The 117,095-nt window shown below is 48.6% G+C and overlaps 3 protein-coding genes and 1 long non-coding RNA gene across 8 annotated transcripts; all 4 read right to left on the bottom strand.

Annotated features, from left to right (window-relative positions):
- Positions 1 to 674: 674 nt before the first annotated feature.
- On the bottom strand, positions 675 to 37,751 carry SUPT5H (SPT5 homolog, DSIF elongation factor subunit). Of its 3 annotated transcripts, XM_083454844.1 has the most exons (30): positions 37,561 to 37,716; positions 33,135 to 33,235; positions 30,881 to 31,040; positions 30,696 to 30,761; positions 29,837 to 29,848; positions 27,647 to 27,716; positions 26,111 to 26,179; positions 25,934 to 25,999; positions 25,685 to 25,715; positions 25,524 to 25,592; positions 23,770 to 24,021; positions 22,647 to 22,736; positions 22,020 to 22,090; positions 21,684 to 21,789; positions 20,663 to 20,756; positions 19,094 to 19,230; positions 16,892 to 17,047; positions 16,014 to 16,160; positions 14,549 to 14,695; positions 14,271 to 14,396; positions 11,621 to 11,705; positions 10,049 to 10,153; positions 8,857 to 8,959; positions 7,406 to 7,533; positions 6,804 to 6,909; positions 6,518 to 6,676; positions 5,179 to 5,347; positions 3,672 to 3,875; positions 2,613 to 2,708; positions 675 to 1,158 (listed from the first exon to the last, which is right to left on the bottom strand). In XM_083454844.1, the coding sequence occupies exons 2-30, from the start codon at positions 33,213 to 33,215 to the stop codon at positions 1,015 to 1,017; spliced, it is 3,249 nt and encodes a 1,082-aa protein (XP_083310970.1). In that variant the 5' UTR covers positions 33,216 to 33,235; positions 37,561 to 37,716; the 3' UTR covers positions 675 to 1,014. The 3 variants fall into 3 exon arrangements, with proteins under 3 accessions (XP_083310970.1, XP_083310969.1, XP_083310971.1); XM_083454843.1 differs by lacking the exon at positions 29,837 to 29,848 and having other exon boundaries at positions 30,678 to 30,761; positions 37,561 to 37,751; XM_083454845.1 differs by lacking the exon at positions 29,837 to 29,848.
- A 2,923-nt stretch (positions 37,752 to 40,674) lies between these two features.
- LOC310684903 lies at positions 40,675 to 46,437 on the bottom strand. Its single transcript, XR_014514949.1, has 3 exons — positions 45,869 to 46,437; positions 44,325 to 44,438; positions 40,675 to 41,494 (listed from the first exon to the last, which is right to left on the bottom strand). It is a non-coding gene; the product is annotated as an uncharacterized lncRNA (long non-coding RNA).
- Positions 46,438 to 47,209: 772 nt separating this feature from the next.
- On the bottom strand, positions 47,210 to 67,069 carry LOC310684765 (uncharacterized protein). The gene is made up of 4 exons (XM_083456336.1): positions 66,893 to 67,069; positions 61,816 to 61,977; positions 49,583 to 49,627; positions 47,210 to 47,689 (listed from the first exon to the last, which is right to left on the bottom strand). Exons 2-4 carry the CDS (start codon positions 61,966 to 61,968, stop codon positions 47,393 to 47,395), a joined length of 495 nt encoding a protein of 164 aa, XP_083312462.1. The 5' UTR covers positions 61,969 to 61,977; positions 66,893 to 67,069; the 3' UTR covers positions 47,210 to 47,392.
- A 6,736-nt stretch (positions 67,070 to 73,805) lies between these two features.
- Positions 73,806 to 115,118, bottom strand: LOC310684626 (neuroglobin-like). Of its 3 annotated transcripts, none has more exons than XM_083456036.1 (6): positions 114,720 to 115,118; positions 105,787 to 106,066; positions 80,667 to 80,774; positions 78,071 to 78,191; positions 76,844 to 76,924; positions 73,806 to 75,813 (listed from the first exon to the last, which is right to left on the bottom strand). In XM_083456036.1, the coding sequence occupies exons 2-6, from the start codon at positions 106,002 to 106,004 to the stop codon at positions 75,688 to 75,690; spliced, it is 654 nt and encodes a 217-aa protein (XP_083312162.1). In that variant the 5' UTR covers positions 106,005 to 106,066; positions 114,720 to 115,118; the 3' UTR covers positions 73,806 to 75,687. The 3 variants fall into 3 exon arrangements, with proteins under 3 accessions (XP_083312162.1, XP_083312163.1, XP_083312161.1); XM_083456037.1 differs by lacking the exon at positions 114,720 to 115,118 and adding an exon at positions 111,529 to 111,618; XM_083456035.1 differs by lacking the exon at positions 114,720 to 115,118 and adding an exon at positions 110,855 to 111,119.
- Positions 115,119 to 117,095: the final 1,977 nt, after the last annotated feature.

Genomic DNA, 117,095 nt, shown 5'->3' with positions numbered 1-117,095 from the left:
ACTGCACCATCGAAGGTGGGAGCCAGAGAGCTGCTGTGCTGGGTAGCTCAGCCCATGATCAATAAATGCAGAAGACAAGAAAGGCATATAGCCAGCAGACACCATTTTGATAGCACTCAACTAAGAAAACCCCCAGCAGGTTATTACACTGAGAAAACTTAGGCGGAAAACAGTCTTCTCAGCCAAACTACAGAATGAAACGTCACCTGTTCTAAACTAAGAAGGGTCTCTCCCCTTGTATGAAACATAGAGGAGTTTGGATTTGATATCCCGCTTTATCACTACCCAAAGGAGTCTCAAAGCGGCTAACATTCTCCTTTCCCTTCCTCCCCCACAACAAACCCTCTGTGAGGTGAGTGGGGCTGAGAGACTTCAGAGAAGTGTGACTGGCCCAAGGTCACCCAGCAGCTGCATGTGGAGGAGCAGGGAATCCAACCCGGTTCACCAAATTACGAGTCTACTGCTCTTAACCACTACACCACGCTGGTTCTATATTAAACGTAAACAGCATTTAACACTCCAAGAAGAAGACAACTGCAATCTGTTCGCTAGGAAACCTGGCTCCAGAAATAAGGCAGAAATAGCTTTAAAAGATGATACAAAACTCATGGCTCTTATGTCAAGTCTTGAATGCGACGGTTTCTCTACTAAGGTGAACACAGCACAGGCGTACGTGGTGGATGAGACTATTTTATTATAACAAGCTACACACTGGATGGCAGCAGAGGGCCTAAGGTGCTACGAGAAAGGGAGAAGGGAATACGGCTGTGCTCCACACACAGGCTTCTGCTGAAGTCATTTTAGGCATATATGCAAGACTGTCCCCCAAACCCCCCCAGAAAAAAGGAAATCACCTGCTGAGCTGGGGAAAGAAGCAGCAACAGAAAACAAAACACGGAAAATAAAACTTTCTTTGGAGCAAAACTGTACAAGGACATGCTGTACCAGTCTGCAGGTGATATGCTTAAAAAAAGAACGAAATAAAGCAGCCACCCACACAAAAATGGTTTGTCTCTAGGCCTCCAGCAGCTTGCCAAGGAAGCGCAGGTTGAGGATTTTGAGCTGTTCTTCCAAGTCCATGCGGACGATGCCATCCTCGCCGTCAATGCTCAACAGGACGCCGGTGGCCTCTCGGTCCTCTCCCAGGATGACCTTGACCTGCAGGATCGGGAGAAGCTCAGGGTCACTGATCCAAAAGCAGGAGCCACCCCACCCCACACCTCACCCCCCCCCAAAAAAACCCCCACACTGGCCCAAGTGTGCACAGATAGGACCAACAGTAGGGACAATTAACAGATGCAACAACTGTGTGGTACGTTGGCTTGACAGCCACAGACAGAAAGTCTTTGCAGAGGGTGGTGAACAGAGCACATGATATCATGGGCTGTCCCCCGAGCCCATTAGATGACATTGCAAGGGATCGATGCCTTAGGAGAGCGAGAAAAATTCTCAGGGACGACTCACACCCCAGCCAGCACCAATTTAATCTTCTAGCCTCGGGCAGGAGATGTAGAAGTAGAATCAGCCGTACCAACAGACTAAAAAACAGTTTCTATCCGTGGGCTGTTAGGCTGCTGAACAGAATATAGTGCAACTGACTTTCAGGGTTGGTGTGTTAGGCGACAAGAACACAGAGTGCAATGAGATTGAGTGTTTGTGTGTGGGGAGGGAGGCTCGGTTAATTTCATGGGACACGGGTTGTACATTGACAATAAAGGCATTGTTATTAACCGAAAACAACCGTGATTAAAACGGAACGAGCAGCAGTTGTTTACGGTCTCCACCAAATTGGGTTCAAAAGCCTCATACAAAAGGGCTCCCCTGGTCACCGTCACTGCTGCCAGTTTCTTAACCCTCTCCTAGTATTGTCTTTCCTTCTGTGATCCGGAACCGACCCCTGCCAATCAGGAGGGGAGACCATCAACCACCACCGAGAATGAAAGTTGGGGTTGAGCAAGAGCGCTCCTGTGTCAACCCTCTTCAGGACAGGAGAGCACAGTAACTTAGTGCAATGTGGCAACCTGCTTCCCCCTGCCCTCCACTGTTTCGGACTACAGTGGTGCCTAGCAAGACGAAAAGAATCCGTTCCGCGAGTCTCTTCGTCTTGCGGTTTTTTTCGTCTTGCGAAGCAAGCCCATTAGCGGATTAGCGCTATTAGCGCTTTAGCGGCTATTAACGGCTTAAGGGATTAGCGGATTAGCTGCTAAAAGGCTATTAGCGCCTTAGATCAGCTGATAAGCGGCTTAGATCAGCTGTTCAGCGGCTTAGCGAACAGCTGTTAAGCGGCTTAGGGGCTTGGGAAAAAGGCTGGGAGGGGGAAAAAACCCCAGGAATCGCAAGACATTTTCGTCTTGCGAAGCAAGCCCATAGAGAAATTCGTCCTGCGAAGCACCTCCAAAACGGAAAACCCTTTCGTCTAGTGGGTTTTCCGTCTTGCGAGGCATTCGTCTTGCGGGGCACCACTGTATAAACTCTAATGGGAGTGGTACCCCAAAACATCTTGGTTGGGGGACGGCTGCCATACAATATTTTTGCACTTTTTTTTTTTTTTTTAAAAAAAAGAGATCATCACAGCAGAAGGACTTGAGACAGGAGAAACATCTCACACGTACCTTATTGTTCTTGGTTGGTATCACAGGCTCCAGGTGCTCGCTCGAAATGCTGACCACCTTCTCGCTGTCCTTAAGGTAGACTGAGCACATCCCGCCCTGTCAGGGCAGAGGAGGAAGGAGGGACAGAGACAAGAGGGGAGGGATTCAAGGTGACCGGTTGCAGATGTCAGGGCAAGCAAGTAATTAATCCAGAATGCGGCAGCTAAACTGGGGACTGGGAGCGGCCACTGAGAGTCCTGAAAGATCTTCATTGGCTCCCAGTATGTTTCCAAGCACATTTCAAAGTGTTGGTGCTGACCTTTAAAACCCTAAATGGCCTCAAAGACTGCAGACATTAATGGGGTTTTTTTGTTTGTTTTTAATGGGTAGAGCTCCAGTGGAAGAAGAAGAAGAAGAGTTTGGATTTGATATCCCGCCTTTCAGTCCCTTTAAGGAGTCTCAAAGCGGCTAACATTCTCCTTTCCCTTCCTCCCTCACAACAAACACTCTGTGAGGTGAGTGGGGCTGAGAGACTTCAAGGAAGTGTGACTGGCCCAAGGTCACCCAGCAGCTGCATGTGGAGGAGCGGAGACGCGAACCCGGTTCACCAGATTACGAGACTACCGCTCTTAACCACTACACCACACTGGCTCCCAGTGGGATCCTTCATTCCTTATAATGCACTTTATTTGAGAGTAAGGGGCGCTCAGAACTGGGGCCGGGGAAGGAGTAGGGGCGAGAGAACTACACAGAAATTCCTCTGGAGTATGACGAGCACCTAAACAAATCCCTGGCTGTTTCTCACGCCTCACCCAAAACAGCTGTCAAGGCGTTTCATTAGACACATGGGCCACTGGTGAACAAGCCCAGACCAGGGCAGAATGGCTCCTTCTTCTTGAGTCCAGGCCTTAGCCAGACACTTTGCAGGACAAAAATCCCCTGCTCTGCTCCTATTGGGTTTGACCAATGGGAAGCTATGCTACGGAACCCTGCCCAACTCTTTTAATCTCTCCCCACCCCCCGTTCCCCTCCGTCTCCTGACCAACCCATGCAAACAGCTGTATCCATCCATCCACTTACAGTCACGCTGCGGATGACTCCGGTCTGCCCCACGACCTGGCTGTCCAAGTAGGTGTCACGTACTTTGACCTGGATGTCGGTGGTGACCCAGTCGCTGGAGCTCTGCTCGATCCCGGAACCTGGTGTGTGGGGGTTGTAAGCTCCTGGAGAGGGAACCCCTGGGGTCATAGGGCTGTAGCCCACTGGGCTAGGGCTGGGACTAGCCTGGAGAGACAGACAGAAAGTCAACGAGTTATCAGGGTTCGGTTGACGTCAAAGCAAAACGCATCTCTGTGGATTTAACAGAATGCACTGTTAATTATGTGGGACGCGGGTGGCACTGTGGTCTAAACCACAGAGCCTAGGTCTTGCAGAACAGAAGGTTGGCGGCTTGAATCCCCGCGACGGGGTGAGCTCCCGTTGCTCGGTCCCTGCTCCTGCCAATCTAGCAGTTCGAAAGCATGTCAAAGTGCAAGTAGATAAATAGGTACCGCTCCGGTGGGAAGGTAAACAGCGTTTCCGTGCGCTGCTCTGGTTCACCAGAAGCGGCTTAGTTATACTGGCCACACGACCCGGAAGCTGTCTGTGGACAAACGCCGGCTCCCTTGGCCTATAGAGTAAGATGAGCGCCGCAACCCCAGAGTCGTCAGCGACTGGACTTAATGGTCAGGGGTACCCTTACCCTTTCTGCTAATTAGACATCTATAGGATTACGCTGCTGTAACATGTTCCTCGGCTCCCAATATATGGGAATTGGGGTAGTTACATCCCCTTCTTTAAGGTAAAGGTAAAGGGATCCCTGACCATTAGGTCCAGTTGTGACCGACTCTGGGGTTGCGGCGCTCATCTCGCTTTACTGGCTGTGAAAGCCGGCTTTTGTCCACAGACAGTTTTTTCTGGGTCATGTGGCCAGCATGACTAAGCCGCTTATGGCGAACCAGAGCAGCACACGGAAACGCCATTTATCTTCCCGCCGGACTGGTACCTATTTATCTACTTGCACTTTGACGTGCTTTCGAACGGCTAGGTTGGCAGGAGCAGGGACAGAGCAACGGGAGCTCACCCCGTCGCGGGAATTCGAACCGCTGACCTTCTGATCGGCAAGCCCTAGGCTCTGTGGTTTAACCCACAGTGCCACCCGTGTTCCTCACCTTCTTTAGGGCTACTTAAAAAAGGCCTGCATACTCTAAGTGATATAGGGAGGTATACAAATGTAAAATGTAATAAACAGCAATACTGACTGTCTGCTTCTGTGTTTAGACACAGAGGCACAGGTTGATTTATATGTTGCACGAGCTACAGTGCATGTAACTGTGCACATGGCAAGATCTTAAGCTCTTTGCATTTCTGCAATTGATTTAAAAGTTTGCAGGCCCAAATCTTCTATGATACAAGCGTACACGTTCTTTGTGGGAGAGGGAGAATCAGTCCGCAAGCCTTTAGCTGCTTTCAAGGGCAGCAGCCTCAAAGCCATGCTTTTGGTTGCGTGTACTAAGGAGACCCAAACCCTACCCAATCTCAACAGTACCTGGTAAGCCATGGGAGATGGTGTTGGGTGGTAGCTGGCCGGAGAGTGGGTGTTTTGGTAGCCGACTGGGCTAGGCGCCACTTGATGGAAACTCTGCGGGCTTGGACTCGGCTGGTAGGAGCCCTGCGGGGATGGAACGGCGTAGGGAGAAAACTGGTCTGTGTTATACCTGCCAAGAGAGAGAGGGCTTTGGTCAAGAACAGGGAGGAAGGGAGGGAGGGAAACACAGTCAAGTCTTCACTGCCCTGGGGTATCACACTCAGAGAAATGGCATCCTGGTCTTGACCTTTAAAGCCCTTTGTGGCTTAGGGCCCTCGTATCTATGGGACCGCCTCTCCTGGTCTGCCCCACAGAGGACCTTAAGGTCCATGAACAACCAACGTTTAGAGGTCCCAGGAAGTCAGACTATCCTCCACCAGGGCCAGGGCCTTTTCAGTGATGGCTCTGACCTGGTGGAATGCTCTGTCCCAGGAGACCAGGGCCCTACAGGATTTAACTTCCTTCTGCAGGGCCTGTAAGACAGAGCTATTCCACCTGGCTTTTAATTTGAATTCAGCCTGATCTTTTATTTCCCTTTTCTTCCCTCCCCTTTTATGAAGATCACCCGCTCTGAGACCCCACAGCTAATTCTCCCCTGGCCTCCTCGCTGGCCCAAGTAGGACCAATTCAGCCAGCTAGCCCAGGGGATTATCTAATGCTTATTTCCCCTAAATTGATTTTTGAATATTGTTATTCATGTTTTTATACAGTGGTACCTCGCAAGACGAATGCCTCGGAAGACGAAAAACTCGCAAGACGAAAGAGTTTTTCGTTTTCTGAGGTGCTTTGCAAGACGGATTTCCCTATGGGCTTGCTTTGCAAGACGAAACGTCTTGCGCCTTTTTTAAAACCGCCAATGCATTCCTATGGGAAACAGTCAATACACATTGGTGCTTCGCAAGACGAAAAAACTCGTAGAATGAAAAAACTCGCAGAACGAATTAATTTCGTCTTGCGAGGCACCACTGTACTGTATTTTATGCAGCGTTTATAATTGTTTTAAATTTGTTGTTAGCCGCCCTTATACCCGGTGGGGTATAAATAAAATATCATCATCATCATCATCATCATCATCATCCTCCTCCTGAATTGTTTGGGAGAACATCAGTTTACTCCACAGAAGAGGACTGCAAAACACTAAGAAATTCACCCACATCTTAGGCAAATAAAATCCTTTTTGTTTGCTTCCTCCATTCGCAGAGATCAAGAGAGCTCTATGAAGTCCAGGGGGAGATGGGAGAAGGCAACACAAATCCTGAAATAAGCAACAAACCCTCCCTTCCAACTCCAGCGCACTTACATAGCTGGGGTCCCAGGCGTCTGAGGGTTATACGGTGGGTTAACCTGCGGGGAAGAAGGGTCGGGATAGCCAGGAGTCTGTGGGTTGGGGGTTCCGCCGTAGCCTTGTGGAGAAGGGGTGGGCTCGTCGTCAAAACCATAGTCGAACTCTTCATCCGCCCTACAGAAAAGGAAATGGGGGGGGGGAACACAAAAGTGGTCAGCTGGGCCCAAACGGATTCTCGCCTCTCCATCCACCCCCTTGCCCTGAAACCCGCCCTCCTCCTCCTCCGATGAGGAACACCAACCTGGAGGGAGTGTTGGGGTTGTTGGGGTCCCAAGCCCCACTCTGCGCGGGGGTCCGGCTGCCATCGTGCAAGGGGGTTTGAGAGCCGTAGTGAGGAGTCCGGTTTCCTGAAAGATGGAGGCATGTCATGATATTAACACCCAAGACCAGAGGGTGAAAAAGGCAGCATCTTTCACATGTATACCAGTGCTATCCTGGAAATCTCCTTTCTCTTGCTTAATTTATTCCGCTCCTTAAAATTAGTAAGAATAAGAGTTTGAGTTTGATATCCCGCTTTATCACTACCCGAAGTTGTCTCAAAGCGGCTCACATTCTCCTTTCCCTTCCTCCCCCACAACAAACACTCTGTGAGGTGAGTGGGGCTGAGAGACTTCAGAGAAGTGTGACTGGCCCAAGGTCACCCAGCAGCTGCATGTGGAGGAGCGGGGAAGCGAACCCGGTTCACCAGATTACGAGTCCACCGCTCTTAACCACTACACCACACTGGCTCTCAGTAACTTTGAGCTGTGATTCGCTAACTAACAGGAAACCACACCCAACAGGTAAGACCTGACTGTTCTCCCCACCTCTGCCCCCAAGTGCACCCCCCCATCCTCTACTCACCATCATGCGACGGAGTCTGTGACCCATACATTGGCGTGCGGGACCCTGACCCGTACATGGGGGTCTGAGAACCGTACATGGGTGTCCGTGCATAAGTGGAGGTCATGCCACCTGGTTTCTTTGAACCGCTGCCAGAGGGGAAAGGGAAATGCTCGTTAGATAATAACAGAATCTGGACACACACACCCCCTTCACTTTCCAGAAAAGAACAGACCCCGCATTCCCCAGGCATAAGGAGGAGCTATCCATTCATTCTCCATGTGGGCTGGGGCCAATGGGAGCCCGTCATCTAGACACCACCCCACCCCTGCAGCCAATGAACGGCCAGGGATGCTGCTGGGAGTTGTAGTCAAGCAATGCATGGAAGGTCGCCGGCTCCCAAACCTAGTCCCAATTCCTGGTGCTTTAAAATGATTTGCACTAAAAGCTGGGCCAGTCTTAGTCTGAAGGCAGCCCTGTTTAGGGAAGCTTTTAATGTTTGATGCATTACTGTACTTTAATATTTTGTTGGAAGCCACCCAGAGTGGCTGGGGTATAAATAATATATTATTATTATTACTATTACAGTGGTGCCCCGCAAGATGAATGCCTCGCAAGACGGAAAACCCGCTAGACGAAAGGGTTTTCCGTTTTGGAGGTGCTTCGCAAAACAAATTTGCTATGGGCTTGCTTCGCAAGATGAAAATGTCTTGCGATTCCTGGGGTTTTTTCCCCGCTCCTCACCCCCTTTTTCTAAGGCACTAAGCTGCTAATAGCCTTTTAGCAGCTAATCCGCTAATCCCTTAAGCCTTTAATAGCCGCTAATAGCCGCTAAACCGCTAATAGCGCTAATCCGCTAATCTGCTAATGGGCTTGCTTCGCAAGACGAAAAAACCGCTAGACGAAGAGACTCACGGAACGGATTCTTTTCGTCTTGCGCGGCACCATTGTATTTTGTTGGAAGCCACCCAGAGTGGCTGGGGTATAAATAATATATTATTATTATTATTATTATTATTATTATTATTATTAGCAGCAGCTCTGATGGGAAGGTCCGTGAGAGGTTCAAGGAAGTCAACCAGTTTGGTGGAATCATCTTTCCATTGGGGTAACATAAAACCCCTGCTCTCTTTTTCAGCGTATCCACAGTCCCTGAATGCAGGGAGCACAATGCGTTGGCTCTTCTGTGCCTCTGGGAATCCCAGGTAGGAGGGGACCCCAATCTAGTGTATATTACCAGTGCGTGTACAACAGGGGGAGGGAACTTGTGGGCACCCAGCTGCCACTACAACCTCCCCCATCCCTGACCCCTGGCCTTTGAGTCCAGCAACTTCTGGCAGACCCCATAGGTCCCTCCCCCTCTGCCCCACCAGGGCTTGCAGGAGTTAGGTGTCTAAAGTGCCTTCCCACGCTGCCCCTCTGTATCCCTTATTCAATCCTGAACCCAAACACATTGCCCTGCTGGCTCTTACAAGGTCGTGAGGCGCTGTCGGTCCACAGAGATGGTCTGGCAGGTGGAATGTAGCTCCACGCGGGCGGTGGATTCCGTGGCATCCTTGACCATGCCGATGTAGCCTGTGAGAGATCGGAACCAAGCTTGTTAACCTGGGACACGTAGGGTATGGGGATATTCCGTTCCACCTTAAGGAACAGGCATGGCCGTTGTGTGTCACATGCCTGTTTACACTCCAGCACAGCTTGCTGGGAACTTCCGTTTGCGTATAGCTCTTGCTTTTGACACGAAGGAGACCAGACATGTTTCCTTTTGTCCTGATGTACGCTGAATAAACGGCTGGTAAATATGCTCACACAGCCTCTCCTGCCACTTCTGTTTGCACAGTGTTTACGCTGCTGAGTAGCCTGCCCGGGCTTCTGAAGCTCGGGTCGCAGATTCATGCTGCACCAAAGACTGGAGTTCGCCTGGCACACCGGCCGGTGGGCTGGAGCCAGCTGGGGGCCTGCCAATTGCCCCCATTTCCTTGGCTGCATGCCAACATAGGGGGCACTGCCAAACTAAGCCAGCTTCCTCCACCACATGCCTGGGAAACTGAATCCCTCATCTGTGGATGTCCAGCACTGCAAACCCATTTTCATTTAACTGCGGATCACTTACAATCCCAGGGCTTCAGGGGGTGATAATCCTGGAAGGGGCGAGTTAAGAACATAAGAAGAGCGCTGCTGGATCAGACCAAAGGCCCATCTACCCCAACATCCTGCTCTCAGCAGCCAACCAGACGCCCCTTATAGTAAACCTGCAAGCGCAACTTGAACTTATGCTTTATGAATCTGTCTAATAGCTGCATACCAAGGGGGGGCCTTTAACCTCATGCAGCTACCACCTCCAGGGAAGGTAATGACGATCAACTCAGCTGAAAATGGCTTTTCAGGAGTACTGGGAGTTCTTTCCAAACCAGTTTCCCCAGTCCTGTCCTAATTAATGTGCTGCAAAACTAACAGGAGACAACCTGGAAACACTGCTGTTTTAATCACTTTAATATTGTGTTTTTAACCTGCTCCCGATAGTGAAAGGTGGGCAAGAAATCTTACAGTAATGCCACCAACAGCCCACAGCCTGCTATCCTTTAAGCCTCTATCAGTTGCTCTCCTGAAACAAGAGCAAGAACTTGGACCGTGTTCCTGCCCCCGAGCGAGGGGACAGCTTACCTTTGTAGGGGCCTTGGGAAATCCGCACGGTCTGCCCAATGAGGTCGTTATCTCTGCGCCCGCGGCCTCGGCTCATCCCGCCTCCTCCAAAGCCGCCGCGCTGCCCTGCAGAGTGGGAGGGAGAACACGGAGGTGTAGCACAGAAACGCAAACGCTCCCAAAGAGACCCCGGCTTGTCGGAAACGTCAGTGGTTGCAAGCCTGGGAAGATGCAGAATGTGCATCTTCCTCCCCTGCTGTAGTCCTGCACAACCTCCCCCCCCAATCTCATCAACACCGTCAGTTAAGGCAGGTAGCCGTGTTGGTCTGACGCGGTCAAAATATATATAAAAAATAAAATAAAAATTGTCCAATAGCACCTTAGAGACCAACTAAGTTTGTTCTTGGTACAGCGGTGCCTCGCAAGACGAAATTAATTCGTTCCGCGAGTTTTTTCGTAGAGCGAGTTTTTTCATCTTGCGAAGCACCACGGCGGGGAGGGGTGGGGAGAAGCAGGGCAGCTGCCGCAGCCGGTCCTTGGACTCACCCGCGCCTTGTGGACACCGCGCGACGCGGCTGCTGGAGGGCGGCGGGGCTCAGGAGTGCGACTCCGGCTGCAATGCTGGCTGCTGGCGGCAACAGCTCCTGAGGGGAGCGCGCGAGGGCGGTGGGCAGCGGCGCGAGGCAGCCAGAAGGTCGGCCGGAAGGTGGGAGGGAGCTGGAGGAGCGAGGAAGCGTGCGTGCGTGCGTGCATGCAGTGACCGTCGCCATGACAGGAGAGGCAGGGCCGTTTCGTCTAGCGAAGCAAGCCCTTAGAAAAATCCATCTTGCGAAGCACCTCAGAAAACGAAAAACCCATTCGTCTAGTGAGTTTTTCGTCTTCCAAGGCATTCGTCTTGCGGGGCACCACTGTATAAGCTTTCGTGTATAAGCTTCAGATATCTGAAGAAGTGTGCATGCACACAAAAGTTTATACCAAGAACAAACTTAGTTGGTCTCTAAGGTGCTACTGGACAATTTCTTTATTATTATATATATATATATCATCAATTAAATTTGCATACCACCCTACACCCACAGACCTTAGGGCACAACGTAAAAATTACAATACTGTACAGTGGTACCTTGGTTTAAGAACAGCTCAGTTTATGAATAACTTGGGTTAAGAACACTGCAAACCCGGAAGTAGGTGTTTTGGTTTGTGAACTTTGCCTTGGAAGCAGAACATGTTCCGCTTCCTCTTGAGTGTAAATTGAGGCCCCCGCTGCTATGGGAAAGCACGCCTTGGTTTAAGAAAGGACTTCCGGAATGGATCAAGTTCGTAAACCAAGGTACCAGTGTATAAAAAAACAGAAAATACATAACAAAAGGGAAGACAACCCGATAATTCCCCCCACATTTTTTAAAGGGCCTCAGGTGTCAATCAACCTTTCCCACTGGCAGCGAAGAAGCAGGTGCGTGTCAGCGTTCAGTTTTGGAGGGATTTGGTAATTGTTTTAGTGCCTAGAATAACAGACTCACAGTGCACCTCCTTGCTGGGGGGAGGGGGGCAAAAGGGTGCAACTCAGTTCCCAGGACGCACCAGCATACATACCTCCGGCGCTGGGATGCATGGGACTGTTGATGCGAGGACTCATGGGCTGGAAGCCGCCAATGGTGAAGTTTGTGACATCCCGGGGCTGGGGGGAAATAAGAGGAATGAAAACAGCAGTAAGCCCCAACCACACACCCCGCAATCTGGCACAATGCTTCGGAAAAGGACTCCGTGAGGAGCAGGAGGGGAGAGGGTTAGAATATTCTGTTCCACCTTAAGGGACAGGCATGAGACTGTTGTGTGTCACACGTCTGTTTACACCCCAGCACAGCTTGCTGGGAACTTCCGTTTGTGTATAGCTTTCGCTTTTAGCTGTCTTGCTTTGGACGCAAAGGGGATCGGACATGTTTTCCTTTTGTCCTGATGCTGAATAAACGGCTTGTAGATATGCTTACACAACCTCTCCTGCCGCTTCTGTTTGCGCGTTATCTCTGCTGAGTTGCGTGCCCCAGCTTTTGAAGCTGTGGGTCGCAGATGCTGCAACAAGGACTGGAGATCGCCCGGCACCCTGGCCAGTGGGCTGGAGGCAGCTGGGGGCCTGCCAATTGCCCCCGTTTCCTTGGTTGTATGCCAACAGAGAGGGTGCTCTTGCTTTTGGTTGGGGGGGGGGAGAGGGTGGTCCCAGAGCCATCCTTTGCTCCTGCTAACACCAGAACTGGTGGACATCTAACAATGCTGATGTTTGAAGATTCAGGATGGGGGAAAACAAAGCACTTGTTAAAACAGAGCATAGTGGAAATGGCTGCCACAGGAGGCAGTGATGGCTACTAGACACCATTGCTCTACTTTGATTCCCAGTTTCAGGAGGCTGCAGGAGGGGGGAGGGCTGCTTTTGTGTTCAGGTCCTGCTTGCAAGCTCCCCATTGAGGCAGCTGGTTAGCCACTGTGAGAAGAGGACTGTCTGGCCAGAGTGGTGCATGCTCTGGATATCTCCGGCTTGGACCACTGCAATGCGCTCTACGTGGGGCTACCTTTGAAGGAGACCCGGAAATTACAACTAATCCAGAATGCGGCTCCCAGTACGTTTCCAGGCAGAATTCAAAGTGTTGGTGCTGACCTCTAAAGCCCTAAACGGCCTCAAAGGCCCAGTATCCCAGAAGGAGCATCTCCACCCCCATCATTCTGCTGGACACCAAGGTCGAGAACCAAGGGCCTTCTGGCGGTTCCCTCACTGTGAGAAGTGAGGTTACAGGGAACCAGGCAGAGGGCCTCCTTGGTAGTGGCGCCTGCCCTGTGGAACACCCTCCCATCAGATGTCAAGGAAATAAGCAGCTATCCTATTTTTAAAAGACATCTGAAGGCAGCCCTGTTTAGGGAAGTTTTTAATGTTTGATGCTGTATTGTTTTTATTATTCGGTTGGAAGCCGCCCAGAGGGGCTGGAGAAACTCAGCCACATGGGCGGGGTATAAATAAAAACAACAACAATAATAATAATAATAATAGGAGGCTGGACAAGATGGGCGAATGGCCTGACGCAGCAGGATCTTATTATTTATTATTTGTTAAATTTTTAGACCACACTATAACCTTAGATCTCAGGACGGTTCAAACCTAAAATCGCAATTTCTGTTTGGCCACTATGGGAGGCAGGTTGCTGGACTAAAAAGCCTCTGCTTAGGACCTTGTGAAACCTGAAGGACTACTCAATCCGACAGCCGTGACAGACCATTGTGGATGACGAGGAGAGAAAACAATTTGCTTCGTGCAAACTTTACTCGGCCTTAGGGTTACCCCTCCAACCAACTTCTTTACATCGCAAGGTTATCAAATGTACCGTATTTTTCGCCCTATAGGACGCACTTTTTCCCCTCCAAAAATGAAGGGGAAATGTGTGTGCGTCCTATGGGGCGAATACAGGCTTTCGCTGAAGCCTGGAGAGCGAGAGGGGTCGGTGCGCACCAACCCCTCTTGCTCTCCAGGCTTCAGGAAGTTCTGCGCAACCCTCCGGAGCCCGGCGCGAAGCCGCGCCGGGCTCTGAAGGGTTGCGCAGAGCTGCCTGCGTTCCCGGGCTTCCGGCAGCTCTGCGCAACCCTTGGGAGCCCGGCGCCAAGCCGCGCCGGGCTCTGGGGGGTTGCACAGAACTGCCTGCGCTCCCGGGCTCCACGCAGCTCTCCGCAAGCCTGGGGAGACCGGCACGGCTCCCTAGGCTTGTGGATAGCAGGCTGTTCTGGGGCTGGGGAAGCTCGGGCTTCCCCCGCGCCAGCCCCATGCCTGGGGGGGGGGGGATAATTTTTTTCCCTTATTCCCCCCCCCAAAAAAAACCCCTAGGTGCGTCCTATAGGGTGGTGCGTCCTATGGGGCGAAAAATACGGTATTAGTCAGAGGGCAGCTAGTAGCAATGTTGAACCACTGATGTCCTTTCTAAAAATGAGGACGCTGAGATGTGTTCACATGGAGGTGTGCATATTATCAACAACAGTAAGGTTCCAAAGAAATCAAAAACAAAGCGCTAAGTAGGTTTATGCATGGAGAACAAGGTCTGCTCACACAATAGAACCCCCCACCCAACAGTTCCATGCAAGCAACAACGTACCTGAATCCCACCCCCTGCCCCAAATCTATTGCCAGCAACTGCTGGTTGGTCAGAGGGGTTGCAACCAAAATTAACATGCCCCTCCTGAAAGAAGGTGAACTACTTTCCCTTCTTACCTTTGAGCCCCCGGCCAGAACCAAATGGCGCGTCTTGCACACAAACATGCCCCCGTTTTCCACCAGCTTCTTGCAATGCAGGAAAGCGAAGCTTCTGAAGAGGTGGCGGATCTCGCCCTCGCGACCCTGGAAGGAGAGGGATGCAGCAAGGGGCACATTAGTTCAATGGCCTCCGCACAACAGGCAGGCAGAGCTGTTCGATGCAATGGGCAGGATGCCCTGCGCACGCCAGCTGTGCAGCTCAGCACCCGCGGGGCCCAGCCTGCCCTGCTCCTCACCGAGTGGGGCCCGTCGATGACTTTCACGATGTCTTTGACGTGGATGTTGTTCTGCTCAGAGTCCAGCGCCACGGCAAAGCGGTTGTCCTTCTTCCGGTTCACAGCCTGGTGCCTGACTGTCACCACTTTGCCATACATGTTGAGGACCTGGGGGGGGGGATCAGAGTTGCAGGGTTGGGAGATGTGGAAGGTGGGAAAACACACCCTCTGCTCCCTGGGATTCTTTGATGAATGCTGTATGATGAGCATATGCTATGTCCTTGCACACGTGTGCATACACAAGATCAGCTGATGGTAAAAGGTAAAGGACCCCTGGGATGGTTAAGTCCAGTCAAAGGCGACTATGGGGTGTGGCGCTCATCTCACTTTCAGGCCGAGGGAGCTGGCGTTTGTCCACAGACAGCTTTGCAGGTCATGTGACCAGCAGGACTAAACCGCTTCTGGCACATTGGGACACTGTGACAGAAACCAGAGCAGCGCAGAGAAACGCCGTTTACCTTCCCGCCGCAGCGGTACCTATTTATCTACTTGCACCGGTATGCTTTCCAACTGGTAGATTGGCAGAAGCTGGGACCGAGCAACGGGAGCTCACCCCGTCGTGTGGATTCAAACTGCCGACCTTCTGATCGGCAAGCCGAAGGGGCTCAGTGGTTTAGACCACAGCGCCACCAGCTGAAAATGACTTATTGTGCCTTAACCGTTAAGAGATCCCAAGTGAACATTCTTGCTTTATAATTTAATTTTTTTAAAAAAACATTCGTCAGTTCTGGATTTGATCCATTAAGGAAAACAAAGTAAAATAAAACCACGCGAGGTGCAATCTCTGATGTAAGGAATGGAAGTCAGCTGGCAGATGAAGCTGATGGACTATATGGAAATGGCGGAAATGACTGGCAGAATCCGAGACCAGGGAGAAGAGTCGATGGAAGAAGATTGGAAAAATTTTAAAGTATATTTACAGAAATATTGCAAAATTAATGAATGTTAGAAGATTGGAATGAAGTTATATGGTTTTAGCAGAAATGTTATAAAGAATTAAGTAAATACTGATTGTTAATGGGCTAAAGTGGAAAATTTAAAGTTAAACTGTGTTAGGATAAATTATAGAACAAAAATTGAGAAAGAGGGAAAGGATTTGCTGAACCAGCTAATTTGAACTAGAATACAAAAAAGGGAGGCGTGAGGAAGTCGAGGAAACAAGCATATGAAAGATAAAGAAATGAAATTTGGGTGTGTTTTTAAATGTTTTAGTCTTTTTCTTGTTGTTTTGCTGTATTGTTTTTTCTTTCTAGTTTTGATGTATTATTTGTTAAATTTTTTAATTGTTTTTTCCTTTCTTTTTTACCCTTTCTTTTCTTTGTAATTATTAAACATTTAATAAATATTATTTTTTTTAAAAAAAGGAATGGAAGGCAGCCACTCCCATAACCCAACCAACCCGCAAAGGCAGCCCCCCCCCACCTACCTGGAAGGTCTCCCGCTCCAGGCGGACAATGACCCCCACTGTCTGGGGGTCCAGCTGCACCAGCTCCCCCCACTCATGCTGGCCGCCCACATCCACGCCAGAGGCTGTCTCCGAGCAGAGCTGGAGGTCTCGGGGGAGGACTTTGAGCTGCAGGAGGGAAGGGAGTCATCTCAAAAAGGCACTTTTGGCATTCTGACTTACGTAACAAAGCACAGATGCAGAAAGGAGAGATAATCACGAGCTTGGTCCAAAGGCAGGAGGCTGGGGATGTGTGAGTGGTAAGGTAGAATCATAGAATCGTAGAGTTGGAAGAGACCACAAGGGCCATCGAGTCCAACCCCCTGCCAAGCAGGAAACACCATCAGAGCACTCCTGACATATGGTTGTCAAGCCTCTGCTTAAAGACCTCCAAAGAAGGAGACTCCACCACACTCCTTGGCAGCAAATTCCACTGTCGAACAGCTCTTACTGTCAGGAAGTTCTTCCTAATGTTTAGGTGGAATCTTCTTTCTTGTAGTTTGAATCCATTGCTCCGTGTCCGCTTCTCTGGAGCAGCAGAAAACAACCTTTCTCCCTCCTCTATGTGACATCCTTTTATATATTTGAAGATGGCTATCATATCACCCCTGAACCTCCTCTTCTCCAGGCTAAACATGCCCAGCTCCCTTAGCCGTTCCTCATAAGGCATCGTTTCCAGGCCTTTGACCATTTTGGTTGCCCTCCTCTGGACACGTTCCAGTTTGTCAGTGTCCTTCTTGAACTGTGGTGCCCAGAACACATGGTACACATCGCCCAAAACCAACGAGCCTCTCAAGACACCCCACCACCACCAAGGCCGAGGCAGAGGCTGTTCTTCTCTGCCTGCCACCCCCACTCACCTCGTGCATTGTGAGGTCGGAGAAAAGGATTACGAAGTTCTCCTCCACACGGACTATCAGTCCCGTGTCGCCCTCAAAGCGGCCGGCAATCACCTTCACGTGGTCCCCCATTTTGAAGTATTTGCGCAACTCTTGGGCCGGGAATTCTAGCATGTCCTAGTGGGGGAGAGAACAAATAATTGCTGGGAATTGCAGGAAGGGAGAGGGCTCTTGCGCTTGAATCCTGCTTGTGGTTTTTCCATGATGGGCATCTCGCTGACCACAGCGAGACCAGGATGCTGGACTAGGTGGGCCACTGGGCAGATCTAGCAGGCTCTTCTTATATTCCGTCACGATAAACGAAGCCAGCCAGTAAAAAAAACAGTGTGTGTCTCCTGGTCTGCCCCACAGAGGACCTTAAGGTCCATGAATAACCATAGTTTAGAGGTCCCGGGCCCTAAGGAAGTCAGACTATCCTCCACCAGGGCCAGGGTCTTCTCAGTGATGGCTCCGACCTGGTGAAATCCTCAGTCCCATGAGACTAGGGCCCTTCAGGATTTAACCTCCTTCCGTCAGGCCTGTAAGACAGAGCTATTCCGCCGGCTTTTAATTTGAATTCAGCCTATCTTTTATTCCCCTTCCTTCCCTCCCCCTCCCCTTTTATGAAGATGACCCGCTCTGAGACCCAACAGCTCATTCTCCCCTGGCTTCCTCGCTGGCCCAAGGAAGACCAATTCAGCCAGCTAGCACTGGGGATTATCTAATTGATTTTTGAATTTTATTGTTATTCATGTTTTCACACTGTATTTTATGCTGCTTTTATAATTAAGTGTTTTAAAGTGTTTTAAATTTGTTGCTAGCCACCCTGGGCCCGGTTTTTGAACCGGGAAGGGGCGGTATAAATAAAAATTCATTATTATTATTATTATTATTATTATTATTATTCATGCAGGCATCTCATCTAGGATGCTGGACTAAATGGGTCTTAGGCCTAATCCAGCAGGACTCAAGGTGTCTGTGCTCATCCTTGCCGCAAGCAGGCACTCCCCCACCCCCCCAGCAAAGGGGGCTCACTCCCATGTCACATTTCAGCTTGCAGTTATAGATATCGCTTGGCAAACAGCCTACATTGGCTGTTCCCTGACTTTGGGGGCCATTGGACCCACGTACCTATGGGACCACCTCTCCTGGTATGCCCCGCGGAGGACCTTAAGGTCCACAAATGACAACATTTTGGAGGTCCCAGGTCGCAAGGTGGTTAGATTGGTCGCAACTAGGGTCAAGGCCTTTTCAGTGCTGGCCCCGACTTGGTGGAACGCTCTGTCACAAGAGACTAGGGCCCTGCGGGACTTGACATCTTTCCGCAGGGCCTGCAAGACGGAGCTGTTCTACCTGGTCTTTGGTTTGGACTCAGTCTGACCCTTATGTTTTCCCTCCCCTTATGGTTTTCATCTATGGGCTACTTTTAAAATGAGTCTGCATTTTAAACTGCATTTTAAATTGTCCCGTCCCCCCATTATGATTTTACTGTAATTTTACTGGTGTTGGCCACCCTGAGCCCAGCTCTGGCTGGGGAGGGTGAGGTATAAATAAAATTTATGATGATGATTATCCCCATGGCTCCATAAATTATTCCCCAGTCCCTCCTGCCCTACAGAAAGCATTATTCAGAACAGAGGTTGGCACAACCCACATAAGGAAAATAATAACACAACACAATTCAGAACAGTGACCATTGATTGCACATCCATTTGAAATCCAATTAAAACTACAGTGGTGCCTCGCAAGACGAAATTAATTTGTTCGTTTTTTTGTCTTGTGAATTTTTTCGTCTTGTGAAGCACCACTGTGTATTGACGGTTTCCCATAGGAATGCATTGGCGGCTTGAAAAAAAAGGCGCAAGACGTTTTCGTCTTGCGAAGCAAGCCCATAGAGAAATCCGTCTTGCGAAGCAACTCAGAAAACGAAAAACTCTTTCGTCTTGCAAGTTTTTCATCTTGCGAGGCATTCATCTTGCGAGGTACCACTGTATTTAGGTTGAATTAATTCAATGAAGCAGATGAACTCTATCCAGTGATCTAAGCTTTCCAAAGCCATTTACACTCCCCGGGGCCCCCTAGGTAATCCCACTGCCCGCTTGGGAACTACTGGCTGGCATCATAATGCACTCGGGATGCCATGATGCCAGAGGGAGGAAGGGAGAAGACAGGGAGCCACCGTACCTTGAGGTCTTCGTGCTTCGGCATGATGGTGATCTTGTTCCCGTCCACGCTCAGGATCTTGCCTTGCAGGTTGATCAACTCCCCCTCACACACCTCCACGTTGTCGCCGGGCTGGAAGTTGTGTTCCCGCTCCTTCCCTGAAAGACGGAAGGAGGAGATGAAGCTGATGGACTACAGGGAAATGGCGGAAATGGCCGGCAGAATCCGAGACCAGGGAGAAGAGTCGGTGGAAGAAGATTGGGAAAAATTTAAAGTATATTTACAGAAATATTGCAAAATTAATGAATGTTAGAAGAATGCTGGATTGAAGTTATATGGTTTTAGCAGAAGGAATATTAAGAATGATATGAACAGTAAGTGTTAATGTGTTAAATTGGAAAATTGAAAGTTAAATTGTGTTAGGATAAATTATAGAACAAAAATTGGGAAAGGATTTGCTGAATTAGCTTTTGAACTAGAATACAAAAAAGGGAGGTGTGAGGAAGTCGAGGAAACAAGTAAGTGAAAGATAATGATATGGAATTTGGATGTGTTTTTTTCTTTTTATTATGCTGTTTTGATGTATTGTTCTTTTTTCTTTTTCTTTTTCCCCCCTTCTTATTTTTGATGTATTGTTTGTTGGATTTTTCATTGTTTCTTTTTTCTCTTACACTTTTTTGTAACTATAAAACTTTTAACAAATATCTTTTTTTTAACAAAACAAAAAAACGGAAGGAAGCAAGTGGGCAACCTGCCACAGCCCCCTTCCCGAGAGAGGACAGCATGCGGCGAGTTCCAATGGCCTTGGCCTACCTGGAAGGCACAATGGACCCGGGACAATTGGAGGCTGTGGGTCCTCTTGGCGAGGATCCGCCTGAGCTAGGAGCAAATGCCTGGGGAGTCACGGAGGAGGCGGGAACCAGAGGCGGCCAAGGCCAGCAGCCTCACTCTACGTGGGGCTGCCCTTGAGACTGACCCAGAAACTCCAGCGGGTGCAGAATGCTGCGGCGAGACTCCTTACGGCGTCCTTGCTGCGTGATTACATTCACCCGGTGCTATACCAGCTGCACTGGCTACACCGGTGGAGTACAGGGTCAGGTTCAAGGTGCTGGTTTTAACCTTTAAAGCCCTATACAGCCTAGGACCCTCATACCTACGGGGGACCGCCTCTCCTGGTATGTCCCACGGAGGACCTTACAGTCTTCAAATAAAAACATCTTGGAGCTCCTGGGCCGCAGAGAGGTTAGGCTGGCCTCAACCAGAGCCAGGGCCTTTTCGGCTGTGGCCCCAATCTGGTGGAACGCTCGGTCACAAGAGACTAGGGCCCTGAGGGACTTGACATCTTTCCACAGGGCCTGCAAGACAGAGCTGTTCCTCCAGGCCTTTGGCCAAGGCAGTCTGACCCCCTCCTTTGGTAATCCTCACAGAACTCTAGCCCAATGGTTGCCATGAATTTGATTTAGAATTAATTTTAAAAGGAATTGATTTTAGAATGTTGTGTTACTTTTACTGCTGTTAGCCGCTCTGAGCCCGGCTTCGGCTGGGGAGGGCAGGATATAAATAAAATTTTATTGTTATTATCATTATTACCTGTGCTTTCCGTCACTACCTCCAAGTCAATGCCTTCGGGTTGGTCTTCAAATTTCTCCAGCTCGGAGAGAGTGGGCTTCACTCCTTCTGTGATCTGACGATGCCCAGGAAACAGCACGGGTGGTTTGGAGGGGGAGAGAAAGCAAAAGGACACAGAGCAGGCTGAGAGGGTGGGAAGCACAGAGGCAGCACCATCTACACCAATACTGAACTTTTTCAAAGGCCTCTCCACTCCCTGCTTCTGCCAGGGCTGATTTGCAGATCTCACGCCCCAGGGACATTGATTGCATCAGGAGGAACTACCCAGGACACATCAGCACCGGCAGATGCAAAGCAGGCACCGGCGGGTGCCTGTTAGAGAACACAGTCCTGGTCTGGCTGGACCAATGCCTTCTCACTAAGTTCGAGTCAGCCTCCAGTGCAGGATGTCAGCCACCTGCCATTTACTCTTATACAGTGGTGCCTCGCAAGACGAAAAGAATCCGTTCCGCGAGTCTCTTCGTCTTGCGGTTTTTTTCGTCTTGCGAAGCAAGCCCATTAGCGGATTAGCGCTATTAGCGGTTTAGCAGCTATTAGCGGCTATTAAAGGCTTAAGGGATTAGCGGATTAGCTGCTAAAAGGCTATTAGTGGCTATTAAAGGCTTAAGGGATTAGCGGATTAGCTGCTAAAAGGCTATTAGCGGCTTAGATCAGCTGATAGGTGGCTTAGATCAGCTGTTAAGCGGCTTAGATCAGCTGTTAAGCCGCTTAGCGAACAGCTGTTAAGCTGCTTAGGGGCTTGGGAAAAAGGGGGGGGGGGAGGAAAAAAACCCCCAGGAATCGCAAGACATTTTCGTCTTGCGAAGCAAGCCCATAGCAAATTCGTTTTGCGAAGCACCTCCAAAACAGAAAACCCTTTTGTCTAGCGGGTTTTCCGTCTTGCGAGGCATTCGTCTTGCGGGGCACCACTGTACAACAAGGGCCTATACCGCAGCAGTCCTCTTCCACCCACTCTATTGCTCAGGGCCCCCCCAATCCTTACCACGGCAGACATAGCAAAGCTCTTGAAGAGGAAGCCCTTCCTGCTGTAGCGGTTCCCCTCAAAGATGAGGAAATCCCCATCGGAGGCCACGTCGCCGCCCAAAGACCTGGAAATGAAGGGATGGAGAGGCTTAGCAGTTAGCGTGACCAGCAGCAAGAGAGCAGCTGGAGATGGACACACTGGGCCTGCGTTGGGTTCCCCAGGAAGACAGAATCTGCAGCTGTCCTCACTCAGCCAACAGTCTTTCTGCCCTGGGTTCCCCCTCTCAGGCCCTTCAGCACCTGCCTCCTCTCCAAATCTGGAAACCCCCCCTTCCCCGCCCTTCTGGACTCTCACCGGATCTTTTCGGCATCAAAGAGGCGCTGCGGCGGGCGCTTGAACTTCTTCCGTTTGGCAAACCAGTCTTTCTGAAATGGGAGAGGAGGAGGCAGGGTTTGCGACGGGAGAAGCAACCCAGGAAGTGTGGTGGTTTTAGAGAGAATTTAAAGCTACAAGTGGCTAATCCCCAGCTAGGGGCCTCACCTGCCTCCCAAAATTATGGAGGCAGAGGCATAAATAAAAGTAAATAAATAAAGGAGACGATCCTAAAGGAGAGACCTGGGTGTGTCCAGTGTGCACATGCAGGTGTGGGTGGCCACGCCCACCTCTGGCCACGCCCACTGATGACCAGAACATCCCAACTCATCCAACTGGCCAAGGGAGAAGGCAGCTTACAGGGGAGAAAAGGTCAGTTTGCTCTCGTTTTAGGGAAACGCATCTCTGAATTACACTGGAGCCAACAGAACTTCAGTCTCTGCAGACCCGGCTCCCAAGGGCGGCTGCTTCTGTTCTGACACACCAAAGGGTGAAAATGAAGCACCTCTCCCCTTTCTCAGCCCACCAAACCTGGAATAACCAGAGGGGAAAAAACAGAGCCCCAGCGGAAGCACCCAAAAGGTCCTGCAATGAGCCGAGCCAACATACCAGGCTCATGCGGGCTTTGATGCGGTCGAAATCGATACGGGGAATCATCTTCAGGGAAATCTGATTCTGGCTGGGCTCCACGTAATCCACCTAAGGGGAAGGGAGGGAAAAGACATTGGTCGGCGTTCAGATTACAAGCAACACAGCTCAAGCGCAAACTCCTTGCTCAAAGGCAGGGGTCTCTAGCCTCCAACTTGTGCAATCCAGACCACAGGATTCTCCATGTAGCATGCACTGGTGTCCAAACTTTTTTTCAAAGAGGGTCAGATTTGATGAAGTGAAGGGCCGTGGGGGCCAACCAAAAGACCAACCAGTTGTTGAGCTTTTTATAGGATTGAAGTTGTTGAGCTTTTTGGGGGCTTGGAATTGTTGAGTTTTTAAAGGATTTTACCTTAGGGAAATAAACTGCCGCAGGGGCTGGACTAAACAGACTGGTGGGCTGAATTAGGAATGGACTTTGGACATGCCTGTGGAGGATTGATAAATTGTTATGTGGAAATTGGTTAATAATTTTTTTTTTTAAAGAAAGTTAATAAAGCAAAAGACAACTTTATGGGCTTAAATAAAAAAAAGCTTTCAGGGCAGGCTGTGATTCTACGTTGCAGGGGGTGGACTAGATGACTCTTGAGGGTCCTATTCCAACCCAACCATTCTGTGATGTTATGACTGGTCTATTCTTTTGCCTGTGTAACTTGGCAAATCACCACACACGCAACTAGAAAAATAAGCTGAGCCCTGCTGAGTTCATACACACTCTCCCAAAACATCATAACCCATAAGCCTTCACTCCATTCGGTACATTAAAATACAGTCGCACCCTGGATCCTGACGCCTTGCGAATTAAACGTTTCTTGAACGCCGCAAACCCGGAAGTGAGTGTTCCAGTTTGCAAACGTTCTTGGGAACCCGGACGTCTGACACGACTTCCACAGCTTCCGATTGGCTGCAGTAGCTTCCTGCAGCCTATCGGAAGCCGCGCCTTGGTTTCTGAATGTTTTGAAAGTCGAACGGACTTCCGGAATGGATTCTGTCCGACTTCCGAGGTACCACTGTACAAAGAAAATACCCATCATGCCTGTTGTTAATTCCTCAATCCGGACCCTCAGCCAACACCTCGTCTCACCTGAGCAATGTCGTCCTTGTAGATGCCCCTCTTGAGGCGCACCCACGACTTGGGCTTCAGGTTGGTCACCTCCTTCACCACCTTCAGCACGTCCGTCATCTCCTTGATGGGCACCATCTGCTGGTTCCAGTAGCCCATCCGGAGGTTGCCCACCCCTTCGATGGCCTGCTTGACGTGCGTCTGCTTGTAGGCCTCCACGTAGATGTACCCTTTCACGTGCTCAGGGGCGACCACCGATTTGATCTGCAAGGGCTGCGGAGGAAGAATGGGGGTGGGATACGCATGAGAGGCTGGGACATCGCTTGGGCAGAGTCTCCAAGCTCTCAATGTAGCTCTCTCGCACCTCTTGTTTATATTGCTCCAGGCCAGCCACACTTTGCAGGAAAAGGACACGCCAGGCTGGAACTTTGCTGTACCAGGCAACTATAAAGACGGGCACCGGCACACTGGGGCAAAGTGGACTTGGCCCTGCGCAATCAGGCTGCCCAGCAATACACAGGTCCTCCCTCCCTTCCCTGCTTGGAGGAAGTTAAGGGAGTATTTCAAGAGACAAGGAAGGACTTCTGCAGCTTTTTTCTCTATCCAGATCCTTGGCGCAAATGAGGAAACGTAAGAAGAGCGTTACAGGATGAGGCCAAGGGCCCACCTAGTCCAGCATCCTGTTTACACAGCGGCCAACCAGATGCTCCAATGAGAAGTCCACGGGCAGGATCCGAGCCCCAGACCACTCCTGTGCTTCCCAGCAACTGGTAATCAGATGCATTGCTGCCTCCAAACGCTTATCCTCCACAAGGTGAGATGTAGCCAATTAAGTAATACTCAAGAGCAGACCCAGTGAAATTCATGGGCCTGTCCACTAATTTCAATGGGTCTGTTCCGAGTCTCACCAACCTTGGATCTTGCCCACTGCCTCCTCCAATCCGTTGTGTTAAAGGTTCATGAGAAGAGGCAGGGAAAAAATACTTATTTTCTCATACTTCACTGTAAAGTTGGCTCCCGGTGGAACATAGGGTCAGATTTAAGGTGCTGGTTTTGACCTTTAAAGCCCTTCACGGCCTAGGACCCTCGTAGCAATGGGACCGCCTCTCCCGGTCTGCCCCAAGGAGAGCCTCAAGGTCCATAAATAGCAACACCCTAGAGGTCCCTGGCCCTAAATAAGTCAGATAAGCCTCAACCAGAGCCAGGGCCTTTTCAACTCTGGCTCCAGCCTGGTGGAATGCTCTACTTCATGAGACCTGGGCCCTGTGGGATCTGATTTCTTTCTGCAGGGCCTGTAAGACAGAGTTGTTCTGCCTGGCCTTTGGCTTAGAATCAATTTGATTCCCTCCCCCTCTTTCTTTTTTCCTTTCTCCTCCTGTGAAGAGGCTGCATTTTAATGTTGTATTTGAATCTTGCTTTTTCAGTTGTATTTTAATCAACTTGTTTTTATTATTGATTGTTAGCTGCCCTGAGCCCGGTCTTGGCTGGGGAGGGCGGGGTATAAATAAAATTTATTATTATTATTATTATTATTATTATTATTATTATTATTATTAAAGGCAAGACCCCAACTCACTCCCCGGCCCTTTGCATCTGGCAGAGGATTCTGGGAAGCGGAAGGCCTGGTGGCAGCCATCTATGGCGGCTAGTTGGCACATCAAGCCGACGTTTGCGGCAAGGAGCAGCAAGAGGGACAACCCCATGGCAAGAGCAGCGCTGTAGAAAAAGTGAAGCGCCAAGGTCTTCTTCTGTTCCCCCCTTCCCAGCCCACTTACTGTGTCTGTGAACTGGTAGGCGATGAACTTCCTCATGAGTGCAATGGCTGTGGCCCGCTCCTCTCCAATCTGGGAGTGGGAGAGAGAAGGGTTGGAATGAAAAAGGATGTCAGGTAGCAGACGCAACACGAAAGCAACCTCTCTGCGCCTGCGGGGCTTACCTTGCATTTCACAGTCCAGAGGTTAGGATCCCTGGATGGGGAGAACAAACACAGCAAGGTCAGCTTGCCATGGCCAAAGTAAGCATCGCCCGCTACTTAACGCCAGGGCTGCAGCCTCTCAACTGGGCCGTCTCAGTCCTGCTCTCACGTCCGGAGTCTTTCCCACCCAGCCTTCACCCCGCTAAGTCTCACAAGGCCCAAGTCTTCTGCTTCTGCGAGAACAGAACGCTCACAACAGAAAGTCCTTACTTGACTCCAGGAAGTAGCTGTTGCTGCGTGATGTCGTCAGAAAGCTCATCAGAGCCGCCGTACACCCTGGAGAAACAGAGAGAGAGGAGGTCTGAGAGGTCCGAGGGTGGAGGGACAAGGCCAGCAGGAGTGTTTTGAAACAGGGAACCGCCGGCAGGATAAAAGCAGCATACTCACGTCTCGCGCACCGAAGACTGGGCATACTTCTTCATGTAATACTCGCCCAGCTCCTCCTCTCTTTGGTCCCTGTTTTGGGGGGGGGGGGAGAGAAACAAAAAGTGTGAAGTGAGAGGGGACGTATTAGCCAGGCCAAAGCACTTTGCACATGTTCTGGTGCAGCAGAAGGGCAGAGGCAGGAAGCCCAAAGCTCAACCGCCACCCCAGTCACCTGCAACAGCCAAATCACTTGACCCCTGAGGTGTATATTTTAGGAGCCGCCGTATTGCTGTGGTTGTAAGTGGTTTTAATACTGTGTTTTAATTCTTGTAATGTGCCCTGGGACCATAGGGTGAAGGGTGGTTCTTGCAGGGCTTTACCAGAAAAGGAAATCAATGAGTGACCAGCTTTGAACACCTGGAAACAGGGTTTAGGGGGAATCTGAGTCCCTCCAGGCTGCCAACTCCCTTCACCCCTGGTCACTAGCTGTGTTGCCTGGGGTCAAGGGGAACTCAAATCCAACACACAAACTCCCTTGTTCCTTCTCCAAAAGATCCCCAAACTTGCAGGAAGCTCCTGCAGCCAATCGGAAGCTGCCGAAGCCCTGTCGGACGTTCAGCTTCCAAAAATAGTTTGCAAACCAGAGCAGGCACACTTCCGGGTTTGAGACGTTTGGGAGCCAAAATGTACGAGAGCTAAGCTGTTCGACAACCAAAGTACGAATGTACAATACAATCGCATCTTACGTGAATTTCACTTGCACGTTTTTAACCATACATGACTGAAGGCAGGCTGGTTGAAATTGCACATGTTAAAGGCAAGCAAGGAAGAGCTTTTAAGCCATCATCCATTAGCTGCAGGGCAGTTCCGAGAGTTTGAGTATACAGTGTTACCTCGGGTTAAGTACTTAATTTGTTCTGCAGAAGCAGCACCTCTGGTTGTGAATTCCTCAGGATTTGACCGGAGCTCCGGAGGTACCACTGTATTTGTAACTAAGTCTGCTTTCAGGGATCCAACTGTGAACTGATGTGAGTAAACTTATTTTATTGACTTTGAATACGATGGTGGTGTTTTTATTCTTTTAAGAGGGATTAAAGGGAATTTACCAGGAACACACAATTCAATCTGAGACAGATTGAATTGTATAATACAGTGGTACCTCGGGTTAAGAACTTAATTCGTTCCGGAGATCTGTTCTTAACCAGAAACTGTTCTTAACCTGAAGCACCACTTTAGCTAATGGGGCCTCCTGCTGCTGCCGCGCCGCCAGAGCACGACTTCTGTTCTCTTCCTGAAGCAAAGTGCTTAACCAGAGGTACTATTTCTAGGTTAGCGGAGTCTGTAAACTGAAGCGTATGTAACCCGAGATACCACTGTATACGATTTTTGTGTGTATGTGGAACCCTTAGAACTGAACCCCCATATAAGATGCAATTGTACACTTATTTCAGTAGAGCCAAACCAGGCAATCCTGCTTTCAAAATAAACACACAAAGTCCTGCCAGGCGCCTGTGCTGCTCCTGCTCTGTGCTTTGCTCTGCATGCAATGCCATTTACCTCCACAAGTTTTGCAGCCTCCGTGCTCCAGAGCGATCCTCGTCCAGAACCACATTGTCAATGTTGGACGCTAGAAGAAGAAACAAGACATTTGCAATGCTCAACAGCAGAGGCAGAGAAGAGTTTTTTTTGTTGGGCAAAGTGTACGGGCGAGAGCTACAGAGGCGGGGGAAGACTTTTCAGAACTGCAAACAGCTTCAGGGCCTGGTCTGTTTGCAAGTTGAGATACCCTGCAACGCTCTCTGACAATTCCACTGTGCTTGCCAAGAAAGACCAGAGAAAAGGAGGAAAGGAGAAAGGAGGAAAAAGAGAGAGAGAGAGACTTGCAAACACTGCTAAGGGAGTCAAGGACCTGCTGTTAAGGCTAAGATATCGCAGGACAGCCCCTGCTATGCATGGGTTAGGGCCATGGCCTGCTCCACCCTGTTTCTGGGTGAGGAGTCCCTATGCCAAAAATGGGGAACCTGTGGTCCTCTAGTATGGCCAGTGGGCCAGGGATGAAGGCAACCGTAGTCCACTGCAGGGTCACAGTTTCCCCATTCCTGTTCTATGCAGCAGTCTTCTGAAAAGGAAGATACATTCTTTTGGATACAGACGGGAAACGTGTGCTATATGCTTCTGATAGGCACTTGGAAGAACGGCTCATAGAACCGTACAATTGTAAGGGACCCCAAGGGTCAAACAGTCCAACCCCCTGAATCACAGCTAAATAAGCCCTGGCAGATGCCCACTCTTATCCCAGGCCGCTGGGTAATTAAACAACCTATGGACCTTTAAACTTGGGGGGGCGGTGGCGGTGGCATGTTATTGTTTCTATTTGCTACTATGGTATGTATTTTTGTGTTCTATATTGCAAACCACCCTGTGATCCTCAGATACAGATCCTCACCACTCTCGTACCTACGGGACCGCCTCTCCCAGTGTGCCCCACGGAGGACTTTAATGTCCATAAATAGCAACACCCTAGTGGTCCCGGGCCCTAAGGAAGTTAGATTAGCCTCAACCAGAGCCAGGGTCTTTTCAACTCTGGCCCTGGCCTGGTGGAACGCTCTGTCTCAAGAGACCAGGGCCCTGCAGGATCTGATTTCTTTCCGCAGGGCCTGTAAGACAGAGTTGTTCCGCCTGGCCTTTGGCTTCGAATCAATTTGATTCCCTCCCCCTGTTTCTTTTTTCCTTTCTCCTACTGTGATGAGGCTGCATTTTAATGTTTTAATGTTGTATTTAACCTTGTTTTTAAGTTGTATTTCAATCAACTTTCGTATTATTTGTTGTTAGCCACCTTGAGCCCAGCCTTGGCTGGGGAGGGCGGGGTATAAATTATTATTATTGTTGTTGTTGTTGTTATTGCTATAGAAATTTAAAAGATAATAGTAAGTAATTGTTATTTTCCTGATTTTTAGATTTTGCATGCCTTATGGACAGATGTATGGCCATCTGTCAGGCTTGAGTTGAGATTCCTGCATCACAGGGGGTTGGATTGGATGACCCTTGGGGTCCCGTCCAACTCTCCACAATTCTATGATTCTTTGTCTCAAGTGACTAATAAATTGCAACAGATATCTACAGACACCTGCAGGCTGTTTTCCCGGGCAGGTCCCAGAAGGAAAGGGATAATGTTTGAATTACCGTATTTTTTGCTCTATAGGACGCACCAGCCGATAAGACGCACCTTGTTTTTGGAGGAGGAAAACAAGAAAACAACAGCCTCTTGCTGTTCTGGCTTCTGGGGTAGCCCGCGAAGCTCCCTGCTGCCCTGCGGAGGCTTCGCACGGCTAAGCTAGAACAGCGAGAGGGAGCACTGCGCAGCTCTCCCTCTCCCTGTTCTGGGATAGCCGTGCAGCCTGCATCCGCTCCATAAGATGCACACACATTTTCCCTTACTTTTTAGGAGGGAAAAGGTGCGTCTTACAGAGCGAAAAATATGGTGCTTGAGACCACTGGAACAGCATTCCTGCTCAGAAGACCACTGCGATACCAGAGAACTCGGCTACAAGGGATCAAGTGGCAGGGGCTGCGCAAGCCCGTTCCCTGTGTGCCCACATCAACTGGGCATTTGCTGAGCATGCTCTCCCACCCCCTCTCACGCACAGAACCCCACCTGGCTGAAAGGAAGCAGAGAAGCAAAGGCAGCTGGTGAAGAGGAAGGAAAGGAGCTGGAATGAAGAGGATAAAAACAAAAACCGTTCTTACCTTCAAATTCCTCTGCTCATGAAGAGGTGGTGGTGGTGGTGGGAGGGCGGACAGTATGAGCCAAATAATACCATCAAAACCAACCACAGGGTGAGGGTGAATGGGGAACAGAAAAGCGGAAGGAACAAAATTAAGATGCGGCGCACAAACCAAGCAGAAGCGAATGAAATGCACGAGAACTCAAAAAGAGAGAAGCCACCAGGCCGGGGGGGCGGGGAGGCAGAGGGAGCACTACCCACAGGCAGGGGCAGCCTTGGGGGGGTGGGGGAGGACGGCCGGGAGCCAGGGGCTGCCGCCAATCCTAAGAAGCAGCTCCCCCTCCGCTGGCCGCTCTCGTTTCGCACCTCCACAACCGACAGCACTTTCGCAAATGTGACAACCCGCGGTCATCCACAACTCTTGGAGAAAAGTCTGATCGGTTTAAGTGCTTTCCAGAAAGGGCGAGAAACTCGTATTAGAATAAATGAACATGGGAATTTTAAACGAAAAAGAGTTTCCAGCTCTGGCAGGAAATAAAACAGAAAAGGAAATCCTTTTTTTAAAAAAAGAAAAGAAATTCAGTTGCATTTCCAGTTTTAGGGATTTGACTTATAACCAGGAAAGGGGGAAACATTCCAGAAAAGTAATTACGCTCAATAAAGCAGATTATGTTTTCTCAGACTTCTTTAGGTTGCTTTGGGGTTACACACAAGCATTCGAGAACTCAGCACCAGTGAGGAATTTCCTGCTTCCTCCTCAGGAGGAATGCTGACGAAAGGTTCTGTGGGACGTCAAAGCTTGCATGCTCCGACTTGGTTACCACTCGGGCATCCAGTTACTCCAGATCCAAGATTATCTTCACGAAAAGGGGTCTCCTTACCTTTCTCCAGAATGTCTTCTGCACCATCTTCCCACTGGTCTTCATCTTCATACTCATCATCCACATCTGGAAGGAAGAGAAAGGGAAGGGACGAGGTCCACACGATAAGCCAGGAGTCAAAGATTACATGTCTCTTATGGTTGGGGCAGGGGGCAGAGGAGAAGAGTCCGCTTTTGTTTTTTTACCAGCTTCATCTAAAATAAATCCGCCATGTCTGGGTTTCTTCGCAGGCCGGTCATCATCGTCCTCTTCCTCCTCTTCGTCATACTCTTCCTCCTCCTCTTCTTCCTCTTCCTCCACTTCTTCCTTCTCGCTGCCTACGGCACTGACACGCTCCTCTTCAGCCTGCATGTTATTGAACAAGAACCTTTAACCTGCGATTCACAGGTGGTTCATGCTGAAGCCCACAGAAAGCAGCTTTACTTAGGGGTGGGGGAAACAGCACCAAACAGCTTGGCTACATGGAAATGGAAACCACAGGCCCCGATTCCTAGCCCCAACCTAATTTTGGAGATATCCGGGTCTCTAGAGGACTTCTCTTTTTTCCCCAAAAAATTTTTTTTATTGGTTTTCACAATATTATAAACAAACAAACACACAAGACAAACAAACATAAATCATAGCCTTATTGAAAATTACACTTATTAACTTTGTTAAGTGACTTCCTCGCTTCCCCTTGGTTGAATTTCATTGCATGTCCTTTTTAACGGTTTTCCAAATCCCAATTCTTATGAAATTTAACCTAAACATTAACATCCTTAAATATTCACCTTATGGAATTAAACATATTAATTCATCACTTAACATGAATAAAATCCTAAGCCAATTAAGTCTCTGCAAGCTATTTTCAATTAATTTAGCTTAACAAATTTAACTAGATAATCATTAAATTTATTCCACTCTTCCTGATACTCCTCCTCCTTCTGGTCGCGGACTCTTCCGGTCAGGTCGGCTAGCTCCGAAAAATCCATCATCTTCATTTGCCATTCTTCTATTGTTGGCAATTCTTGGGTGGGTCTCTAGAGAACTTCTGCCCAAGCTCAGTCCTTGGATACGGCTTGAGAGCCAGAGGCTAGGCAAACACAAGCGCCCCTGTGCTCCTTGTGGGATTGTGCACCCTCCAACGTGCTGGTGAACTAGGCTCAGTTTAAAGCATGATTGGTACATAGGGATGGTTTCTCTAGTTAAAGAAGCCCAAAGCTCCCTTGGGTGCACACAGCTGGTTGGGGGAGTCTCTGATGGAGGAGGATGATTAATTACATTTTTAAGAACCTCAAAGGGACTGATCCAAGGTCACCCAGAAAGCTTTGTGGCCGAGTGGGGATGTGGACCCTAGTTTCCCTAGTCTGCCACTACACCACACTGGCCCTCTTGTTGTTCCTTACATCTGCCTCCTCACGGTAAAGACAGAAGCTTTTCTCTAAGATGTATGTGGAATGAAAAGAAAGGCTAGAATAGATATTGCTGCGTTCCACGGGGTTGGACAAGATGACCCTTAGGGTCCCTTCCAACTTTACAATCCTACGATTTACTCGATTGAAATTAACGGACTTAACTTACATAATTTCAGCGGGTCAACTCTGAGCAAGGCTAGTGCTGGATCCAACCCAGGGTTTGCCCTGCTGACTCTGCGGCCTAGGACCCATGTACCTACGGGACCGCCTCTCCTGGTATGCCCCGCGGAGGACCTTAAGGTCCACAAATGACAACATTTTGGAGGTTGCAAGGTGGTTAGATTGGTCTCAACTAGAGCCAGGGCCTTTTCAGTACTGGCCCCGATCTGGTGGAACGCTCTGTCACAAGAGACTAGGGTCCTGCGGGACTTGACATCTTTCCGCATGGCCTGCAAGATAGAGCTATTCCGCCTGGCCTTTGGTTTGGACTCAGTCTGACCCTTATGTTTCCCTCCCCTTATGGTCTTGATTTATCGGCTACTTTAAAACGAGGCTGCATTTTAAATTGCATTTTAACCTGTATTTTAAATTGGTTTTGTTTTTCTCATCCCCCCCCCCCTTTTCTCCCTATTATGTTTTTATTGTGATTGTATTAGTGTTAGCCGCCCTGAGCCCGGCTCTGGCCGGGGTATAAATAAAATTGATGATGATGATGATGAAATTGCTTACAGAAAATGTGCTCTGCCCCAGCCCCAAGTTCAAGAGAAGCCAAAACCCGAAAAGACATGTCAGGTGAAGGGTATAAGAGCTTCTTCCTCTGTTCCAGGGTGGAAGATCCACACATGGATCCCCTTACCTGCTGAGACTGTGAACAGCTTTACATGTCTGCAAGATGCCTTGGTGACGTAAATGGTGGATAGGAAGGCTGCAAATCTGCCAAATAAATAAACAGCCTGCCTCCCCTCTCCACAACTCAGGCCAAAGACACACTTCCTTGAAGCAGGTGCGAAACACCCGCTTGCCTGCATGTTCTCCTCCACCTCACCTCGTTCTCCTCCACCTCTTCCGCCTCACTGCTGCGCTCGCTCTCATCTTCAGAGAAGTTGCTGTCCTCGCTGTCGGACATTGCGGCAAGACTTTTCTACCCTGAAGAAAAAGCATAAGCCTCTTAGCCACCATAAGGGGCTTGCAAAATCCATTTTTGTTGCCCCCCAGTTAATCTCCACGCTACAGGAATAAAGTTTAGCAGAACACGAACATCTGCAAATAATAAGGATTCATCAGTGATGGGAGGAACAACTTCGGACCAAAAATAATGTATCTCTGGACAAGACCACATCATAGGCCTCAAAGAACATTTGCATGATGAGAATGGAAAGACAAAGATCAGCATTATGCAGATGTCACATAACTTGAATTCTCCTTTACATCTGCAGCTGCGTCAGAAACTCAGATAAAAGCTAGGTGAGGTGCCATATGGCTCCTTAAACTAAGGTCACAGTCACCAAAACGGAATGTTGAGTTGTCATATTTGGGCTCTAAAGTCTTATTTTTTAAAGGACAGACTGTGATTGATTATCGATTAAATATCTGGCTAGTTGAGATGACATCACCTTGCCAACAAAGGTCCTTATAGTTATGGTTTTAGCTCTGGTTTTCCCAGTAGTGATGTATGGAAGTGAGAGCTGGACCATAAAGAAGGCTGATTGCCGAAGAATGGATGCTTTTGAATTCTGGTGCTGGAGGAGACTCTTGAGAGTCCCATGGACTGCAAGAAGATCAAACGCATCCATTCTGAAGGAAATCAGCCCTGAGTGCTCACTGGAATCGTGACACGGACCATTCATAACATAGGGATATTCTTCACAACTGTGAGCAGGGCAGTGGGGTGGGGTAAGTGAAGACAAGCTACAACAATTAACTCTAATGTTGCTCGCTTCTCCTGCTCAGGCTGCATAATTCATTCTGACTGCACAGATAGCTGATAGAATTCTACAGGATGTGGTATTAAGTGGGTGAAAAGAGTAAAGATCCAATGATCCCCAAGCATGTACCTCCAGATGGTGGAGATGTCAGGCACCATCCAGAAGCCCAGACATCTTCACCTGGACACAAGTGGCCGATAACCAGGTGCAAAATGCACCTGGCCAAATTTGAACACTGCTTAAGAATAAGTATGTACAGGGTCAGACAGCTAGCCAGTATTCTTCAGCTTCTTCAAAACTGGGGTGTCTTTATGGTGAATGTGTGCTTTAGGGAATGGGGGGGGGGGGTTGCCAGAGTACTGTATATTGTATTTATTTATTGCATTGATATCCCACGTTTGGGACCTGGGTGGCGCTGTGGTTGAAACCACAGAGCCTAAGACTTGCCGATCAGCTCCCGTTGCTCTGTCCCAGCTCCTGCCCACCAAGCAGTTTGAAAGCACATCAAGTGCAAGTAGATAAGTAGGTACCGCCCCGGCGGGAAGGTAAATGGTGTTTCAGTGCACTGCTCTTAGTCATGCTGGCCACATGACCCGGAAGCTGTACGCCGGCTCCCTCGGCCAATAAAGCGAGATGGGTCCCTTTACCTTTACTATCCCACCTTTTATTCTCCAAGGAGCTCAAGGCAGTGCACAGTTTTCTCACTCCCTCCCATTTAATCTTCAATCTTCACAACAACCACTCTGAGCTGGAGAGGTAGCAACTGCCCTCCCCAGGTCACACCCACTGAACTTCCCTGTGGCTGAGTGGGGTGGATTTAAACCCTGGTCTCAACTACGTCCTGGTCCTCATTTAATCCCCACAACTTTGTAGGGCAGGCTGGGCTGGGAGACACACACCTAGTGAAATGTGGGTCCAGTGTTGTGGCGGCAGCGGGACTTGAACCAGGGTCTCTCCCAGGTCCTAATTCTAGACCAGGTGTCAGCAAACCTTTTCAGCAGGGGGCCGATCCTCTGTCCCTCAGACCTTGTGGGGGGCCGGACTATATTTTTTGGGGGGGGGAATGAACAAATTCCTATACCCCACAAATAACCCAGAGATGCATTTTAAATAAAAGCACACATTCTACTCATGTAAAAACACGCTGATTCCCGGACCGTCCGTGGGCCGGATTGAGAAGACAACTGGGCCGGATCCAGCCCCTGGGCCTTAATTTGCCTACCCATGTTCTAGACACCACACTATGCACCACTTTGAGCCCCTTAAGCAGGAAAATACGGGATATAAATCGAAATCAATACTTAATTCTTTTAATGATTCCCCCCTTATGCTTTGGCTATTCTGTTTTTCTCCTTTTTTTAACCTGCACACCTTCTTGAGTCCTTGTCAGGGGAAAAGGCATAAATAAATATATGACACTGACACAGCTCAATCGGTACAGCATGAGACTGTTCATCTCATGGCTGTGGGTTTGAGCCCTGTGTTGGGCTAAGGATTCCTGCATTGCATTGGGGTTGGACTTGATGATCCCTATGGTCCCTTCCGACTCTATAATTCTATGACATAAAATTCAGTGTTGGAAACTCCAACTGTTCCAGGAACATTTTGAAATAGGGAATTTCATTAATGCAGTTTCTGAGCTCTGGGCACAGTACTGATCCTAAAGATTTCCGATTAAAACAAAGAAGGAAGTGGAAGGAAAGGAGAACTTTTTTTCTGCCTGCCCACTTCTAGCTACAACACTGGAGAAGAGACCCTCTTCTTAAGGATATTGGGGGCGGGTGAAGGACTATACCGTGTGAAAAATGAAAGTATTTTAGCTGCAGTTCATCCATTTTCAGCTTTGAATTCTTGTTATAAAAAAAAGTGCACCTAGACATTCTGTTGTTACACCCATTTACGTGCCATTCAGCTCGTAGCTTTCCTATCTCAGTTTCTAACACTGATATAACAACAACGGTGGAATAGAGGCAACAAAACAAAACAAGAAAGCCACCAAGAGCCATAAGAAAGGGACCCTTCCCCTTTCATGTACGAAGCCATTATTATTATTATTATTATTATTATTATTATTATTATTACTGCTACTGCTACATACTACTACTGATGGTTTATCCCATTAGTGATGTACAGAAGTGAGAGCTGGACCATTAAGAAGGCTGATTCCTGAAGAATTGATGCTTTTGAATTCTGGTGCTGGAAGAGACTCTTGAGAGTCCCATGGACGGCAAGAAGATCAAACCTATCAATTCTGAAGGAAATCAGCCCTGAGTGCTCACTGGAAGGACAGATCCTGAAGCTGAGGCTCCAAGACTTTGGCACCTCATGAGAAGAGAAGACTCCCTGGAAAAGACCCTGATGTTGGGAAAGATGGAGGGCACAAGGAGAAGGGGACGACAGAGGACGAGATGGTGGGACAGTGTTCTTGAAGCTACTAGCATGAGGGAGGCAGTGGAAGACAGGAGGGCCTGGCGTGCTCTGGTCCAGGGGGTCACGAAGAGTCGGACATGACTAAACGACTAAACAACAACAACAGGGTTCATTCATTTTCAGCTTTGAATTCTTGTTATTAATAGAAGAGCACCTAGACATGCCGCTGTTGCACCCATAACCTCGGTTTAAGGTGGCATTTAGCTCCTAGCTCTCCTATCTCAGTTCTTAACCCTGATATACCAACAAACGGTGGAATAAACAAAACAAGAAAGCCACTGAGAGCCGCAAGAAAGGGACCCTTCCTCTTCCAGGTACGACCCCATTATTATTATTACTGCTACTACAGTTGTACCTCGGGTTAAGAACTTCATTTGTTCCGGAGGTCTGTTCTTAACCTGAAACTGTTCTTAACCTGAAGCACCGCTGTAGCTAATGGGGCCTCCCACTGCTGCCAGAGCACGATTTCTGTTCTCATCCTGAAGCAAAGTTCTTAACCTGAAGCACTATTTCTGGGTTAGCGGAGTGTGTAACCTGAAGCGTATGTAATCCGAGGTACCACTGTATAACAAAAACGGCGGAATAAACAAAACAAGAAAGCCACCGAGAGCCACAAGAAAGGGACCCTTCCTCTTCCAGGTACGACCCCATTATTATTATTATTACTGCTACCACTAGTAGTAAAATTTGAACGCCCCCCCTCCGCCCGACAATCTCAGGGGGGTTCACAACCTTTTTTAAAAAAACAAACAAACCCAACCCAAAAGCAAAAACACGACATGCGCGGCACGGGGTTGGGCTAGATGACCTCTGGGGGTGCCCCCTCCCACACACCCCCTCCGACCATTCTGCGATTCGGCATGAGGGAAACCACCGCGGAGCAGGCCGAGAACACACACACACCCCTCTCCCTCCGCCCGCAAACGCGCTTCGGGGCCGCGACCCGCCAGGCCGGTGTGGGGACGGGCCCGGGAAGCCAGGCCTCCTCCTCCCTCAGGGCGAGCGAGCGAGCGAGGCCTCCTCCGCCTCCCCCTTCGACCCGGGCCTTGCCAAGCCCTGAGGGGAGCGGCAGGCGGGCCTCGTCCCCTCCCTGCTCCTCCTCCTCTCCTCCCTCACCGCGCTTCTCCGGAGGCCTCCCGCTTCCCGACGCTCCTGCCGCCGCCGCCGCCGCCTCAGGGCCTCTCCGGGGGGCAGTAAAACCGGCGGGGGCGGCGGACGGGAACCGGAAAAACAAAAACAAAACCGCGTCGAGCGTGCTCGCGCGCAGGCGTACAAGGCGTGTGGGGGTGTGGAGAGAGGAAATCTCGCGAGAAGACGCGCCATGGAGGAAATTGGGATTGGGCCGCCCGGGTCACGTGCCGGCGGAGGAAGGGAACAGCGACGTGTTACGCGGCTGGCGGCGACGCGGAGGAGGAGGGGGGAAAATGGCCTCCCGTCACGTGATGGCGCTCGGCCAATTACGGCTCGTCGCTTCTTCCCTGGTCTGGGGCGCAACCGGAGGGGATTGGCCGGCGGGGTGTGTGACGTAGGAGTTGGGGAAGGCCAATGGCAGCGCTGGGATGTGGGTCAAAGGTGGTTGGGAGGAGCAGGAGGGGAGAGCGCAGGGGATCCCCAAAGGGGAAGCCCGGGCCGTTCTACTCGGAAGTAAGTCCTATGGCGTTGAATGGGGCTTACTCCCCAGTAGCTGCGCGCGGGATTGCGGGCCTGCCAAGGCTCCTCAGCCCATTCATTGCCCCACTGAATTCAGTTGGGCTTACTCGTGAGTAAATGACGTGCCTGGTGGGATCAGGCCGCAGGAACCATCCGTTTCATTCATCTGACTATTTTCCATTTATTTATTTTTCTTTTGTAATACCGAGTTTATTCTGTTTGTTATTTTTTAAAAAATTATTATTTATTTTTTTACCAACAACCAAAACACAGTGAAAACAAACAGTGAAAACCCCCCAGGCGGCTGATACATTGGGTATACATAATCAATAATAACATATTCAAATCAACCACATGTACAATACTATATACCTTAACACTCCTCCCTCCATATGGTTTATTGAACTTTTAACATTTTACTTACCCTAAATTGTTCAAACCTGCCCAAATAATTCAATATTTTCTCAAACCAATCCTCCTCCTTCTCTTGAAGTTGGTGCAAAAAACGGTATTATACACCTGTAAGGTTATATGGGAAAGCACACCTTGGTTTAAGAACAAACATCCGGAACGGATTCAGTTCGTAAACCATGGTACCGCTGTATTTATTGTCAAGCATAACAATTACAGTCTCTTCTACAGCTCTGGTTACCTAGGCAGCTATTCCCAGGTCTGCACTGTATGAAGCAGTTGGAGCAACAGCCCCCCCCCCCCCCACTTTATGTACCTTCCCTTGAAGAGCTGCATGCACACAGCTGGAGACTGTGCCTGTGTGCAAACTTCCTCCGCTCCTCCCTTTTCAGTCCTCTCCTGGTGGTGCAGGAGAGGGTGGGAAGTGCCCAGCCCTTCCCTTCCTTGACCTGCCTCTTCTTCTGACCCACACTGTGCTCCACCCTCCAGCTCTGAAGCTTCCCCAGCCTCTGAATCTTGCCTCCTGGCTGGTACAAGTGCCCACAAACCACTACCCCCCTCTCCCAAGTCAGACTCCAGCCCCTGCTTCTCCGCATGCACGCTTCTCAACCAGTCCCTGAGAGCCACACATTCCCCCACCCCTGAAATAAATGACTATCTTTACTTCTCAGGTGATTGTGTTGTAAACAAAAATCTGCCCTTTTCCCCCTTATGGGGTATCCAAGAGCCCATATAGAGTCCTTACGTAGGTTACCTATTGGTAGGAGAAAATAACAGAGGCCAACCAGAGAATATCGAGAAGCAAAGCAGCTAGTAAGCTTGATCTGTTTTATTGATCTGTTGCAACAGGGTTCCTTGCTCACCATACACAGGAGGGAGGAGGAACCCAGAACAATGGCACACAAGGCCTTATATAGACATTTTGAATTCCCTCCCTGGAGTCCAAGACCACCCCCCCCTGACACATCATGCCTACATCACAGAAAGGGTGGTCTACAGCAGAAATCTGAGTGCGTTGTTTATCTCCTGTCGTCGTTTTATCTCTTGTCTGGTAGGTTACCTGTTAATGCTTACTTGACTGGATACCCTGGGGAGCCTGGCCAGTCTTTTGTAATGATAAACACTTAGTTCCTGAGCCAGGTCACAGGCTCACCCTATTCAAACACAGACAGACATACCCTCAAGACAGGATTTGTGAAGGAAAAGACAATGGGGAGGCTTTTCCATTTTCCTTTGACCTTGCAGAGAAAACATTTGGTCAGTTTGGGAATCAAATGGTTTCAGGTCGGTTTTCCTGTGCTGATCTATGTACATGCTTGGTTGGTACATTTATTATACATCTAAGACCTTAAAATTCTTACCACAATTGTTATAAGAATTTTAAAGTCATATATATATTAGATGTTCATAAACATACCAAGCAAACACATACAATATGTAAACCACATGTCTGAAACCCACAAAAAAGTCCTGAAACCATTTTCTCTCTCCCAAAATGACCTCAAATGTTTCGGTGGAAGGAAATGGGAAATCTCCCCATTGTCTCTTTCACAAATCCTGTCTTAAGAGCACATTTAAGATATGAACAAGGTGTGAGCCTGGGACCTGGCACCTGGATTCAGGAATGGAGTAGTTAGCATAACAAAAGAGTGGCCAGGATGCCCAGGTAATCCAATCAGGTAACCTGGCAGACAGGAAGAATCAAGACATCCAGATTTCCGCCCTTTCTCTGATGCATTAAGAGGGTGGTCTTGGGCCACACCCCTTCTGTGATGTATGTATGATGTTTCTGGGGGTGGTCTTGGACTCCAGGGCGGTCAATTTAAAACTCCTGTGGGAAGCTGTTGTGCAACAATAAAGATCGTGGTCTACTGACCGCTGTTTTGCTCCAAATTACTTGGCTGGAGCTTCCTTCTTTTACTGTCCTCATGGACCCACGAGGGACTTGCACCCCGACGAGCTGGGCTGTTGAGTAGCCTCTCACTCCAGAATTTATCCTTATCAATTTTGTATTGAAAGCCACCTAATTAGATTTTAATTTGATCCTGACTTGTTTTTAGGAGGTAATTTAATTATTGTTTGATTTTATATTAATGTTATATTTGATGTTAGCCGCCCTGAGTCTGTTTTTGGCCGGTGAGGGCAGGATATAAATAAAAGATTAATTATTATTATTATTATTAAAGGAACATGACAAAGGAAGAAAAGACATTTATCAATTTGAAAACGGTCATGATCCATGCAGGTAAGATGAGATGAGGAAACAACAGTTTTGATGCTGCCTTTTTTGCCAAAGGAGCTCAAGTCCTATTCTCATAATGACCCTGTAAGGTAGTTCAGGTTGAGAAGAAGAGGGTTGCTTAAGGTGCAGGGATATCGTTCCAGGTATCCCTTTTCTTCTTCCCACACACTAACCGCTACTCCACTCTGCCTTTCTCGGTGGTGTTTTGCACCAGCTCTTTCCTCCCTGCACACTCTCTGGTCTTTCGTTATTGTCTCCCCTGCTGTCAAAATTTAGACTGCGAGCTCTTGGGGCAAGGACCGAGTGTCCTTGTTTTATGTGTGTTGTTCTGTTGATACATCACTTACACTACATAAATCTCCCAGTATCTGCTGAGGGGATGGATAGCTGGAACCCAAGAAATGGCTGTCTCAGTGATGACAACCTTTTCCCAGCCCAGGGGGTCATATTTCATCTGGAGAAACAAACAAAACCGCACAGAGGCAGGAATAGAAATTGCCCTTAGGAATAGAGATTTCTCCAGGGGATACAGTTCTGAACAGCACGACGGCTCTGTTGCTTCGCTGATGAGGGAGAGATGGGGAAGAGGAGATGCAGATGGCAAAGTCTTGTTTTGTGAACCTTAAAAACTCTCGGGGGGACGTCCCCGTTCCGGCTGTAGATTTTCTCAGGGGAAGGACCTGCCAGATAGGATTTGTCCACTCTGGAGAATTCAGCTCTGGAGGGAATCTACATGATGGGGAACTCCTGAAAAGAGAAGCAGAGCAAGATGCAGCTGTTTTTAACGAGGAACATCTGGCAGTTCTGTTTATTCGGCAAGGGAGAAAAAGTGCAATGCCCCATCTCAGTCAATTCTGTGGAATTTTGAAGTCATAAACAGGGTAAGGTCATCCAAGATCATGAAGCACAGTGGTAGCTTGGGTTACAAACGCTTCAGGTTACAGACTCCGCTAACCCAGAAATAGTACCTCGGGTTAAGAACTTTGCTTCAGGGTGAGAACAGAAACCGTGATCCAGCAGCACGGCAGCAGCGGGAGGCCCCATTAGCTAAAGTGGTGCTTCAGGTTAAGAACAGTTTCAGGTTAAGAACAGACCTCTGGAACGAATTAAGTTCTTAACTCGAGGTACCACTGTACATGCTTGATATTCCACCAACTGTTTAGTTGCATAGCGTTTTAGGTCCCTGCTTAGTTTCCTGTTTTGCCGGCTCTGTGCCATCATCTCAAGGCAGCTCAGAACTAGTGCAGAATGGCAAATGTGGTGCAGAATTCAGATTCTGTAAAACCTAGTGCTTCCCCAGATGACCTATTTCTTCATCCTTATTTGCTTGCACAAAACTTATGCGGGCACCAGACTATGTCTGGTATTAAGCTGTGGTCTAAACCACAGAGCCTAGGGATTGCCGATCAGAAGGTTGGCGGTTCGAATCCCCGCAACGGGGTGAGGTCCCGTTGCTTGGTCCCTGCTCCTGCCAACCTAGCAGTTCGAAAGCACGTCAAAGTGCAAGTAGATAAATAGGTACCGCTCTGGCGGGAAGGTAAGCGGCGTTTCCATGCACTGCTCTGGTTCACCAGAAGCGGCTTAGTCCTGCTGGCCACATGACGCGGAAGCTGTACGCCGGCTCCCTCGGCCAATAAAGCGAGATGAGCGCCGCAACCCCAGAGTCGGCCACGACTGGAGCTAATGGTCAGGGGTACCTTTACCTTTTTATGCGGGTGGCGGGTCCTCGACTCACAACAGGAGGCTGGACTAGGTGGCCCTTGGCCTGATCTAGCAGCCTCTTACATTATTGGAAACCTGCCCTTTGCATTTGTGTTTCCCCCCAAGCAGCAAGTCCTCAAGTGGTGTCAGGAGCTGGGTGGCCGGCTCCTTAATTTGCATCGCTGACAGAAGGCTGCTTAACTGATGTAAATAAAGCCACCCCGCCCTCAGGTCATGGAGCTTAGTGTGAATCTGTTCTTCATTACTGTAAGTAATAAAAATCTTTCTGCCTCCACTCATTTTCATGCAAACAACTTCGGGGAAAACATCCCCTACCATTTTTAAAATTTATTGGATGGTACCGGATGCCTAGAGCGTGAGTTATTCTTCCGTCCTCTCTCTCCAGAGTGTTTGTTGATGGGAATTAATATTCCTGTCTTTTTAAGTTTGGGAAGCTGGACCAGCCACTGCAAAAGGGCTAGTTTTTAAAAGCCAATTGGTTGGTAGCAAAGGATGCGCTAGAAGGACATGAGAGGCCAAACTGTGGCTTGAGCCAAGAAAGACTGAAAAGCCACAAGATTGGTAAGAATCAGAGGACATCCAGATCGGCCGCGGACAAATGGCAGATGACAGAGATTCATCCTGAGTGGCCCAAAGCTTTGAGGCCTCGTAGAGAGCATCCTTCGACACTGCTGGACCCTTCGGAATCCGAACTTTTCCTTTTGGGTTTCTCGAGAAGGCGCTTTGCCCATGGTCCCTTCCTGCCAACTCACATCTATTGGGCCGCTCAGCACAAGCGGCCTGGAAGTCCTCTGCCTTGTTTCTTGTTTGTCATACAGTGGCGCTGTGGGATAAACCACAGAGCCTAGGGCTTGCCAATCAGAAGGTCAGCGGTTCGAATCCCCGCGACGGGGATTTATCCCAAGGTATGACTGTACAAGGAATGCAGGTGGCGCTGTGGGTTAAACCACAGAGCCTAGGGCTTGCCGATCAGAAGGTCGACGGTTCGAATCCCCGCAACGGGGTGAGCTCCCGTTGCTCGGTCCCTGCTCCTGCCAACCTAGCAGTTCGAAAGCACGTCAAAGTGCAAGTAGATAAATAGGTACCACTCCAGCGGGAAGGTAAACGGCGTTTCCGTGCGATGCTCTGGTTCGCCAGAAGTGGCTTAGTCCTGCTGGCCACATGACCTGGAAGCTGTACGCCAGCTCCCTTGGCCAATAAAGCGAGATGAGCGCCGCAACCCCAGAGTCATCCACGACTGGACCTAACGGTCAGGGGTCCCTTTACCCTTTACTTTAAGGTTGGTAGTGCAATAGCTTTGTAAAGAAGCATTTTGGTTTCCCTGCCAATGTCCTCAGACACTCTGCACTTCCATCGGGAGAAAGCCGTACTCGCAGAGCTCAGGCGATGCTGGATTTCGGCATCAGTGTTGGCCCTTGTGAAAAGGTAGAAGTGATTGACACTTTCCAACGTTCCACGACTGAGTTGGATTTGTGCTGCTGCAGAGGGGTTATTTTGTGCTCATTGGTGCAGCACTTTGGTTTTTTGGATGTGGAGCTTTTGCAAGATGTACACGTGTACACACACACACACCATGTTTGTGAAAAACAACATGCAAGAACGCATTATATTAGGGGGAACTGCTTGCAAAAATGTGCACTTTAGTCAAAATGTGTTTATGGGGGAAAGTCACACTAAAATGCTGAATAACTTTGAAGACGACTTTAAATTTTTTTTTTTTATCACCAATTGCTGTGAAAATGCAAAGAACTGAATTTTAGACAGAAACAATGAGAATTTGAGCGGGTTGAAACAGACAAACCTTTCCGCCCCCCTCAAGGGCTATGCCCAAGTCAGTGGGCATTTGAAAACTCACCAATTTTCGTGGTTTGATGGCCAAGCCCTCCTGCCTTTTCAGCTGCAACAAGTGAAGCCCCTTTCAAGCTGACATCATCAGAGCTCCTCCGAGATTCTCCAGGGAAAGGAACACCTAGTTTTCATGAAGACACAATAGCAATGAGATGGGTAATTCACAGGGAACCCTGGCTTGGGTTATGGGACTGGTCTGTATCAGGGTATGCTTGCTCGGGTAGTCCCAAGTGGGCAGCAAGGACATTGATCTAACCATACCTGGTTGTAGAGGTGATGCTCCGCTTTGCGAAGGCAAACCTCGCACCAGACGTGCAACCATAGCTGTCAACCGTCCCTTATTTGGCGGGAAAGTCCCTTATCCCAGCGCCGTGTCCCGCTGCTGTCCCTTATTGATGATGTCTCTTAAATTTCCCGGGTTTCAAAGGAAGCAGCTCCTCTCCCTCCCTCCCTGCTGGCCAGGGAGGAGGGAGGCTCCAACTGTATTGCTCACCCAATAAGGAGTCTAAGAACGACTGGGGGGTGGAGCTTGCATGACTTGTGCCGATCAAACTGGCCGCGTTGCCTGGGGACTCGCCTTTGCTCAGCGCTTCCCTGAGGAGAGGTGACAGTAGTTTTCCTTGCTGCATCCCCTTTGCCGGGTTGCTGCGCTGTGGGAACCACCGCTTGAGGCTTCGCTTGGCTGCTGGCTGGGCTTTCTGCCTTTGGCTCAGAGGGGCTCGGAGGTTGAACATCCCTGTGCCCAGAAAATCCCTTATTTTGGCTGCTGATCCCTTATTTTTGAGGCTGCTGGTCCCTTATTTTCAAATCTGTAAGTTGACAGCTATGCATGCAACAGTATGTCAAGGAGCATTACACCTGCTTTCCCTGACCTTCTTGGCTAGAAAACAGGGTTTCCCCCCTGACCTTTTGTCCTCTCACAATTTGTTTGTTAGACATATCGCTTGGCTGGAGCATGACGGGGGACACAGACGTAATCAAGTATCGGGGGAACATTTGAGGGAAACACCTGCTTGGATGGAAATTCGTTTAGTTCAGGGTGGTTTCACTACTGTTTCCAATTGTTGATTTCTGCTAATAAAAGGAGTCTCTGCAGAGCTAGACAGCAGCTTGCTTGGAGCATGTTTGCTAGCTTGCTTCTGCCAGCTCACCTGCATTAGCAACACCTGTCTCATGTCCATCACTTCACCTGGATACAAACATTGGTCCCCGCCCTGTTTATGCTTCTCTAAGTGTTTTTTTTTTTTTTTTTAATCTTTCCTGAATCTTCCAACATTCAGCTTTGTTGGACTTCCACAAGTTCATGAATGAATGAACTTTATTACGGCCACAGACCAGGATTGAGATTGAGAAGCAGCAACTGGTCCCCACCAGCTGAGCTTCAGGGCTGGGTGGGGATTTGAACCCAGGTCTCCCAGGTCCTAGTCCAGCACTCTAACCACTACACCACACTGTTTTTCCCAAGTAGCCTGGTATCAACTGGACCTGGTATAAGGGAGCTTCCCATGTTCCTATATTAACAGAAGATAAAGCGAGGGAAGGGATACTTACGAGCTGTTGCCAGGAAGATCGGGGTCTGGTGGGGCAAGGAAGAGAAGCATGTCCTTCTGCTTACATTTGTGTAGTAGAAAGGCTAACCATTCTCTCTTCCAGCCCTGCTTTGGGTCTTGCAACTTGGAGAGACAATGGAGATCAGCTGCCAAAACACTTTCACCCAAAATTTGCAACTTGCACCATTACTGGTGTGTCTGGTCCAGAATGTCCGGTCAACATCCACTCACCAGGACAGCGACAGCTGCCACCTCACTGGTACTGCCTGTATCCGTCATCCACAGGACCTTCTCCATAACCCAACGGAAGTTGTGTCTCATGCCCCAATGCAACAGGGTAGCCCAGGGTCTCAGAGGGCACCGATCTTGCAAGAGATGCCCTCTAACAGAGGAACCCATGAATCGCCAACACAAACTGGATGTGCCATGGACATAGTCAAGGGGGAGTAGAATAAAATTGTTGCGTTGGAAGGGACTCAAGGACCATCGAGTGCAACCCCCCGCAATGCTGGAATTGCAGCTAAAGCATCCCTGACAGATGGTCACCCAACCGCTGCTTATGTGCTGGGCCCGGGGTCCAGGTCCGGTCCTGAATCCAAGGGTTCCGTGAGGAGTCAGTCCAATAGGGCCAAGGCAGGAAACCAGGCTAAGCCAGGCACAGGGTCTCAGGCAGGTTCTAGCAAACAGCAATGTTGCTCCTGCAACCTGGGACAGGGTCCGACAGCCTTTTATCTTTGTCGGGGTAATGGCCGGTCCTGATCGCCCGGTGACTCACCTCCCTGTTTCGCCCAAAGGCGAGCACTCCTCCTGCGAGTACTCAGGTCTCTCCTTCTCTCAGACCTTAGTCTCTGCAGCTCGGGAGATGTTGGTGGGTTACTAGACCCAGGGGCCGCCTCAGCTTCCCCTGACCCAACCGGTAGTGGAGCAGCTGTGAGTGATGGCCCAGCTGGAGGCAACGAAGAAATCCCCACATCTGGAGCCAGGGCAGGCTCAGGCCCCTGACTTGGCCCAGCTGTGCAGACTGGGACTCGGACCAGCTGTGCAGACTGGGACTTCAGGATCAAGCACCACACTTGGTTCAGACGATGCCTGAGGCAAAGGATCCGGTGCAGACTGAGACTCCTCTGGCTCCGAGTCCGAGCCTGAGTCCCAGGCCATCACAGCTTAGAAACCTCTAAGGGAGGCGATTCCATCACCTCCCGAAGGAGCCCGTTCCACTGTTGAACAGTTCACACAGCCTGAAAGTTCTTCCCTGTATTTCGTTACAATCTCATTGACCCAGGTCCTACCCTGTGAAGCAGCAAGAAGCAAGCTTGCTGTCCTCCATCCATGGGACCAGCCCTTCAGGTATTCGAAGATGGCTATCACCTCACCTCTCAGTCCTCTCTTCCCCAGGCTGAACGTACTCCGCTCCTTCAACCGTTCCTCATCAGGCTTGGTCTCCAGTCCCTCGATCATCTTGGTCTCCCTCCTTTGTACACCTTCCAGCTTGACCATCTCCTCCTTCGACTGGCAAGGCTCCTCTTCACGGAGCAGGGGGTGGGCAGTACTTTCCCCCGAGGCTGACCCCGTTCCTGCAGTTCCACTGGTACAGCTCCAGCAGCCTGTTCAGGAAAACCAGCACAGGCCGCTCGGGGTGGTAGCGGCAGAGCCGGCACATGGGGCAGCGGCTCTGACTCTGGCTCCTCCTGCGTAGCTTCACCTGCACCTGGTTCAGGCGGGTGGCGAGCCGGGAGAGGAGGCGCTGGGTCTGCCCTACCTGCGCCCGCTGAACCACCTGAAGCTCCTGGAAAAAGCAGCTCAGGTTGTCAGCGTAGCAAACCTACTGGGACAAAGGAAAGAAGCAGAAAATGACAGGCAGCAGGGTTTTTTAAAAAATTAGCTTTGCTTGCATTATATTACAGGCACCAGATACGTATTTTTCGCTCTGTAAGACTCACTTTCCCCCTCCTAAAAAGTAAGGGGAAATGTGCGTCTTATGGAGCGAATGCAGGCTGCGCAGCTATCCCAGAAGCCAGAACAGCAAGAGGGATTGCTGCTTTCACTGTGCAGCGATCCCTCTTGCTGTTCTGGCTTCTGAGATTCAGAATATTTTTGTTCTTGTTTTCCTCCTCCAAAAACTAGGTGTGTCTTGTGGTCTGGTGCGTCTTATAGAGCGAAAAATACAGTAATTCCTGTTCTGCATTTGCAAGAACTCACTCTTTTAGCGTTGTGGCACCTACACTTCAGAACTCCCTGCCTTTTGACACCAGGCAGACACCTTTGCTGTATTCTTTTCGGCGTTTGCTAAAATGTTTCATGGAATTGTAGAGTTGGAAGAGACCACGAGGGGCATCCAGTCCAACCCCCTGCAATGCAGGAATCTTTTGCACCGTGTGGGGCTCGAACCCATGGCGCTGAGATTAAGACTCACATGCTCTTCCAATGGAGTTGTGTTTCTCTTTAGACAAGCCTACGCAGATACCTAGAATGCTGCTGTGTGGTTTGGGGGCTGATGGCTGGTTTTCAGGTTCTGAATGTTTTCAATACAGTGGTACATTGGTTCTCGAACTCAATCCGTTCTGGAAGCCTGTTCGACTTCCAAAACATTTGGAGACGAAGGCGCAGCTTCTGATTGGCTGATTGGCCCCGGGGAAAATGCCGACAGCCAAAACGGACGTTTGGCTTCCAAAAAAACATCCACAAACCGGAACACTTACTTCTGGGTTTGCAGTGTTTGGGAGTCAATTTGTTTGGTGGCGCTGTGGGTTAAACCACGGAGCCTTGGGCTTGCCAATCAGAAGGTTGGCGGTTCGAATCCCCGCAATGGGGTGAGCTCCCGTAGCTCGGTCCCTGCTCCTGCCAACCTAGCAGTTCGAAAGCACGTCAAAGTGCAAGTAGATAAATAGGTACCACTCCGGCGGGAAGGTAAACAGCATTTCTGTGCGCTGCTCTGGTTTGCCAGAAGCAGCTTAGTCCTGCTGGCCACATGACCCGGAAGCTGTACGCCGGCTCCCTCGGCCAGTAAAGCGAGATGAGCGCCACAACCCCAGAGTCGGCCACGACTGGACCTAATGGTCAGGGGTCTCTTTACCTTTTTACCTTCCATTCAACTGCTTTGAGTGTTCCTGGTTCCTCTCTCTCTCTCTCTCTCTCTCTCTCTCTCTCTCTCAACAATCAAGAGGTGTATCAAGGAATCGTAGAGTTTGAAAGTACCCCAACCCTTACAATGTAGAAATCATGTCAATTTAATGAAATAAGCTAAGATGAAATTATCCCATTTTTATTTCTTTCAACCCAACACAGAGATGGCTAGGCCAACCAGCTTTGCCTAGTTTGCCCTCAGCATCCCGGTGGCCACTCTCAGGAGGACACAGGGTCCAGAGACAGGTGGACCATCAGTCTTACCCAACATGGGCACCGTCCTTACAAGAGGAGTTTGGGGCACAATCGATTTCTCGCTAACTTTTGACAGCTGGGTCTTTTCGTAATGCCTGCTGGGTAGTTTTGTTTTACCAGCTTTGTTTAAATTTCACCCTTCTCACAACACAGCTGCCTTTTTAAATGCTTTTCATCTGTTTATAAGCCATTGGTTTGGGGGAAATGCTTAAACGAAGAAGCGCATGAGGCACACGTTTCAGCTGAGCACAGATAAGCCCCAGGCGAGCAAGAAGATTTAGCCGGCTCCCACCCCACCCTGCTCTCGCCATACATACTGTCTGCAGGAGATACGCACGGTGATATTTTCTGGGGTGAACAGGGTCCCGTTGCTGGAGTTGCCCTGGAGGAAGACATCAACAGGAAATAAGGCTCCAACCTTCCTGGGAGGCTTTTGGACATATTTAATATTATTATAATTTATTATTTATACCCAGCCACTCTGGGCGGCTTCCAGCAAAACACTGAAATACAATCATTCACCAAATATTATAAGCTTCCTAAACAGGGCTGCCTTCAGATGTCTTCTAAAAGTCTGATACAGTGGTACCCCGCAAGACGAATGCCTCGCAAGACGGAAAACCCGCTAGACGAAAGGGTTTTCCGTTTTTCAATGCGCTTCGCAGGACGAATTTCCCTATGGGCTTGCTTCGCAAGACGAAAATGTCTTGCGATTCTTGCGATTTTTTTCGCTCCCCACCCCCTTTTTCTAAGCCTCTAAACCGCTAATAGCCTTTTAGCAGCTAATCCGTTAATCCCTTAAGCCTTTAATAGCCGCTAATAGCCGCTAAACCGCTAATAGCGCTAATCCGCTAAGCCGCTAATAGGGTTGCTTCGCAAGACAAAAAAACCGCCAGACGAAGAGACTCGCAGAATGAATTAATTTCGTCTTGCGAGGCACCACTGTACTTCTTTATTTCCTTGACATTAGATGGGAGGGCGCCAACACCAAGAAGGCCCTCTGCCTGGTTCCCTGTAACCTCACTTCTTGCAGTGAGGGAACCGCCAGAAGGCCCTTGGAGCCGGACCTCAGGGTCCGGGCAGAATGATGGGGGTGGAGATGCTCCTTCAGGTATACTGGACCAAGGCTGTTTAGGGCTTGAAAGGTCAGCACCAACACTTTGAATTGTGCTTGGAAACGTACTGGGAGCCAATGTAGGTCTTTCAGGACTCGTGTTATATGGTCTTGGCGGCCGCTCCCAGTCACCAGTCTGGCTGCCGCATTCTGGATTAGTTGTAGTTGCCGGGTCACCTTCAAAGGTAGCCCCACGTAGAGCGCATTGCAGTAGTCCAAGCGGGAGATAACCAGAGCATGCACCACTCTGGCGAGGCAGTCTGCAGGCAGATAGGGTCTCATCCTGTGTACCAGATGGAGCTGGTAGACAGCTGCCCTGGACACAGAATGGACCTGCGCCTCCATGGACAGCTGTGAGTCCAAAATGACTCCCAGGCTGCGCACCTGGTCCTTCAGGGGCACAGTTACCCCATTCAGGACCAGGGAGTCCCCCACACCAGCTCGTTCCCTGTCTCCCTCTGGACAGCAATTGGACAGCCATCTGTCACAGACCTTAGGGTAAAGGGCAGGCTGTTGTTGTTGTTGTTAATTTCTATGTACACCTTTCCTTAATATACACATTTTTGTAAATACTGTTTGGCTGGAGGACTGCGTTGCAAAATTCGGGCGGATTTTGAAGGCAGGCTGAGTTTCCGTGGCCGTATTAGTTCAAAAAGTGCAGGTTATGTAGTTTCTCGTTAAAATGAAAAATGAATCTGATTTCCTTCCCCATCCCTCGTCAGATGCAATTTGTTGATATAAGGCAGGCTCCGACTCCTCAGCTCCTCTAGGAAATGAGCAAATAAAGTTGGGAGGCGATCAGCGTCAAACAAAACAAGGAATCCAGGGTTGGCTGCGCCACTACTCCAATGTTTGCTTATCACATCACATCGTATCTACCCTCAGAGGTTTGGGATGCTGGCGGTGGCAGCTCAGGAGAGGGCCTTCTCTGTGGTGGCACCTGAGCTGTGGCATTCTAGCCCCGCAAAGGTGCATCCGGCCCCTTCCTTACAGCCGTAGCTTGGAAGCCGAATGCTTTCGCTCTTGAACAAATCGGCTCCTGAACGATCGAAACCTGGAAGTGAGTGGTCTGGTTTTTGAACGATTTTCGGAAGCTGATCGTCCGGTGCAGCTTCCGATTGGCTGCAGGACACTCCTGCAGCCAATCGGAAGCCGAGCTTTGGTTTTTGAAAGGCATACAGCTTGCAGAGGGTGCTGAAGACACACCTTTCAGCCAGGTTTTTGCACTTGAGAGGTAGATATTTCTATTTCTATTATTTCTATTATTTCTATTATTTCTATTATTTCTATTATTACTATTATTACTATTATTTCTATTATTTCTATTATTTCTATTTCTATTATTTCCATACAGTGGTGCCTCGCAAGACGAAAAGAATCCGTTCCGTGAGTCTCTTCGTCTTGCGTTTTTTTTCGTCTTGCGAAGCAAGCCCATTAGCGGATTAGCGCTATTAGCAGTTTAGCGGCTATTAAAGGCTTAAGGGATTAGCGGATTAGCTGCTAAAAGGCTATTAGCGGCTTAGATCAGCTGATAAGCGGCTTAGCGAACAGCTGTTAAGCGGCTTAGGGGCTTGGGAAAAAGGGGGGGGGAAACCCCAGGAATTGCAAGACATTTTCGTCTTGCGAAGCAAGCCCATAGCAAATTCGTTTTGCGAAGCACCTCCAAAAGGCATTCGTCCTGCGGGGCACCACTGTATTTCTATTTATCCCCAGCCACTCTGGGTGGCTTCCAGCACATATAAAAACATAACAAAACGTCCAACATTAAAAACTTCCCGATATTTTTATGACCCACCTTATTTTTGTGACCGTAAGTTGTTTTAAACAGTTTTTAATATTGTGCTTTAATGTTGTAACCCACCGTGGGACCTTAGGGTAAAGGGCAGGTGGTTGTTGTTGTTGATTTCTATGTACACATTCCCCTAATATACACATTTTTGTAAATACTGTTGGGCTGGAGAACTGCATTGCAAAATTCGGGCAGATTTTGAAGGCAGGCTGCGTTTCCAGAGCCATATTAGCTGCACTGGCTCCCGGTGGAGTACAGGATCGGGTTCAAGGTGCTGGTTTTGACCTTTAAAGCCCTATGCGGCCTAGGACCCTCGTACCTATGGGACCGCCTCTCCTGGTATATCCCACGGAGGACCTTACGGTCTTCAAACAAAAACATCTTGGAGGTCCCGGGCCACAGGGAGGTTAGGCTGGCCTTGACCAGAGCCAGGGCCTTTTCAGTACTGGCCCCGACTTGGTGGAACGCTCTGTCCCAAGAGACTAGGGCCCTGCGGGACTTGACATCTTTCCGCAGGGCCTGCAAGATGGAGCTGTTCCGCCAGGCCTTTGGCCAAGGCACAGCCTGACCCCCTCCTTCTGTAATCCTCATAGAACTCTAGCCCAACGGTTGCCATTAATTTGACTCTGAACTGATTTTAGAATGAAATGATTTCAGAATGTTACTTTTAATGTTGTTAGCCGCTCTGAGCCCAGCTTCGGCTGGTGAGGGCGGGATATAAATAAAATTTAATTATTATTAAAAAGTGCAGGTTAGGTAAGGTAAAGGGACCCCTGACCATTAGGTCCAGTCGTGGCCGACTCTGGGGTTGCGGCGCTCATCTCGCTTTATTGACCGAGGGAGCCGGCATACAGCTTCTGGGTCATGGGCCCAGCATGACTAAGCCACTTCTGGTGAACCAGAGCAGCGCACGGAAACGCTGTTTACCTTCCCGCCGGAGTGGTACCTATTTATCTGCTTGCACTTTGAGGTGCTTTCGAACTGCTAGGTTGGCAGGAGCAGGGACCGAGCAATGGGAGCTCACCCCGTCGCGGGGATTTGAACCGCCGACCTTCTGATCGGCAAGTCCTAGGCTCTGTGGTTTAACCCACAGCGCCACCCACGCCCCTGCAGGTTAGGTAGTTTCTTGTTAAAGTGAAAAATGAATCTGATTTCCTTCCCCATCCCATGTCAGATGCAATTTGTTGATATAAGGCAGGCTCCGACTCCTCAGCTCCTCTAGGAAATGAGCAAATAAAGTTGGGAGGCGATCAGCGTCAGACAAAACAAGGAATCCAGGGTTGGCTGCGCCACTACTCCCATGTTTGCTCATCATATCATATCTATCAGCGCATGCTAATCATGATCTCAGTTCTCTGACTGCCGGTCCTTATATAGCCAAAACAGCTCCACCCGCGCAGAAGAGGGTGGTGTGTTAGCAAAGTTGGAGGAACTCTGGAGTTTTGCAGAAATTCTTAGAAAAACAGACCAGTGAAGATTGAGGAGAGAGATAAGGGCAGCTGTGGTGAGTCATGACTTCCCCACACCAAAGACTCCCGGGAACTGTAGTTTGATAAGGAGGCAGCCCCCCACAGCGCTATAATTCCCAGCACCCTTAAAAAAAACCCCCACAGTTCCCAGGATGATCTAGGAGAAAGTCATGGCAAAGTAGAAAATGAGTGCTTTAAATGGACAGTGATGGCAAACCTTTTGGAGACCGAGTGCCCAAACTGCAACCCAAAATCCACTTATTGATCGCAAAGTGCCAACACGGCAATTTAATATGGGATAATAATGATTGTCTGCATGCACACATACAAATAAATGTAAATAAGTAAATAAACCCAGCCAACTGGGTGGGGTATAAATTTATTTTATTTTATTTTATTTTTATTTTTATTTTATTTAATTTTAATTTTGCTGTTTGATGAGAGTTTGCCTAAGAACCCCATGAATGCTAACCTTGAGTTCCGTGAGGAAGGAAAGGCAGGCCATTGGTGTGCGCAGGGGCAGCCATAATAATAATAATAATAAAATTTATTTATACCCTGCCCTCCCCAGCCAAGACCGGGCTCAGGACAGCTAACACCAGGTATAAAAACAATTTATTGAAATACAACTTAAAAAACAAGATTAAAATACATTAAAATGTAGCCTCATTTCAGTAGAAACTCAAATCAAAAACTTTTTGGGGGATGAAAATGTCAAGTCCCCACCATTATGTTGCTGGACTCCCAACCCCACCAGCATGGCCAATAGGCAGAGATTAGAAGTGTGATACTTCAGTAGCATCTGCAGAGTACCCTCTTGGCTACCCCTATATTAAAGGATAATCTCAGCTGAAAGAAGGTACGTGTCAGACCACATGGGTCACTGTTGCAGGAAACCCCCCCCCCCAATCATTCAGTTTGTACAAACTTCACTCACACTCACACACTACATACGCTACACTTCTGTTATAAGTTCATAGAAATTTGCACTGTTCCACTTTTATTTTACTCCATGAAGGAAGGACTACAAAATGGGGAAGGTTTGATACAGGCCACCATAATCCCTTGAGCAAAGCAGCACATCCACAGGAGCCCTGCCCAGTTGCTATGCCAACCCTGATGGTCCTAGACAGAAGACCATCAACAACACAACAGACTGCATACACAAGTGGATTCAACACGGACTATAACAAAAGAACAGTGATTGGATTCCCCCTCAGGGGGCAGGAAACTGCGACTACCTTCGGTCTTCAGAAAATGACTCATGGGGAGGGGGAGAAGGGGGAACCAGCCAGGTGACAGGACACTCAGGTTACCACCACCACCACCCCTCCCTCAACCCCTCCTTTCTGTGATGTATGCATGATGTTTCTGGGGGTGGTCTTGATCTACAGGGTGGGAATTTCAAAAGTCTTTATAAGGTCTTGCACACCATTTTTCTGGGTCCCTCCTCTCTCCTGCAAGTGAGGGGAACACCCTGTTGCAACAGATCAATAAAGGCCAAGCCTACAGGCTGCTGTTTTGCTCCAATTTACTCTGGTTGGTGTCTTTGTTTTTGTCCAAGGGAGCCCTCAGATTTTTCCGTTAACATCACCAAGGGAATGAAAAGCTCAGGTCCAGAAGGTTTTGCCTTTCCAACCCGTTATTCAGCTCTAAATCAGGATAAACATCATTCCACAGAAAACCCACTTGACTTTGCTCTGATCCACAGGCAGACAGTGGGTCCCCCCCCCCCCCGGAGAAAGTGGTGGTTCCAGCGGATGAGCCCTAAGTCAACCCTAAGTCATAAAGAACCATTGCCCGCTCAACCATTTTACCCAAACTGTTGGATTTGAAAATGGTCTGTAATTCCCAAAATCACCAAGTTGAGAGGAGGCTTCTTCAGAAAAGGTGTAACTACTGCCCCTCTCGGAATGGTTTTCTTGTAATGTCCTCCTTGCAGAGAAGCACTGACCGCGACCAAGATAAAATCAGAATAACTGGTCCTGCAAGAGAATGCTATAATTCTAAATTTTTGGAGCCAGTTGGATACTGATTTTGGAGACTGAACTTGCTTGAGGACTATTAACTCCTGGCTGCCTTTATTTTGTGTGTGCGTCCACCTTCTTCAGAGAGCCAGTGTGGTGTAGTGGTTAAGAGCGGTAGCCTCGTAATCTGGTGAACCGGGTTCGCTTCCCTGCTCCTCCACATGTAGCTGCTGGGTGACCTTGGGCCAGTCACACTTCTCTGAAGTCTCTCAGCCCCACTCACCTCACAGAGTGTTTGTTGTGGGGGAGGAAGGGAAAGGAGATTGTGAGCCGCTTTGAGACTTCTTCGGGTAGTGATAAAGCGGGATATCAAATCCAAAACTCTTCTTCAGACTCTTCTTCTGCTTATTATCTTCACAACAGCTAACAACATAAATAGCTACCTGCCTCTTACCTGCTCTGCCTGCCTGTTTTAAATTGTGGCATTGGGGGTGGCGAGCTGGTTGGCTGGTGCGCAACTCTCCCTGACGCCACTGAGGGCAGTGCGCGCACTAGGGAGCGTGGCCAGCTCACAGTGGCATGGGGGGGAACGGCTGCTGGGGTGATGGTGCACATGCCCACAGAGAGGGCTCTGAGTGCCCACTCTGCCATGGGTTCACCACCACTGGTATATGATATGTATATGATATTCATGTACATAACTCCTCTGGCTTCTCTGCAATTATTTGGAGGGCCATTTTTTTTGGGGGGGGGGTATTCCATTTCTTTCTTTCTTGCATTTACAGTCATACCTCGGGTTACAGACGCTTCAGGTTGCGTTTTTTCGGGTTACGGACACGCCGAAACACGGAAGTTCTGGAATGGGTTACTTCCGGGTTTCGGCAGTGTTGCAGGAATTTATGTATAAGGGGGGGGGGTTGCCCCTCCAGCAGATATCATGCACATGCAGCCCACTACCAAAACCAGCACAACCGCTTTTGTGACTTTTGTGATTTGCCCCCACAAAACACTTCTTCATCACAGTTTCTTCCTATCTATTCAAAAGGCTGCACAATACCAAATGTAAGAATTCACTGATAAATGCATCTATGTACTGGCTCACTGGGGAAACTTCAGAAATTCATCTAGACATGAGAGCTCAGCTACTCAGCAGCCCCTCTGCCTGAGGGATAATCCCTGGCCTCCTGATACCTGAGTGCCAGACAGGTAGCCATTCCAGAAATAACAAAGCCAGATGAAGACAAAAGGGTGGGATTAACTTGGCTGGGAAACAGGGAAATGTAAAGATCTCTTTTGTTCCACTTGATGGGTGTTTGGTGGAGGGCAAGGGGAACCATGGGGCAGGGTCCAGGATGCTCAGATTACTGCCACCAGACCTCCCCTTTCATGATGTAACCGTGATGTAGTTTGGGGGAGTGTAACATGGGGATTAGCAGCTAATAAAAGTTTGGGTTCTCTTTTGTTCTGGGCTTCCATCTTGTTCCACCTGGTGGCAGGTGGGAGTCCTGTCACGACAGTCTTCAATCAAGACCAAGCCTACTGGCTGCTGTTTTGCTCTGGTATTCCTGGCTGGTGTCCTTGTGGTTTTGGTGGTTTTTTTGTCCAAAGGAGCCCTCAGATTTCTCCGTTAACAGCAGTTGCGCATGCGCCGAAGCGCCGAAGCGCAACCCGCACGTGCACAGACGCGGCGCTGCGGGTTGCGAACGTGCCTCCCGTACGGATCACGTTCGCAACCCGAGCGTCCGCTGTATATCCAACATTTTGCTCCAAGGCAGCCTATGTGGTTCTCCCCTTTAATCCCTCCACAACGACCCTGCAAGGTAGATTAGACTGAGAGGCGGTAACAAGCTCAAGGTCACCCAGTGAGTTTCACGGCCAAGTTGTGGGGATCTGAACCTGGTCACCCAGCTCCCAGTTTGACGCTGTAACCGCTACACCACAAATGTCTTCGACCTCTTCCCCACTGTCAGGATAGAGAAATAGAAATATTAAAACCTATTTGGCGGGTATGTAGCTTTTACAGAGTGCCGTGGATAATTTACTGTATTTCCATTCAAAAGTCCTTCTTGGCTATTTTATCTGTCGTACTTAACTGGCTGACTCAAACCAGAAGGGAAACAGCTGTTTGCTTCCTCCTTTCTATTGCAAAGACCTGAGAAGGGATTTTGTCAAGGCTGTATATTGTCTCCCTGTTTATTTAACTTATATGCAGAATTCATCATGCGAAAGGCTGGGCTGGATGAATCCCAAGCTGGAATTCAGATTGCCGGAAGAAATATCAACAATGCAGATGACACAACCTCGATGGCAGAAAGTGAGGAGGAATTAAAGAACCTTTTATTGAGGGTGAAAGAGGAGAGCGCAAAATATGGTCTGAAGCTCAACATCAAAAAAACGAAGATCATGGCCACTGGGCCCATCACCTCCTGGCAAATAGAAGGGGAAGAAATGGAGGCAGTGAGAGATTTTACTTTCTCGGGCTCCATGATCACTGCAGATGGTGACAGCAGTCACGAAATTAAAAGACGCCTGTTTCTTGGGAGAAAAGCAATCTTAAAAAGCAGAGACATCACCTTGCCAACAAAGGTCCGTATAGTTAAAGCCATGGTTTTCCCAGTAGTGATGTATGTAAGTGAGAGCTGGACCATAAAGAAGGCTGATCGCTGAAGAATGGATGCTTTTGAATTCTGGTGCTGGAGGAGACTCTTGAGAGTCCTATGGACTGCAAGAAGATCCAACCTCTCCATTCTGAAGGAAATCAGCCCTGAGTGCTCACTGGAAGGACAGATCCTGAAGCTGAGGCTCCAAGACTTTGGCCCCCTCATGAGAAGAGAAGACTCCCTGAAAAAGACCCTGATGGTGGGATAAATGGAGGGCACAAGGAGAAGGGGACGACAGAGGACGAGGTGGCGGGACAGTGTTCTCGAAGCTACCAGCATGAGTTTGACCAAACTGAGGGAGGCAGTGGAAGACAGGAGGGCCTGGCGTGCTCTGGTCCAGGGGGTCACAAAGAGGCGGACACGACTAAACAGCTAAATAAAAAATTGCATCTTGGTTTGCTACTGTTCCGAGTTTATATAATCACCATAGATTTTAACTCTGTGTCTGCTCTGTACGGTATGATTTGGGTGTTTCAATTAGATTTTAACAGAGCCCTGACTCTTGTGTACACTTTGCTCTAGCGCTTGGTTGCAGGTTAAAACTTGCCTCTCCTCCGATGATCAGTTACACCTGAGGAAATGAGAGGTGGTGGGAAAGGGCAAGATAACAGGAAGGAGAAAGAAGATGAGTGGAGGGGGAAAGCAGATAATAGGAACTATTGTTCAAATGGTGATACAAGCATTGACCTCCGCAAACTCGGGCTGCGGTTATTCTTTCTCCAGCTAAACAGTGAAACTCGAACCCAGCAGTTACCAAACTTAGACCTAAAGAGAGCTTCTCCACCCCCATCGTTCAGCCCGGACACTGAGGTCCAGCTCTGAGGGCCTTCTGGTGGTTCCCTCACTGCAAGAAGTGAGGTTACAGGGAACCAGGCGGAGGGCCTTTTCGGTGGTGGCACCCACCCTGTGGAACACCCTCCCACCAGATGTCAAAGAGAAAAACAACTACCAGATTTTTAGAAGACACCTGAAGGCAGCCCTGTTTAGGGAAGCTTTTAATGTTTAATAGGTTATTGTATTTTAGTGTTTTGTTGGAAGCTGCCCAGAGTGGCTGGAGAAACCCAGCCGGATGGGCGGAGTATAAATAAATTTATTATTATTATTATTATTATTATTATTATTATTATTATTATTATTATTATTATTCACATTAAGGAGGGGGAAGCTAGCCAGTGGATAAGCCAAGATGGCAGTTTTTCCACCAAGACAGCAGCAGATTCAACCCAAAAGGAACATCTTCATGTTAATTTCATGAATTTGGAAAACTGAATTATTTGTTGAACACACAGCAAAACCCATTTATGTGACGTGAGTGTTAGCAACAACAGTTTCCAACACAGAAAGCGATCCTCGCCTGCGATTCCGCTCTCTGCTCCCACAGTCCCCATCTGTAAAATGGGCGCAATGGCAACTCAGCTCCCAGAGTTGCTGCGAGGATGAAAACACAACACAGGGCCTTGCTACTTAAAATGTTATAACTGTAACTGGTATGGGTTGCATCCTGTGGTTCCCTTCCTCTGACAGAGGGGCGTTCCAGGTACGAATGAGCAGATCAGTCAATTTCTGGGCTGTCTGAATTTGGCATGCCTTTATACGTTGTCCCTTTCCACATTCATTTGTGGATTGGATTTTTTTAAAATCCGCACAAAATTGTCTATATAAATTTGCATTTAAATAGGTCTTAACCATATATTTTAATCACAACATGCATATTTAACGGTGCATTTTTTCTCAGTCTACGTTTTATTTTAAAATGCACACCTTTTCAAAAGCACATGTTGCTAACTTTCTTGAGTTGAGAACTGTGTCGCAAAATCTGGAAAAGTGCAACCTGTGTTCCGATTCATGGGTTCTTCCAGGAGGTGAGAGTTAGGACAGCTTGCTTAAAAGCATCATTGCTATTAGGAATTTAAGAAGTTTTATAAGGGGCCTTAACCAATCAGACCACAGATCCAGGTTGGCTATTGCGGCGATGCATGGCTAGGGCAGAGGGAACAAAATCTTGGCTGTCCAATTACAATTCAGCAGTTTTGTCAAGAATGCATCCAAACGTTTTGGACCCCCAACGCCCACCATCCTCCAGCTAGCATGATTGTACTGGCTAGAACCAATGGGGTGGGTGGGATGTGATACATAAGTAGCAGTCAAGTACAACATTCCTTGTTTTCCTAGAGTGGATATGCAAGGGGGTGTTTGGTCCAGCCAGTTGGAATTTCCTGTTTCCTCCTAACTGGGACATAATTCCTTTGCATGTGGCTAGAGGTAGGCAGCATCTTAAAAAGCAGAGACTTCACCGTGCCGACAAAGGTCCGTATAGTTAAAGCTATGGTCTTCCCAGTAGTGATGTATGGAAGTGAGAGCTGGACCATAAAGAAGGCCGAAGAATGGATGCTTTTGAATTCTAGTGCTGGAGGAGACTCTTGAGAGTCCCATGGACTGCTAGAAGACCAAACCTCTCCATTCTGAAGGAAATCAGCCCTGAGTGCTCACTGGAAGGACAGATCCTGAAGCTGAGGCTCCAATACTTTGGCCACCTCAGGAGAAGAGAAGACTCCCTGGAAAAGACCCTGATGTTGGGAAAGATGGAGGGCACAAGGAGAAGGGGATGACAGAGGACGAGATGGTGGGACAGTGTTCTCAAAGCTACCAGCATGAGTCTGACCAAACTGCGGGAGGCAGTGGAAGACAGAAGTGCCTGGCGTGCTCTGGTCCATGGGGTCACGAAGTGTCAGACATGACTAAACGATAAACAACAACAACAACAACAAGAGGTGGGCATGACCTTACCTGCCCAGGTAACACAAGGGCAAGTCACACCACACACACACTCTCTTTGACTTCCTCCATTGCTGGAGCAGCTTTTTAGCTATACAGTCATACTCCATGTTATGTCCACTTCATGTTACGTTCTTTCACGTTACGTCCCGTGGCGACCCAGAAGTACTGGAAAGGGTTACCTCCAGGTTTCGCCCCTCGCACATGCACAGATGCGCAAAATGGTGTCACGCGCATGTGCAGAAGTGGCGAATCACAACCTGCGTGTGTGCAGATGCGCTGCTGCAGGTTGCGTTCTTTTCATGTTGTCAACGGGCCTCCGGAATGGATCCCGTTTGCAACCAGAGGTACCACCGTACTTTGAAACTAAGTTTGCCTTCAGCGATCCAACTGTGAACTGATGATGTAAGTAAACTTCTTTTATTGACTTTGAATAAGATTGTGGTGTGTTCATTCTTTTAGGAGGGATATGAGGGGACTTACCAGGAATCTGATATTGAGAGGCTTAAACAAGCCTGCAACCAGCTATCTGCTGTGCATTTAAAAGGGGAATGTGAAACTCTGCTAAGTAACACAAGTTAGGAAGGATATTAATAAACTATACACCCTCTCCTGCCTCCCTGAACATTCCCACATGCGAATCGCATCCCTAAACATCTGGAGGGCACTGGGGCTGGGAAACCCTGATTTAGAACACCCTACGCCTGCCCCCTCCACCCAAAACATCTGGCAATTTCAGCAAGCCTCATTTGCACACCAAGTCTTCCCATCCGTCTCTTGGTCCCTCTTTACTCACCATGCGCTGGATGATGCTTTGTAGAAGCCCAATGGACTCAGTCTGACACGAGAGCTGCCTGGCAGCAGGGAGACCCAGGAGCAGCATAGCCAGGAGGAAGATGCAGAGGTTGAGCAAGGCTGAAGGGTGTGGGGTTGCTCCGATCTCGGCCATCACGCCACGCTGGGAGAACATGGACAGCCGCATTGTTAGATGCTTCTGGAGTATCCTGAAATAAGCCGAAATTGCAACCAAACACCACCCCTGTCCAACCACAGTCCTTATCACTGTGCTGGTCCCGGGGGCTAACCGGGAGGCGAGGTCCGAGTCCAGTCCAAGGTTGAGGGTGCGGTATGGAGGCTGTCCGTCAAAGCTGAAGTGGGGTCCAAGGCGGGGAGACGGGTGAGGTCAAGAACTCTGGCAGAAGAGCAGGACAGGGTCCAGGCAGGAACAAGCTACCAGCAACATTGCTCCCGCAACCTGGGACTGGGGCTGGCCGGCTTTTATCTGCCCCGAGGCATAGGGCGGCCCTGGTCCACAGGTGACTCGCCTCTCCTGGCTTGGAGGTGAGCCCTCTCCTGCAGGAACTTAGTTCCCTCCACCTTTCTGCCCTGAGCCTCTGCAGCTCAGGAGAGGTTGGAGGGTTACCAGACCCAGAGGCAACCTTGGCTTCCTCTGACGGGGCTGAGAGTGGAGGACCTGAGGGCAATGAGTCCTCCATCACCTCAGGAGCCAGAGCAGACTCAGCTGATGCCTGTACCTGAGGACCCAGCACAGGTGAGGACCCTTCAGGCTCAGGCCCCAGCCCCAGCTCAGCTGGTTCTGGAGGCGGGGAATCCTGTGCAAGCTGGGATTCCTCAGGTTCAGCGTCTGAGTCTGAATCCCAGGCCATCACAATCACCAAACAACTGGTCTGGAGCTCCAGGGCAGGGAATTTAAAGTCTCTATATAAGGGCAAGAGTTTGGATTTGGATTTGATATCCCGCCTTTCACTCCCTTTAAGGAGTCTCAAAGCGGCTAACCATCTCCTTTCCCTTCCTCTCCCACAACAAACACTCTGTGAAGTGAGTGGGGCTGAGAGACTTCAGAGAAGTGTGACTGGCCCAAGGTCACCCAGCAGCTGCATGTGGAGGAGCGGGGAAGCGAACCCGGTTCACCAGATTACGAGTCCACTGCTCTTAACCACTACACCACACTGGTGTAGGGGAAAAAAGGGGTAGACACCTTTTGGTATTGATAAGCTGCCCAGCTGGTTGGGCTGCCACTCCCCGCAGGTCCCTCTGGTCAGCAAAAGAAGGAGTCTCCAGCCAAGTTAAAGAAGCAAACAGTGGCTATGCAAACCAGCCTGACTGGCCTAGCAAAGAGCAAATCTGTTAATATGACAAAGGGGGCTTATGGGCCACCCAAAAGGAATCCTTTGGCCTGGGGAGACAGATGTTTTCAAGGTGGTGGGGTATGTGTTTGAGGTGACAGGAAAAGAGTTTTTGAGCTGGGAAGGGTGCTGGGAAGAAGAAGGAAGAAGAAAAATTGGGATCCATCTTGGGCAGGCTGGCTGAAGGCTGGCTGCACTGCTGTGGGGGACAAGCGCCTCTTGCAATGACCACACTGTGAGATCTGGATTCCTTTCATGCATACTTAAAGGGTAAAGGTAAAGGGACCCCTGACCATTAGGGTCTAGTCGTGGCCGACTCTGGGGTTGCAGCGCTCATCTTGCTTTACTGACCGAGGGAGCCGGCGTTTGTCCGCAGACAGCTTCCGAGTCATGTGGCCAGCATGACTAAGCCGCTTCTGGTGAACCAGAGCAGCACACGGAAACGCCGTTTACCTTCCCGCCGGAGCGGTACCTGTTGATCTACTTGCACTTTGACATGCTTTTGAACTGCTAGGTTGGCAGGAGCAGGAACTGAGCAAGGGGAGCTCACCCGTTGCAGGGATTCAAACCGCTGACCTTCTGATCGGCAAGTCCTAGGCTCTGTGGTTTAACCCACAGCGCCACCCACGTCTCAACTTAAAGTGTAAATAGGTGAATAAACCATATTTCTTAAAGCTATGACAGTCTATGATGTGTCTCAATTCTCTGAAGGAACACTGAGCTTCGGTGAGTGCCTGGAATCCCCTGGAATCTGCAGAGAGTTACGACTTTTGTAACAGTAAGATCCCCAAAAGGAACAACGAATTGCACATTTATTCAAAACCCAGTTTAAACTATTTGGTTTCCTTAAATCAACAAAGCTGACGAACTTGGCCAGTGAGGAAGATGGCTGAGATTTGACAGTTGAAAGGGAAATTATTTCTGAAGGAGGTTTGTCCTCAGTACGTGTTGTTGAAAATCTCTCTGTTCTCATCTAGGCTGTCAGTAAGGTTCCCCTCGAGTTATATACTGCTCTTGTTCAGCTTGTTATCAGTAAAGTGCTATCAATTTCTTTTCTCTCTCTGGACTCGATTTGTTCCAGTCTCTCTGCTAGCAGCTGGAGCGCAGAACATCTGGAGCGAGCCAGCTTGGCAGAGGCTGATGTAGGACGCAATCCTCATGAGGCTTGCTCTTCAAGCCGCTTCTTCACAACTTTTCTTCAGAATCATTTCCCAGCTTCATGATTCACTTAGACAGCATCTACTCAAACATCTGGCAACAGACTTCAAGCACATCTAAAGTGGTTGCTTGACAGACCTCCTGATTCATGGCTTCCAATCTCTGCTTTGAACAGAAGCAGAGGCTGGGCTGCATGTCTAGAGTGTTTTTCGCACATTGAAAGCACCTTTCGACCCATTGTAGGGTTGGAAAGCTGAAGAATGTCTAACTGAGCCACATGTTGGCATTTTAGCCTAGGGCAGGAGACTGCATGGACTTCAGAGACCCATCAGGGCTTCCCATCTAGCTGCCAATACTTCCCCAAATCCCAATGAACTGCTGCTGCCGCTGTTACACTTTCTGACTTATTTGCTCAACAGATTGCTTGTGAATTGCCCATCTGACGGGACATCGCAGGAAGGAGATCCACTCCTCTTGGCTTGGGATCTCTCTGTTTTTGATTTCTAAGGAACAGGTGTGCCTGCGTAGGAGTGGCTCTGGAGAGTGCCAGCCGTGCCGTGCTCTTAGACCTACATTGGCTCCCAGTACGATTCCGAGCACAATTCAAAGTGTTGGTGCTGACCTTGAAAACCCTCAATGGCCTCGGCCCGGGATACCTGAAGGAGCGTCTCCACCCCCATCGTTCTGCCCGGACGCTGAGGTCCAGCGCCGAGGGCCTTCTGGCAGTTCCCTCACTGCAAGAAGTGAAGTTACCAGGCCTTCTCGGTGGTGGCGCCCTCCCTGTGGAACGCGCTCCCTTCAGATGTCAAAGAGAACAACTACTACCAGACTTTTAGGAGACATCTAAAGGCAGCCCTGTTTAGGGACGTTTTTAATGTGTGACATTTTAATGTATTTTTAATCTTTGTTGGAAGCCGCCCAGAGTGGCTGGGGAAACCCAGCCAGATGGGCGGAGTACAAATAAATTATTATTATTATTATTATTATTATTATTAGACCCAGTGCCCCTGCCGCTCGCACCTTGATGTAAGCCGACAGATCACGGGTGATCTGCGGGTCTGTGAGACTGTCCTCCCCCACCCTGGGAAGTCTGCCAGGGCTTGTAACCCCATGGACCAGAGCCAGGGCTAATAACCCCCATAAAGGTAAAGGGACCCCTGACCATTAGGTCCAGTTGTGGCCGACTCTGGGGTTGCGGCGCTCATCTCGCTTTACTGGCCGAGGGAGCCGGCGTACAGCTTCCAGGTCATGCAGCCGGCATGACTAAGCCACTTCTGGCGAAACCAAAACAGCGCATGGAAATGCCGTTTACCTTCCCGCCAGAGCGGTACCTGTTTATCTACTTGCACTTTGACGTGCTTTTGAACTGCTAGATTGGCAGGAGCAGGGACCGAGCAACGGGAGCTCACCCCGTCGCAGGGATTCGAACCGCCGACCTTCTGATCGGCAAGACCTAGGCTCTGTGGTTTAACCCACAGCGCCACCCGCGTCCCTGCTCCCAATCACATTAGTATCATCTAAAGAGCAGGTAGGGCCTGAACCAATGGATTCAAATGACAAAGGAGAGTCCGACAAAACATCAGAAAGAACTTTCTGACAGCAAGAACTGTTCGACAGTGGAGCGGTCTCTTTGGGAAGATGGTGGGCTCTCTTTCCTTGGAGGTTTTTAAGCAGAGGTCGGATGGCCCTCTGTCATGGATGCTTTAACTGAAATTATTATTTTGCATGGGGTTGGGCTAGATGACCCTCAGGAACCCTTCCAGCTCTCCGATTCTATGAAGCTAGGAGTCCTCTCGCATTCGTGGGAACCGTTGTGCTGGTTCCCATGAGTGGGACTCATCCAAAACCCACCCAGAGGTTTTCATATTAATGGCAAGCTTTTAAGTGTTTGCTTTTGCATCTAAAGCCTTCCCTAAACTAAGGAGCTCACTCACAAGCACGGCACTCCCTTTCCCTGGGGGGTTTTCCTCCGTAAGCCTCCCTTCCTAAGCCAAACCCTCACAACAGCGGAGTGAGTGTGCATCTCGTGGATATCTGACGGTTCGCCAGTGGGCAGCGGCGACCGGCTGATCTTTCTGAACTCACAGAAGATGCTTGCTCAACAGCGTTCCCCAGCCTGAACGATGCCCGTTGGACAAGACACACGCAGCTCCGGGAAGCATGGGAGAGAGGCAGGATTTGCAGCTGCCTGCAAGGGGACTCCCGTGGGCTCCAAGTGGGTGCTGTTTGCTATGGCCATGGATTTGCACATGTTCTGCTTTCGGTGCTGAAATGAGAAGGCATCTCGTGCCGGAAGCCTACAGCTCTATCCCATCCAATCGACGGCTCAAATCCTGCAGGGTTTTGTGCTTCTGGAATAGCTCAGGCTCCCATTGCCGCTGCCTGCAAGGTAGACCTCTTGGTTCTGGCGAGAAGCTTCTGTTCCACTTACCTGTTTCCACCTCGAATGTTCTTAGTTTGCAGGGCACATCCAGAGCTGTAGTTCTTGGGGTTGTGGAGGAGCTGGGTGGGTGAAAGAGCCCTGCAAACAAGACAAGCCAGGCACTTCTCTCCCCCATCCTGACTCACCAGGCCAAAGATGTTCGTCCACTGCTCTTTTCGTCTGCCCTCTGGCTCCTCGCTGCGTCGTAGACCCTTCTGGCTGGACCGAGGCAGCACCAGCGATTCCGGACACTCGCAGGATGCAATCTTCGCCACACCTCTCTCGCTTCAGGATGGCTGTTTGGCGTTGAAACAAGGAGACGACTGCAAAGCATTCGCTGGCTGGCCAGCCTAAGGACAGCTGCCAGTACAATCACAACCCTTCCCTTCCAGCCAACAAAGTCGTTTAAAAAAAAAAAGTTTTTTTTTAAACAACAATCCAGAGAAGTCCCAGAGAGGACCGAGTCACTGCAAAGATGAAAGAGGGAAGATGGTCCAGCACTGCAGCAGGCATTGGGGGGGCTCTGTGTAAAGATAATAGAATACTAGGATTCAAGAGTTGGAATGGGTCCCCCCAAGGTCATCTAGGCCAACCCGCTGCAGTGCAGGAATCTTATGTTGTGTTATGATGTGTTTGTATGTCATGCACATGGTATAAGGGGCGTGTCTGAACCCACATGCATGTCCAGCACTCATGCTTCTTCCTACACAAGCTACTAAGGGGTTTGGCTAGAGTTATAATGTGCGTTTGTTATGAATATGCGTTTGCAGGCCCACAACAGGAATAAAGCAAGGTTGGCCTGTTACATGGAATGAAAGGGATGGGTGATCTGGATGCTGTTCAGACAGCAAGGTTACAATATAAGCAAGCAGCAAATCATACAGCGCAAGCATGCCTTGATCTCAAGAGTAACATCACCACCATCATCATCATTTATTATTTATACCCCACCCATCTGACTGGGTTTCCCCATCCACTCTGGGCGGCTCCCAAACAGAATATTAAAAACACAGTAAAATTTCAAACATTAAAAACTTCCCTAAACAGGGCTGCCTTCAGATGTCTTCTAAAAGTCAGATAGTTGCTTATTTCCTTGGCATCTGATGGGAGGGTGTTCCACAGGGTGGGTGCCACTACCAAGAAGGCCCTCTGGCTGGTTCCCTGTAACTTGGCTTCTCGCAGGGAGGGAACCGCCAGAAGGCCCTCGGAGCTGGACCTCAGTGTCCAGGCAGAACGATGGGGTTGGAGACGCTCCTTCAGGTATACTGAGCTTTCGAGGCCATGTAGGGCTTTCAAGGTCAGCACCAACACTTTGAATTGTGCTCGGAAATGTCCTGGGAGCCAGTGTAGGTCTTTCAGGACCAGTGTTATGGGGTCTCAGTGGCGACTCTGGACACAGAATGGACCTGCGCCTCCATGGACAGCTGTGAGTCCAGAATGACTCCCAGGCTGCGCACCTGGTCCTTCAGGGGCACAGTTGACCCATTCAGGACCAGGGAGTTGTCCACACCCACCCGCCTCCTGTCCCCCCAAAACAATACTTCTGTCTTGTCAGGATTCAACCTCAATCCATCCTCCATCCATCCTCCAACTGCCTCCAGACACTCACACAGGACCTTCACCGCCTTCACTGGTTCCGATTTGAAAGAGAGGTAGAGCTGGGTATCATCCGCATACTGATGAACACCCAGCCCAAACCCAAAGATAGCAAGGCCATTAAAGGATTGTGTAATAGATGGTGGATGTTTATCTTCCCAGGCTCCAAGTATGAGTCTGTTTGCACTTGCAGAGGCTCATAAAGCCCTGTTTTGTTGTTCAGTGTTATTGTTTGGATGCATTTACATAAAAAGTCAATGCCGATAAAACAGGGCTCAACAACCCCACTTGTGTGATTTCTGTGCCTGACCTCAGGCAAAGACGTTAATTGCGAGAAGCTCCCATACTCATTTTGGATAAAACGCTCAGCTGACCCAACTGTACAAATAAACCTTTCGCCATTCTCCCCTTGCCTCCTTTCAGGGCAGGCAGAAATCCAAGTGGTCCATTTTCAGGCAAACCTCAAAGGGGCTTGCTGCTGATCTGTATAGAACTCTGTGCAACTTAAGGGCCAGGTTATCAGAAAGGGAGCATTCCTCCATAGAAGACAGCTGGGCTTTTTTTTAAAAAAAAGATATCTGGGAGATGTCTGACCCTTTCACCAACGTCTGAGGCCCATTTGGTGGAAATTAAAGGAAGGGCCTTCTCAGGCTACAGCAGGGCCAGATTTAGGTTTGATGCAGCCCTAAGCACCTGGAAGTAATGGGGCCCTTGATATGTCCAGCTGTCCTTTGTCAACAACAAATTGTCACAGTTTTTTTGTGTTGAATATATGCTAGATGGCAATTGATGGACCTCATAGGTATCTCAAGCCATTTGCACATGTTGCCCTGCAACCAGTTCATGCAGAATGTAGGCACCATTAGGTCCAGTCGTGGCCAACTAAGGGGTTGCGGCGCTCATCTTGCTTTATTGGCTGAAGGAACCGGTGTACAGCTTCCGGGACATGTGGCCAGCAGGACTAAGCCGCTTCTGGTGAACCAGAGCAGTGCATGGAAACGCCGTTTACCTTCCCGCCGGAGCGGTACCTATTGATCTACTTGCACTTTGACGTGCTTTCAAACTGCTAGGTTGGCAGGAGCAGGGACCGAGCAACGGGAGCTCACCCCGTCGCAGGGATTCGAACCGTTGACCTTCTGATCAGCAAGTCCTAGACTCTGTGGTTTAACCCACAGCGCCACCCGCGTCCCAATATATAGAAAGGAGCAAACCAGGGATATTTTAGGGAGCAGGCTAGCGGGCGGGGCCCATGACTTACATCATAGGAGCCTACACAACACAAAACATTGTTGCTGTAGGTAGGTTTTATTTTATTTGTTTTTTATCTTATATTTTGGAAATGTACATCCAGGGTTTTCTACCCTTTAGTTTTTGGGGGGGCCCCCAAGAGAGTGGGGCCCTAAGCTAGAGCTTGTTTGGCTTATACGTAAATCCGGCACTGGGCTGCAGTAGTGTCACGTGCAGGGTGGCAGCACAGGGGCAGTTGCCCAGGGTGCAAAATTGAAAAGGGTGCAAAACTGCGACACCAGGTGCTGCCTCAACACAGCTGTTCACTTCCATTGCTGGGCTCCATTGAAAATGGTTTCTCCATGCAATAATAATAAAAATAATAATTTATTATTTATACCTGGCCAATCTGGCTGGGCTTCCCCAGCCACTTTGGGCAGCTTCCAACAAAATATTAAAATACAATAACCTATTAAACATTAAAAGCTTCCCTAAACAGGGCTGCCTTCAGATGTCTTCTGAATGTCAGGTAGTTGTTTATCTCTTTGACATCTGGTGGGAGGGCATTCCACAGGGCAGGTGCCACCACCGAGAAGGCCCTCTGCCAGGTTCCCTGTAACCTCATTTCTTGAAGCGAGGGAATCACCAGAAGGCCCTCAGCGCTGGACCTAAGTGTCCGGGCAGAATGATGGAGGTGGAGACGCTCCTTCAGGTCTACTGGGGTGAGGCCATTTAGGGCTTTAAAGGTCAGCACTAATACTTTGAATTGTGCTCGGAAACGTACTGGGAGCCAATGTAGGTCTTTCAGGATTGGTGTTATATGGTCTCGGCGGCCTCTCCCAGTCACCAGTCTAGCTGCCGCATTCTAGATTAGTTGCAGGGACCTCTCCAGACAATGGAACATGTTCTCATCTCCGCCACTGAGATTTCCTGGTTGACACAGATGCCATTAAGCAGTTGAATATGCATGCATACTGTTATGTACTGAAGTTCTCACCCTGGGCCAGCAGGGGGATACTGTAGATAGCTATGCAAATGAAGGATCGAAAAGTGACGTTCAGTGATTGGATAGTTTTAGAAAATGGCAACAGTTGCATTGTTCTGGAGCTCTAGATAAGCAGGCTGACTGAGCTCCTCAGCCTAATTCTGTTCTGGCATCTGAATAAAGAAGAGCTGTTTAAAGAATCGCTGTGTCGTCTGACATGTTCACCCACAACTTAACACATACCCCGTCCAGCCCAGCTCCCTCAATTTTTTTATGGGGGGGGGGGCTGAAGGGAGCCCCTAGGAGTTGGCTCTGATGGCTGGCTGTTTTTAATTGTTTCAGAGCAGGGGTCAGCAAACTTTTCCAGCAGGGGCCACTGTTCCCCGGACTATATTTTGGAGGGGGAATGAAAGAATTCCTATGTCCCACAAATAACCCAGATTGAGAAGGCGATTGGGCCGCATCCGGTCCCCCGGGCCTTAGGTTGCCTACTCATGTTTTAGAATATCACACACAGATTCAGAGCTTCCCTTATCGAGCTGCAGATTTCGCCGCACCCGTTCCGGCTATCTGCAAAGACACGGAAGGCAATAAGAAGGAAGAGGCCGGAAAGAGGAACTGCTGTGCTTTTTTTCTCGTTTTCTAAACTTTTATTAGGAATCTGATAGTACAAGAAGCGTCAGCAGCAGGCTGGCAAAGCCCCAAAGGCACATCTTTCTGAAAGTACAAGGGATCCAAAAAGTCGCCAAGATTGTTGGGGTCCAAAAGTTACCAAGGTTGCGGCTCAGTGGGGTGACCGTCAGCACGGAGGGGGGAGATTGGGGAAACAGTTAAAGGCGAGTGGGTGGGAGGCAGGCAGATCTGAGCCACCATGGGACCTATCCACCAGGACGTTCTCCTGCTCAACTCAATGATTTCAATCTGCAATGCAAAACATTTCCCAAGTCTGTTTTGATGGATGACAGCATAAAAGACTTCTCATCTATACATGCATTGGTCCTGGAAGACAACACTTCGCGCTGGGTAGTTTTAATTTTTTGCCAGGAAAGTTTGTAATAATTTAAAAAAATTAAGAATAATGTAAATGAGGTCCGGGCAGGAGAGCTTTCCGGTGGGCTCAATCTCTGCAGGCCTCTTTCGAGATATAGCTTGCGCTCTATTTTCTTTTGCAAATCGATCAGACTGCTTTCAAAGCAATTAACGCCAGTGAGTAACCAACTACACATCGCAGCCCTAAATTATAGAGAGAGGTGGGGTGGGGTGGGGGGGAATTACAGAGAAGGAAAAACTGCTCTGGGAATATCCTGTGGGCAAACCATTTGATGGAAAACGAGAGCACATTTCAAGGCAGCCTAATTGCCGAAATCGCAAGCAAATCATTTCGCAAAGCAGGGGGCTTGAGGAGCGCAGGGCAGTAAAAGGCAGGAGGAACAGGAGCTGATGATTGAAGGGCTCACGGTTTGCTCACAGATGGTGCAAAGCAAGCTCCCAAATGCTCCATCCCCCGTGGGATGGGACGAAAACATCTGGAGCGCAGGTGTGGCCGGTCTGACGGTATCTGCAACCCAAAGCAATATCTTCAAGGGCAGCAGTGAGGCTACGAAACAGAGTAAAACCAGGTCAGGCTATTTTTTTGTCTAGGGATGGTGGGCAAATCTGTCCGTCTGGGTCCATTTCTTCCTTTCTCTAATTTCTGATTTTTATTGGCATTATTAACAACCCCAAAGTGATGCAGCCGGGTATTGCTTATGCAAAGCAAATAAGCAATAAAAAGCAGAGACATCACCTTGCCAACAAAGGTCCGTATAGTTCAAGCTCTGGTTTTCCCAGTGGTGATGTATGGAAGTGAGAGCTGGACCATAAAGAAGGCTGATCGCCGGAGAATGGATGCTTTTGAATTATGGTGCTGGAGGAGACTCTTGAGCCCATGGACTGCAAGAAGATCAAACCTCTCCATTCTGAAGGAAATCAGCCCTGAGTGCTCACTGGAAGGACAGATCCTGAAGTTGAGGCTCCAAGACTTTGGCCTCCTCAGGAGAAGAGAAGACTCCCTGGAAAAGACCCTGATGCTGGGAAAGATGGAGGGCACAAGGAGAAGGGGACGGCAGAGGACGAGATGGTGGGACAGTGTTCTCAAAGCTATCAATATGAGGGAGGCAGTGGAAGACAGGGGTGCCTGGTGTGCTCTGGTCCAGGGGGGTCACGAAGAGTTGGACACGACTAAACAACTAAACAAAAAGAACAATAGAAATGACGATGTACTGATATCAACAGAGCCATCTCTATTTCCTAAGGAGGCATGGACAGTGGATGTTGAGCATCTGAGTCTGAAAACATAGGAAATAAAATGCCGCCAGATAGCACAGAAATATTCTGGATCCTCCACCCGCCTGGAAACGTGTGGTTCATGCATATCCCCCCCCCCCCCCCGCAATAGACAAAGACCCTAAGCTCTTATGCCACATGTAAGTTCTTTCCCATTTCTGGGCCCTCAAAATCCTGGCTGCAGCTAAGACTCATGACGAAAGCTCTTTCGGGTGACAAGCCTTCATGTTAGTCGTTCACATACTGAGTGATGGCAGTTGTGGGGGAGCCTGAACAACTGGATTTAATTATTGTAGAGATTTCTTGGAACTTGGGACCAGGACAATGAAACGCAAGGGCATTCCCATCAAAGTATTTGTTGTAGACATATGACTGTATTTCATCTGATCCATCCACTGTAATTATTTCGTTTGCAGATGATACTACCATAATGGGTCTAATTGCAGGCGGAGATGAAACAGCGTACAGGGGGAAGGTTCAAAAAGTATCTGCATGGTGCTTAGAGAATAACTTGCACCTAAATATTAGTAGGGACGCGGGTGGCGCTGTGGGTTAAAGCCTCAGCGCCTAGGACATGCCGATCGAAAGGTCGGCGGTTCGAATCCCCGCGGCGGGGTGCGCTCCCGCTGTTCGGTCCCAGCGCCTGCCAACCTAGCAGTTCGAAAGCACTCTCGGGTGCAAGTAGATAAATAGGGACCGCTTACTAGCGGGAAGGTAAACGGTGTTTCCGTGTGCGGTTCTGGCTCGCCAGAGCAGCGATGTCACGCTGGCCACGTGACCCGGAAGTGTCTCCGGAGAGCGCTGGCCCCCGGCCTCTTTGAGTGAGATGGGCGCACAACCCTAGAGTCTGTCAAGACTGGCCCGTACGAGCAGGGGTACCTTTACCTTTAAATATTAGTAAGACAAAGGAGATGGTGTTGGACCTCTGGAGGAAGAGAGGGGAACCTGCGCCAATGTATATTGGGGGGGGGGGGGGCTGTGTGGAGAGAGTTTCCTCCTTTAAATTAGAAAAAAAATCAAAGATAGACAGTCTGAATGATTTTCGCCCTGTGGCGTTGACACCCATTATAATGAAATGTTTCGAAAAACTGGTGAGGAAGCGCATCTTATCTTGTCTGCCAGTGGGACTTGACCCTTAACAGTTTGCGTACAAGGCAAAGAGATCCGCAGAGGATGCTGTGGCAATGGCTTTACATGCTGTCCTGACTCATTTGGAGAAGCAAGGGAACTACGTGAGATTGTTATTTGCAGACTTTAGTTCTGCATTTAATACTATTCTTCCGCAGAGATTGGTGCCCAAACTATTAGACCTGGGACTTCCACCGTGTTTGTGCAGGTGGATCTTAGATTTTCTCTCAAACTGTTCCCTGCGGATCACGATGGGTTCCCACGTCTCTGCGGATCTCATCATGAATATGGGGTGCGTGCTGAGCCCGCTTTTATATATGCTCTATACAGCTGGCTGTGCCCTCCAAAACCCCAATAATAAGATCATTAAGTTTGCAGATGATACAACGGTGGTTGGTTTAATCATGGCTGGAGAGGGAGAGGCAGCCTATAGGAAGGAAGTTGAGCAGTTGGGGGAGTGGTGCAGGAAAAACAACTTACTCCTTAAAGAAAACAAAAGAGATTATTGTGGACTTTAGGAAATGTAAATTGAATATTCAGCCACTCATTATGGAGAGGGAGTGTGTGGTCTCGGTGCTTCGATTTCTGGGCATGGAGTTGAGAGATGACCTAACCCGGGGAGAGCACAGCAAAGACCTGATGAAGAGAGCACAGCAGAGGTTATATTTTCTGAGATTCCTCCAGAAAAATAATCTCTCAAAGGAATTGTTGATGGCATTTTACCATTGTACTGTGGAGAGTGTATTAACTTATGGTCTGTGTGTGTGGTTTGGGATCTGCACAGTCAGGGGAAAAACAATGCTGTCCAGGGTTGTAAAGACTGCGGAGAGAATAATTGGGTGCACTCTTCCCACCTTGGATCAAATCTATGCTTCCAGGTGCCATAAGAAAGCGGCAGAGATAGCGCAGGATAGTGCGCACCACGGAAATGATCTCTTTCAGCTTCTGCCTTCTGGAAGAAGGTCCAGGGTTATAAAGACTAGGACTAGCCACCTGAGAAACAGTTTTTATCCAAATGCGATTTTGGTTTTAAACGCAGTGTAAAGAGTCTCTATGGGAGTATATTGTATTTAATTATGGGGTATCAGAGTTTTTAGGGGGCTAACCAGGCTGGGATACCAGGCTTGTTGGTTTTTGAATGTCTGATGTAGTTTTTTTCAATTTCGTTGTTCTGTATGGGACAATGACAATAAAGATTATTGTACTGTATCGAAAATAACTTAGCAAAATTGACTTGCGAGATGATGTGTTGTTCGATAAGAGATTGAGTGTTTGGGGGGGGAGTGAGGCTCATTTAATTTCATTGTACACAGGTTGTACAATGACAATAAAAGTATTATTATTATTATCAGGAGCCCTCTGAAACAGCAGGGCAACATGCGCTCAGCTGAGCATGACTCCGTTCCTACAACAATCCCTCCCAAACATAAAAACGCATTTATAAAGCTCACGGGAAGGAGATTGATGGATGATTGGTCCTTCTTTCAAGAAATCCTTGCCTCGGGTTTCTTTTGAAAAAATATTATTACTAACCCCTGTTTCCAACAGAGACGGAATCACGGCAAAGGATTTTTTCTGCACCTGGGAGTTCCACTTGGAAGCAAAAAAGGGGGGAGTCCAGGGTGTGTGTGTGTGTGTGTGTCCATCGTCGAGTCACATCAAGAGCAGATTTTTCTCTTGCTAGTTTTTGCTTGGAGTTGACTCAGCGCAAGCCTTCCTTGAGGACAGAGACTTGCCGGTTCCCGCAGTCTTCTCTTCCGTGTAGAAGCCTCCCCGCATGGTGGCCGCCAAATATTTGAAGAGGCTCTGGGGGGGAAGGGGGGAGAGAGAGGCAAACGTTTACTGGGTGAACCCTGCCCTCCAAAAGGGGGAGGGATGGGGGGCATGGAGGGCTACGGCAGAACCAGGGGGTGAAACAATAGGACCACGTTCCAAAAACACACATGCAACACCCGACCGACCCTTGCCATTTTTACGTCCATCTGAAATTTGCTATGGCCTAAGTCAGATAAGGGGGACAGGTGGCGTTGTGGGTTAAACCACAGAGCCTAGGGCTTGCCGATCAGAGTCAGCCCAGAGGCGGCCACGACTGGACCTAATGGTCAGGGGTCTCTTTACCTTTACGTCAGATAAACAACAGGTGCTAGATTCAGAAAGAAAACCCACATGGAATGATTAAAAAAGGACACACCACATTCTTGTTTTAAGAGAAAACAAGAATAGGATATTTCTATGGAGCGGAAATCTAATTAAGGGCCCAAGAAATCAAACTTGATCATGCTTGTCCAACGGTTTGTCGGAAGGTACCCAAAAGAGGTGCCTCCCCATTGATTGGAAATAGCACATTGGGCAGCTAAGCTCAGTCGCACACAGGTTTAATCGGGGAAAACGGCTTAATCGGGGATAAGAGGACCAGAGGGAGGGGCAGCGGGGGGGGAATAACATAGTTCTGTCCCATGCTGCTTTCATGCATTAAGAAAATAAATGCCCAAAACTGTTTCGTCTCATGCTGCTTGTGTGGGGGTGTTTATTTATTTCAGAAATACCCCCCCCCCCAAAAAAATGGTTTGTCAATTTGTACCAAAAAAAAAAAAAAAGAAAAGAAAAGAAAACACTGTTGCTGTAGGTAGGTTTTATTTTATTTGTTTTTTATCTTATATTTTGGAAATGTACATCCAGGTTTTGCCCCCCCCCCAAGAGATTGGGGCCCTAAACTATAGCTTGTTTAGCTTTTACACAAACCCGGCCCTGGGCGTGACGGACTTAGTTCTGCTCATTTCGTTGGGTCTGCTCCGAGTGGAACTTAACTGGCGTCAACCCTGCAAGTTTCTTTTACCTGCCAAGCCTTCTCGACCTCCGGAGTCCAGTGTTCTTTCAGAATGGGCTGGACAGCTTGCATGAACTGAGCACCTACGTACTGGGGGAGAAATCCAGAGAAGGGAGGGTTATTTGGGGAGGTCAAAAGAGAGAGGAAGAAGAGAAGGCAGGTTGTATTCTCTACTCAGCCCCATCTTTTGATTCTGGAAACGAGGAGCAGGGAAGAACCATCCAGTTCCGGCAAAATCTGGGGGTCTTTAATTCTCTTTTTCTTGGATGGTATGGATGCACAGTGCATAGGAATGGGTGAATCTGCCATTTACCTTCCCACCAGAGTGGTACCTATTTATCTACTTGTACTTTTTGGCGTGCTTTCGAACTGCTAGGTTGGCAGGAGCAGGGACCGAGCAACGGGAGCTCACCCCGTCATGGGGATTTGAACCGCTGACCTTCCGATTGGCAAGTCCTAGCTCTGTGGTTTAACCCACAGCACTACCCACGTCCCTAACAATAATTGACGATCCTCAAAAGGTGACAATGAACTAAAAACAGATTGAAACTCACATCAACTTTCTAAATAGCTGGGTAAAAGGTAAAGGTAAAGGTATCCCTGACCATTCGGTCCAGTCGTGGCCGACTCTGGGGTTGCGGCGCTCATCTCGCTTTATTGGCCGAGGGAGCCGGCATACAGCTTCCGGTCATGTGGCCAGCATGACTGAGCCGCTTCTGGCAAACCAGAGCAGCGCACGGAAACGCCGTTTACCTTCCCGCCGGAGCGGTACCTATTTATCTACTTGCACTTTGACGTGCTTCGAACTGCTAGGTTGGCAGGAGCAGGGACCGAGCAACGGGAGCTCACCCCGGCACGGGGATTCAAACCACCGACCTTCCGATCAGCAAGTCCTGAGCTCTGTGGTTTAACCCACAGTGTCCCCCGTGTCCCCCAAATAGCTGGGTAGGCTTCTCTAAATGTTTTTAGCAGGCACGGGAAAGCATACAGGGAAGGCATGTGCCTGATATCAAGGTGCAGGGAGTTCCACAGATGCTGCCACACTGAAAGATCGATTTCTTCCAAATGTGGACCAGGTGGCACCTGTAGCAATGGAAGTTCTGACGGAGGTGAAGTATCAATCAAGGATTTCCTGGCTGCAGCTTCCAGATCTAACAAATTCCTCTCCCGTCTTTCCCGCAAACTACGTTAATCTGTGGGGCCGCAGAGGGGGCTGCCTGCCCCTGCCTTCCTCACCTCATAGTACTTGGGGGGTGCCTTGTACCGGAAGTGATTCCTGCCCAGCTCAAAGGCCAACTGCTCCAGTTTGTCCTCCTGGTCGAGCCGCGCCACGCTCTTCTCGATGAACGACATCACTCTGGCGACGGAAGGAGGGCATGGAAGAGACAGAGAAGGAAGCTTGGCGTCAGAACAGCCACGGGTGGAAGCCCACAACGCGCATTCAGACACATGCTGTCTCTATGGGATGTAACAGAAGCAATCGAGTACAACATTTCCTGTTTGCCCAGAGTGGACATGCAGGGCATGTTGGTCCAGCCAGGAGGACTTCCTGTCACACCTGGTCTGGAGCATCCTCAGGTAGAATGAAGCAATGATTCTTCAACATCATGGGTAGGCAAACTAAGGCCCGGGGGCCGGATCCAGCCCAATCGCTTTCTAAATCTGACCTGCGGACGGTCCAGGAATCAGCGTGTTTTTACATGAGTAGAATGTGTCCTTTTATTTAAAATGCATCTCTGGGTTATTTGTGGGGCCTGCCTGGTGTTTTTACATGAGTAGAATGTGTGCTTTTATTTAAAATGCATCTCTGGGTTATGTGTGGGGCATGGGAATTCATTAATCCCCCCCCCCCCAAAAAAATATAGTCTGGCCCACCACAAGGTTTGAGGGACAGTGGACCGGCCCCCTGCTGAAAAAGTTTGCTGACTCCTGTTCAACATCAACTTCGTTGGACTGGTCATGTTGTGCGGATGCCTGATGATCGTCTTCCAAAGCAACTACTCTATTCCGAGCTTAAGAATGGAAAGCGTAATGCTGGTGGTCAACAAAAGAGGTTTAAAGACTCTCTCAAGGCAATTTTTTTTAAAAAAATGTAGTATAAACACTGACAACTGGGAAACACTGGCCTGCGAGCGCTCCAGTTGGTGAACAGCCTTGACCCAAGGTGCCGTGGGCTTTGAAGACACTCGAACTCAGGACGCAAGGGAGAAACGTGCTAAGAGGAAGGCACGCTTGGCAAACCCTCACCGTGATCAACTCCTGCCGGGAAACCAATGTCCCCACTGTGGAAGGACGTGCGGATCCAGAATTGGCCTCCACAGTCACTTGCGGACTCACTGTTAAGACCGTGTTCATGAAAAACAATCTTACTCTGCTACAAGGGATTGCTGAAGAAGAAGAAGAAGAAGAAAAAGAAGAAGAAGAAGAAGAAGAGGAGGAGGAAGAAGAGATGGGTGTGACCCTGGAAGACCCTGGTAAAAGGCTGGTCATGCAGCCATCTTCCCTTCTTCATTTTATTCCATCCTGATGCCTTTTGCTGTCTGCTGGCTCTCAGGCAGCAACACATGGGCTCAATCATCAATGGGATGAACCCACACTCTCTTCTGTAACTACAAGCTTAAGCCTGCCTTCAGGATCACACTGTGGCCTGAATGTGAGGAAACTTCTTATTACTTTTAAGAGAAGGCTGGTGTGTCTTTTGAAAGGGGAACAAAGGGGATTTACCAGGAACTAATCCGATCTGGATAAGCCAGACTCGATTGCTTAACTGAAGAGATTGTAATGAATTTACCAACTAGTCCATGGGGTCACGAAGAGTCGGACACGACTAAACAACTAAACAACAACAAAGTTTATTGCGCAACAGGTTCAAAGAGGAATTTTGAACCCTGAGGATGGGGTAACAAAGACTTTTAAAACTTTCCCACCATATCCCAGAATACAGTTCGTACAGCATCATTGCTGCATCACTGAGATGTCACAAAAGGGGAAGGGTAGACAGGGATTACACTCGTTTCACCTTGGCAAACATGTCCAGACAAATCCTTGGTCCAAGATTAGCATAAACAGACATGGCAGGGCAAGACTCAGGTATAAGATTAGCCTAGGCAAACACCTCTGAAGTCCCACCACCCAAAGTACAATAGAACTTCCTTTGCATGTCTGGCCCCTTGGCAAGTGAAATATACTCGGAGTCGAGAGCGGATTTCATGCACTTTATTCAGCTCATAGTGGTGAGGAGGAATGGAAGTTCCCCCAACATATCTGCTTTATATACATTATTTACACAATGGGCCCCACGTGATTGGCTAATTCCGGGATTCTCCTGTAGGCCAATCAGGTTGCGGATTCCCTTCCACCTGGAGCTGGATTGGGTGGCTCCTGTGGACCAATCAGACTGCTGCATTCTGGGTCCCATTGTTCTAGGACCAACCAGACTGCTGCATTTTGGATCCTATTCAACTCAGTACATAACAGCAAGTTTGGTGATAGCATTAGGCTTTCCTTGGACAACAATCAGCTCAGCAATTGTCACCTCTGGGAACTTCCTGGAGTCCTTTTTCATGTGGAAAATAGCTTTGGAATGGAGGAAACTGGCAAAGGAGTTGATTTTATATTATTTTTAAAGCTAGGAAACTTCCCTGAGCTGCCATAATTTCCATAACACCTACGAGGTGCTACATGAAGTTCTTCTATTATTATTATTATTATTATTATTATTATTATTATTATTATTATCATTATCATTATCATTATCATTATCATCTGTCCTGAATCTCCCAACTTTCAGCTTCAGACCCAGAGAAGAGGGGCTGCTTTTGGCGCTACCCACCTGAGGCCGTGGGCCTGGAGTTCCTTGCTCATCTTCAGCTGCTGCAGGTCATCAATGTCCCGGAAGAGGAAGAAAACGTCTTTGCACTCTGGGTGGGTCTCAAACAGTCTGCAGAAGTAATAAGAGGAGAAGCTTCAGTTCTCTGGGTTATACAGAGGGAAGGCTTTCCTCACCATAAGGCTCACCCACCGACGCCACTCTCCGACCACCAGGGCCGGATTTAGATGGACTAGAAGGAAATGGAAGAGGGTTATCAACAAAACCGAGTGAAGCCAAGGATGGCGACGGGGATTTGAAATCCTGCAATTCACAATTTCTCCTCTAAAGGACATAAGATGTTATTGTTGTAATACCATGGTGGTTTTTGAAATTGCATAAAAATTAAAATTAACACTGAAAAACTTTTGCAATAACCGAACTTTTAAAAAATTTTTTTGTAAGAATAGCGCTGCAACTTCTTTTTCCTAAAAAGTAATGCTTATTCCACGATAGGTTTACAAAGTTTGGTTATTGCAAAAGTTTTTCAGTGTTAAAACATGCACAAAAGTTAAGATTAACACTGAAAAACTTTTGCAATAACCGAACTTTGTAAACCTTTTGTGGAATAAGCATTACTTATCCCATTCTTCGGCGATCAGCCTTCTTTGTGGTCCAGCTCTCAATTCCATACATCACTACTGGGGAAAACCAGAGCTTGAACTGTACGGACCTTTGTTGGCAAGGTAATGTCTCTGCTTTTTAAGATGCTGTCTACTTTTAAATACGGCCAACTCCAATCCACACAGAAATACGTGCTCCCAGGAGAGGGTGGTGTTGGATAGCTGATTCCGAGCTCTTTGCAGCTGATCTTTGTTCCTGCCACAAAGTCCTGCTTTGGGGAAATTAACAGGAAATGTCTAATGCGTTGCAGCTGGAATCGGTTCTGGGGAAATATGCAAATAATCCATTTGTTTTAAGAAGACAAGAAGAGTTCAGTGGGATCGCCACAGTTCTTTTTTTTCTAACTCATCATCCTGATAGGAGCCACCCAGATGCGTACAGTGGTGCCTCGCAAGACAAAATTAATTCGTTCCGTGAGTCTCTTCGTCTAGCGGTTTTTTCGTCTTGCGAAGCAACCCTATTAGCGGCTTAGCGCTATTAGCGGTTTAGCGGCTTAGCGCTATTAGCGGTTTAGCGGCTATTAGCGGCTATTAAAGGCTTAAGGGATTAGCGGATTAGCTGCTAAAAGGCTATTAGCGGTTTAGCGGCTTAGAAAAAGGGGTTGGGGAGCGGAAAAAAATCTCAAGACTTGCAAGACATTTTCGTCTTGCGAAGCAAGCCCATAGGGAAATTCGTCCTGCGAAGCGCATCGAAAAACGGAAAACCCTTTCGTCTAGCGGGTTTTCCGTCTTGCGAGGCATTCGTCTTGCGGGGCACCACTGTACTTGGGAAACCTACAAGCAAGGAGATGATGTTCTGATGTGTGGAAGCTGCTAACCAGTTTCCCAGTGTGGATTTAACAGGAGAGAGGGGGCTGGAGCTCCCCCAATGGTGTTCAGTGTGGGATGTGATCCATGAGAAGCAGTCAAGTATAACATTCCTTGTTTTCCTAGAGTGGACATGCAAGGGGATGTTTGGTCCAGCCAGTCAAAGCTTCCTGTTCCTCCTGGCTGGAGCATCCTTCTTTTTGCATGTGATAGAAGGTGGGCGTGACCTTACCTGTCCAGGTAACAAAAGAACGAGTCACGCAGCACATATCTCTTTTTCACTTCCTTCGTCATTTGATCAGCTTCTAGCTAGGACTGGATTATTCCCCCGATGGGGTAGATCCACATGTACATACAGTAATACCTATACTTACGTTCACCTCCGGTTAAGTATCCTTTGAGATATGTACGCGACAAACCTGGAACTATTTTTCCGGGTTTCGCCACACATGCATGCACAGAAGTGCTCTACGCATCTCACACATGCGCAAAAGCAGCACCTCTGGTTGTGAATTCCTCAGGATTTGACCGGAGCTCCGGAACGGATCCCGTTCACAACTGGAGGTACCACTGTATTTGTAACTAAGTCTGCTTTCAGGGATCCAACTGTGAACTGATGTGAGTAAATTTATTTTATTGACTTTGAATAAGACGGTGGTGTCTTTATTCTTTTAAGAGGGATTAAAGGGAACTTACCAGGAACGTACAATTCAATCTGAGACAGACTGAATTGTATAATATAGTGGTACCTCGGGTTAAGAACTTAATTCGTTCTGGAGGTCCGTTCTTAACCTGAAACTGTTCTTAACCCGAAGCACCACTTTAGCTAATGGGGCCTCCTGCTGCTGCCGCGCCGCCACTGCGTGATTTCTGTTCTCATCCTGAAGCAAAGTTCTTTACCCGAGGTACTATTTCTGGGTTAGCGGAGTCTGTAACCTGAAGCGTCTGTAACCCGAGGTACCACTGTAGTGAGAGGCTCACACGAGCCTGCAACCAGCTATCTGCTGTGCTTGTAAAAAGGGGAATATAAACTCTGCTAATGAATAAGACTGCGGTGTCTTTATTCTTTTAAGGGTTCAAGGGAACTTGCCAGGAACGTACAATTCAATCTGAGACAGACTGAATTGTATAATAGTGAGAGGCTCACACGAGCCTGCAACCAGCTATCTGCTGTGCTTGTAAAAAGGGGAATGTAAACTCTGCTAAGAAACTTGCTAGTGCAAGTTAGGAAGGATATTAATAGACAATATATCCCCTCCTGCCACCCTCAACATTCCCACACTCAGTTCCTCCCTTCCAACTGTACCTTTTCCTGCCCACAACTGCTGAGATTGGGGCGGTATGCTTCTTGCTACCGGCCATCCCAGAGACATTAGACCTTTACTTTCCAGCCTTGTCTACAAATGCCAGGTGAGATTTGGGGACGCATCCTGGCAAGGGTCACAGTCTGTCTACTGCAGCGCCTGGCCTGCAATTCTACATTCTGACTGACAATGGGGTGGTGCCACCAAGCCAGCAAGCAAACAAGGCCAAGCACTGCAAGCAGCCAGAAACACTGCTTCCCTGCAGGCAGGCAGCAATGGCACTGGTGCAGACAACACTCAGGCCGATGTAGGCAGGCTGGGAGAGCAGAGCAGGCAGGGGCCAAGGTGGTGCAAATGAGTCCCTCCCTGCTTACTCCTCTGCAGGTCCGCTTCCCAGGCAAACACAAATTGTATGGGATGGGGAGGTTTTGCTATGTTGTTGTTGTTTAGTTGTTTAGTGGTGTCCACCTCTTCGTGACCCCCTGGACCAGAGCACGCCAGGCCCTCCTGTCTTCCACTGCCTTTGGTCAGACTCATGTTTGTAGCTTTGAGAACACTGTTCCACCATCTCGTCTCTGCCGTCCCCTTCTCCTTGTGCCCTCCATCTTTCCCAATATCAGGGTCTTTTCCAGGGAGTCTTCTCTTCTCAGGAGGTGGCCATAGTCTTGGAGCCTCAGCTTCAGGATCTGTCCTTCCAGTGAGCACTCAGGGCTGATTTCCTTCAGAATGGAGAGGTTGGATCTTCTTGCAGTCCATGGGACTCTCCAGAGTCTCCTCCAGCACCACAATTCAAAAGCATCCATTCTTCGGCGATCAGCCTTCTTTATGGTCCAGCTCTCACTTCCATACATCACTACTGGGAAAACCACAGCTTGAACTATACGGACCTTTGTTGGCAAGGTGATGTCTCTGCTTTTTAAGATGCTGTCTAGGTTTTGCTATAGGGTTGCCATATTTCAGAAAGTAAAACTGTTGAGCTTTTTTTAAAAGGGGAAACCACCGAAATTGTTTCGCTTTCTTAAGGAAACCCCCCCAAAAGCCACGATTTTCCGGTTGACTTGCCTAAGATCCAGGACAACCAGGTTGCCGGACATACAGCATCCCTATTTTATAATAATTTTAGCATGAGAATTAGTACTTTTTACGACTTTGGTGGTCAACAGAATGGTCTGTCCTCCAGCTTGAAAGAAAGTAGTCTTATATTTTCATTTTTGGTATTTCTTGAAGGATAGTTACACATTCTTACATATCAGAGATTTACAGCGCAGCGCCATACATGCCTCCTCAGAAGTATGTCCCCTTGATTTCAAAGCATCTCTTCAGCCCTAAGAGTAAAGGTAAAGGGACCCCTGACCATTAGGTCCAGTCGTGGCCGACTCTGGGGTTGCGGCGCTCATCTCGCTTTATTGGCCGAGGGAGCCGGCGTACAGCTTCCGGGTCATGTGGCCAGCATGACTAAGCCGCTTCTGGCGAACCAGAGCAGCGCACAGAAACGCCGTTTACCTTCCCTCCAGAGCGGTACCTATTTATCTACTTGCACTTTGACGTGCTTTCAAACTGCTAGGTGGGCAGGAGCAGGGACCGAGAAATGGGAGCTCACCCCGTGGTGGGGATTCGAACCGCCAACCTTCTGATCGGCAACTCCTAGGCTCTGTGGTTTAACACACAGAGCCACCCGCGTCCCTTACTATGTTCTGTGACTGCTAGCTAAAGCCTGCCTTCAGGGATCATACTGTGAACTGAATGTGAGTAAATTTCTTGTTGCTTTTAAGGAGAGACTCTTGTGTCTTTATTCTTTTAAGGGTGATAAAAGGGGACACCAGGAATAATCCAATCTGCTTAAATAAAGAGATTCAAAGAAATGGAGGCAGTGAGAGATTTTACTTTCTTGGGCTCCATGATCACTGCAGATGGTAACAGCAGCCACGAAATTAAAAGACTCCTGCTTCTTGGGAGAAAAGCAATGACAAACTTAGACAGCATCTTTTTTTTTTAATTAAAAAATATATATTTTATTAAGGGTTTTCTTGTTTTACCTAGGCAGCATCTTAAAAAGCAGAGACATCACCTTGCTAACCAAGGTCCGTATAGTTCAAGCTCTGGTTTTCCCAGTAGTGATGTATGGAAGTGAGAGCTGGACCATCAAGAAGGCTGATTGCCAAAGAATGGATGCTTTTGAATTCTGGTGCTGGAGGAGACTCTTGAGAGTCCCATGGACTGCAAGAAAATCAAACCTCTCCATTCTGAAAGAAATCAGCCCTGAGTGCTCACTGGAAGGACAGATCCTGAAGCTGAGGCTCCAAGACTTTGGCCAAATCATGAGAAGAGAAGACTCCCTGGAAAAGACCCTGATGCTGGGAAAGATGGAGGGCACAAGGAGAAGGGGACGACAGAGGACCAGATGGTGGGACAGTGTTCTCGAAGCTACCAGCATGAGTTTGACCAAACTGCGGGAGGCAGTGGAAGACAGGAGGGCCCGGCGTGCTCTGGTCCAGGGGGTCACGAAGAGGCGGACACGACTAAACGACTAAACAACAACAACAACAACAACAACAACAAAGAGATTCAGACAAATCTGAAAACCAGCTTCCTGCCGCATCGAGGGGGAACTGGTTTGCTACATGACTCACTAGGGTGAGTGAAGGAAGGGTAACATTTAATCAATATATCCTCTCCTACTATCCTTAACGTTCCCACAAGGACAGATGCAGATTCACTCCCCTTTAAGGGCTGGACTGGATTAAGGCAGAGGCAACTGTTGATGTGGCCTCTTGGCTCTCACCGACAGGGTAGCGTTTAATATCAAAGGCTGGGGAGGAGGCGATAAAACTCTTGCAAAAGGCAGGCAGTGTTTGATTCTTGCAAAATCCCCCAAAGATTTGCCGTGGCTTTATTAGCCGTTATCTGTGAGTTTTCCAACATGCTCAGGTATAAGTTAAATATGGATAAGGGGTTTAAAGCAGAGAAGGCTCAGCAAGCAGGATATAAGCTTTGAAAATTGGATTGGAATTTAATAACGCGTCCTAATTAACTGAGGAGAAGGATTAGCTCAGACCTGAGCGAACGGATTAGATTGAATCAGGAGACAATGTTTGCACCAACCCAGGAGGATTTTGATCAGTGGGGGAAATTCAATCAGTCACGACCGCCTATTAAAATATCAGTTGTATGCCTAAATTCGTGTTCTTTTTGCAGGATCCCCATACGGCGGTAAAATGCGTCTCTGTGGCTGTGTACACCTCATAACTTTAAGGCGCATGATTCCGCCCCCTCCCCCCCCCAAAAAGAATCAAGAGAAGTGAAGTTTGCTAAGGGTGCTGGGAATTATAGCTCAGCGGGGTTGGTGCAAGCAACAGTTCCCAGCAACACGAGGCACTTGCAGACTGTCAGTTTTTGCAGGGGTGGTGTCAGGAACCGTGCTGAGGAGGGCTGCAATGAGGACAACAGTATAGATTTGGAACAACGGTTTGCAGAGGGACATAGTTCAGAAGGCAGAAGCTGGGAAATACTGGATGGGGAACAGCTAGGAGAAGAAACACTGGGAGATTCACAGTCTCTGGACAGCATTCCTCCGCTCTCGCCAAGGTCAAGAAGAGCTCGGAAAGTGGCAGAACAGAAAGCACACACAGCACAGAGGGAACAAGCTCAGATTACAAGACGTAGATGTGATGTAGATTAATAGGGACATAAAGGGCGCGGGTGGCGCTGTGGGTTAAACCACAGAGCCTAGGGCTTGCCGATCAGAAGGTTGGTGGTTCGAATCCCCGCGACGGGGTGAGCTCCCGTTGCTCGGTCCCTGCTCCTGCTAACCTAGCAGTTCGAAAGCACCTCAAAGTGCAAGTAGATAAATAGGTACCACTCCAGCGGGAAGGTAAATGGCGTTTCCATGCGCTGCTCTGGTTTTGCCAGAAGCAGCTTAGTCCTGCTGGCCGCATGACCCGGAAGCTGTACGCCGGCTCCCTTGGCCAAGCGAGATGAGCGCACAACCCCAGAGTCATCTGCGACTGGACCTAATGGTCAGGGGTCCCTTTACCTTTAAGGGAGTGGAATCCTTAATTGGGAGCATCGCCATTCCTAGGAGATGATGATGATGATGATGATAATGATAATGATAATGATAATGATAATGATAATAATTTATTTATACCCCGCCCATCTGGCTGGGTTTCCCCAGCCACTCTGGGTGGCTTCCAACCGAATATTAAAAACAATACAGCACCAAACATTAAAAACTTCCCTAAACAGGGCCACCTTCAGTTGTCTTTAAAAAGTAAAATAGTTGTTTATTGCCTTGACATCTGGTGGGAGGGTGTTCCACAGGGCAGGTGCCACTACCGAGAAGGCCCTCTGCCTGGTTCTCTGTAACCTCACTTCTCGCAGGGAGGGAACCACCAGAAGGCCCTCAAAGCTGGACCTCAGTGTCTGGGCTGAACGATGGGGGTGGAGACGCTCCTTCAAGTATGCTGGACCAAGGCCATTTAGGGCTTTAATGGTCAGCACCAACACTTTGAATTGTGCTCGGAAATGTACTGGGAGCCAATGTAAGTCTTTCAGGTGTTATGTGGTCTTGGCGGCCGCTCCCAGTCCCCAGTCTTGCTGCTGCATTCTGGATTAGTTGCAGTTTCCAGCTCACCTTCAAAGGGAGCCCCACGTAGAGCGCATTGCAGGAGTCCAAGCAAGAGATAACCAGAGCATGCACCACTCTGGCCAGACAGTCCAATGGCAGGTAGGGTCTCATCCTGCGGACCAGAAGGAGCTGGTAGACAGCTTCCCTGGACACAGAATTGACCTGTGCCTCCATGGACAGCTGTGAGTCCAGAATGACTCCCAGGCTGCTCACCTGGTCCTTCAGGGGCACAGTTACCCTATTCAGGACCAGGGAGTCCTCCACACCAGCCCGCCCCCTGTCCCCCCAAAACAGTACTTCTGTCTTGTCAGGATTCAACCTCAATCCTGAGATTTGCTCTTTGTTCTCTTGCTGCAATTCTTAGAGCTTCTAACTGGTAAGAAGACTCCTCTACCGTTGTTCTGCTCGTCTGCTGCCATGGGGGGAGAAAGCCAATTCCCTGAAACAGCCACATTTTGGGAATACTTTCCCCAAAGGTCAAACTTTTTGCAAGAAGGAATGTGACAGGGGAATCGCACCGGGAAATGAGAACGTAAGAACATAAAGACAAGCCTGCTGGGTCCGGCCAATGGCCCGTCCAGCCCAGCAGCCAACCAGATACCCAAATGGGAAACCAGGATTCGAACACAAGACCAGCTCTCCCCTCCTGCAGTTTCCAGCAGCTGGGATTCAGAAGCAGTGCTTCCTCCGACCGTGGAGTCAAGATCATAGTTTGGGCGCTGAAATCTCAGGGTCTGGGGTACACCTAACCTGCTCCCCTCCCCTCACATTTATTCGAGTCTTTGTTTTTATCATGCCAGTTAATTTTCATTTGCCATTCGAATCCATCATTTTCAGTTTTTGGAAGCCAGCTTGGAGCTTTGTGGTTTAGAAGAAGGAAGGCCAAGGCTATCCCTGACGAATCAATAAATAAATCAGCTGAAATATTATAAATGCCAAGCAGGCAAATCACAACCACACACACATGTCCAGGTTTGTGAAATTGTTATGTACTGAAGTTCTCACCCTGGGCCAGCAGGGGGATACTGTAGATAGTTTTCACTCAGGTCCACATATGCAAATAAGGGATCGGAAGTGACGTTCAGTGATTGGATAGTTACAGAAAGTGGTTACTGTTGCGCTGTAGTGGAGCTCTATATAAGCAGGCTGGCTGAACCCTTCAGTTCAGTTCAGTTCTGGCCTGTGAATAAACAAGAGCTGTTTGAAGAATCGCTGTGTCGTCTGATATGTTCACCCACAACTTAACAGAAATAATAATGTTGGTGGAGAAGCATTGAATTGTCTTTTGTAATGACCAGCTTATATACCGTTGTTAAAATTGCCAGTTTAATCGGGTTCAATTTGAGCACGAAAGATGTTAAATTGTTTTTATACGCAACAACAGCGGCAAGAGTATTGTTAGCCCAGAAATGGAAGCAAGAAGAAATTGCGACATAAGAAGAATGGCAAACAAAATTAATGGACTATGCAGACTTGGACAAAATGACAGGAAGGATTCGAAACCTGCGGGACCAGAGATTTAGAGAAGATTGGAAGAAGTATACGAATTATTTGAAGAGCAACTGTAATCAACAAATTACGCCAGTAGGACTACACAAAGCTGTGTAAGGAGAAATATATGAAGCGTTGCAAATTAGTGACAAAATAGTGATATTAGTTGTGAGCTAAATGTAATTGAAGAAATGGGAAATGAGTGATTAGATTGGAAAATTTTCAGATGAGATTGATGGAAGTAAAAAATTAAAATTGTATAAGATGTTAAAATATGTTTAATTACTGTTGAAAATGATATGTTGAAAATTAATAAAAATTTATATATATATATAGATAGATAGATAGATAGATATAGATATATAAAAAAACAATTTGAGCATGAAATGCGAGTGGGCAGAACCTTTGGCAGAGAGAGAGAGAGAGAGAGGTTCCTTCTGTTCTATTTTGGAATAACCGCTTGCAAAGATCCCCAGCTCAGAAGGACATCTGTTTCCTGTCTAGTAACATGTGTGGTTTTCATCTTCTCTAAAGCAACATTTGAAAAATCACCGGTGAGAACGGGGCGGGTCACAGTGCTGTCCGAGGCGGGTTTAAAAGGTAAAGGTAAAGGGACCCCTGAACATTAGGTCCAGTCGTGGCCGACTCTGGGGCTGCGGCGCTCATCTTGCTTTAGTGGCCGAGGGAGCCGGCGTACAGCTTCCGGGTCATGTGGCCAGCAGGACTAAGCCGCTTCTGGCGAACCAGAGCAGCGCACGGAAATGCCGTTTACCTTCCCGCCAGAGCGGTACCTATTTATCTACTTGCACTTTGACATGCTTTTGAACTGCTAGGTTGGCAGGAGCAGGGACTGAGCAACAGGAGCTCACCCCATTGAGGGGATTCAAACCACCGACCTTCTGATCGGCAAGTCCTAGGCTCTGTGGTTTAGACCATAGCGCCACACTCCCACGGTGTTCTGTGGGACGTACTCCTGAGTAAGTGCGTGGGCTCCCCGCTTCGAATGCCTTTGAGGATCCGCTCACTTCGAGGCCTGTCAATCATTTGCCGCCACGCAAATCAGGTTAAACGCTGGGGAGGAGGGCAAGGGGATTTAATGAGTGCTCTTGTGGGGAGAGAGAAATAGAAAAGAGAGGTGCTAATTAGGGAAGGGGGGGTGGCTATGGGGCGCCTCTTGCATGTGGGCTGCCTGGGGTGAAGTCTGAGGGGGTGTTATTTACTTAGCTGCACCTGACCCAGTTGCAGCCTGTTAATTAGGGAGAGAGCGCAAAATATGGTCTGAAGCTCAACATCGAAAAAATGAAGATCATGGCCACTGGTCCCATCACCTCCTGGCAAATAGAAAGGGAAGAAATGGAGGCAGTGAGAGATTTTACTTCTTGGGCCCCATGATCACTGGAGATGGTGACAGCAGTCACGAAATTAAAAGCAATGACAAACGTAGACAGCATCCTAAAAAGCAGAGACATCACCTTGCCAACAAAGGTCCGTATAGTTCAAGCTATGGTTTTCCCGGTAGTGATGTATGGAAGTGAGAGTTGGACCATCAAGAAGGCTGATCGCCGAAGAATGGATGCTTTTGAATTCTGGTGCTGGAGGAGACTCTTGAGAGTCCCATGGACTGCAAGAAGATCCAACCTCTCCATTCTGAAGGAAACCAGCCCTGAGTGCTCACTGGAAGGACAGATCCTGAAGCTGAGACTCCAAGACTTTGGCTACCTGAGGAGAAGAGAAGACTCCCTGGAAAAGACCCTGATGTTGGGAAAGATGGAGGGCACAAGGAGAAGGGGATGACAGAGGACCAGATGGTGGGACAGTGTTCTCGAAGCTACCAGCATGAGTTTGACCAAACTGCGGAAGGCGGCGGAAGACAGAAGTGCCTGGCGTGCTCTGGTCCAGGGGGTCACGAAGAGGCGGACACCACTAAACGACTAAACAACAACAACAAAATTAGGGAGAGGATGCAGGCAGCCAAGAAGCCAAAGGATGGAGAGGTGTTGATGGATTTCAAGCCAGCAGCGTGAGCACTTGAGGGAGCCCAGCAGGGGGCGCACACGAGTCACACTTAAGCCCTTTGCAGCCCGGAGAGTTTTTTTAAAATAAGAAATTATCCCTCCCTCCCACCTTTCCTTTCTGTCTCCCCTTCCCAGGGCCGGATTGAGGTTTGATGAGGCCCTAAGGAGCTCCTGAAGGCAATGGGGCCCTTTCTACGTCCAGCTGTCCTTTCTCAACAACAAATGGTCCCTGCTTTTTGTGTTGAATATATGCTAGATGGTCATTTATGGACCTAATAGGTATCTGAAGCCATTTGCACATGTGGCCACACACACACATATCTGAGCGGTTTACAACTGTACATAAAACCACAAAATAAAAACCATGGAAAAGTTAAAATCAGAAATCCACTAAGTATTATGGAAAGTTGTAGTCTTAATTGCCTCCATGGGGTGGCAGAATAGGAAAGTTTCCTGCAGATGTTTAAAAAGCATTTACAGAAGGTACCTGATTCTAGTGGCAGAGAGTTCCACAGGACTGGGCGGATGACCCGAAAGGCTCAGTTTCTTACAGTTGTCAAATGAGCCTCACCAGCTCAGGGAATGGCCAGCGATGCTCCTGCAGATGATCTCGGTGACTCAACTGGGATAGAAGGACGTTCCCTTTGTAAATTAATGCAAGGATTTTGAACTTGGTTTTGTGGGCAGCCAGTATGGGGCCAGATTGAGGTTTGATGAGGCCCTAAGCTCCTGAAGGTAATGGGGCCCTTTATATGTCCAGCTGTCCTTTGTCAACAACAAATTGTCGCTGTTTTTTGTCTTGAATATATGCTAGATGGTAATTGCTGGACCTAAGAGGTATCTCAAGCCCTTTGCCCATGTTTCCGTGCAACCAGTCCATGCAGAATGTGGGCACCCTATATATAGAAAGGAGCAAACCAGGGATATTTTAGGGAGCAGGCGGGCAGGCGGGGCCCAGGACTTACATCACAGGAGCCTACACAACACAAAACACGGTTGCTGTAGGTAGGTTTTATTTTATTTGCTTTTTATCTTATATTTTGCATATGTACATCTAGTGGGGTTTTTTTTCCTTTAATTTTTTTTGGGGGGCCCCAAGAGAGTGGGACCCTAAGCTATATGTAAATCCTGCACTTATCACTCCCACCCTTCCTTTCTGTCTCCCCTTTGTCCCATTTTTTTTACAACAGGGACTGTATATGACCGGACTCCTGGGCCAGCTCAGAATTCTGCATCAGATTTGGCAACCAGGGGAGCATTTTTTTAGTTTCAACCTGATTATAAACGTGTATATAGAGAGTTTAAAATTCTACCCATGTTAAATTGTTTTGTAATGACTTCCCCCTAGGCTTTTAGCTTCTCTTGTTCCTATCTGTAAGCCTTAAGTCCCCGTCAGGGGAAAACACAGTGTGTTTAATAAATAAATAAATCATCATCATCATCATCATCATCATCATCATCATCATCATGTGCTTTTTTGTTAAAAAATGTTTAGAGGTCCAGTCATACCTCATGTTACATTTGCTTCAGTTTGCGTGTTTTCAGGTTGCGTCCCACGGCGACCCGGAAGTACCGGAAAGGGTTACTTCTGGGTTTCGCTGATCGCACATGCGCATGCGCAGACGCGCAAAATGACATCATGTGCATGCGCAGAAACTGCGAATCGTGACCTGCGCAAACGCACAGATGCGGGTTGCGTTCCTTTCAGGTTGCGAATGGGCCTCCAGAACGGATCCCATTCGCAACCAGAGGTACCACTGTACTCTGATTTTGACTCAAGAAAAATCACCATTTTATACTTCAAATCGGGGAAAATAAATACAGTAAATGGACAATAGTACAAAGATTCACAAAATGTTCAGGGGCATGCATTTCTTTGGTTTCTGAATGTTGGAAGGTCCAAGGCCAGAGTATTGTTGGCCCAGAAATGGAAGCAAGAAGAATTACTGCTGAAAGAAGAATAGCAGACCAAATTAATGGACTACGCAGAATTAGATAAGATGACAGGAAGAATTTGAAACCTGCGGGACCAGAGAGTTACAGAAGTTTGGAATAAATACATGAACTATTTGAAGAGCAACTGTAATCAACAAATTATGCTAGCAGGACCACAAGAAGTTTTGTAAGGAGGAATATATGAAATATTGCAAAGAAGATAAAAAAGAGAGATGTTAGTTATGATACTTAAAAGTAATAGTGAAATTAAGAAACGGAAAAGGTTGGAAAAGTTTCAGATGTGATTGACGGAAGTAAAAAAAAAAATTGTATAAGATATAAAAATATGTTTTATAATTGTTGAAAATGATATGTTAAAAAATTAATAAATATATATATATAAAGGAAAGTCCAGGGCTGATAAAAGAAAGTACCGTATTTTTCGCTCTATAAGACACACCAGACCACAAGACGCACCTAGTTTTTGGAGGAGTAAAAACGAGAAAAAAAAATATTCTGAATCTCAGAAGCCAGAACAGCAAGAGGGATCGCTGCGCAGTGAAAGCAGCAATCCCACTTGCTGTTCTGGCTTCTGGGATAGCTGCGCAGCCTGCATTCGCTCCATAAGACGCACACACATTTCCCCTTACTTTTAGGAGGGAAAAAGTGAGTCTTATAGAGCAAAAAATATGGTACTTTTTCAGTGCACAGTTAAACTGTGGAACTCGCTGCCACCAACTCGGATGGACAAATTCATGGAGGAAAGAAAGGCTACTAGCCTAAGGTTACCAGACCCCGCCCCCCCATGAATCCGGGGACACTTTTCAACTTCATTGGATTTTGTATAGGGACTGATTTGTAAATCCGGGGACTGTCCCCGGGAAACGGGGACGTCTGGTAACCTTATATGAGCCACAACGACTCTGTTAAGTTGTGGGCGAACATATCAGACGACACAGCGATTCTTCCAAAGCAGCTCTTTATTTGTAAGCTGGAACAGAACTGAACTGAGGAGCTCAGTCAGCCTGCTTATATAGAGCTCCAGAACAATCGTAACTGTTGCCATTTTCTAAAACTAACCAATCACTGAACGTTACTTTTCGATCCTTCATTTGCATACAAACTATCCAATCACTGAACGTCACTTTTCGATCCTTCATTTGCATAACTATCTACAGTATCCCCCTGCTGGCCCAGGGTGAGAACTTCAGTACATAACAGACTCTGCTCTGCCTCTGTGGCCTGAGTCAGCAGAGCTTCTGAATCGCCAGTTGTTGGAAACAGCAGGAGGCGAGAGGGCTCTTGAGTTCGAATCCTGCTGGTGGCTTTTATCAGCTACTTTTAAAATGCATTTTAAATTGCATTTTAACCTGTATTTTAAATTGGTTTGTTTTTTCCCCCTATTATGTTTTTACTGTGTTTTTATCGGTGTTAGCCGTCCTGAGACTGGCTCTGGCCTGGGAGCGTGGGGTACAAATATTATTATTATTATTATTATTATTATTATTATTATTATTATTATTATTACAAGCGTCTGGTTGGCCACTGTGAAAACAGGGGGAGACATTGGTCTGATCCAGAAGATTCTTCTTGCTTCCCCCCCCCTGCCCCCAATGTTGAGGTCGGGTCTGGGCCCAGCGGTGCAAATTGGGAGACCCCCCCCCAACAGCCTCAGAGAAGATGATTGCCTCTCCAGCAGCATCTGATATTTGCCTAAGAACTTGGCACGCTCGGCTCCATCGCGAACAAATAAAAAGTTTCTTCCACAAACAAGAGATCAGGGCGATCCCACCCTGTCTGAACGAAGCAGAGGGCAGGTCAAGTTCCAGAACGGGGTGGGAGGGAGAAAAAATATGGGCTGCCTCCACATCGCCTGCCTGAAAAGCCCCTTCTTTCAACTGCCTCTCTCACACACAGGCACACACAGAGCCACCTGCAAAACTGCTTTCCTGAAAGCCAATTCGATTTAGCCAGACACAAAACAGATCCCTGGAAAAAAAACAACAACGCATTGCTCAGCGCAGGTCAAAAACAAACACGCATGCCAAGAACGGCCTCAAGAAGGCTGCACCAGACGGTTAAAAGCATGTCCCCAGTAAGAATTCTGGAGACAGCAGTTTGTTAAGGGTGCTGGGAATTATAGTTCTGCGTGATGTAAATGTTATGAGAATTATAAGGTCTAAGATATAAAATAAATGTACCAGGCAAACATACATAAATACAGAAACCACAGGTCTGAAACAGTACAGTGGTACCTCGGGTTACAGACGCTTCAGGTTACAGACTAACCCAGAAATAGTGCTTCAGGTTAAGAACTTTGCTTCAGGATGAGAACAGAAATCGTGCTCCGGCGGCGCGGCAGCAGCAGGAGGCCCCATTAGCTAAAGTGGTGCTTCAGGTTAAGAACAGTTTCAGGTTAAGAACGGACCTCCGGAACGAATTAAGTATTTAACCCGAGGTACCACTGTACAGGAAAAACAGTCCTGAAGCCATTTTGACTCTTTCAGTGACCTCAAGTATTCCTCTGCAGTTTGGATGGAAATGGGAAAAACCTCCCCCATTGTCTCTTTGCTCACAAATCCTGTCTTAAGGGTGTATTTGGGTATGAATAGGGTGAGCCTATGTCCTGGACTCAGGAATTACCATATTTACCATCACAAAAGAATGCCCAGATAATGCAATCAGTGACCATTATCAGGTATCCTGGCAAAGCAGGATTTCTGCTGTGGACCGCCTCCTTCTGTGATGTATGTATGGTGTTTCTGGGGGTGGTCTTGAGCTACAGGGTGGGCAAATTCAAAAGTCTATATAAGGGCAGGCACACCATTGTTCTGGGTTCCTCCTCCCTCCTGCGTGAGGCGCGGGTGAGGATCCTGTTGCAGCAGTTTAATAAAGATCAGGCTTACTAGCTGCTTTGCTTCTCAATATTCTCTGGTTGGCCTCTGTTATTTTCTCCTACCGATAGGGAACCTACATAAGGACTCCATATAGGTTTTTTCCCTTATAACATAAACTACACTTCCAAAGGTTCTTTTTTGGAGGGGTGCTAGAAAAGGTTCATTTCAGCTCAAAATGCCTTGGTTCCTCTCCTTTTGCTCCCCAATGCTAAGGCAGCCCCACACCCTGCTGCTGCGCTTAAATACCTCTGAGCATGTGTGAAGTGCATTCCCCCATACTACTACTACTACTACTACTACTAATAATAATAATAATAATAATAAATTTTGATTTATATCCCTCCCTCCCCAGCCAAAGCCAGGCTCAGAGCGGCTAACAGCAATAAAAGTAACACAGCATTCTAAAATCAGTATTCTAAAATCAATTCAAAATCAAATTGGGTTAACCATTGGGCTAGAGTTCTACGAGGCTCACCAAAGGAGGGGGTCAGACTGTGCCTTGGCCAAAGGCCTGGTGGAGCAGCTCTGTCTTGCAGGCCCAGCGGAAAGATGTCAAATCCTGCAGGGCCCTAGTCTCTTGTGACAGAGCATTCCACCAGGCCGGGGCCAGTGCTGAAAAGGCCCTGGCTCTGGTTGAGGCCAGCCTAACCTCCCTGGGGCCCGGGACCTCCAAGATGTTTTTGTTTGAAGACCGTAAGGTCCTCCGTGGGACATACCAGGAGAGGCTGTCCCGTAGGTACAAGGGTCCTAGGTATATAGGGCTTTAAAGGTTAAAACCAGCACCTTAAACCTGATCCTGTACCCCACCAGGAGCCAGTGCAACAGGTAATAGCACTGGGTGAATGTGATCCCGCAGAGAGGACCACATAAGGAGTCTCGCCATGGCATTCTGCACCCGCTGGAGTTTCTGGGTCAGTCTCAAGGGCAGCCCCACGTAGAGCGAGTTACAATAATCCAGTCTGGAGGTGACCGTCGCATGGATCACAGTGGTCAGATCAGGGCGAGAGAGGTAAGGAGTCAACTGCTTAGCTTGGCGGAGATGGAAAAATGCCGCCTTTGTTGTAGCTGCAATCTGCGCCTCCATGGAAAGGGAGGTGTCGAAGATTACACCCAAAGTCTTAACGGACGGTGCTGGCACTAATTGCGCCCCCACAGGAGATGGGAGTTGCCCCCTCCCAATCCCATATCGTCCCGTCCCAGCCACAGGACCTCTGTCTTCGAGGGATTTAACTTCAACCGGCTCCCACGTAACCATCCAGCCACAGCTTCCAAACATCTGGCCAGTGTGTCTGGGGCCGAGTCAGGATGGGCATCCATCAACAGATAGAGTTGGGTGTCATCGGCATACTGATGGAAGCCCAGCCCCAAACTCCGGACAAGCTGGGCGAGGGGGCGCATAAAGATGTTGAAAAGCATCGGGGAGAGTATCGCACCCTGGGGCACTCCACACACCAAGGAGTGGCGCGATGACAGTTCCCCCCCAAGCGCCACCACAAAGTTCTTCCTTGAAGGACCTCTGTCTTGGAAGGATTTAAGGTCAACCGGCTCCCACGTAACCATCCACCCGCCTGCTTTCTTTGTACATCTAAAACAAAGAAGTTCTTCCTTGAAGGCCAGAGGGCAGGTAGTTCAATTGACCATTGCACAGTTCCTCTTGCAATAAGTTAAAAACATAATCATCCACCCCCCCCAAGCCATACCAAGGAAGGCAGGCTAAAAGAACAGCTTGAGAAGGAAGTAATCTCTAATGGTCTACACAGACCTGCTCATCTGCAAACTGGATTGCTATCTTTACAGCACGCTCCTTAAGCCAGTCTTGGAATTCCTGGTTTCAATGGGGGGGGGGGATACATTGAGACAGAAAGAAAAGATGTTTCTGCAATGTCACTATTCAAGCACATGCACCAGAAATGTAGGCTTAATTGGATTAACAAAGTGCAACAAAGCCACTTTAAAAACAACAACACAATTCTGGATTTTTTGCAGTTAGGGAAGTGAGCGGGAAATGCATCAAAAAGCCTTGGATGAACAGATTGCTAACAGAAAGCCATCTGGTGAGAGGGCGGTCCACAGGGCGGGTGCCAACACCGAGAAGGCCCTCTGCCTGGTTCCCTGTAACTTGGCTTCTTGCAGGGAGGGAACCGCCAGAAGGCCCTCGGAGCTGGACCTCAGCGTCCGGGCAGAACGATGGGGGTGGAGACGCTCTTTCGGGTCTACTGGGCCTTTGAGGCCGTTTAGGGCTTTCAAGGTCAGCACCAACACTTTGAATTGTACCCGGAAAAGTACTGGGAGCCAATGTAGGTCTTTCCGGACCAGTGCTATATGGTCACGGCTAAACATCAGGAAGAACGTTCCGGCAATAAGAGCTGTTCAACAGTGGAACGGACTCACTTGGAAGGTTTTGGGCTACCCTTCCTTGTTTTTAAAGAGATCTGTCCTGGATGCAGAGGGTTAGGGCTAGATCAGGGCCAGATTTAGGTCTGATGAGGCCCTGAGCTCCTAAAGGTAACGGGGCCCTTTCTATGTACAGCTGTCCTTTGCCAACAGCAAATTGTCACTGTTTTTTGTGTTGAATAGATGCTATATGGTAATTGATGGACCTCACAGGTATCTCAAGCCATTTGCACATGTTGCCCTGCAACCAGTCTGTAGTGGTTCTAGGGGTTGCTTGTGCGTAAGCCGGTGCAAACACCTGGCTGGGTTGCCTGAGTGAACCTTTTTCTGTCCGGACAGCCACTCACCTGTGGCTGTCTCAATCGCTGGCAGAATCCGTCAGTGGGCGTTTCTTAAACTTCTTCCAGCAAAGAAGCTCTTTGACGCCTAGTCTTCTCCTACTCTCTCTGCGCGAAAGCCTTCTGCGCAAGGAGGGCGTAGGCAGCGGAGGACCCCTACTCTCCCCGCTGGTCCCCGGCAAGGAGTCATGGGACCGCCTTGCCGCTTCCCCCATCTGCCCCCCTTCTCCACTGGTGCTACGCTGATTCTCTTCCCCAGAAGATGGGCTGCTTCTCCCGATCCCTGGACGCTCTCTGGAATCCCTCTGGCTTTTGCTCTCTCCCTCCGGCACTGATGGCAGTTCCCTGACACAGTCCATGCAGATTGTGGGCACCCTATATATAGAAAGGAGCAAACCAGGGATATTTTAGGGAGCAGGCTAGCAGGTGGGGCCCATGACTTACATCAGAGGAGCCTACACAACACAAAACACGGTTGCTGTAGGTATGTTATTTTTCATTCGTTTTTTGTCTTATACAGTCCTATCTCGTGTTGTGTTTGCTTCAGGTTGAGCGTTTTCAGGTCGTCCCGCGGCAACCTGGAAGTACTGGAAAGGGTTACTTCCGGGTTTCGCCGCTCGCGCATGCGCAGACGCTCAAAATGATGTCATGCACATGCGCACAAGCGGTGAATCACGACCCGCGTACGTTCTGCTCAGGTTGTGAATGGGGCTCCGGAATGGATCCCATTTGCAACCAGAGGTACCACTGTATTTTGGAAATGTACATCCAGTATGTTTTTTCCTTTAATTTTTTTTTTGGGGGGGCCCCCAAGGGAGTGGGGCCCTGAGCTAGAGCTTGTTTAGCTTATACGTAAACCTGGCACCGCTCACCGAGTCTACAGTTCTATGATTCAGCAAAGATGGAGGATGCCAGCGAAAGAGGCATCTTGCCTGACGAAATTGACACCCCCTCTTGAGCAGTTGCCCATTTTTTACTTTGCTTTAAAGTCCTAAAGCGAATCGTCCGCTTGCCAGGGAAATGCACACACAACAACAACAACAACACGCCGAGTGAACATCCAGGCAGTCGGCCTACTTGCTCTTGCCATTACCTGGGAATCAATATTGAGGCATCCTGAGCGCGGTAACCGCAAATGCCCCATTTTCTCTTGGAATCAATCCCTTCTAATGCAGATGAAGAGCACAGCACAGGGAAAACAAACTCAAGGAGGTCAATGGCAACTTGCTCTCAGCATCTCTGGATCCCTAAGCATGTCAGCAAACATCAGGGAGGTCATCACGGCGACAGGACTCAGCCCAGCGGCCGAATGCGTGTTTGGAAAGGGAGTCGCCGAAGGTTCGTTCCGCAATGGCATTGGGAAAAGACTTCTGCCTGAAGCCTCGGGAAGCAGCTGCTAGCCAGTGTGGGCAACACTAAACAGCCTTGGTCCAGTATATCTGAAGGAGTGTCTCCACCCCCATCATTCAGCCAGGACACTGAGGTCCAGCTCCAAGGGCCTTCTGACGGTTCTTTCGCTGTGAGAAGTGAGGTTACAGGGAACCAGGCAGAGGGCCTTCTCGGTGGTGGCATCAGCCATGTGGAACACCCTCCCATCAGATGTCAAAGAGATAAACAACTACCAGACATCTAAAGGCAGCCCTGTTCAGGGAAGCTTTTAATGTGTGACATTTTAATCTATACTTAATCTTTGTTGGAAGCTGCCCAGAGTGGCTGTTGAAACCCAGCCAGATGGGCGGGGTACAAATAAAAAATTTCTTCTTCTTCTTCTTCTTCTTCTTCTTCTTCTTCTTCTTCTTCACATTAAGGAGGGGGGAGCTAGCCAGTGGACAAGCCAAGATGGCAGTTTTCCCACCAAGACGGCAGCAGATTCAACCCAAACATCCTTTAAATGGACACTCCCCATTATGATGATACAATGACAACAGCCTGCAAGGAACATCTTCATGTTAATTTCATGAATTTGGAAAACTGAAGGCAGCCCTGTTTAGAGAAGCTTTTAATGTTTGATGCATTACTGTATTTTAATATTGTGTTGGAAGCCGCCCAGAGTGGCTGGGGAAACCCAGCCAGACGGGCGGGGTATAAATAATAAATTATTATTATTATTATTATTATTATTATTATTAGGCTGGGCTAGGGAAAGGCAGCTTCCTAACAGCTCATACTGGTCCAATACTTGCTGTCAAGTTACCCAAAAAGAGAAGAAGAGCTTGATGGGTCAGAAGGACACTGACAAACTGGAACATGTCCAGAGGAGGGCAACCAAAATGGCCAAAGGCCTGGAAACGATGCCTTATAAGGAACGGCTAAGGGAGCTGGGCATGTTTAGCCTGGAGAAGAGGAGGTTAAGGGGTGATATGAGAGCCATGTTCAAATATATAAAAGGATGTCACATAGAGGAGGGAGAAAGGTTGTTTTCTGCTGCTCCAGAGAAGCGGACACGGAGCAATGGATCCAAACTACAAGAAAGAAGATTCCACCTAAACATTAGGAAGAACTTCCTGACAGTAAGAGCTGTTTGACAGTGGAATTTGCTGCCAAGGAGTGTGGTGGAGTCTCCTTCTTTGGAGGTCTTTAAGCAGAGGCTTGACAACCATATGTCAGGAGTGCTCTGATGGTGTTTCCTGCTTGGCAGGGGGTTGGACTCGATGGCCCTTGTGGTCTCTTCCAACTCTTCTATGATTCTATGATTCACTCCAGCACCCTGATCTCACAGTGGTCAGATGCCCCTAAGAACCTAGGGATCTAGATAGACTGTTCTTGGGCCTGGAGGTTCCATTAGGATCGCCTGACTCCTGGATCACACCAAGGGCCCATCTTGTTCTCCCAGGGAACCAGGTGCCCCAATGAGAAACCCCCAAGCGGTACACGCAAGGGTACTATCCCCTCTTGTGGTTTCCAGCAACTGGTACCCAGAAGCACTGCTGCCTTCGGTGGTGATGGCAGAGCACAGCCATCATGGCCAATAGCCATCAATAGCGTTTCCTGCTGCAGGGAGTTAGAATCATAGAATCATAGAGTTGGAAGAGACCACAAGGGCCATCGAGTCCAACCCCCTGCCAAGCAGGAAACACCATCAGAGCACTCCTGACATATGGTTGTCAAGCCTCTGCTTAAAGACCCCCAAAGAAGGAGACTCCACCCCACTCCTTGGCAGCAAATTCCACTGTCAAACAGCTCTTACTGTCAGGAAGTTCTTCCTAATGTTTAGGTGGAATCTTCTTTCTTGTAGTTTGGATCCATTGCTCCGTGTCCGCTTCTCTGGAGCAGCAGAAAACAACCTTTTCGTCGTTCCATCGTTTAACTACACAATGCTGGGGTGCAGAATGAATAGGGCCGTGCGTCCGATCTGACTGATGCCCGAATCCTCAACCAAAATCAGGGCGATTTGGGTGGATCCTGACTTCGGCCGAATCAGGCTGAGACAGTGCCATTGGCCTGCCCAGAGCGATCCGGGGCTCTCAAAAGGTGGGAGAGGGAACAGCACAACAAGATGGAACAAGTAGAAAATTGAGATCACACATGGGTGAAGATTAGTGGGGGGGGTATATGGGAATTTATAATATCATTTATAATATAAATTTTCTAATCGTGTTGTATTTATAGACAGCAAAGGGAAGTTTAATTCAGGTAACTTATGCAAGTTTGGAAAACTCAGCAGTGGCCAGAGGATTGGAGAAGGTCAGTCTACATCCCAATCCCAAAGAAGGGCAGTGCCAAAGAATGCTCCAACTACCGCACAATTGCACTCATTTCACACGCTAGCAAGGTTATGCTTAAAATTCTACAAGGAAGGCTTAAGCAGTATGTGGACCGAGAACTCCCAGAAATGCAAGCTGGATTTAGAAGAGGCAGAAGAACCAGAGACCAAACTGCAAACATGCGCTGGATTATGGAGAAAGCTAGAGAGTTCCAGAAAGACATCTACTTCTGCTTCATTGACTATGCAAAAGCCTCTGACTGTGTCGACCACAGCATTCTATGGCAAGTTCTTAAAGAAATGGGAGTGCCTGATCACCTCATCTGTCTCCTGAGAAATCTTTATGTGGGACAAGAAGCTACAGTTAGAACTGGATATGGAACAACTGATTGGTTCAAAATTGGAAAAGGAGTACGGCAAGGCTGTATATTGTCTCCCTGCTTATTTAATTTATATGCAGAATTCATCATATGAAAGGCTGGGTTGGATGAATCCCAAGCCGGAATTAAGATTGCTGGAAGAAATATCAACAACCTCAGATATGCAGATGACACAACCTTGATGGCAGAAAGTGAGGAGGAATTAAAGAACCTTTTAATGAGGGTGAAAGAGGAGAGCGCAAAATATGGTCTGAAGCTCAACATCAAAAAAAACGAAGATCATGGCCACTGGTCCCATCACCTCCTGGCAAATAGAAGGGGAAGAAATGGAGGCAGTGAGAAATTTGACTTTCTTGGGCTCCATGATCACTGCAGATGGTGACAGCAGTCACGAAATTAAAAGACGCCTGCTTCTTGGGAGAAAAGCAATGACAAACCTAGACAGCATCTTAAAAAGCAGAGACATCACCTTGCCAACAAAGGCCGTATAGTTCAAGCTATGGTTTTCCCAGTCGTGATGTATGGAAGTGAGAGCTGGACCATAAAGAAGGCTGATCGCCAAAGAATTGATGCTTTTGAATTATGGTGCTGGAGGAGACTCTTGAGAGTCCCATGGACTGCAAGAAGATCCAACCTCTCCATTCTGAAGGAAATCAGCCCTGAGTGCTCACTGGAAGGACAGATCCTGAAGCTGAGGCTCCAAGACTTTGGCCACCTCAGGAGAAGAGAAGACTCCCTGGAAAAGACCCTGATGTTGGGGAAGATGGAGGGCACAAGGAGAAGGGGACACAGAGGACGAGATGGTTAGACAGTGTTCTCGAAGCTACCAGCATGAGTTTGACCAAACTGCGGGAGGCAGTGGAAGACAGGAGTGCCTGGCGTGCTCTGGTCCAGGGGGACATGAAGAGTCGGACACGACTAAACAAGTAAACAACAACAACAACTTATGCAATAGGTTTAAGTTAGAAAACGAATATGGATTCTGAATTTGATGTTTGTAATACTCTTTAGTTTTGGAATAATAAATAAATTTTGGGGGGTGGGGGTGGGAGAGGGAGTCGCAGGACCCCTCTGCAAAGAACAACACAGGGCCCTTTGCAAAAGGGCTTTGAAACAGCCCCACACTGAGCCTTGGTTGTGCACACACCTCTTTCCCAAGCAGGGGAACAAACCTACAAAGCCAAAGCGAGCAGGATTGAACCCTCTGCTCACCAGGGTCCAATCCTGCTAGTTGCAGGGGTCTGCTCCAGCTCATTCCGCACAGATTCATGAAATAGCAGAACTTTTTTCCTCTCTTTTTTTTGAGAACTTGGCTTGTACCTTATCATATCACAGAATTATAGGATTCTAGACCTGGGAGGGGGTCCTCCATTTAGCCCAACGCCCTGAAAAGCAAGAATCACAACTAACGATGAGAGAGGGCCATTCAACTCCTGCTTAGAAACCTCCAGTGGAGTCCACCGCCTTCCGAGGAGACCGTCCTGCTGTCAATTGGCTCTTAAAACATCAGCTGCACCTGTGGGATTCCTACGCATCACAAGGATGTTCAGTTCTGACCAGTTCAGTTCCAAATGAATCTGAACTTCAAAGTCTAAAATCCCTGGTAGAGGACAAGGATCCTGAGATCACGTTAAGGGTAGCCAAATTCTGCGCGATTGCCATAAAACCTAGGGAACAAGCTGTGCTATCACAATGATTAAGGCCTTAAATGATAAATTTAGGTTATATTTTAGTGACTAAGTTTTAATTTATATGTTTTTAAACTGCTGCTATACAGCCACGGGACGCAGGTGGCGCTGTGGGTTAAACCACAGAGCCTAGGACTTGCCGATCAGAAGGTCGGTGGTTCGAATCCCTGGGACGGGGTGAGCTCCCGTTGCTCAGTCCCTGCTCCTGCCAACCTAGCAGTTCGAAAGAACGTCAAAGTTCAAGTAGATAAATAGGTACCACTCCAGTGGGAAGGTAAACAGCGCTTCCGTGTGCTGCTCTGGTTCGCCAGAAGCGGCTTAGTCCTGCTGGCCACATGACCCGGAAGCTGTCTGTGGACAAATGCCGGCTCCCTTGGCCAATAAAGCGAGATGAGTGCCGCAATCCCAGAGTCGGTCACGACTGGACCTAATGGCCAGGGGTCTCTTTACCTTTTTATACAGTCACACCTTGGGTTACAGCCTCTTCAGGTTGTGTTTTTTCGGGTTACGGACCGCCGAAACCAGGAAGTACCAGAACGGGTTACTTCCGGGTTTCGGCGATCGTGCATACGCAGAAGCGCTAAATTGTGCTTTGCGCATACGCAGAAGCGCTGATTCACAACCAGCACGTGTGCAGACGCGTGTTGCGAACGCTGCAGGTTGCGAACGTTCATCCCGCACGGATCACGTTTGCAACCCGAGAGTCCACTGCATCTGTATTGCCCCTGTTATATCTAATTGCAAATTCAAATGTATCTCCGTTGTGTTTTACGACTTCCTTGATAGGGTATGTGAGCTGGAACTGGTCTGTGACCGAAATAATAAATTTGAAAGGAAACCCTCCGTGCCACACACACACACTCACACACACCTGGCCCTTACCTGATGAAGACTATGACCCCGACCCTTGCAATGTCTTTGTGCAGGATTTTCCAGGACTCTCGGATCAGGGCCTTCTGAGACTCTGAAAGCGAGAGCCGCTCAGGGTTTCCCCCGCGCTCAGTCTCCTTGCTCAAGTCCAGCCCGCCTTCCAGAAACGACCCTTGCTTTTCCACGTCTGCCTCCGGTGTGACGCCTGGTCCAGATAAGGCACACCCCATCTTTCTCTGGGGGGGACGGGACGGATTCTGGCACCCTGGGTCCTCCTTTCCGTCCACGCCAGCTAAAGCAAACAGAATTTTTTTTATTTCAAAGATAGCTGGAGACGGAACAAACAGGCATTAATTGAATCAGCTCTCAGGGGAGAAGGGAGATGTGCTGGCGATGGTTTCGCGGCACACGTTGTTCCCGCTGAAAATTGTACGCCAGCAGGAAACGGTCCGCCAGGCCCACTTTGTTTCACAGAATTGGAAGGGACCCCAAGGGTCATCTAGTCCAACCCCCTGCAATGCAGGAATTTTCCCCACAACTCTGAGATTAAGAGCTTCATGCTCTGCCCACTGAGCAATCCCACCTAAGCTAGTTTCAGTTATATTCCTATCCAGACCTCTCCCTGAAGAGCGGGGGGCAGACTCACCCCACCCCAGATAACCTCATTACGACCTTGCGAGGTAGGCCAGCTTGACAGACGGCAGCGACCCAGGACATTCAAGGGCTGGACAGTGATTTGAACCCAGGGCTCAGGTTAAAAACACTCATGCACACACTCACCCGAATGAAAAGGGTAGATGTGCGTGTGGAGGCTGTGAAAAGGGCATATGCTAGGGATCATTATGAAAGGAACCGAATATAAAACTGTTGTTATCATAATAAGGCCGTTATGCAAATCGATAGCGCATCTGGAACACTGTGTAGCGTTCTGGTCGCCTTGCCTCAAAATGGATATTGTATTTTTCTATACATTCTTTAAAAAACCAGAAGCATTTTTACTTGGTATTATAGGCCAAGACATTAATAGGCAAGATGTCAAACTATTCTTATATGCAACAACAGCCGCAAGAGTATTGTTAGCCCAGAAATGGAAGCAAGAAGAAATTCCGACGAAAGAAGAATGGCAGACGAAATTAATGGACTACGCAGAATTGGACAAAATGACAGGAAGGATTCGAAACCTGCAGGACCAGAGATTTGCAGAAGATTGGAAGAAGTATATGAATTATTTGAAGAGCAACTGTAATCAACAAATTATGCTAGTAGGACTACAAGATGTTTCGTAAGGAGAAATATATGAAGTGTTACAAAGTAGGAAAAGATAGAGATATTGGTTATGAGTTTGAAATGTGATAGGGAAGATAAGAAATGCATACTAAGAGACTAGATTGGGAAATTTTCAGACAGGACTGATGGAAGTCAAAACAATTGAATAAGATGTAAAAGTATGTTTAATTACTGCTGAAAATGATTTGTAAAAAAACTAATAAAAATTTATATATAAAAAACCAATAAACAACTAAACAAATGACTAAACAACTAAACAACAACAACATGTTTTTATACTGTATTTTATGCTGCTTTTATAACTAAGTGTTTTAAAGTGTTTTAAATTTGTTGTTATCCACCCTGAGCCCGGTTTTTGAACTGGGAAAGGGCGGGGTATATAAAAAAAATATTATTATTATTATGTGCATATTTTAAATTGGTTTCCCTTCTCACTGTAAGCAGCCCCCCGGTTGTACGCAGAGCAGCGTGGGAATGCCTAAACTCAATAAACGTTGCAATTAAAAGTGTTCCTTGCACTTTGACAAAGAGCTTGAGGTTTTGCAGTGGGGGGCAGGCGGTGGATGGGAAACGATTGGCGCCAGTGGGGGGGGCACTTCTTGCCTCCCACCCACCGGCTCTGCTGGTACACATGGCCACTTGGGAGCCGCTGCCAGGCTGTGAACGGAAGCCTCTGAGCTGCTGGAGGAGATCCATGGAGAGGCGCCGGAAAACAAGAGTGTTCGGCTGAATCGGTGCCAGTTCCGACCCGGAAAAGTACGAGGATGGGTGGGAGAGACCGGGGAAATCTCTGAGGACCCAAAGGGAGCATGGAGATGAGAATTGGGGGGGGGGGGACGACGACCCTGAAGCTCACAAGGAACATCTCAGGCCCCGAGTTTATGGGGCGCAAACTTAGAGTGGACTCCGGCGATGTTACAAGGTGGGCCCTGGAGTTGTTGTTGTTTAGTCGTTTAGTTGTGTCTGACTCTTTGTGACCCCCTGGACCAGGGAAAGGAGAATGTTAGCCTCTTTGAGACTCCTTTGTTGTCGGCTTAGTCGTGTCCGACTCTTTGTGACCCCCTGGACCAGAGCACGCCAGGCACTCCTGTCTTCCACTGCCTCCCACAGTTTGGTCAAACTCATGCTGGTAGCTTCCAGAACACTGTCCCACCATCTCATCCTCTGTCGTCCCCTTCTCCTTGTGCCCTCCATCTTTCCCAACATCAGGGTCTTTTCCAGGAAGTCTTCTCTTCTCAGGAGGTGGCCAAAGTCTTGGAGCCTCAGCTTCAGGATCTGTCCTTCCAGGGAGCACTCAGGGCTGATTTCCTTCAGAATGGAGAGGTTTGATCTTCTTGCAGCCCATGGGACTCTCAAGAGTCTCCTCCAGCACCAGAATTCAAAAGCATCCATTCTTCGGCGACCAGCCTTCTTTATGGTCCAGCTCTCACTTCCATACATCACTACTGGGAAAACCATGGCTTTAACTACACGGACCTTTGTTGGCAAGGTGGCGTCTCTGCTGGGCCCTGGAGATGGAGATTAATTGGGAGGGCAGACGGGCCTTGCTCAGAGCACCTTTGCTGTGATGTGCAGCCAACTTCTTAATATTTTTTTGATGTTATTGCTAAAGGTGCTCTTGCGCACCTGGAGTTTCAAGCCCTTTCTCCCCCTGCCCACCTGGAGGGGGCATGGCTAACCTGGAGACTTCAGATCAGGCCTGGAGGTCTAGCAGCCCTAAACCACATCCTTTGTCCCCAGGTGTGCCCGTCTTCAGCCCTCCTTTCTCTGCGCCATCCTTGCGTGCTGTTACCTGCCTGGAAGGTGTGGCTGTGCCTCTTCCCAAACTGGACTATGAGTTGTTGTTGTTTTTTGTAAGTTTTATTTTATTAAAATAATTCAACATTAATACATACATATTACGAATATACAGACAAACATGCATTTCACACAGTCCTTAAAAATATTCATACATACCCCCACTCAATCCCACACATACCTCCTTTTCACCCCCCCTCACCCCACCCTTGTGTTAGACTCCCAATCTACTCAGTTGGAATTTCTTTCCACTTCTATTACTTTCTTTCACACACTTTTAAACCAGCTTTCTACTTCTTTTTCTGTTACACATTGTTATCCATCTTATTTAGTATTTCAGTATTTATAACGGAACTTATTTATTCTAATAGGAGTTCTGGTTTTTCACTATGATTTTGCAAATATCCTTTAAACACCTTCCAGTCCCTTCCAGTCCCAGGGACGCGGGTGGCGCTGTAGGGACGCGGGTGGCGCTGTGGGTTAAAGCCTCATTGCCTAGGGCTTGCCGATCGAAAGGTCGGTGGTTCGAATCCCCGTGGCGGGGTGCGCTCCCGCTGTTCGGTCCCAGCGCCTGCCAGCCTAGCAGTTCGAAAGCACCCCTGGGTGCAAGTAGATAAATAGGGACCGCTTTATAGCGGGAAGGTAAACGGCGTTTCCGTGTGCTGCTCTGGCTCGCCAGATGCAGCTTGTCACGCTGGCCACGTGACCCGGAAGTGTCTCCGGACAGCGCTGGCCCTTGGCCTCTTTGAGTGAGATGGGCGCACAACCCTAGAGTCTGTCAAGACTGGCCCGTACGGGCAGGGCTCCTTTACCTTTACCTTTTAGTCCCTGTCTATCTTTTCTTTTGAGATCCTTCCAATTTCTCCCATTGTTTTGGATGTATTGTAATACTCCAATAATTTGGCAAGCCACTCTGTTTTTGTCGGTATTATACCACTTTTCCAATTTTGGAAAACGGAAAAGCGGATTGTGAGTTCTGTGCCTGTGTGTAGCTGTAGAAACTCGTGTGTGACCGGAATTCAGCCAACAGGACAAAGGGGAAAAGTTCTGCCACCATCTCCCGTTAGAATGCACCCGTCGAGGCATTTGCATGCACCTTAATTTCTCGCATTGCACTGTGACAAACCCAGGTTTGCCACTGAGCGGAAACTCAACACACACCAGGAGACAGATGCACTTCTGAACAGCCGATTGACCCCCCCCCCACATGCTAAATGCTTCAGGCTTAAAGAGACTTAATTTTCGAACAAGTTAGGTAGGAGATAGGGACATGGGTGGCGCTGTGGGTTAAACCACAGAGCCTAGGACTTGCCGATCAGAAGGTCGGCGGTTCACATCCCCGCGACGGGGTGAGCTCCCGTTGCTCGTTCCCTGCTCCTGCCAACCTAGCAGTTCAAAAGGACGTCAAAGTGCAAGTAGATGAATAGGTACCACTCCGGCGGGAAGGTAAACAGTGTTTCTGTGCGCTGCTCTGGTTCACCAGAAGCGGCTTATTCCTGCTGGCCACATGACCCGGAAGCTGTACACCGGCTCCCTTGGCCAGTAAAGTGAGATGAGCGCCACAACCCCAGAGTTGTCCGTGACTGGACCTAATGGTCAGGGGTCACTTTACCTTTTCCTTTAGGTAGGAGATAAAGGAGGAAATGTAGACACGCAACCAGAGATCTCTAATATAATCGCTTTTTTCAAATGGTCTGGGTTGTTTTTTTTAACTGACAGATTAATCAACTCATTTTTTTGTTGATTAACAACCAGTCGAAGCCAGGAAGGGAGCAGTGTGTTAATGTAAGAAATAGTGAAAGAGAAATATTCTTAAAGAATGGGTACCTTTTGTTGTTGTTGATTATTAACAGCCAGGACCGTTTTTTAAGCGGAGGGGTGGGGGCTTCGGTCCAGCTCGTTTACATCGCGGGCTCGGCGCTGCGCTTAAGTAAGAGGCTCCCGGATCGCAGCCCAGGCGCCCTCCCGCGCCCTCCAAGCGCCCGGCGCCCCTTACCTGTCCCCGTCGGGGGAACTCCGCGCGACAGGAGTACCAGCAAGATCAGGTGGCTCGCCAGCTGTGCCATCCTCACTCGGCTCCGGGATCGCACTGGGCGCTTCCCTGCTCCTCTGGCAGACTCCGCAGGGGGGCGGCAGGCGGCGAGGTGGCCTTGCGCCCGCCCCGATTGCGCCCTCCAGGTGCCCAGGCAGCCCCGGAGGGAGGGGACGCGAAGGGGCTTCCCAGAGCCGGACGCAGCGCGCTCCGATGGGCGGCTGAGAGGAGGGGACACTCGGCCTGCGGCGCCCTCCAAAATCTGGCGCCCCTGCGCCACCAATCTCTGTGGGTAAGACGTCCCTGTATCATAGCTGTCAACTTTTCCCTTTTCTTGCGAGGAATCCTATTCGGAATAAGGGAATTTCCCTTTTTTAAAAGCTCAGGGATGATGGGAGTTGTAGTCCAACAACATGGGGGGGGGGGCGACGACCACAGGTTGACCAGGTCTGTGCAAAGCACGATACTGCATATCACTTAACAAATGTAAGAAGAATTTGCTAGATTAGGCCAATGACCCATCTAGTCATAGAATCATAGATCTGTAGAGTTGGAAGGGACCCCCAGAGTCATCTAGTTCAACCCCCCCCCACGCGTGCAATGTGGGAAGAAGCACCTGCCCCATCTGGGGATCAAACCTGCAATGTTGGTGTTCTCAGCACCACTCCAGGATCCTGCCGCCACCCAGAAGGCTCTTCTGGGAAAACCACAAGAAGGATGCCAGCACAATTAGCAACTCTCCCTTCCTGGGGTTTCCAGCAGTTGGGATTCAGAAGCACGGCTGCCTCGACTGTGGAGGCAGAAGTCCTGGCTAGCAACCATCAATTGTTGTTGTTGAGTCGTTTAATCTTGTCCGCCTCTTCGTGACCCCCTGGACCAGAGCACACCAGGCACTCCTGTCTTCCACTGCCTCCCGCAGTTTGGTCAAACTCATGCTGGTAGCTTCAAGAACACTGTCCCACCATCTCGTCCTCCATCGTCCCCTTCTCCTTGTGCCCTCCATCTTTCCCAACATCAGGGTCTTTTCCAGGGAGTCTTCTCTTCTCATGAGGTGGCCAAAGTCTTGGAGCCTCAGCTTCAGGATCTGTCCTTCCAGGGAGCACTCAGGGCTGATTTCCTTCAGAATGGAGAGGTTTGATCTTCTTGCAGTCCATGGGACTCTCAAGAGTCTCCTCCAGCACCAGAATTCAAAAGCATCCATTCTTCGGCGATCAGCCTTCTTTATGGTCCAGCTCTCACTTCCATACACCACGACTGGGAAAACCATAGCTTGAACTATACGGACCTTTGTTGGCAAGGTGATGTCTCTGCGACCATCAATCGCCCCCATGAACTGCTCCACTCTTCCTTCAAAGTCCTACAAGCTGTTGGATATCACTGTCTCTAGTGGGAGGGAGTTCCATAGTTTAACTCTCTGCCCTAAATCTCCCAAGGTTGAGCATTTTCAGACGCCCACTTCCAAGCCACATCAGGGAGACAAGGGGGCAAGGATGGGGCTGACAGGGGGGTCTTGGGGACTGGGTGAACCCTGGAGCAGCACCCAGGCTGAAGTGCTCCAGGGGAGGTTTTGCTGAACTGCCAGGAGGGCTAATAATAATATAATTTTTTTTTTTTTTAATATACCCTGCCCTTCCCGGTTCAGAAAACTGGGCTCAGGGCAGCTAACAACAAATTTAAAACGCTTAATTGATGCAACAAAAAACAGCATAAAATACAGTATCAATAACAATAAATTCAGAATTCAAAAATCAATTTTTTGGGGGGGGGAAATCCGTCCAATAAACATTAGATGATCACCAGGGCTAGCTGGCTAAGTTAGTCCTATTGGGCCAGCGAGACGACCAGGGGAGAATTAGTTGTGGGATTCCAGAGCGGGTAATCTTCATAAAAAGGGGAGGGGGAGGTAAGGAAGGGAAATAAATAAGAACTGGAACAGAGGTCAGCCTCTGATCCACCCAGCGGCACAGAAAACAAACTCAGACTGAGGTTGCAATCCTGTGCGCACTTACTTGGGAGCAAGCCCTGCCAAACTAAATTAATTTGCTTCTGTGTAAAGCTAGGGACGCGGGTGGCGCTGTGGGTTAAACCACAGAGCCTAGGACTTGCTGATCAGAAGGTTGGCGGTTCGAATCCCCGCCACGGGGTGAGCTCTCATTGCTCGGTCCCAGCTCCTGCCCACCTAGCAGTTTGAAAGCACGTCAAAGTGCAAGTATATAAATAGGTACCACTCCGGCGGGTAGGTAAATGGCGTTTCCGTGCGCTGCTCTGGTTCGCCAGAAGCAGTTTAGTCATGCTGGCCACATGACCCGGAAACTGTACGCCGGCTCCCTCGGCCAGTAAAGTGAGATGAGCGCCGCAACCCCAGACTTGGCCAAGAGTGGACCTAACGGTCAGGGGTCCCTTTACCTTTACCTTAAACACACATAGGATTGTGCTGTGATGCAAGAACGGTCAAGCTAGAATAAAATTCACAAGCAAGGGAAGATTCACTTTGCTTCCCACCCCTGTCAACTTTCTGCTTGTAACTTCTGTGGAGCACAGAGACTTGTTCCCCCACTTTTGGGGCGTGTGTGTGTGTTTATCTCCAACTCCTCGAAAGATTCCATCAATGGCGTCTCCAAAAAATTTTACACATCACTTGGGAAGACAGGTGAACTAATACCAGTGTACTGGAAGAAGCAAAGATCACGAGTGTTGAAGCAATGATTCTTCAACATCAACTTCGTTGGACTGGTCATGTTGTGCGGATGCGATGATCGTCTTCCAAAGCAACTACTCTATTCCAAACTTAAAAATGGTAAGCGTAATGCTGGTGGTCAACAAAAGAGGTTTAAAGACTCTCTCAAGGCAAATATTTAAAAAATGTAGTATAAACACTGACAACTGGGAAACACTGGCCTGCGAGCGCTCCAGTTGGAGAACAGCCTTGACCAAAGGTGTCCTGGGCTTTGAAGACACTCGAACTCAGGATGCAAGGGAGAAACATGCCAAGAGGAAGGCACGCTTGGCAAACCCTCACCAGGATCAACTCCCGCCCGGGAACCAATGTCCCCACTGTGGAAGGACGTGTGGATCCAGAATTGGCTCCACAGTCGCTTACGGACTTACTGTTACAACCGTGTTCATGGAAGACAATTCTACTCAGCTATGAGCGATCCACAAAGAAGAGGAATTTGCCCAATAGACCACTATTTATATCGCTGATGGCAGAGAAAGTGATACTATCTTAGAACAGCAAGCGAGGCAGTGTGATGCAATGGTTAGAGTGTCATAGAGTAGTACCTGGGAACCAGGGTTCAAACCCCCCACTCAGCCCTGAGGGCCAGTCACTGCCTCTCAGCCCGACCTACTTCTCAGGGTTGTTGTGTGAGCATAAAATGGGGAGAAGAACCATTTATGCCTCCTTGGAGAACAGGGTGCATTAATGCAACATAACTTCAACAAATATTGCAGGTTGCGAGGGGGGTGGGGAAATCTCATTCCCTAGCAATGCAACAAACCGAAAAGCGCCCACTGTCCACATTTAATTTGTAAGCTTTCTGGGGCAGAGACCTGTTCCCTGCTTTGTGGGGGGGGGGCGCGCTATGTGGGCTTATTTCCCCGTGCCTATCTATGAAATTAATGCAATGTTAGAACTGCAGCCAGCGGGGCAGGGGGAGAGATCTCATTCCCTGGCGATGAAACAGACCCCAGAATGCCCACTTGCAAACAGTTAAGTTTGCAAGTTCTCTGGCGCAGATACTTCTTTCCGCCTCGGTTTGGGTTTGCAGCCAGGGCAAAGACTCTCCTTTCCTCAGCCTTGATAAAAGACCAAAAAGTGCCCACTTACCGGCGCAAGTTCTTCTCCGCAAGGGCTGGGGGGGAAAAAAACACCCGGCTCAGCAACTCCAGGAGGAAATTCCAGAGCGAGGAAAAGCAACAAACTGTCTTTGGAAGGAAATTCCCTCCTGCGCTGCTGTGATTGCTGCTCACAGCCTTTTCTCTCTTCTCCAGCAGGTGAATCCCATATGCAGCCCTGCAGATCAGGCACCCAAGGGCAGCTTCAGGATCTTAGAGCCTGCCTCGTTCAGACCCGCGCGCCCTCCTTCCTCTCCCGAGACGGCAGAATAACGCCATCATCATCATCACTTAGCTGCTGCTCTATTTAAATACAAATGGATCATTTCTCCCTTTCATCTCCACCTGAAGCCATGAAAGCAGAGGTTCAATTAAGGCGCAGAAGAGATGGAGGGGGGGAAGGTTTGCCGGCGCCCATCTGTGAACAACAAGCGCGTTGGAAAGGATTTTCCCCTCCCTCCAGGGGAATAAGGGCTGGCAGGCAAGAGGGCTGGGCGCCAAGAATGGGAGAAAGGAAGGAAAAGGAGCGATGCATTTTGGCACCCGGGTGGGCTGCATTTCCAGCACCCCACGCCTCGTGCTGAGCATTTGCCAGTGCCGGATTTATGCACAGTGGTACCTCAGGTTACAGGCGCTTCAGGTTACAGACTCCGCTAACCCAGAAATAGTACCTCGGGTTAAGAACTTTGCTTCAGGGTGAGAACAGAAATCGTGCTCCGGCAGCAGTGAGAGGCTGCATTTGCTAAAGTGGTGCTTCAGGTTAAGAACAGTTTCAGGTTAAGAACAGACCTCCAGAACGAATTAAGTTCTTAACCCGAGGTACCACTGTATAAGCTAAACAAGCTACAGTTTAGGGCCCCACTCTCTTGGGGGGCCCCCAAAAAATTAAACGAAAAAAACCCCTGGATGTACATTTCCAAAATATAAGATAAACAACTTCTTACTTCTTTTCAGTTCAACAATTACTTTGATAAAATGCATATCTTGTGATGTGCAGATGGCTTGAGAGACCTATGAGGTCCATAAATTGCCATCTAGCATATATTCATCACAAAAAACAGCTGATCGAGTCACTTTAATAGTGGCTGAATTTTTAAATGCTGTCCATGAAGAAAGAATGGCCCATGATAAAGAGACTTAGTGGTTTTTAATGGTAGGTGTTGTTGTTGTGTTGTATTATACTATCAATGTACATTGATCTATTTTTTGGAGTTAAGATTAGGACTGGGATAAATTGTGTTCACTGAGCCCGTATTTTATACAGTCTATATATGATGTTTGTATGTTAATTTGCGGTGTGCTATGCCTAATAAAGGATTTTGAATTTGAATTTGAAAAAAAAAACAGCAGCAGTTTGTTGTTGACAAAGGACAGCTGGACATATAAAGGGCCCCATTACCTTCAGGAGCTTAAGGCCTCATCCAACCTCAATCCGGCCCTGCCCACACCCCTAGCATTGTGGTCCTGATCCGGGTTCAAGAGAATGTCCCTGTACTGTGGACTCCCCACTTGGGCAAACCTTGCTTAAAAGGAATTCCTGCTTCTTGGGGAACACTGGGATGGAAAGGAGAGAACGAGGGAGTGAGGGATTTCTCCTAAAGGCGCCAATTTCCCTTCCTGCAGCTGGCAATGGGCAGCCCTTTCTCTTGAGTAGGTGTGCAAAGGATCCCTCAGCACAAGCGCTTGAGCCAGGAAACCCTCAATCAGTACTTCACTTCTGTCAGAACTGGCATTGCGACAGGTGCTACAGAACACATAACAGGAAGCCACTGTATTCTGCTCTGGTCAGACCTCACCTGGAGTACTGTGTCCAGTTCTGGGCACCACAGTTCAAGAAGGACACTGACAAACTGGAACGTGTCCAGAGGAGGGCAACCAAAATGGTCAAAGGCCTGGAAACGATGCCTTATGAGGAACGGCTAAGGGAGCTGGGCATGTTTAGCCTGGAGAAGAGGAGGTTAAGGGGTGATATGATAGCCATGTTCAAATATATAAAAGGATGTCACATAGAGGAGGGAGAAAGGTTGTTTTCTGCTGCTCCAGAGAAGCGGACACGGAGCAATGGATCCAAACTACAAGAAAGAAGATTCCACCTAAACATTAGGAAGAACTTCCTGACAGTAAGAGCTGTTCGACAGTGGAATTTGCTGCCAAGGAGTGTGGTGGAGTCTCCTTCTTTGGAGGTCTTTAAGCAGAGCATATGTCAGGAGTGCTCTGATGGTGTTTCCTGCTTGGCAGGGGGTTGGACTCGATGGCCCTTGTGGTCTCTTCCAACTCTATGATTCTATGATTCTAAGTGCTTCTTTTCACAGTGCAGAGTTAATCTGCGGAACTCCCTCCCACAGGAGTGGGATGCAAGAACTCCATC

Source organism: Podarcis tiliguerta, assembly GCF_965153285.1.
Source record: "Podarcis tiliguerta genome assembly, chromosome: 8".
In the NCBI taxonomy this organism is placed as follows: domain Eukaryota; kingdom Metazoa; phylum Chordata; class Lepidosauria; order Squamata; family Lacertidae; genus Podarcis; species Podarcis tiliguerta.
The sequence above is the reverse complement of the archived record's forward strand: the minus strand, read 5'-3'. Positions and strand labels throughout refer to the sequence as shown.

Excerpts from the sequence above, each read along its gene's own strand:
- SUPT5H (XM_083454843.1), bottom strand. The coding sequence starts at position 33,215 with ATGTCCGACAGCGAGGACAGCAACTTCTCTGAAGATGAGAGCGAGCGC. Across the intron at positions 25,593-25,684 it reads TCTGGACTGTGAAATGCAAG|ATTGGAGAGGAGCGGGCCAC; the intron begins GTAAGCCCCGCA and ends TCCCACTCCCAG. Across the intron at positions 22,737-23,769 it reads ACAAGGACGACATTGCTCAG|GTGGATTACGTGGAGCCCAG; the intron begins GTGAGACGAGGT and ends CCTTCCCCTTAG.
- LOC310684765 (XM_083456336.1), bottom strand. The coding sequence starts at position 61,968 with ATGGCCGAGATCGGAGCAACCCCACACCCTTCAGCCTTGCTCAACCTC. Across the intron at positions 49,628-61,815 it reads AAAGCATCATCCAGCGCATG|GGCAACTCCAGCAACGGGAC; the intron begins GTGAGTAAAGAG and ends GTCTTCCTCCAG. Across the intron at positions 47,690-49,582 it reads TCACCCCAGAAAATATCACC|GTTTGCTACGCTGACAACCT; the intron begins GTGCGTATCTCC and ends TTGTCCCAGTAG.
- LOC310684626 (XM_083456035.1), bottom strand. The coding sequence starts at position 110,924 with ATGGCACAGCTGGCGAGCCACCTGATCTTGCTGGTACTCCTGTCGCGC. Across the intron at positions 106,067-110,854 it reads AGTTCCCCCGACGGGGACAG|CTGGCGTGGACGGAAAGGAG; the intron begins GTAAGGGGCGCC and ends TGTTTGCTTTAG. Across the intron at positions 76,925-78,070 it reads CACCCCCCAAGTACTATGAG|TACGTAGGTGCTCAGTTCAT; the intron begins GTGAGGAAGGCA and ends TTTCTCCCCCAG.